This window comes from Phyllostomus hastatus, unplaced genomic scaffold, assembly GCF_019186645.2.
Source record: "Phyllostomus hastatus isolate PE091 unplaced genomic scaffold, TTU_PhHast_1.1 phas_scaffold_387, whole genome shotgun sequence".
Lineage (NCBI taxonomy): Eukaryota > Metazoa > Chordata > Mammalia > Chiroptera > Phyllostomidae > Phyllostomus > Phyllostomus hastatus.
In genome coordinates, this window is record NW_025334027.1 from 1,048,113 (window position 1) to 1,183,963 (window position 135,851).

The window sequence follows — 135,851 nt, forward strand, 5'->3', positions numbered from 1 at the left end:
GAGAGCTTCTTGCTCACGACTGTGGGATGTCAGTGATGCCACAAGCTGACACATTGATCAAGGGCTGTGGGTGTGGGATGGGCTGGGCCACTAGGAGTCATCCTAAGGAAGGAACTTGTCACTGCCTGTGGCCTTGCTTAGCATCTGCTGCCAGGGTACATGGAGGCTCTCACACTGTGGGGTGGGGAAGTATTCTGGCCCAAGGCAACTGGCCTGGGCTGTTGCAGCACTGTTGCAGGGTACCGTGCAACACTCCCAGGCTGGGAGGATGGGCAGCAGGGCAGCCAAGGCCCCTGTGGCCCAGGAGCATTCGCTGCAATTGCCCTATCAGCACCCCCACAAAGGGGTAATCCTGGCCCCCAGTCATATTGGGCCTTGATACCAATCCCAAAGTTCCAAAACAATGAGATTTTTCCAGGTTATAAACTGGGGCACCAACCTAGCATAGAGTGACCTGGGTTGGAGGGAAAAGGCTTTCTTTCCCCAGGATACCCTTTGCTCATCTGGAAGATGGAGGAAAATGGGGCCGAGAGAAGGTCCAAGTCCAGCTGATCTCTGACCCAGGCCAATCAGATCTGGACTCCAACCCCCCTTCTTCCCCTCTTCCCTGCCAGCCCTAAATCACTGGTGGCCCTGCACCATGAGTGGGAAGACTCAAATGGAGTCATAAAGCAGCCCTAAGAGGCTCTCGTTCAAGTTTGATTCTTGGGTCTGTGGCCCCAGGCAGGATGCCAACCAAAACTGGACCTTCTTCTAGGGGAGCAGAGGGCAAGGCTGGTCAAAGCGCAAGGGCAGAAGATTCTTAGGGGGCACCTCTCTGAGCCTTAGTTCCCCAGTCACTGCCCTGGCCAGGAACGGATTCCACCACAAGCCAAGTCCAAGGAAGCTAAGGTCTCCAAACCATTTATTTCTCCCGACCGTTGAAATGGGAGGTCCCTGGGGGCAGGTTGGGCAAATGCTAGTGGTGGCGAGGTCTGGGGTCTGGTCCAGCTGGATAGGGGTGGCGTGGCCCTCAGGCGAAGGTGGAGCCGTTCCAGCCCACGTTGGCTGCATTCATATCATAGTAGTTGATGTAGATCCTGCGAGGGATGTAAATCGAGCTGAGCATTCTGCGTAGTCGTGGGCTGTAAGCTGTGCTCCCGGCGTCCCCCACCCCCACCCCCAGTGACCCCAGTCCCCCGCACCTGTCCGGGCTGACGCGCAGGCGCTCGGATAGCAGGCCACACAGCAGCTTACTGTAGGTGCGGTTCTGCGCGCCGCCGATCTTGCCGATGCTGTGCAGGCTGCAGAGCGCGCACGGCTCGCTCGAACCGCCGAAAGCCATGAGCTGGTCCGGAACCACGTGCACCGCGATATACTGGGGGAAGGGGCGCCGTCAGATGACCTGAACGTCTTTGCCAGCCCCAGGCGCCCCCTGATCCTTCCCCGCCCGAAGCCGCCTCCCCCGCCCCACTCTGGGCCCACCTCGGCCGGCAGGCACCCCCTCTTCCAGTTCTCCCCGACAAACCTGGGCCGGTTTGCCCGTAGCCTGCGCCAGCTGCTGGGTGAGCTCGGAGAGGAGCCCGTCCGGCACCGAGGCGCGGGGCACGTTGGTGTTCACCACGAACATCGGCATGATTGCGGAAGGACGGGGAGGACTGGGACACAAGAACCGACAAGCGCGCGCGACCACAACTAGGAAACCTGAGCTACGTGACGGCCGCCCAGTTCCGCCCCAGTGCGGCCGCGGCCCCGCCTCCTGTGACGCCACCGCCGGCGGAGGCCCCGCCCCAGTGGCTGGTGACGTCGCCGCTGCGGGCGGGGCCCCCGAGAGACTCGGAGAGGGTCGGCCAGCCTTTTCCCCAGAAAGTCCCTGGCTTCCCGCACCTCCTGAAAGCCATTCCCTACCTGGGGATCTGCCTGTCCCTCGTCGATCAGTCCTTTCATTTAATCACGCATGTTACAGGGATGTAAGTGTGGAAGTTTAACCATCCCAGGATCAAGAATGGGTTTTTTTAAAGTTTTTTTTATTTACTTTTAGAGAGAGGGGAAGGGAGGGAGGGAGAAAAAGAGGGAGAGAAACATCAATGTGTGGTTGCCTCTCATGTGGCCCCCACTAGGGACCTGGCCCACAACCCAGGCATGTGCCCTGACTGTGAATATAACAGTGACCCTTTGGTCCAAAGCCCACGCTCAATCCACTGAGCTACATCAGCCAGGGCAATAATGGGGTTTTTAAAAGAAAAAGTGCGAGGTTTGTAGGAGAATGAAGGAGGGGTTAGTCTCTTGTTCTGGGCTGTTGCCTCAAGGTTTCGGGATGTGAGTGGGGACAACGGGTTAGGTACAGGCCCGGGCGTTCCCAGGTTACAGGAGGGTCAGTCTGACCACCGGCCATTATGGCTGATGTCAGATGTCTCATGGTGCGAGATGGGAGAGAGTTTCCATCAAGCCGAGGGATAGCACGTGAGCAGGGGTAACTGATCAGGGGCAGCAGTCCACTGGGGCAGTCAGGCCAGCTGGGAAACTAGCCTGACCCTTTCAGTGATCGCCTCAGGAAATGGGGGACTCTGGTCCCAAAGCCCGTCTTAACACCAAGGTGCAGGCAGAAGTTTCGTTTGTTTTTGTTTTTAAGATTTTATTTATTTTTCAAGAGAGGGGAATGGAGGGGAAAAGAGGGAGAGAAATTTCCATCTGTTTTCTCTCTCACGGACCCAACTAGGGACGCCACCCGCAACCCAGGCATGTGCCCTGGCCCAAAATCACATAGGTGACCTTTTGGTTCTCAGGCTGATTTTCAATCCACTGAGTCACACCAGCCAGGGTGCAGAGGTTTTTATAAGGAGGGAGAGGGAAAGTAGAACAAAGAGATCAGGGGTGGGGGCTGTGGACATGCAAGCAGTGTCCTTATTTGTCCCTGTATGAATTTTCATGGTCAGCACCCTTGAGTTGGCCATCTGGTTTTTTGTAAGCTGAATTCCTGTGTCTGCGCAGTTGGGGTTAGCTGGGGCCTTGGGGTCAGGGCCACGTGAAAACTGAAACTGCTAAACTATAAAGTATACTTAAAAACTTTAACATGCAAGCTCTCGTTTTGAGAGAAAAACCAGGTTAGAGTAACAAGCTGGGTTTAACAATTACTGTCTACCACATTCTGGCTCTGAATTCTTTCAGAGAAAAGAGGTGCAGGATCTCTTCTGGAGTTGCTTTCTGCTGAAGAGGAGTGACATTTTCCTTCAGGGCCAAGAAATCCTTGCTCTCTGTCAGCAGGATGATGAGGCCTGGGCATGGAAGGAGGTGGTGATGGTGTCGAGAATCAGCATTTCCTGAGCATGGAGACAAATTGCTACAAATCTCAATATTATTGGGGCAAAAGCTAGAAAAATTCAGGATCCAGTTCTCTTTATAACTAAAAAATAAAACTTTGAAGGCAATTAACTGAACTACAACCTAACATACATAACTGTATTATAGACTCTACTGAAACACAATTTTTCTCCCCTAAAATCACCTTCATTTTCAACAAAGAGCCAACCAAGACCAATTCATTAACTGCATTAAGTCCAGTCTCAATTCAGCCTGATTATTTGCATAAACACAATAAGAACAGCAACTGATTAGATAGGTTTTCTTAAATCTTCTTTGCTGCTTCATTATAAGGAATTTCCAGATTGAGTGTTAATTAGCCTCTCAGGGCAGAGAAGCCAAGCCACACAGTTGCCATCAGGCTTTGCCTACCATGCCTACAGATCAAGTTCTCAAGGTCTCCAAAATGTCTCGAGTTTCTTGCTTTGCCATCTCCTAGAAGAGCAGTCTTTGCTCCTCACCTGGAAAGAATGCCATGAACTATATGAATAAGCAAGGGATCAGGCCACGTCTCCCAGGGACTCGTATTGGCTTCAGAGTTCATCTCCATCCCTTCAAGTTCTCTGGTAGCGTCCAGAGGCCAGGCATGTCTCTGTAAGACATGACATTCCAGCCAAAGTTCTGGTTAATAAAACCACAACTGGAAACTGGCTTTCTGTGTGTTACTATAAAGAAACCAGATTCTTAATGGATGCATGCAAATAAACATATTACCATAAAAATTATAATATTGATTTAGAGTTTCCAAATTCTGGAGGGATTAGGTAGGGAGAAAAATATAAATGCTTCAGTATTGCTTATGAAAGTATAATTTACCAAATTGCTTTAAGAAAACAAAAGCCCATCTCTGGAAAGCAAGAGGGAAGTCCTTGTGCTTTTAACAGTGAAAAACTACAGAACTCCACCTCTGTCTCAGCTTACTTCAGATCCTTAAATTCATTTATTTAATTAAGTTCATTATTCATCTTAATTATATCATTTCCTTTCAAGGTTTTTTATGCTCCATATTGTATAGACTGTAATAAAGATGACACTTTTTAATTTAGTAAAGATATTTAAATATAAGACTAATTTTTCTCAGGATATTTTAAATAACATTTTTTAAAGATTTTATTTATTTATTTTTAGAGCGGGAAAGGGAGGGAGAAAAAGAGGGAGAGAAACATCAATGTGTGGTTGCTTCTCACACTTCCCCTACTAGGGATCTGGCCCACAACCCAGGCATGTGCCCTGACAGGGACTTGAACTGGTGACCCTTTGGTACGCAGGTGATCACTCAATCCACTGAGCCACACCAGCCAGGGCTAAATTTTAAAGTGGTACTTCCAAGTTAAGGAAACATGCCTTTGTTTTTATTTTATTGACTATTATTAATAGTGCATTTTTACCAGATTGGGCTGGGGCAGTCAGGAATTCTATGACTGGTCTTTGATTTGCTAGTGGATGGTCAAACAAACTTTAAAAAAAAAGTTAAGAATACTGTGATACAAATTAGACCATGAGCAGCCCCAAATACTATAACAAGAAACATAAGCTTTTTAAAAATGTCCTGAAGATGTATGCTTTGGCTGCAGCTGAAACACACACCCCTATTACTGTTGAAATTTCACTTTGTAACACAGAGCAGCCCAGCATACCCAATGCCTCGGCTGAGTGCTGGTGCACCGAGGACTTAGTACTGGAAACAAATGCATAGGAAATGTGTGCAGAAAAACCGGAAGAAAACCCTATACAAATGGCCAGATTAACCATGGGTTTGGAATCAAGATTGCCGTTCCAGAGTGCCATGAAACCATTATTCCTACAATTACAGGAGCAATAGCAGAAGTTACCCACAGGGAACTAAGGATAAGACAAACATAGCTGTTGACTCAACAGTGACATTTTGAACAGTGTTTTCTGATAATGCAGTATCCTGTTATTTCCAAATATCTAGGTATTTAATCATCTTCACCATTTAATATGGGCAGCTTTACATAAGCATAGCATATTCATTCCCAGATATACTGGGGGGCTGGGGATACGGCGGTTAATAGGACAGATGGCCCCTGGCTCCCCGGGGGCTCAGAGCCAGCCAAGGAGGTGAAGTCCCACCTCATTCTATCACATGTGCTGAGCCCTTACCTGTCCCAAGTCTCCAAGGGCTATTGTCCTCTGTGCGTGTGTGTGAGAGAGAGTGTGTGTATGAGTCATTGCTGCAGGTGGGAGGAGGGCTGCCACAACAGAGTCACCATCCAGGTGTCTTCCCTGCATTGCCACCTCCCTGCCTACCCGCCCCAGCATGGGCGAGGATGCTGGAAGCTCCAAGGAGAGGCACGGGGAGTAGAAGGTGAGGCCCAGAGGGAGCTCCACGGGTCAAAGGCAACTTGGCCTACCCCTAGACTTCAGGTCCCCTGGACAACTTCTCTGCAGGTCTGGGAACTCCAGCTCCTCAGGGAAGCCCCGCCCCAGCCAGGCCCTCTACGGTGCCCTCCCAGAGCACTCCTGCGGAATTCTTCATGTCTTCCTCTGTCAGCGCAGCAGGCATCTGGTGGGCACCAATCACACAAGAATAAATATTAAATGAACCCATCACTGAGTTCACACAATGTGTATCTACCGTGGAGAAAGTTAAGTGTATTTTAGTAACTCTTCAGAAAGTTTTCAAATAAAAGCAAAATGTTTAAGAATGCAAAAAAAAAAAAAGACTAGATACTGGCTGAATAAGTGAGTGGGTGAATGAAATAGCGAGGACACGGCAGGAAGAGGCCAGGCGGCAGCTGAGCGGGCCCCGGGCTATATTGAGAGCCAGGGACGGGACTGCAGGGCCTGCCGTCACTGGGCAGAGGAACCTGTGCTCCAGTGGCCACCCTACTGCTGCTCGAGGAGCCCCACCTGGCTCAGGGTGCTGTGCTGGGGAAAGGATCTCTCTCAGGTGCTAGAGGGGGCACGTTGCGTTTGGCTAAGCCCTCGGAATGCTCCAGGGATGTCCTGTCCTTGCTCTCTGGCAGATGCAATAGGTTTAGGTGGCACAGCACAATCTGGCCTTGGTGACAGTCTCCGAGGCACTGGCTGATGCACCCTGTGCTTAGCTCCAGCCCCGGGGTGTTCTTCTGGGCTCCAGCAGCCCACTCAGCACTTTCTGCTCTTTACGTTCCAATGGAAGTGTGTCACTCACCCTCCCACACTTAACTGCGTGCCAGTGAAATGTACCTTGCTCCCTGGCCCCTTTATCCTCACTTCTCTCCATCCACCTCACCACCACCTACCTAGCTGGCATCACCTTTGGCCTGGCCTGGACGCCTGGGGGAGGAGCCCATTTCCCTGACCCTAGCAGCAGATCTGGTCAAATGACTTGCTTTGCCCAGTGAAATATGGATGGTAGTGACATGAGTGACTCCAGGCAGAAGATTCAAGAGCCAGTCCGTGGCTTGTTGCTCTCTGAGATAGAGTGTGTGACCAGGTGGAGCCTGGCCAGCAAATACCCGTGATGCCCCAGAGGTGAGCCATGACCATTTTCAGGGTGTTGTTACTGTGGAGCAGGGGAGACTCTCCTGATCTGACAGCCTTGGAGCTGTTTCCACCTGCCCTTACCCTCCCCAACCCCGTTTCCCACAGCAGCGAGCACTGGCTTCCTAGGGAGGTGATATGATTCCCAGTCCCCCCTCTTACTAACCCGGCTACTTGGCTAACCTCTCCGAGCCTCAGTTCCCCCACCTGTAATTTGGGGATGACAGTAACGTCCACCTTCCAGAAGGGTGCTGTGAGGGTCTGGTGGTCTGAACACTGGCGATAGTTTTCTCCGACACTGGAGGTGGTACCAGTCACAATGCCCTGGGGACCTCCCCACCGCCCTGTGGCCTGCACCGCCTCTCTTGTTCTCCGGCTCCTGCCTGGGGCGACAGTCCTGAAATTCAGTTTGCCCACACTCTCCCTCTCCTGAGTCGGGCTCAAGTCCTTGGCAAACCCCCAGAGCTCCTGGCTCTGCCGGGTCCTATAATGAGCCCAGCACCTGTCCTCTCCTGTCCTGTCCTGTCCCTCGAGGCCATCACCACATTTGTGATTTAATCTCCCTTTCTATGGGGTGACTTCAGGAGGGTGGGGACTGTCTCATTCAGCCATTGCTGTCTGCCTGCCTCCTGACCCTGCACCTCAGTGACAGGCAGGTGGAGGGCCTGCGAAGGTGTCCACACTAATCCCTGGAACCTGGCAATATGTCACGTTACGAGGCAAAAGGCACTTCGAAGGCATAATGAGGGAGATTATCATGGACTATCTAGGGGAATCCAGTGTAACACATGAGCCCTTGAAAGCAGAGAATTTTCTCTAGCTAGTCAGAGGGATGTGGCGGTGGGGGTGGGGGTGAAGACTGGGAACAGGAGAAGAACTCCACGTGCTTTCACTGGCTTCGAAGACGAAGGGGCCGAGGCCTCCGTCGTGCACCTTCGAGGAACTGAATTCTGCCAACAACCTGAATGAGCGTGGAAGCCGTCGCCTCCCTGGCTGGCCTGCGGCACCTTGACTTCAGCCTGTGAGTGAGACCTGAAGCGGAAGACCCAGTCTGGTTGTGCTGGACATCTGACCCACAAACAGAGATAATAAATGTGTGGTGAGTTGTTCCAGGAGCAATAGAAAAGTAAAATATCTGACATCAGTAAGGTTCAATAATTATTTGCTGAATGACAGGACTCCCACCCCAGGCGGCACTGGCAGACACGGCTGCTGCCCTGCCCGAGATCCCCTCCCCTCCAGGCTCCCAGTTCTGCTTGGTTAGAGCACTGGCTGCTTCAGAGCCCTTGGCAACCAGGTGAGGCCGTGCGAAGCAGCTGTGGCCCATGCGATGAATGGGGTGTGTAGGGAAGCAGCTGCTTTGCATCTGATGGCAGTGCCACCCTGCCTAGTGCATCTTGCCCTGCCTGGAATGTGGACAAAACCCCTGGTCGTGCAGCAGCTGTTGGGCAACCAGGAGCTGGAAAAACATAGGCAAAGGAGCAGGAGGTGGCAACCCAGAAGAGCCCGGGGCTCTGCCGGCTCTGCCGGCCCTGCACAGCCCCTTCAGTGGCCGTTCACTGAAAGGAGGGAAACAAGCCCCTCTCTGCTCAAAGCCCTGCTGGTCCGCAGGTTCAGCCCCAGTGCAGCTCGGGGCTGGTCGAGTGTCACATCCTGGGGGAGGGGCTGCGGGGCAGAGAAGCGGGTGGGAAGAAACCTCATGGTGTAGGGATAGGTCAGCCGGGTGAGGGGGACTGTGGCCACGGTGAGCACCTGGAAGACCCTATCAGTGGGCAGCCGGCCCCTGGGTTAAACATCTCCACGGGCAGGACCCGAGGTGCCCATGCTGGAGGGAGGGAGCGGCCCGTGGAGGACACGGTGGGAGCAGTCTACCAGCTCCCCCGGGGGGCGTGGTTACCCACTCTCCCCTTCACTGCCTCTCCCCGACACGGACCTGGTCATCGGTCTGTGTCCGTGGATGGTCTACCCTCCTGTCATTCCCTCTGCCCCCTCCACAGCCACATCACTCCCTCCTGCCAAACAACCCTGCTGGTCCTAGGCCCTGATGGCCCCCATTCACTAGTCCCTGCGCCCTGTTCACTGAATGTGGCAGAGTCTGCAGCAAAGACAAGCAAAACACCCCATCTCCCTCCAGCCGCAGTGGAAGAAGGCCTGGCTGGGGGTCATCATCCTTGCTGGTGACCCCCACCCAGCCGTGCCTGAAGGTACAGGACTGCAGAGAGGGGTGTCTTCCAGGAGACCACCACTCGGAGAGGAAGGAGCCAGGGGTTGTGGCCAGCAGTGTGACCTGGGCTGAGTCCCTTAAACTCTAAGCCTCTTTCTCATCACGTCAAAATGAGGGCAGTGATTCCTTTCCCATAGACTTGTGTGAAGATTAAATGAGACAAGCACAAAGTTTCTGGCATACAGTGGGTGCTCAGTAAATGTTACCCAATCTTACTGCATTGCAACCAATCATCCTGGACTGAACCCTAACAGTGAGCATCTGGGCACAGAAGGTACCTTCCTCCCCCAGTGTCCAGGTCCTGTCCCCACCCACCAAAGCTGAAGCCAGGCTGCTGGTGGGCCCCCAGGGAGCGGGCCTGCTGCGGTGGCTGCACAGGAAGTGACAGTGGTGCAGCCCAGCTCGGACGCACACAACAGCCAGCCATCGGCAGCTCACAGCACCCGCCCCAAGGTGGTGTGCTGGGCCCCTCGGAAACCCTCACCTCCCAGATCACTGAGGGCGTGTAAGCGTGCACCGTGGCGGGGGTGGGTGGTGGGGGTGAAGGCATGGGGACCACTGGTCCTTGGAGTGATGTGGGAAGAGACCATTGAATGGGCTGGCTCTCACGATTACAGGACGAATTCCCAGCCTGGCCTCAGGGCCCCTCCCCGTCTCACAGCCCGTGTCCCCATGAAGTCCAGGAGGATACTGGCCTTTCCCTCTGCACCTCCCTCATCCCAGGCTTTTCCCATCCCGACTCTAGCACCCATGTCTCCCAGGAACCCTTCTCTGCTGGAAATCCACCCACCTCTAACGTTCCTCACCCGGGGGCCTCCATGGATGCATTTTTACGGTCTGCCTCCAAAGAAAGCTGTGCACACGCACTCGCCAAAGCTTGGAGCTCTGCCTCCTTCCACTGTGTCCACCCTCTCCCGGCTCTCAGCCTTCTCCCCCAGCCACCCCGAGCCAAATAGGGCTCAACAGGCAAAAACCTGGCATCTGCCCCTGGAATGCTATTGTATCGCTGAGACCATGGGGTGGGACCTGGGCTCCCCATTAGAGTCTTTCTGTCTCTCTGGATGTTTGGTCCTCTATAACTTTCGGCCATTCCCTGCTGCCTGGAGAATGGACCCAGGAAACCAGCGGGACACAACCTCACCTCCCACAAGCTCTGGGCAAGGGCCACCCATGGCTTCCCACCTGCCTTTGCTGAACCTGAGCACAGCCGCTTGGCCTCTGTGTCCTCCACGCCCCTGTCCTGGCCCCACCCTCAGAAACCACTGGCTCAAGCCCCAGCTGCACCACTAATCCACAGTGTCACCTTGGACCTCTCAGGGTGGCCTCTGGGAATGGAGATCAGGTAGCAAAACACCCAGGGCAGGGGAGGCAGTGTGGTGCAGTGGTCAAGACCACCAGGCTCAATCCTAGCCTGGGCATATGGTGACCTTGGACAAACCACTGCCTTCGTGGGCCTCTGCTTCTGTGTAAAACGTGACAATAAAAGTCCTCATTTCTCGGGACCCTCGTTAGGGTTAAAGGGGCCGTTTGTGAAGCACTCAGAACCGTCCTGACAGGCAGAAAACCCTCCACAAATGTCAGCTCTGTGCGGCGCTGTTGTTGTCAGTGTGAGACCGTTTTGCTTTCTGCGAGCTGAGGGCCACTGCCTCCCTGCCGCCCTGGGCGCTGCTGAGGACAGCAGAGGATGCAGTGGGCCGAGATTCAGCTGAGACACGGACGTGGTGACCTGTGTGGGGCCGCAAAGGGGGAGCCAGAGTCTCAGGGTCTGAAAGGGGAGGGCGTGAGAGCAAATGCTGAAATGACTGCAGCCTTGGAAGCGACACCCTCCAACCCTCGTGAGTGCCGCGTGGAGCCAGCCAGGCAGCCACTCGACAGCCTACCCACCCGACCCTGTGTGCTGGCCCAGTGGGAGAGGCTGGCGCCCAGGCAGCAGAGTCTGGGAAGCCGAGACTCACAGTCCAGCCAGCAAGGGAGGATTTGGAACATCTGGAGAGGGGGCCACAGGGTGCTCTGGGTGGTGGGGAGAGGCCACACTGGGTCTGGGGTCTGGATAGGCGGGCTGAGCTTAGGAGCATTTGGGTATGGGGGGAGAGCAGTCCAGGGGAATCTGGGGCTTGACAGGGACCAGCAGAAAAGGACACAAAGGGTCTGGCTGAGTGTCCAGGCTGCCTGGATGGAAGGAGGGACCCCTTCCATCAGGAGTGCTCTGGGGACCTGAGGTCAGGGGTTCACCCCCCAGGCAAGCCCTGGGGTGTCCACCAACAGTGAGGGTGTCACAAGCTCTTAAGGATCAAAAAGAGGAGACAGAGGAGAGGCTGGGCCAGATGCCTCCTTGCAAGAGCTCTGTCCCCTGCTGCCCCGTCCCCCTGAGGGCAAAGGTTCTGCATTGTCCTACACCTCTTCCTAACCAGCTCTGGGTCAGCATGGCTGCCCAGGTGGAGACCCACAAGAGGGCCAGGTCGGTAGGGAGCCCCTCCTCTCTCACGGTGGAAGCACCGTTTCCCAGGGGGCCTAGGTCCAGTCTCTCCCTGTCTTGAGATGACCAGGCTCTGAGGCTGGCACCCACCCTCCCCCTCCGCACCACAGGTAGAACACAGAGGATTTTCAGGGCCATGAAATTCACTACTCTGTATGACGCCATAACAATGGATACACAAAATCATACATTTATCCAAACCCATAGACTGTACAACCGCAAGCGTGAACCCCAGTGTGAACAATGGACTTTGGGTGACAATGATAGGCGACTGTGGGTTCATCGGTTGTAACAAATGCCTCGCTCTGGCGGGAGATGCTGCCAACGGAGGAAGCACTGTGTGTGGTTGGGGGGGGGGGCATGCAGGAGATACACAGGAAATCTCTATCTTCTAATTTTGTTGTGGACCTAAAACTGCTCTAAAACATTAAATTTAAAAAATACAGATAAGCAATAGACAAAATATCTGAACAGATTCTCCATAAAAGAAAATAGATGAATGGCCGTACGGAGCAGATGAGAAGATGCTCAACATTGTGAGTCATCAGGGAAACACCTCAATGAAACCACAGCGAGACACCATTATGCACTCACAAGAATGGCTAAATCAGGAAGGCGACAATGTCAAGTGCTGACGAGGATTTAGAACATCTGGAATTTTCAACATTGCTAGTGGGAATGCCAAACGGTATAATCACTTTGGAAAAGTTTCTTCTCCAGCTAAACATACCTTCATTATTAAACTCAGCAATTCATTTACCACGAGAAATGAAAACATATGTCTGCACAATGACCCGTCCAGGAATGCTCCTAGCAGTTTTATTCACGACGGCCCGAATGTCCACCAACAGGTAAGTGGATGAACAAGTTATGGTGTGTCCATACAGTGAGATACTACTCGGAAATACAAAGGAATATTTACTAAGATATGCAACGAGTTGTATGAATTTCCAAAACTGTATATGGAACAAAGCCAGACACAAACGCACACACACATCATGGAATCATGTCAAATTCTGAAAAAGGCAAATCTGGACGGTAGTGACAGAACACAGGTCGGCAGTGGCTTGGGGCTGCAGGTGGGATGGGTTACTGACTACAAAGGGAGATTTGGGGCTGATGTGAATGTTCTGTCTTGACCGTGGTGATGTGGCAGTTTCATGGGTGGATAAAGCTGACAACTCATCGAATGTATACTTAACATGGATACATTATTCTACATAAGTTATGCCTCAATAAGGTTGATTTTTTAAAAAATCAATTCCTCAGAAAAATCCTTCTCTGGCCATGCCCCTCTTAAACTACATCACCCTGCCCCCACCCTGGGGTATACGCACCCTTCACAAGCCGTACTTTTCTTCCACTGCAATTTCCTGAGTTTGTAGTTATGTTTTCATTGGTTTCCTGTTTGTTGACTGCCTCTAGGTGGGGAGCACCAAAGGCACCATGCCTGCACACAGTAGGTGCTCATTTAATAAGCACTCATTAAGTGAGCAAATACAGGAGCTAGTGCAGGGAGAGGAAGCAAAGGGGAGGGCAGCAGCTGGGTCTGGGCCCCAGCCACACCTGCAGGGCTACAGCTCCGTGGACTGGATGACGTCTGGGCCTCTCCACCTGTGGCCGTGGCTCCGCCTCGGGAGGTTGAGTCTGCGCAATTCTTCAGAGATCTCCAGGAACGTCTTGCCTTTGGTCTCAGGGAGGAAGAAGCCAGTGTAGATGGCCGCGCAGACACAGACGCCAAGGAAAGGCACGTACAGGAAGTGGGACAATCCCTCCTGTAGGTTAAAAGAGACCCTGGGACCCGGCAGGGTGCCATTCAGCCCCAAGACCAAAGGCCCCATAACAGGTCTGGAAGTGGGACTTGTCTTTGTTTGCTCGGATAAGCCCCACCCCCTTCAGCCTCAGTCTCCTTGGATGGAGGCCTCCAGCTGGGGTTTTCCTGCTGACAGGGACAAAATCAAAGGCAGCCCCCTCCCCTGCCAGCCCCCACCCCACCTCCCCACCCTGGAAGGGGCAGGCCTACCATGAGGAAGGGGAACCCCAGCCCAACCAGGAAGAGCATGGTCCACATGAGCGCCCCGCAGACCATGTAGGCAGCAGGCCGCGCCGTCTGGTCAAACAGCTCCGTGGCCAGGATCCCTGTCACTCCAGCTGGAAGGAGGGAGGGACAGGGGACTGCCATCCAGGGCTCCCTGCCCTGCCTTTCTCCCACCTTCCCCCAGACACGGGAGTGAGGGTCCCTCGGTGTTCTTCCAGAAGCCTTGGTAGAGGTAGGGGTGGGGCACGCAGGCAACATAGCATTCACACCCACCCATCTTTCACCCGACATCCACGGTCCTTCAGCTAGTCCCAAAGCCCAGACCTCGTTGAGCCCACTCACCGGGACCAATGCCAAAGCTGAGGATGAAGGCAAAGATGCAGGACATGGCCAGGTAGGGCATCCAGGGGAAGGAGCTCTGCCGCAGAAGGGTGGCGTGATGTGGAGACCAGCCAGCACCCAGCCACCCACCCCTCCCCCTCACCCCGCCCAGCTACCTGCAGGCACAGGGCCACTGTGAAGATGCTCCCCCAGAAGGTCATCAGGCAGTATCCCCCCATCAGCAGCACCCGCCGGCCCACCCTCTCAATGACCGCACACTGCAAAGGAAAGGGGACCCCCATAACTGGTCCGGCCATGGTCCCCTTGGTTTGGGGATGGGCAGTGGGGAGGGGCCTCATGAGGAAACTGGTGGTGGGGCAGGGAGCAGTTTATTGTTTCAGGAGACTAAGAAATCAATTTCCTATGCCATGGCTAGTGTGACTCAGTGGACTGAGTGATGGCTGTGAACCAGAGGGTTTCCAGTTTGATTCTCAGTCAGGGCACATGCCTGGGTTGCAGGCCAGGTCCCCAGTTGGGGCCGTATGAGAGGCAACCACACATTGGTTTCTCTCCCTCTCTTTCTCCCTCCTTTCCTTTCTCTCTTAAAAATAAATAAACAAAATCTTTTTTTTAAGATTTTATTTTATTTTTTTTAATTTATTTTAGAGAGAGAGGGGAGGGAGATAGAGAGAGAGAGAGAGAAACATTAATGTGCGGTTGCTGGGGGTCATGGCCTGCAACCCAGGCATGTACCCTGACTGGGAATCGAACCTGCGACACTTTGGTTTGCAGCCTGCGCTCAATCCACTGAGCTACGCCAGCCAGGGCTAACAAAATCTTTTTTAAAAAAGAAATTAATTAATTTCCCAGAGGTCACTCAACTTTACTCAGTTTCTTCATCTGAAAATAGTGGTTTAAGTGCCCAGCAAACAACAGGTGCTCAATAAAATTCTGGCTACCTCACCATATTTTAACAGAGTGACCTGGAGTGGGAAACAGCTTAAAGAAGAGGACTGAAGTCCTCAGGGTGTCAGTGCCCCAGGGCCCCCTCCCCCCACAGGGAAGGTGCAGGACCAGCCCAGAGCCAGACTCACACTGACGAAGGCCATGAGCAGCTCGCAGCACCCAGTCCCGATGATGGCATACTGGACCTTCTCTTGGGGGACTCCCGCCTCCAGGAACACGGAAGAAGCATAGGCGTACACCTGGGAAGGTGGGCGCAGGGCCGGCTCTGTGGCACTGGTGTGGCTCCCAGGGGCCTGCAGCCCCTAGCCCCCAGCCCGGAGTTGCAGGGGTGGTCAGGAGATGGAGCAAGGGCCGCACCGAGTCATTCCCACAGAGCTCCATGGCACTGCCCAGGACGACGAGGCTGGTCACCTGCCGCCGCAGGGTGCCATCCCGGAACAGCTCCCACGGGTGCCGTGCTCGCAGGCCCTGGCAGGCTGTGCGCTCCTCCTCCAGCTCCGCCAGCTCCAACGCCAAGTCCTCGGTGCCCCGCAGCCGCTGCAGTGCTGCGGCAGGAGAGGGGCTGCTGAGCTCTCCTTCCCCTGGCCTCTCTTTGGTCCCCTGTGGCGAGCTCCCCACTCCAAACCACCCCCTCTCTGGGCCTCCATGGTCACATGGGGTGATGACTTTCCTGACCCTGTCATTTCACAGCAATTGTGACAGATTGTCATCATCGTCCCCAATCCTTTACCCTCTCCCTACATCCATGCCCTTTGCTAGGGATTTTGCAGTAGTTTCCACTAAACAGGCCAAGTTCATATCCTTGGCACTGGGCTCCACCATGTGACTTTCTCTGACCAATAGGATGAGTCTGTAGGGAGGGCATGCCCCTGTTCCAGCCCATGCCTTAAGGGACCTTGCTCATTTCTATTTGCTCTTCTGTTATCATCATAAAAACTTGCCAGGTTAGCCCACTGGTGCCAGGACGAGCAGAGATGGCCCTGCTGGCACCAGACTAGACCAGCCAACGCCCAGTTAACCTGCATGAGTGACCAACAGCAGAGCCGCCAACCAGACACAGCCGGTATCAGCCAGCCCCAGAGAACCCACAGAGGCTTGAACTAAGCAGTTGTTTCTTTTCTTGGCCCCTGAGGTGCAGCGATTGTTAAGCAGAAACAGAAAATTGATGAATAAACCGGTACAAGGAGTGGGTGCTACCATAACCAGGACCTGTGATCTGTGGTGTTGGTCCCAGGTGCGGACAGAGAGTGACGAGGAGGCTGGACAAGGGGCAGCCTGTGAGTGTGGGGCTGTAGCGTGGTGGAGGGAAAGCAGACCCAGTGCACTTCCGGCCTGGGGCGGAGATCTCCACGTGTTGAAAATGAACTGCCTGCCTTTAGTTGAGTATTCTAAGCTTGCTTTACAAAAAAGACGTGATCACAACAACTTCAGAAGGAACACAATTTAATTAAATTTAACTTATCCCATACTTGCAAGGTTAGTTTCCAAGAATAAAACAAAGCAAAACAAAACACCTCTTTCTTATCTCTAGTCTCCCAGCTAGCAAAAAGTCCCAAATTAAGTCACAGCCCGACAGCCTTACAGAGTCACCTGGTTTAAAAAAGGGGGCATTCCAGTGGCCTAAGGGTGTTGGTCGACAGCAGCCTGATGTGCCCCAGATTCCAATAACTAGGTCTTAGGAGAGACGCATATCTGAAAAAAACTGCGAGTGTGGCCTTTTGGTACCTAAATCAAATACATAGAAAATTCATGTCACTTTTGAGAAAACCGTATTAACAAAAGTTCTGCCAGCCTGGATGAAAAGAGGCAGGGACCATTTGAGATGCACGGACTTTCATGCCCCACTTTCTACAGGGACATTCCCAACGCCATCTTCAGAAGGTGTCTGGGAAGGCGTTAGGCAGGAAGGACATCTGGGAGGACAGAAGCAAGAAGCTGGGGGAGCCATGGCTGAGGAGTCCCTCCCAGGGGACAGAGGAACATGCCCTACGCCCTGGGCAGGGGAATCTTGAGTGCAGTTTCCCAGCTGCACTCAAGCACTGCTGTGGGTCTCGGCTGCTTCCCACTTCCTTGCCTCCCACTCCTTTGAAATGAAGGTTAGTTCTAGTCACGGTCTCCCACTTTCACCACTGAGTACAGAAGAGGAGAAGACTTGTGTCCTGGCTCCTAGGTCTCTGGATCAAGAGAAAACACAAATAGACTTGATGTGATCTTAAGACCCTGGACTTTGGACTTCCGGCAAGATGGAGGAATAGGTGGACGCACCGTACCTCCTCGCACAACCAAGATTAGAACAACAATAATTTACAGATAGAATAACACTCAGAACTGATAGAGGATTTATCTGAATGGAAGTCGGACAGCCAAGAATTTGAAGTAGACCCGTACATCCAGACCGGTAGGAGACGACAAGCCGGGTGGGCGTGGGGCTGGTGCGGGTCGGCAGCGCGCGGAGGTCGGGGAAAATTTGGCACGAAATCAGCGTGACAGCCATCCGGGGCGCAAGAAGGCAGCGGTGATCCCTGAGTACGCAAGCTGCGGCTGGCAGACCCAGTGAGGCGGTGATTGTGGACCAGGGCAGAGCTCGCAGCCCAGGATCCCAGAGAAGGGTCTGGGCCCAGGAGAAGGGAACTACCACCATTATTCCCTCCCATCCCGGTTCCCGCCCCCGCCCCCACATATAACGTCACAATCTAGCGACTGGGGTGCCCAGCCCTGGTGAACACCTAAGGCTCCGCCCCCCACCGTAACAAGAGTGACCAGACCCGGAAAAAAAAAAAAAAGGAGAGACAGGAAAAGACATAAGATATGTTTCCAACAGAACAGATCAGTCCCCCAGGACTCATCCTTTTGAGCGACCAAGAAATAGCCAATCTATCAGATGCACAGTTCAAAACACTGGTGATCAGAAAGCTCACAGAATTGGTTGATTTTGGGTGCAATTTAGATGAAAGGATGCAGGTTACCATAAAAGAGATGCAGGAAGATACGCGGAGGAGAGCCAATAGTGAAAGGAAGGAATCTGAGTCTCAAAACAATACAGTGGACCAGAAGGAAGATAGAATCAACCAAGCAGGAAAGCATGATGAAATAAGAATTCAAAAAATCGAGGAAAAGCTTAAGAGCATCCAGGACACCTTTAAACGTTCCAACATCCGAATTATAGGGGTACCAGAATGGGAAGGGCAAAAGCAACAAATTGAGCACGTATTTGAACAAATAATAAAGGAGAACTTCCCCAATTTGGCAAAGGGAACAGTCTTCCAAGAAATCCAAGAAGCTCAGAGAGCCCCCAAAGAAGTTGGACCCAAAAAGAAACACACCAAGGCACATCATAATTACATTAGCCAAGGTAAAAACGAAGGAGAGAATCCTAGAAGCAGCAAGAGATAAGGGGACAGTCACCTACAAAGGAGTTCCCATCAGACTGTCAGCTGATTTCTCCAAAGAGACCTTACAGGCAAGAAGGGGCTAGAAAGAAATATTCCAAGTCATGAAAGACAAGGACCTACATCCCAGGTTGCTCTATCCAGCAAAGCTCTCATTTAGAATGGAAGGGAAGATAAAGTGCTTTTCAGATAAGGTCAAGTTAAAGGAGTTCATCATCACCAAGCCCTTATTTTATGAAATGCTAAAGGGACTTATCTAAGAAAAGAAGATAAAGAAAAGACATGTATAGTAAAAGAACAGCAAATTCACAATTATTAACAACCACACCTAAAGCAAAACCAAAAGAATCTAAGTAAACAACTAGAACAAGAACAGAACCACAGAAATGGAGGGCACATGGAGGGCTAGCAGCAGGGGGGTGGGAGGAGGAGAGGGGGGAAAAGGTATAGAGAATAAGTAGCATAGAATGTAGGTTGAAAATAGATAGGGGGGAAGGCAAGAATAGTATGGGAAATGTAGAAGCTAAAGAACTCATAAGTATGACACATGGACATGAACTAAAGGGGGGGAACGTGGGTGGGAGAGGGGGTACAGGGTGAAGGGGAGTGAAGGGGGGAAATGGGACAACTGTAATAGCATAATCAATAAAATATATTAAAAAAAAAAAAGACCTTGGACTTCAGTCCTGGCTGGTATGGCTCAGTGAATTGAGCACTGGCCTGTGAACCAAACAGTCACCGGTTCAATTCCCAGTCAGGGCACATGCCTAGGTTGCCGGCTAGGTCCCCAGATGGGTGCACGTGAGAAGCAACCACACTTTGATGTTTCTCTTCCTCTCCCCCTCTCTACTCTCCAAAAATCAATCAATCAATCAATCAATCATAAGGGAAAAAAAGGATTCTGTACTTTAAGCTTGGTGCCATTGGATAAGACCTCAGGGGGTCCCAGATGGCAATTAGCATGATCTACACAGGGGAGGGACGTGAGTAATCATTGTGGCCCTGATGGCAAGCTGAGAAAACATATTAGTGGGCCCTCCCTAAATCGACACCCTTCGCCATGGGACAGGATGTGCCACTGGTTTTCCCACCCCCTAACTTTGGGTCCAATAACATGACTCTCTCGGGTCGATGGGATATTAAAAGGGCACGAGGCGACCAAAGGTTCGGAAAGTGCTCACTCGGCTGGATTTGCTTTCTTGTGCACCTGCCATCGCTGTGACAAGAACATCCCTGAGCTAGCTGGCTGGTACCAGGAGTGAGAGAAAAGGCATGTGCAGCGGAGCGGAACTGTAGCAGCCCAGACCGGCCGGGACTGGCCACTCCTCGGTCGACGCTGGCACCAGGAGCCAGCCCAGCTAAGATCAGCAAGGCTGTGGGGGCAGCGCAGCAAGTGAATGAGTAGAAGATGCCATAAATGTTTGTTGTTTTAAGCCAGAGATTGGGGGATCATTCCTCAGGCATCATTACTGCAGCCACAGCTAATGGATTTGACCGTCCGTGACAGTTTGGCATCAAGCCGTGAAGTCCTACCTGGTGCCTTATCTTGCATGTGTGGCGGGGGCGGGGGGGCGGTCTTTCTCTGTACCACCCTGGGGTTTCCTGGGGGCAGGGGTTGGTCTGTCCCACCCTGCTGCCTTGGCACTCAGGACAGCCCCTCCATAAAGCATTTTACAGGGATCAGTAGAGGCACCAAGAGAGGGACGACTTTTCCCTCAAAAATGAAACCTGAGAAGAGGACCCACATGATCTGGGCAGATGCACCCATTGGTCAGGAGGGTCTGGGAACCTGAGGTCACAGACTCACCTGACAGGCAGGCCTCTGCGTCTCCACGGTCAATGAGGAGGTAGCGCGGGCTCTCAGGGAGCAGGGGCAGGGAGGCCAGCTGGAGCAGCCCAGGCACCAGGCAGCTGGCCAGCAGCAGGGGCCAGGCCTGCGGGCCACCCAGGAGCTCCCTGGAGAGGCAAAGGAGAGGTCAGGCCAGACGCCTCCTTGCCAGAGCCCTGTCTCCTGCCTGCCTGCCTTTTTGAGGGCGGGGGATCTGCACTGCTCTGTGCTTCTTCCTGAGCAGCTCCAGGCCTGGACACGAAGACCCCTCCCACCCATGGAAAAACCCAAGGTAAGGCAGGGCTCTGGCCCCTCCTTATCCCTAACAACTCCTCTCTCCAGGCCCCAGGTGTTGCGATCCCCTCTCCTTTCTGGGATGACTAAGACAGGCTCACCTGGAAAAGCCCAAACCTTTACCCTCTTCTCTGTCAAGACCTGCTCTCTGCTTCCTGATCTGGAGAGGATGGAAAAGTGTGATTCACACTAAAGTGTGTGTGGCTGACTGATTCCTGTTTTGTGTGCTGACCAGGTGGGAGCAGGCAGGTTTCAACACCTCAATACACAGAAGCAATGTTGTCATCTACTTAGTATATAGGGGGAAATTTAGGCAAAGAAGGGCTTTTATGGGCACCCCTCACACCACTTTGCACACGGCAGGGCACTTACCTGAGTCCGACCACCTGGCCCATTACGATCCCCAGGGCAGTGAAGATGGCTGAGGTCATGGCCACGGTTCCTCGGAGCTCCTTGGGCGCACTCTCCCCCAGGTACATGGGCTGGACGTTCATGCTCACACCTGCCACATGCACAGCAGAGTTGCTGTCAGGCTGGAACCCTTAGCCCCACAACGCCCCACATCCTTAGCACCTCATCTACTGGGCCCCGGCGCTGAGTGCTGCTCCCTTACCCTGCACGCTTGGAGGGGCCCCTCCTCCCCTGCTGCAGGACCAGCAGGGCTCCAGATCCACCCCAGGGCTCAGAACAATCCCACCTGTTCCCTCAGCACAGCCCTAACTGTGGTCATCGAGTCTTTCTAGACCCTGTCAGTGGGATGGCTGCAAAGGGCTCTGAGTGGCTGGTGGGGGGAGAGGGGAAGGGGCATCTGGATGCCCACCAGCTGCCGCAGTGCTCACATCGACACCATCGCTGACCATGGCTCCTGCAGGCTCTCCCCTCATCCCCGCCTCCCCAGAGAGACAGCGGCACCCAGACAACCAGTGGGAAAACAGAACTGGACCCCCACTGCCTACCCCAGATGGTGACAGCTGGCAGAAGCTAGAAGGCCACAGTATTTGAGGACTGTGCCCCCGGGAATACTGCAGGGAGTGCTGGTCCACCCCCTCCCTGACCGGGAATCAGGAAACAGGCCTCGTCAAGGGCCTGCCTCTCTCTGAGCACTGGGTGCAGGGCGCTGGGAGGGAGGTGGGTACACTGATTGCGGAAGTCTCGGAGGTGCCCCTGCTCTTCCCACAAACATGTAGGGAGGGATTCCTTCTGTGCTGGGTCCTCGGGGCCCAGAGACAAAGTGTGACCTAGTTCCTTTTCCCTGAAGTCTGGGCTCTTCTAAGGGACTCACTTCTCACACAGAGACTGTGGCAAAACTGACGGTATACAACTTCGGAGATTAGGACATAAGAAACACTGGGCCTTCCTCCTTGAGCCACACACACACGCTTCTTTCCTTCTCTTGCTGTGAGAGGGACCCACAGGCCGGGGAGCTGTGGCCTCCGGCCAACAGCCAGAGCCACTCAAACCCTCAGCGGACTGCAGGCCTGCGCAACAGCTTGACCTCAGCCTCCTGAGAGACCCCGAGCCAGACCCACCCACTAAGACCCTCCCAGGTCCTGACCCCAGAAACTGTCAGATTATTATACACATTGGTTGTTTTAAGCCACTGACTTTTAAGTACTTTGTTTCACAGCGCTCGATAACTAATACAGACATCGACGCCTGGCTGTTCAAACAGTGGGGCGTCAAGAGGGGATTTGTTGACGGGAGCCCCTAAAAGCCCAGGCGGATGTGCTCAGAATTCTCTTCCCTCCCATGACAAGCCCCCAAAACTGAGGAGTCCCTAACAGGCTTCCCTGCCTCTGTATGGAAGATCAGAGAACTCATCTGAGATGCCCTTTACCTTGGCTGCCAGGAAGCTCATGGCTTAGAGTGTTACTGAAATGCAGAACCTGTGTTAGTGCAGGTTTGGGGATGTTTGTTCTCATGTCCCTGCACATTTTCATTCTTCCATACCCACTTTAAATGTCTGCCTTTTAAAATAAACCATATTCAATCATTTTGCGAAAACAAAGTGGGAATAAGTGGACGAGCAAGAATGGACAGGTAGGGTGAGGCGCCCTCCCCCCATACCTGCGTTGACCCCCACGAGCAGCCGACCCAGCATGACCATCTCGAAGGAGCCTGCTCTGCGGCTGAAGCCAAAGAGACCCGCTGCGGCCACCACGAAGATGTTGTTCACCAGGAGGGACCGCTTCCTTGGGGCAAGCGGAACACAGGCAAGAGAGGCCAAGGTCAGTCCAGAGCGGCTGGCCCTGGGGACCCCTCTTTGCCGCTCCAGCCAGCCCTGACCAGGCCTGGGGGTGTGTGTGAACTGCGCTCAGGAGTCTAAGCCACATGGATGGAAATGACCACTAGCCACTCACTGCGCCTGGGGTATGCCTAGAGGGGTGCACTCCCACCCCCCTCCCCCAGCATGCCCCAGTCACTCTCCCTGCTGCCTGTACCATGGCTTGAAGTGATGGGACTTCTATTTTACGGCTTCATCCCTCAGATTAAGCACCACTCTCCCCAAAATCCTTTGTGAAAAGAAGGAACTGGTATCCAAATCAGAACCTGCCAGACAGCTGGATGGTCCACGCTTAGTTCGATGGGACAGGCTGCGAACAGGGACAGGGGCGCTGGGGACGGACAGTGCTGCATCCGAGTGACGCACTGCTGTGGCTGTCCGGCTGCAAGCCCGAGGGCCCTGCCGACACAGTGAAACTGGCAGCCAAGGGAATCTCAGAGGAGCGGACCTGGGCCGCAGAGGAGCCTGGAAGTCACCCACCTACAGACTTCCTGTGTGAGATAGAGGATCTCCTATTGTTTTGGCCAACTGAGCCCTGGTGTTTTACTGTTTACAGTGGAAGGCATCCTAACAGATACACCTGGTAAATACACAAACATGATACCCATGCAACTTGTATCCGACAAAGAAGTTACATCAGGGAAAGAGGAAGGTCGGTGCTCATGGAATGCATAGTTGCATTACGAATCCCATCACCCAGAAGCAGGCGATCTCACAGCGTAACGACTGGCTGGAGATCCCACACCATCAGGACCACTAAGGCCACTCAAGGATGAAGATTCGGGTCAGCCCAGTGGACAAGGAGCCTCAACTAGGGGAAATGCTAGCCAAGGACAAGAGTGGAGAACTGGAGGTGGGAGTCACAATGCAGACAACAGCTTGTGACCGGTTCCAAAACCAACAGGTGGAACTTCTACCTGTGCTTCTGGGCTTCCTGTATCACATGCTCTAAAATAAACTCATCCAGCCTCGGCCGGGTGGCTCAGTTGATTGGAATGTTATTCCATACACCAAAAGTTTGCATGTTCGGTCCCTGGTCAGGACACACGCCTAGGCTATGGGTTCAATCTCTGGTCAGGGCGCATATGGGAGGCAACTGATCAACATTTCTCTCTCGCATTGATGTTTCTCTCTTTCTCTCTCAAGATCAATAAACATATCCTTGAGTGAGGTTTTTTTTAAAGGTCAAAAAAATTTTTTAAATTCATCCACTACTTTTCCTTGATTAGTTTTCCCTACTCTTTCTCCTTCTTTTGGTTTTCTGGGGGGGTGTCCTGGTGGCCGTTAGAGCACTACTAACCATGTGGGTCGACTGCAGGGCTGGCAGAATGTCACCACAGGGAAGTCCCGCGCTCAGCAGGAGCGTTCCCCACCCCCCCGCCCCCCCATATCCGCCCTAGCGGCTGTGCCAAGATGACGCTCTGAGTGTCTCACTCAGGGAGAGGTGAACACGGACGCGGGTGCTTATGCCAGGATGGCCCAGTAACGTGAGGAGGGCACCTGCGGACCTGACTACATGGCTGAAGTGTGTCCACGTGCACTGGGTGGCCAGCAAGGGGGTGGCTTGTGATAGCCATTTGCTGCTTCTGCCTGCCATCGCTTCTCTCCCCTCTTTCACAGGTGACCCAAGGTGGGCCGACAACAGTTCATCTTCCCGGATTCTGAATTCTGAATAAAGACGCAGGAGACAGAATGTGCCTCCACTTGGCATGGTGAAGCCACCCTCCTGGGGGGAGGTGCACAGGCCTGGCTGTGCTGGTCCTCTGGAGGCCTGATTTTTGAGCACTTCCCTTCACCCTGAGAGCTGCCCCCGTATCCTGCCAGTTACTACAAGTTTCAATTAATTCACCCAGAGTCCGTCTCTCTCATTTGCCACATAGGCACTGCATCACTTGGACTCAAAGGGGGAAGTGAGGCCCAGGGAGAAGACACTTGTTTACGATCAAATGGCATTTGCAGGTAGACGTGGCACTGGAAACTCGAGTCCATCCTCGCACATAGCCCGGGACTCCCTCTACCAAGTCCGCTGGGAACTGTCTCCTGTGGAACTACAGGTGGAACAGGAGGCCGGGGCCTGCTGGCCACCTTCCTTCTCCTGAATTCCTCAGCCTGCAGGCTGAGCTGACCCTCACTAAAGGGAACTGGAGGTACACAGGGAGCACTTACCTTCCCAGCATGATGGCCAAGGGCCCTGCAAGCAGTGCCCCAAAGAGGCCCCCCAGGGGGTACAGAGACACGATGAGGGACCACACGAGCAGAACCAGGTGGTCAGGCAGCGGCCGGCCTGAACGCGCCTGCCACGTCTGATTGGTGAACTCCTGTATGTGCTGTGGACAGAGACGCCAGTCAGCCTCCCAGGTTGGGGACTACAGATGAGGGGCTGACCCTGCAGAGAAGGCACCAGGTCTTCCCACAATTCCACTCCCCTGCCGTGAGCAGTGCAAACTCCAAACTCGCCTGAGCACAGACTGACTATCACACACAGCATCTCCAGGAGCCTAGTGCGGGACGGTCTCCACTTGCCCTTGGAGCCCACTGTCCCCCACCCACCCTGCTTTGGGCCCTGGAAGCCATCTTCATGGCCCCCATCTGCGGGCTCCTGGCTGACCAGCTTTCTGCTAGGACTGGCCGCTGGTGAGCACCAGCAGGGCATCAGAGGGAAGTGGGAGGGTGTCCGTTCCCCTCTGAGCCACATGGCGCTTCCTCTGTGCCCCGAACTCTGCATCACTATCACTGCTCCGCCACCGGACTGTGTGCCCCCGGCACCCCACTCGGCTTTTGTAAGCTGTCCTTTGTGGTGCCCAAACCCGCTTGGCCAGTCCGGCACGTGCCACGCGCTTCCTCGGGACCCTGCCCGTGCTGAGCCCTGGGAAGTGCGCATGGGTCAGAGACACGTCGCTCTGCTCATCGTTAAGACTGGGAATCGGGTGAATGACTCGCTCACCCACCACTTCAGCCACAGGTTAGGGCTGCTGCCAGGTAGTTCAGACACCCCAGGACCCCACGCCCAGAGATGCCTCTCAGGACAGTGAGCGAGGAAAGACCCAGACACCCTCCTTGCCTTGGTGAGAGACCAAATGTCAGTGTCTGGCTGGCTCAGGCCTCCCCGACGGATGTGAGGGAGGGCGTTAGGAGGGCAGTGCGCTGGGTGTTGGGCCAGTTCCCTCCTGCTCAGGCTGTCAGCCTGGTACCCGCTAGGTCCCCTTGGAGGAATGACGTGTCCAGAGGAGCTGACCTTGGCCGGAACTCGAGAGTGACCATTCAGTGGTAGAGGAGCCCTCTGAGGCCAGGAGAGCCCCATCGGGGGGACTGGCGATGGCCCACGGGAGACAGGGCGTGAGAGTGACCAGCCAGGAGGTTTGCACTGAAGTGGCACCCCCGTCCGTGTTGAATGAACACAGAAACAGGCACAGCTAGCTCAGACCCCACTTCTAAAGCCATCATTTCATCATTTCTTTAAGGGGCTGGGCTGCTCCAATTGTTTCTACCCAGAATGTGCTCCCACCTGGAGCTATGTGCTCCCACCTGGGGGTTTCTGCTATGCCCCCGCCAACCTGAGTCCTCTCCTGTTTTCAATTACAGCCCCTACAAATGTGGTCCCCTGAGCCAGATGCAGCGAATAGAAGTGCTCTACCCTCTGAACCACACGATTGGGCTAGGGGTGGGCAGTGACCCAAGCCACCTGATCACCCTTCCCAGGCCTTTCGGCAGGAGCTACCTGGGAAGACTTTTGTTTGGGGCTTCTCAACTAGCAGGAAGTGAACCTGTGACAGCTGCTTTCTTGTCCCTGAGTGACGCACAAGGCCAGGCAAGAACAGGAGGGCCCCAGCTCCATCCTGGGCCTGGTTCCTGCAGCTCTTCCCCCCACATGGACCCCGCGTTCTTTCCAGCTCTGTGATGGGACACTAGCCCTTCTTACTTAAGCGAGTAAGAGGAGGCTTCCATCACCAGGGCTCAGTGACTCATCCTTCCCACAGGCCCACACTGAACACCCACAGGGGTCAGGCCGGCATCAGCTGCTGGGGAGTCACAGGAGGAAGAGATGGGCCCGAAACAACCAACACATGACCCGCGCCACGGGCCGGGGACAGAGGGGTGACTTCCGGCTTGGGGGTTGTTCAAGGAAGGCTTTAGGAGGGTGATGGCATTTGGAGGGTAGTTCTTGAGGGGCTTCCCAGAGAAAGGAGGGTTCAAGGAAGGGCTGTGTGCCTCTGGGGAGCTGCACAACCCGCTTGGGTAGTGCTGTTGGGGGAATGAAGGTGGGAGATGGACGAACAGGCTCTGATTCCAGACTCACGCAGGCGGGTGAGTCTGTGCTCATGCCTGCAGGCACTAGGAAGACACAGAATGTTTCTGGGCTTGATCAAACTTGAGAGGACCTAGAAGGGGAGAAGCTGAAGGTCAGGAGGCTAATAAAGAGGCTGGACCATACCAGCAATCCAGGCAGGAGAGATGGGACGTGAGCAGGGGTCATGGCGGAGACACGGAGAGAAACAGCTGCATGCTAGAGGTAGTGAAGGAGGACTGGCATCTAAGAGAGGGAGCGCAGAGTAAAGGCTGACCCCGAGTCACTGGGTGCACAGTGGAAACTGGCATCAGGGACTCAGGAAGAGTGTGGGTTCAGAGGAGGATGAGGAGCCGGATTTGAACGTGCAGGACCTATGAGACATCCCAGTGGAGGTGTAGGAGAAAGCCCTACCAAGTAGATGCTGGCCTGAACTCCCACAGGGGCCAGCTGTCAGCCCGCACCCAGCACTCACTCGACTGGTGATAGTGGGCACAGGAGGTACATACCAAGGTGGGGGCATTGATGATGGAGAGGTTATAGCCAAACTGAAAAGTCCCACCAATGCCAGCTGCACAGACGGTCATGAGCAGGACCCTGCCCTGACTCTAAGGAGGGAAGGGAGAACACAGAGTGATTAGTAACAGCCTCTGCCTGCCTCCCAGGACCAGAACCTACCAATTACAGCATCGCAATCGGTTTAAACGAGGCAAGGAGAGGCAACCGAGGCACAGAGGAGTTACCTAGATCACAAGGCTGGCAGATAGCAGAGGCCAGCCTTCTGCTCTGAGGCCAGGACTTCACTACCTCCCCACCTCCCACCTGTGCTGAGGACAGATACAGCCAGGGAAAAGACAGACATACATTTACCATTTGATGAGATACTGTGCGGGCGGGGGGCAGGGGGAGACAGGTGGAGGAAGAGGCTCCAGAGGCAGGATTCGGCCACGGGTCTGCAGACAGGCCCATGACAGGCACCCTGGCTGCCCACAATCCCTGTAAGGCCCACATCATTTCCTCCCAAGCCATAGGAGGCAGCCAGGGGAGGACCCAGGGGTTTCATCTCACTGTGGCCGCATAAAGCTCGGTGTGGGCCGCGTGGACGTGAGAGTTCCACTAAGATGGCAGATCTGTAGGAAGCAGCAACAGACACAGTGCCTGATGACAAGTGAGCCCGTGGGGCAGGAGACGCAGGTCTCCAAGACAGCAGGAAATTGTTTAATTCGCTGAGATAGTTCATGGAAATTGCCTAGAGCCATGACTGCTCATGAAAAGCATTTAGACACCAGCTATGACGGTGATTATTAATTCAATTAACAAATATTTCTTGCCTCCCTACTATGGACCATAAACCTACTGTTCTGGGTTCCCTGCTGTGATGAGGGAACTCAAGAGCTGGGAAGTTTAGTTTTAGGCCCTAGTTAATAAGCCTAGTAGTTAATGCATGTGAAAAGCTATTGCCTCAGGACCTGCAGGGACGGCCCACCCTGACCCCAGAAGACCACAGCAATGGACCTTTGTGCTCTGCAAGAGATTGTAAGCAGTCAAGGTGGTCTCCAAGCCATTGTGTTCCAGGCAGAGACAGTCCGTAGCCCAGGACACAGATAAAGAAAATTGCGCAGGACACAGATAAAGAAAATCAATAGACGAAAGGATGTTAGAGAAATTGCTGGACTGCAGCTTTTACCTGATTAACCTCTTTCCTGAATCCCAAATCCCTTACCTATACTCACTCCCTTGAATCCCAGACCCTTTACATACATTTCTGCCCATTATAAGAAAGGCTGGCTTGAAAGGAAATGTAAGACTATTTGTTAGGTTATATAACCCGCCATCTTCTCAGATCGCCAGCCCTCTGAATAAAGTGCCCATGAAGAGTCTATCCCTGTCTCTGCTCAGTGGTTCTGGTGGTGACAGGCAGCGAGAACGCCAGCTTTTCTGGTTTCACTAGGCGCTGGGGACATACCAATGAACAGAAGAGACAAAATCTGTGATCTCATGGAGATTTCCTTCCAGTGCGGGAAGGCAGGCAACAACAAAACGGACAAGGAAAATATACAGCGCTGGTAAGTCAGCCGGTGGGACTGAGACAGAAGGAGGAAAGGGTGCGAGGGAGTGTTTGGAGAGGGTGGTCAGGAACGTGTCCTGAGAAGGTGACATCCGCACAGACCTAAAGGAGACCAGAGAAAGGGCCGTCCAGATAGCTCCCGGAAATCGGTGCAGGTTGGGAGGAAACCAAGGATGTGGCGGGCGGTGTGGACAGCCCCCATTCCTCAGTGAGGCAGCAAGTCAGGAAGGTTTAATAGGAACATGGAGAAGGAGAGGAAGGTTGGGGAGAGAGGTGAGGGTGGGAAACAGTCAAAGAAGGGGCCGCGGCAGCCGGGATCGCGGCATGTTTGGCCTGCTCGAGGACACGAGGACTGCGCAGGCATCACCAGGGATGCTGGCAGGTCCTGCAGATGTGGGACCCCATGCAACCCCGCACCAGCCCTCAGGCCATCCCTGCGAAACAAACACCTGCCTGTGCTCTTCTGAGCCCACACGCTGTACAAACAAGCACAAGATATTTTTTGTACATCTGACGTCTCCGTTAAGCCCTCCATAGTGGCTGCGCCTTCCGTAGTGGCCCAGTCTGGGCCACAATTCCTCATCTGAAACACCAGGGCCCGGCAGGTTTTGGAATTCTGACCTTCGCAGATCGCACGAGGGCACGGAGCGCCTACACATTTCTCCGGCATTAGGGATAACAGTGACCGGCATGCGCGTACAGGGAAAGGTGGTGCAATCTTTCCAACAGGACGCTAGTAGCGCACCTGGGTGGAGAGGTGGAGGCGCACGCGCAGTGGGCCTTTGAGAAAGGCACAAATCAGTCTAGAGGCTGAAGCTGCCGCGCAAGCGCAGTGCGTGTTGCAGTGGTCAGTGAGCTTAATTTATCCTCCGCCAGAGCATGCAGCCGAGGCGCACGCGCAGGGGCACAAAGTATTAAAGGGAAGGGGTCGGCCGGGAAATGGGTTACTAGCATCAGAGACTGTAAGGGTGGCTTCTCTTCGTTTTCCAACCCTGCCTTTCCGCAGCTCTGGGGTTGAAAAGCCACTCTTTACTCGGCTGAGCCTGGGGCTCACCTCATCACCGAAAGGGAGCTGTGGTGCAAAATACCCCGGCCGATCCCCCCTGCAAGCGCCTTCGCAGGTCGCAGCCGATGGCTCTGATCTCCGCGCACCAGACTCACCCAAAATTCTGGCCCCTCGTTCCCTCCGCCGCTGCCGTCTCCGGAGTGAATCTCTGCGGGACCCTGCCTTGCTCCTTCTCGAACCTCCGGCACCCTCCCCTCCATCCCCTCTGCCCAGCTTCCATTTACCCTGAACCGGGGTCCCAGTTCGCCACCAGAACCTGGGAGTCCCATGTCCCCGGGAGGCCCCTGACCCGGGCACATTCTCAAAGCCGAGCCCTGGTTCTAAACAGACATCTCCACCCTCCTCCAGCTCAGCGGGCCCACCCTCTCCTTAGAGGAGGGGCAGAATTAGGAGGGACCGAAAGACAGACCCACCAGTCTCTGGAGCGCTCTCATCTGTCCCTTCTGACAGAGCAGGTGACCTGAAGGCGGAGAACCGGTCTCGGGTTGCCGCCGGGGGATTCATTACGTGAGGGGCCGGTCAAGCCTACAGCCCAGACGCACTCAGAGGTAAGGAGCCAGGGTCCACTAGGCTGGATTAATCTTTTATTTCTCGGGGATTCTCACGCCCTGCATGGGATCCATGAGTAGGACAACGCCAAACGGAAATCAGACCTTGCCAAAGACACTGCCTGTGGATCACAGAAACTTAGACCTGAGCATGACGGAGCAAAGACCGATAGACATACACCAGGCATACTTACCAGAACAGATGCTGCAGCGTCTCTATTGCTCATGCGTCATTTTTGTTTGATTTTTGCTGCCCTGAATTTTTTATCATTTCTAAAAATACCATTTTAAGGGAAAATGCAATACATAAAACAGTGCTAACTGCATGCTTTGTCTTCTCCATCTATTGAGATGATCATAAGGGCTTTCTTTTTAAATTCTCTTTTAAATTTCATTGATGAGAGAGAGAGAAGAGAAAGAAGAGAGAGAGAAGCACAGCTGTTCCATTCATTTATGCATTCATTGGTTGATTCTTATGTGTGCCCTAACTGGGGACCCAACCCACAACCTTGGCCTATCAGGAAGAGGCTATAACAAACTGACTTACCCAACCAGGGCCAGGGATTTCTTCTTGACACTGTTTATGAGCTCAATTACATCAGTAGCGTTCCTACTGGTAAACTCTCCTTGAATTCTCCAGGTAAACACAGTTGGCTCATAATGTAACTGCAACTACTAACACTTTGCTGGTTTCAGTTGCTGATAATTTATTTAGGTATTTTTTTTCAAAACAACTTTTCCCCCCCCTCAAAAAAATTATAGTTAAAAGCAATGGCCTAATAACAACTGGTGGTGGGACAATTGATTATCTTTGTGGGAAAATGAAAACGGGTCTCTGACTCAGCCCATTCATAAGAACCAGTCCAGGTCCACACAAACCTACTGCAAAAAGAAAACTAAACATTTTTTAAGAAAGTAAAGAATACTTTTATAACTTTGGGATAGGCCTGGCTGGCATAGTGCAGTGAATTGAGCACCGGCTGGTGAACCAAACAGTCACCAGTTCGATTCCCAGTCAGGACACATGCCTGGGTTGCAGGCCAGGTCCCCAGTGGGGGATGCATATTGATGCAACCACTCATTGATGTTTCTCTCCCTCTCTTTCTCCTTCCCTTCTCCTCTCTAAAAAAATAAATGAAATCTTTTAAAAATATATATAACTTTGGGATAAATAAGGATAAACCACATAGGTTTCTTATGAAGACTTAACATCATTAAAATTAATGAAAACTATGTGTTAACACAATGAGATACCACTTCACACCCGTCAGAGTGGCCATCATAAACAAATCAACAAACAAGAAGTGCTGGCCAGGTTGTGGAGAAAAGGGAACCCTCGTGCACTGTTGGTGGGACTGCACACTGGTGCAGCCACTGTGGAAAACAGTATGGTATTTCCTAAAAAAAAACTAAGAATGGAACTGCCTTTTGACCAGGCAATTCCACTGCTGGGATTATACCCCAAGAATCCTGAAACACTAATTCAAAAGAACCTATGCACTCCAATGTTCACAGCAACACAATTTACAATAGCCAAGTGCTAGAAACAGCCTAAGTGCCCATCAGTAAATGAGTGGATCAAAAAACTGTGGTACATTTACACAATGGGGTTCTACGCAGCAGAAAGGAGGAACTCCTCCTACCTTTTGTGACAGCATGGAGGGAACTGGAGAGCATTATGCTAAGTGAAATAAGCCTAGCGGTGAAAGACAAATACCATATGATCCCTCCTATAAGTGGAACCTAATCAACAAAACAAACAAGTGAGCAAAATAGAAGCAGAGATGTGGAAATAAAGAACAAACTGACAGAGACCAGAGGGGAGGGGGATAACAGGGGAAAGGGGAAGGGTTGTCAAGGAACACGTATAAAGGACCTAGGGACAAAGACAAGGGGAGGAGGGGCTAGGATTGGGTGTGGGAGGCGGGGATGGGTAGGGCAAAGGAGAGTAATGGGGGGATAATGGGGACAGCTGTAACTGAACAACAATAAAAAGCAGAAAACTATGTATTGAAAGACACCATAAAAAGGTGAAGCTAAAAGCTACTAACTAGGAGGAGGTGTCCACAAGCATTCAACCAACAAAGTGTTTGTATTATGTAAGGAGACTTCTGGCCAAGATGGAGGCATAGGTAGACACACTGTGCCTCCTCACACAACCAAAGTAAGGACAACAACAATTTAAAAACAAAAAAACAACCAGTACTATCAGAAAATTGAACTGTATGGAAGCCCGACAACCAAGGAGTTAAAGTGGACACAATCATCCAGACTGGTAGGAGGGGCAGAGTCCGGGAGCTGGACAGAGAAGGCTCAGGGCAAAAAAAGTGGCAGCTGGCAGACCCAGTGAGGCAGTGGATTGTGGAGGGGTGCGGCATGTCTGGTCCCACATTCACAGGCAGATAAACCAGGCAAAACTGGGGAGCCAGACAGCACACAACCCAGGGTTCCAGCTCAGGGAAATAAAGCCTCAAAACACCAACTGAAAACACCTGTGCAGGTTGAGGTGCTGGGAGAGACTCCCAGTCTCACAGGAGAGTTCTTTGAAGACCCACAGGGTCCTAGAACGTGCATAAGCTCACCCACCCGGGAACTGGCACCGGAAGGGCCCAATTTGTTTGTGGGGAGCGGGGGAAGTGACTGAAATCCAGCAGAGAGCAGAGCAAGTGCCATGTTCCATCTCAGACCCTGTCCCCACATACAGTGTCACAACCCAGCCACTGGGTTACCCTGCCCTGGTGAACACCTAAGGCTCCGCCTCTCACTGTGTAACAGGCACATCAAGACAAAAAAAATGGCCCAAATGAAAGAACAGATCAAAGTTCCAGAAAAAATACAACTAAGCAAGGAAGAGACAGCCAACCTATCAGATGCACGGTTCAAAACACTGGTAGTCAGGATGCTCACAGAATTGGTTGAATTTGGTCACAAATTAAATGAAAAAAATGAAGGCTGTGCTAAGTGAAATAAAGGAAAATGTACAGGAACCAATAGTGATGGGAAGGAAACTGGAACTCAAATCAACAGTGTGGACCAGAAGGAAGAAAGAAACATCCAACCAGAAAAGAATGAAGAAACAAAAATTCAAAAAAATGAGGAGAGGCTTAGGAACCTCCAGAGCATCTTTATATGTTCCAACATCTGAATTATAGGGGCACCAGAAGGAGAAGAGGAAGGGCAACAAGTGGAAAAGTTATTTGAACAAATAATAAAAGAGAACTTCCCCAATCCGGCAAAGGAAATAAACTTCCAGGAAGTCCAGGAAGCTCAGAGAGTCCCAAAGAAGTTGGACCCAAGGAGGAACACACCAAGGCACATCATAATTACATTACCCAACATTAAAATGAAGGAGAGAATCCTAGAAGCAGCAATAGAAAAGGAGACAGTTACCTACAAAGGAGTTCCCATCAGACTGTCAGCTGATTTCTCAAAAGAGATCTTATAGGCAAGAAGGGGCTGGAAAGAAATATTCCAAGTGATGAAAGGCATGGACCTACATCCCAGATTGCTCTGTCCAGCAAAGCTTTCATTTAGAATGGAAGGGCAGAGAAAGTGCTTCTCAGATAAGGTCAAGTTAAAGGAGTTCATCATCACCAAGCCCATATTATACGAAATGTTAAAGGGACTTACCTAGGAAAAAGAAGATAAAAAACATGTATAGTAAAAAGACAGCAAACTCACAATTATTAACAACCACACCTAAAACAAAAACAAACTAAGCAAACAACTAGAACAGGAACAGAACCACAGAAATGGAGATCACATGGAGGGTTAGCACCAAGGGAGTGGGAGCGGGAAGGGGAAAAGGTACAGAGAATAAATAGCATAGGTGGTAGGGAGAAAATAGACAGGGGGAGGGTAAGAATAATATGGGAAATGTAGAAGCCAAAGAACTTATATGTATGACTCATGGACATGAACTAAAGTGGGGGAATGTGCATGGGAGGGGGTGTGCAGAATGGAGGGGAGTGAAGGGGGGAAATGGGACAACTGTAACTGCATAATCAAAATATTTTTTTAAACAAGAATATGTAAGGAATTCCCACACATCAGTAAAGAAAATGGACGTAGGCTGTGAACAGGAAATTTACAGAAGAGACTGAAGTGGCAAACAAACAAAAAGAATAAAACGATACTCACCTGTTGTTAGCAACCAGGATATGCAAATAGAATCCACAACATACATTGTTTCACACTCGACAGGCTGGCCATTTAATTCTGGCAATACCAAGGAGGTAGGAATCAGCTGGAATGGTTCGTATGGTTGATGAAAATATAAATTGGTGCAGAAAACTTGAAGAGGAATTTGAGCGTGTCTAGTACATTGACATTGGAAATACCTGGTAACCCAGCAAGTCCCACAGTTCCACTCCTGGGTTTGATTTAGAGAAGCTCTTAATCCCACGTTCACGAACTTCTGTTCACAAATGTAGCATTGTTTCTATCAGAAAGCTGTCAGTCATCAGGAAAATGGAGAAACAGATTGTGGTAAACACCCAGGAGCCACTCATTGGTGGAAAGCAATGAACTGGAGGAACCCTACCAACACAGGTAAATCACAGTGCTGTGTGAATAAAGGTGTAGAAAATGCCAGACTCTAAAGCCTTTACGTGAAGTTTGGAAATACACCAAACCACACCTCGTGTCTTATATTGGGTAGGAATATGCACACATGTAGTAAGAACTTGAGGGCGTGCATGGAAGATAAATGCCAAACTCAGAGCTGGGGCTAACATTCTGAGTGCAGGGCCTTGCCAGGCTGTAGGCATGCCACCCCGGATCGCTGCTATGCACATGCCTGGTTGCCCACCCCGCCCCCTCGGTTCTCCCTGAAATGCCACCTGGACACCTTACTGCATCAGCTCCCCGGCCCCCGTCCCCCGGCCACGCATGAGTTCCCCATTAATTGTTACCCTTAAGCCGGGAAGCTTGAGACCTCTCTTTGACAAATATTAACCTTGAGTATATGAAAGCCATGGTTGTATTTGTGGGCCCAGTTTTGTTGCCAATCCTCTCAACCCACAAGTGGGTGGCTTCAGCTTCCTTTACTGCGCAGTCTCAGACTCTACAAGGTCAAGCATGTGCCCGTGGCAACCTGCCCACAGCAAGCCTGCTGGAAGTTGGAGTTGGTCTTTCTCAGAGCTCCAAGTCCAGTGGGCGAACCCCGAGGGATGAAGACAAGCCTGCCCAGTCCCAACAGAGCCCCCAAACCACACAAGAGTTTGGGCATGTTGAACTCCCCACTTCCAGCCCTGGGCTTTCCGCGTTTAATTCTTACCCAGTCTCGGTTTCCCGGGTGAGAAGGTGAAGCTGGGTGTCAGGGGAGGAGGGGTGACCTGCCACCAGCTGTTCAGGGGCTGCTATGGCCCGTGGGCAGTCCTGGGTGATGACACCCCTCCCTCGCGTTGAAAGTCCACGCACTCACTCTCCTTCCTACGCGTTAGGGTCTCTCATTCTGCAGGTGGGGAAACTGAGGCCCACGGCGGCGGGGATTTTCGCCTGGCAGTCAGCGGGAAGCAGGGAGGAGCACGGTTCACACTAAAAATGAATATACCGTAAGCGTAGCGGCTGGCGCTGACTCCCACCGAATCTGCCCCTACTCCCGGCCTGCCGGCTCTTCTGCTCCCTACACCTGCAGAAGTGGCGGGGCCACCTCCCCGACCCGGATGGTCCCAGAAAATGCCTCTACTGGTACTCAGGCCCGGAGACCTGGGCTGAAGGAAGGAGTGCCCCAGGACCTCTGTCTCCAGACCTTCAGGGGACCCCGAGGCCCCGCCCCTCCGGTTTTCCAGAATTTGTCCGACGCCACAACACTGGCACCGGCCGCGAGGGGGAGACAAAGCCCGGGCTCTGAAGACTTCTGGACCGCCGGGCGCCGCCGCCACCGCAGGATTACGTGGTGGCAGAACAAAGAGGCCTGAGGCGGTGCTGGCCCAGGTGCAGTGGCTGCATTGCAGGGCTGGCCCCACCCGAGTCCTGCCTGACCTGTGACCCCCGGACTCAGTGGCCCCTGCTGTAACCGCCCTAGGGTGATTTCACATCCTCTGTCCGGTGCAGCTGGCTAATCAGACACCAAGGTGGGCTGGGAGGCCTGACATCCAGACCCACCAGGCCTCTACCATGCCGTGAGCCTACCCCCATGCTCCATGAGGGTGGGACAGGGGTGTGGGTAGGTGCCTTCCCCCTACATCCAGGGCTCAGGCTGGACCCTGGCTTCTCCCCCAGGCTCAGCCCAGCAGCAGGCCTGTCCATCACCAGGGTGAGTGGTGAGTAGGCCCCTACAGCAGATTGGGGTACCTAGCACCTGACCACCAGTAGGCTGAGCTGCTCTGGGCCCACTTTTCTGCTTCTCTGAGACTCAGTTTCCTCATGTTAGCTGTGGTTTGAATGAAGTGCTGCAGCCTCTTCCTGCTCCACGTGGGAGAAGACTCAAAGGCTCCCCTCCTTGCAGCCTTGTTCCTCCCGCGTGGACTGGCATCTCTGCCCCACACCAGGACCCTCCCAAGGCGCCATCTTGGTGGAGGTCAGGAGGGCTGCTGACCTTGGACACCAGACTGCAAGAGTGGGCGATGAGCCCCCACCAAGCCCAGCAGGCTGGCCATAGGCCTGGCTGCAGCCGACACCAAAGAAGCTCTGGCAGTCCTACCAGGTACCTCCTCTCCCTGAGCCCCCGTCTGCTCTCCTGCGAAATGAAGACATGGGCACTGGGCCCTCAGCCCCCTGTGTGGGTGTGCTGGTCCAGCCCTGGGCATCCTGAGGGTAGTAGGCACAGTCCCCCTTTTCATCCACAGACAGACCCTACCCATGGGTGGGTGAATGTGGGGGGCTGCGGCCTAGTCGGATGTGCTCAGCCCAAGCAGGGGTGCAGAGGGCACAGCCCTGGGGCAGCTCCCGCGGGCTCCACCTAAAATCCTGCTTTGCTCTCCCCCACCTCAGAGCTGGCATTTACTCCACTTCTGGGTCACATTTCCAACTTAATGACTCAAAAGAAAGAAAGAAACCCAACCTACAACCAGCTGAGGCAGCGCCTCCTGACCACTCTTTGATATTTGAGGACTGAACAATGGGGCTGATTGCGGACAGGAGACTTAAGTCATCTTAATTAGAAGGAAAGAATGTCCTCGTGGTTGGCTGTTCTAAAAATACAGCTGCACCCACATCTGGAGGGGAAGGGTTCGGGGGAGGTGGCGGTTAGGCCGGAGTCTGAAGGGCTGATGCCGCATTCCATGGTGGGGGAGGCGCCTCCCTGCAGGGCCCGTGGAAGGGGAGGGGGAGGACACCAAAGCAGCCGTCCCCTGTGATTGGGTCACCTGGCGTAGCTTTGGGATTGAGCTGAACAGGCAGCCCACTGCTTTTTGGGTCCACCATCACCCCTTCCTCAAGCTCTCCCCACACCCTAGCCTCAGTTTCCTCAGCTATACTAGAGGGGCACTGGGGCCCAGGTTAACGCACAGCAGGCTCCCAGCCATGGGCTTCAGGCCTGGGAGGGAATTTTTTCTGGGTTTTATGATTCGGGGTAGTATTTGTCAGCTTTTATGAACTTCTCATTTGTTTTGTTCTAATTCTAAGCAAATATTCACTTCTGCACCTAAGCTTGCATTTGTAATTTTGCATTTGTTTTCTTAAAGAGACCCTCAACACCTCACGAAACTGAAGGGCATAAGGGCTGGGAGAATGTCTTGAGCAAAATGTGCAGGCAGGAATTCCACAGGTATCACCAGCGGAAGATATGGACGCCTGGGTCATTGTCCCAGCACACTTGTATGAGCTTCCTGTCGCAGTGGCTCTGTAAGCACCTGGCACGGGGGGGTACCCACCCCAGATGTGGGTGCGCAGGCCCTGGGCTGCTTGGCGGGGATGTTGGTGGTGAACACGGGGTGGGAGGTGAGTCAAGCCTGGCCCTTCTGAGCCTCTCCATCCACCTGCCTGGAGCTGAGTCACTAGTCCTAGGCAGGCGCTCCCAGAGCCGTGGCCCCTGTCATTGCAGGTCCCTTCCAGGCCACAGACCAGAACTGCCTGCTGATCTGACCAGCAGGTGATGAGTAGGAAGACTGAAGGACAGGGTGGCCTCAAGTCCCATACGGCACCCCAGGGCCACACTGCCCAGGCCCCAGCGTGCAGCCTCCTGGGTGGGCAGCCTTCTCACGTGTGTTGTGGTTGTGTCTTTGTGAACTCTCATTCTGGCCCTGCCACTCGATGGAGGCTGCTGCGCAGATAATCTGCTTCTCCCAAAACACAGCCTGCTGTGCATGGCCCCAAAATAGCTGAGGTGGGGGAGGGGGGGCCACTAGACACGGGACTCTAGGGACAGACTGAGGTGGCTTTGACATTCTGGCAGTGGCCATGGCAGGAAGTGGGACTAGAGGCAGTTGCTGAGGGTTGCGAGAGACAGGCACAGGCCTGGGCTCGCCTGGCAGCTGGGGCTGGGTGGCATTCAGCTCGTCCAGTCATCGGGGATTGGAGACAGCGAAACTGAGGCGCACCCAGGGAGCCACGTGCCGGAGCTGCTCAGCAGGGGAGCAGCAGGGGAGCAGAGTCGTGCCGGAGACACTCCGGGAGCCCAGAGGTGGCAGAGAAATTTGGCTGCATGGTGCTGGCTGGCTGGTGATGCCCTCCGTGGGCTCAGGCAGGTGATGAATTCCCTCTGTGTCCCCAAAATATGATGGAGACAATTTGCCACCTCCCTGCCAGCCCCTTCCATCAACCCTCATGGTGGCAAAGCCAGGATTGGCACACTGTGTCTTGGTACCTCTTTAGCTGTGTGTCCTCAAGCGTGTTACTTAACCTCTCTGAGCCTATTTCCTCCTTTGTAATAATAACCTACTTTGCAAGGGGCTGGTGAGGCTTATGTAAGATTAGCAAAACCTGTGGTGCAGAGTCAGGTGAGAGGTCACTGCGCAGCTGTTATCACTGCAGGGGCTGGCCATGAGCGTCCCCACACCAGAGTGGCCCTTCCTCAGGCATGAGACAAAAGTTCATTCCTGCCTCCGCACCTTTATTCTAGCCATTCTCCCTTCCTAGCGTGCCCTCTCTTCTTTCCATTCTACCGCTGGCTTTGTCCAGAGCCTCCTGCCTGACAGGCCCCCAGAGGGCCTGTGGTTCTTTGTCCTTGGACCACTCCCTGGACAACCCCCACCCCGCTCAGTGTGAAAGTCTGAGTCTCCCTGGCCAGAGGAACAGCTCCTGAAGGACGGGGCAGCCCAGTCGCCTCCATCCTGTGCCCTTTAGGTTTCCGTGGATGTTCCTGACCACAGGCCGCTGAGGGCCTGGGATTGGGGGAGGCAGGTGAGGGCACAGGCGTGGGAGAAAGTCCCTTCCACAGTGTGTTCTGGCTCACAGACTGGCTCATTCACAGCAGGGACTGGCCTTAGTGGGGGAGGCTGGTCATGACGTCACAGGAAGAAACCCCTGCCCAGAAATCTTGGACATCCCCACCATAGGCCAGAGTACAGCCTTCAAGCCAGAGGAAAGTCTACAGATGGACCCTTCCAGCTGGCCCCATTTCACAGACAGCGACACTGAAGCCCGGGAGGAGGGGAGGGGCCAGGGCCCCCACCAGCCTCAGGCAGCAGCTCCGCCCCTGGAGTCCAGGTCTGAAGCCTGCGTGCGCCCAGCACTGCAGCAGACACCAGGGGCAGAGAGAGACTGTGGCACAGAGCTTCTGCAGGCATGGCAAGGGCCACAGGGGGCAAGGAGCTGGGAGGACTGGGCTGGGTGACCAGGGAGGAGGTCATGTCCCCACAGCATCCCAAACTCATCCAGTCCAAACCATGGGTGGTCTCCCTCCCAAACCTGGCCGTCTCCCATGTCTCAGCCCTCTGCCAAGAGCTAAGGTCTGTGACTTCCACCTCCTTGACCTATTCACTCCCTCTCTATCACAGACCTGCCACTGCAGGCCACGGCTTATACTCTTGTCCCCTTCTTCTTCCAAAGAGCCGCCATCTGATACCTCACCACCATGCTGAGCACTCTCCTTTGAGTCCGTGTTGCCCTTGGGACCCTTGGGACAGAGACCACAGCCTACAGGGCCCTGTTCCACCCGGCCTCAGCCCTCTCCAGCCTCGCAGGGCACACAGCCCCTCCCCCTTGCCCCTGCCTGCCCTGTCTCTCCATGGCACCTCAGGACCTTTGCACAGGCTATCCCCCTGTTGGGTCTGGCTAATGCCTACTTAGCCTCTGCTTCCTCCCTGCTCATCCCACCCAGAGACCCACTATTTCCTGCCAAGGCCAGATTCTGCTACCAGGCTCAGTGGGTCCGGCCCAAGCCCTCACTGTGCTGCCCAGGCCTGACGCAGCCCACCTGGACAGTTTGTTATTCTTGACCTCCGGCCACGAGCAGCTGCTGCCGAGTAGGTTCCGGATTCGGTGCTAAAAATACCGCATGGCCCAGACAGGAAGGGCCAACGGGGACACAGCTGCTCCTGGGAGGGGTTGGCTGAAGCTGTAGTGGAAGCTCACCCACCGTGTTCTGGGAGTCCACGTGCTGGAAGGAAGTGAGCACAGAGCTCACAGCCCCTGAGGAGAGGCCCTGGGCAGAGGGCGCTCAGGGCCAGCGGGGGTGCCCTGCGTCGTCAAGAGGGAAATGCAGCTGCCTCCAGCATGCACACAAAAACACCTTGTTCCTGACTTTTCTGGTTTGTTACCACAGGCCTGTGGTGCCTTTGGAATAAAATACATTTAAAAATTAAGTAGCCCTGGCTGGGTAGCTCAGTTGATTAAAGCATCTTCCCAATACACCAAGGCTGTGGGCTCGATCTCCAGTCAGACACATACAAGAATAAACCAAAGAATGCACAAATAAGTGAATAACAGATCTAGATTTTTTTCTCTCTCTCCCTCCCCACTCCCTCTGTTTCCTCTCTCTCTCTTTCTCCCTCTCTAAAATAAAAATGAATGAATGAATGAATGAATGAATGAATGAAGCGTGTAGGGCTCTAACAGAAGATTTGTGAGCTCTGGTCCCTTCAGGAAGGGCTCCCTTGCTCTCCTCTCTTAACAGAGCCTCTAGGCTGGTAGGAGGAAAATGACTGGACGAAAGCCAGAGAGCTGGGCAGTGTCAGAAGCGAGAGGCTGAGGCCTGAGTACGAGGTGGTGGTGGTGGTGAGGTGTGTTGCAGGGGAGGGAAAGCACTGGAGAGTTCCATGGGAATATCAGCTTCGATGTGGGGCTCGGGGTGGGGCAGGGGTGGCCCCAGGTTTCTGGGTAGTCACTGGCTGGTGAGGGTCTCTCCTGGTGGGTGAGGCCAGTGAGGAGGAAGGCAGGCTTGGTGGGCACTCAGGGGGTGCTGTCCCGCCTGTAGGCACTGAGAAAACCTGGACGGGGGATTTAAGAGTCCTCTGGGTGTCTCCAGACTTGGGGCTCCTGGGCCTCCTTGCCCTGCAGCAGCAGGCAGGTTCCCAGGCCAGACAGGCAGCTTGGGAGCAGGGTCCATTGTCACCCTGGCAAAGAAACACAGGCCCTCCTCCTGCCACAGCCCTCAGCACAGGAGAGAGAAGGTGGGTCCAGCCGGCCGGGCTTCAGACAGATCACTAGAAAGATGTTAGCATCCAGCACACTGCCTGCCTTTGTCTCCAGGTTCCTGGGAGCGTGTGGTACCCAGGGCTTCTCTCCATGAATAACTGAACATGCTGGAGGGTTGGAGGATACGTAGACCTGGTGTCTCCGGAGTTGCCTGTCTCGGGCCTGGAGACTGGATAGGAAAAGCCTGGACTGGACCAGACCCTGCTCTGCCTCCCAGTGGGCCTCAGTTTCCCCACCTGAGGATAATCCAAAGCTCTGAGAGGGGAGAATCTGCAGTGAAAGCCAGCCGTTGCTCCCTAGATGTCTGGCCCAGCAGGCTGCCCCTACCCTGGGCTCCCAGCCTCCCAGGAATGCGCTTCTCCGCCCTTAAACTGGGCGCCTGCCTTATCAGCCCAGTCTAAGGGGAGACAGACGCCCCTGTTGACAATGACAGCCCCTCCTGTTAGCCCCAGCCTGACCCTGAGTGGAGGGCCAGCCAGTGCCTGCTAAGTGCCTGGAGGCAGGAATACCCCCCCTTCCCCATGCAGACAAGAAATCCGACCTTCCTCGCTGGCTCCTTCATGACAGGCAGGTGCCCGCCCTGGCGTCGGAGGCCCTGGATCCCCACCCTGCTGCCATGCCTTCACCTTGATGGCATCTACTCTGTCCGGCCCACCTCAAACATGACCTTGGCCTGCTTCCCTGGAAAATGCAGGCTGACTGATAGGGGGGCTCCCTCAGCCTGCTCCCATCACCTGACCTCTCAACACCTTGGTCCCATTCCTGCTGTTTCAGGCCGGACCTCTCCTCACTGCTGAACTAAATGCACATCTCCCTTCAGTGCTCCCAGCCTCTCCCTCCCCTCCCCTCTCCTCCAGAGTGGGGGGCTCCTTGAGCCAGTCCCCAGGGGACCCTTCTTGGTGCCTTCATGGGTCCCTCCTTCTTTTGGGATCCACCTGAGATAAATTCCTTGGCTGGTTCTCCCCATTCTAGTCTTCTCGGGGACCTCAGGGCCCTGTCCAGAGCATCCCTCATCTTCCACACTTACAGCTAGGCTGAGCTCCCACATTCGTAAAGGCGCATTGGTCTGGCCACTTTCCTCTCCTTCATGCCAGCTATCATCCTGGCCACCAGGAACCGTGGCATGGCTGCATTCCACACTCCCTTCCCAGCACCTGGGGACTCCTCACTGCTTTGCTCCTAAAGCCCTTCGCTGGCTCAAGTCCTACCCATCCCCTACACCCCCAGTTTCCCCCCACCTCCCCAGCTGATCTGCCTCTCTGACCGATGAAAGTCAAGCTGCCCAGGCCTGGCCTCTTCCTTTCTGTCTACCCTTACCTCTTGGACATCTCATACAGGCCCAGGACTACAAACGCCATTGACCTACTGATTAAGGATCACCACATTTAGATCACTTGCCTGGCCTCTTCCCTAATACCGCACGCACATGGATTTTTCCAGGTAGATGTCTTGCAAACTCAGCGAGGCCAGAACAGAACTCTCCGTTTACATGCTAAGTCAGGGGTGGAGGGTCAGGTAGCAGGCCCCATTTTCCTCAAGCATTCTCTGTCTTAGGAAAGTTCACTGCCTTCTATCCACCCTGTGTGGTTCAGGCCTGGACATCACCCCCAATGTCTCCCTCACAGCCCTGTCCAGTCTGCCTGTCAATCCACATCTCACCTCTCCTGAACCTCCAAAATCCACTCTGCAGTTCTCGCGAAGCCTCCTCCTGCTCACTGATTCTTCTGGCAGTCTACTGTCCTCACAACTGCCACAGGAATCTTTCCGAAGTAACAATCAAGCATCACCTTTTCACTGAGACTTCCCAGACCACACCACCCAATCCTGGCATGGGGCCCACTACCTGAACCTCCACCCCTACTTAGCTGTTATTTCTGTCTGCTCACTGTCCTGTGAACACGAGCTCAGACTAGCACAGAACTATGACTGCCGATTCCCTCCGTAACACTGTAGGGATAGTCCTGTTGGCTGCTGCATATACAAGATCCAGAACAGTGGCGAACACAGTCGGTGGTCAATAAAGTTAACTTTCATAAAGTACTGTGGGTCCCTTCCAGCCTGTCCACCTGCTCCAGCTCATTTCTGCACCCTCGAATCCCACGGGCTCTGCAAATCCCCATTCTGGCCTCTCCTCTGGTAGGACCCCAGGAAGACTCCCCCACAGGAGCTGAAGTGATCTAGCAGGGCTCTGGACTTGTGAAGGGATTTGGACATGCTGCTGAGCGCCTCCCTTGCTGTGGGTGAGGTGGCACTGTCTCTGGTTCTCAGAGGTGAGCGGGATTGTCCCAGGTCGCCGGCCAGCCCAAAGTGGATACAAAGAGCTGCACAGCCAGGCTCTGGATCCGGCCTCGCCCCACCCACACCCCACGTCCCCGCCCCTTCCAATCAAGGCGTGCCTTGATCTTGTCTTTTTTCCACTGTGGGTAACCTTAGCCCCGCCCCCAGGGTGGCCCCGTGTGTCCTCGCTATTGGTCCTCCCCGTAGTTTGCCGCGAAGCGCCCAGTTACTCATTGGCTGCACGTTCTCCCGCGCCCCTACAACTATCATCACAACAACCGCCACATGCTCAACTGCGGAGCTTGCTCATTGGCCCCAAGGCTCGATCCGCCCACGCTCCCGTCCCGCCCACAGCTCCCTGCTTCCTCCTCCTATTGGTTACCTGGTCCCAGGTCTCTCTCTCAGCTTGGGCACAAAGCGGCTCCCACGTAGATTGGCCGAAGGTGGGAGGGCGGGGCTTGGAGGCGGGTTAAGAGCTCGCTGGAGTTTGGGCCACGCGTGCCTGAGAAAGTTCAATGGCGTGGCAGGGGTTGGCAGCCGAGTTTCTGCAGGTGCCGGCGGTGACGCGGGCTTACACCACTGCCTGCGTCCTCACCACAGCCGCCGTGGTGAGCTTACTGGGCGGGTGGGGCGACACCATGGTTACAGCCCAGGGAGGGGGGGTCACCATAGTTACGGTTGGATCCCAGGGCAGCATCTGACGCACCCCTGACTCTGCAGCAGCTGGAGCTCCTTAGCCCCTTCCAGCTCTACTTCAACCCGCACCTCGTGTTCAGGAAGTTCCAGGTGAGATCACCCGCCTTTGCACCTGACGGCCCAGCCCTGCTTGCCCCGTACCTAACCGTCTGCCGCTTTCAGGTCTGGAGGCTTCTCACCAACTTCCTCTTCTTCGGGCCCCTGGGATTCAGCTTCTTCTTCAACATGCTCTTCGTGTATCCTGTGCCTCATGGACCCCGACGGGGAGTGGGCGGGCCCACGGGGCTAAAATGGCAGGGAGCGGGAAACTGAGGCCCTTTCTGGTGGCACTTCCTATACGGACTCCACAGGTTCCGGTACTGCCGCATGCTGGAGGAAGGTTCCTTCCGTGGCCGCAAGGCCGACTTCGTTTTCATGTTTCTCTTTGGGGGAGTCCTTATGATTGTATCCTTCCCAGGCTCCAGAACCTCCGGCGGGGGCACTTCTGCAACCAACGAGTGTTGGTCCCCTGCCACAACCTAAGTGCCCAGGCCAGGAGGGACTCTTACTTGAGTGTTTTGAGTGCAGGGATAGCTCTTCCGGGTTGTGCCAAAAAAAAAGAAAAAAAAATTACACACACACACCACAGGGTGACTTGAAGAAGAGCCAGGTGGGGTACTTCAGGGCTGAGCTCTCGATGCCGGCAGCAGGAGAAACTGAGGCAAGGATGAGCAGCGGTGGGAGGCTGGGGTGAGGTGGAGAATCAGGGCAGTCATGTGGGGCTTGAAGGACACATTATGGCCTTAGTTGGGACACCTAGATGAGAGTAGGGAGACCAGTAGGATAGCAAGGATTTAGCCAAGTCAGGGGGTCCCTGGGCAGGGGCTGAGGGCCCCATCAGCAGAGGGCCTCCTAGCACCTTGACTCTGGCCCAGCTGCTGGGGTTCCTGGGCAGCCTGTTCTTCCTGGGCCAGGCCCTTACAGCCATGCTGGTGTATGTATGGAGCCGCCGCAGCCCCCAGGTGAGGGTCAACTTCTTCGGCCTCCTCACATTCCAGGCGCCATTCCTGCCCTGGGCACTCATGGGCTTCTCAATGCTGCTGGGCAACTCGATCCTCGTGGACCTGCTGGGTGAGCCTGCCTGTCCAGCCAGCCAGCCCATCCCAAGCTGGCTGCTCTGCCACAGCCCTCTCACCTACACTAGACCTCTCATTTGTGCACCCCCATCCCCACCCTTGCCTCTCTGTTCTTACAGCCCCTTGCACAAGCCAGCAGGCCTGCAGGCTTCACATCTCCAGGCCCCACCTGCTGAAGCTTGTGTGGGGCCTGACCAGGGTGCGGGTGGGCAGGTCACTGTTCCAGCTGTGGTTCTTGCTCCTCTGAGGTTCTCAGGTCCCCCTGTGCCCCAGGTCCTGGGTCCTGTAAACTCCTCCAGGGCCAACCCCAGCCCTATCCTGGGCTGGCAGCCTGCCCATGACTTAAGACACTCATACTCTGACCCCTGAGGTTTCTCTGGGCCTGACTGGGCCTCCAGGGCTGCACATGGAAGCCCAGAGCAGGCTGTGCTGGCCTGGGGCCCCAGGCTCCGGACCATGCAGGGAGAGTGGCCTCAGCAGTCCTCGGCTCTCCCACAGGGATTGCTGTGGGACACATCTACTACTTCCTGGAGGATGTCTTTCCCAACCAGCCTGGAGGCAAGAGGCTGCTGCTGACCCCTGGCTTCCTGTGAGTACTGGAGATGACAACCCTGCCCTACTCTCCCACAGACAGCTCTTGACTCCCTGGGGGACCCATGCTGGCCTTAGCTCAGCCTGGGCCCCTCCCCACAGGAAGCTGCTACTGGATGCCCCGGAAGAGGACCCCAATTACCTGCCCCTCCCTGAAGAACAGCCAGGACAGCAGCAGCAGTGACCCCACCCAGGGTCAGCCCCAGGGGCCTGTTTCCCCAGCATCTGTCAAGCCTCCATCCCATCCCTAACCCCTGCTTGAAGCAGAGCAACCTGTCAAATAAACAGAATAATTTGTAGCCTCTTTGCCCACAGCACTGGCTCCCCTCGCCTGACCTGGCTACACCCTTCCATGCCGGGCAGGCGCTACTGGTCCTAACCTAGGGCCACCAAGCCTGGTCCATCGTGCCCACCCTCTGCCCTGGACTGCCTTCTCAGACCAACTGTAGGTGGAAGGATGGGAGGCCCAGAGAGGGTCAAGAACCTGCCCACCGTTGCCAGACAGCTTTGGACTGACAGATGGCAGACCCAGGGTTCTCATCTCAGCCTCTCCAGGGCCTCAGGGGAAACTCAGGCAAATTTCACCTCTGTTGGGCCTCTGCTCTCTGCCAGCCAGAGAGGAGGTTGACCAGATCTTGGTAGCAGGGACCAATACCAGGCCGTCCCCAGCTGTGCCAAGCCTGGTCTTTGTGGGACTTGGGGGCACGCTCCTGCCTGTGGTGTTCACAGGCTGATGCCTCACTCAGCCCCTCTTGCCCCTCACCAACAACCAAAGTGGGACCTTTTGGTTGGGACCTTTGCCCCATTTTCCAGCTGAGCAACTAACAGACAAGCAACTAAGACATGGCCAAGGCCCCATGGGGTCAGGTGCAGAGGAGAGCTGGGACTGGGTCCTCTGTCCTTACTGTGATTCCAAAGCCTGGAGAAGTTTTCACCTTCACCAAGCCCTGCACTGGCTGAAGCCAAGAACCTTGGGAAGTCCTGTCCCCGCCTTGTTTAGCTGAGGACCACAGGAGCCCCATCCAATCCCACAGCTCACTTCTCTTCTCTGTAAAGTGGGCATCAGATGACCTGGCCAGCTTTCCTCATTGCCCTAGACCCGTCTGCATTATGATCTTCCCGTTCTTCCTGGATGATCAACAGCTCAGGTTTTGTCATGTTCACAGATGAAAAAGACTCACTATAGAGTACACCCTAATTTTGTAGGGAAACCTTGTGGACCAGCAGCTGACCCTGCAGCGGTGTGGGCTCAGACCCAGGCCTGGTGCGCTGGCCTTTCCCCAGACCACTCCCAGGTAAGTGGGCTAACCTGCCCAGTGGGGCTGAGGCAGGCAGGGTTCGTTCCACCCAACCAGTTATGGAGCCCTGGAGCTATCTCTTGCCCACAAACCGAGCAAACACCTTGCTAGTGGAGCCCACTAGTTTATAAAGCCAGCTGGGCCTGGGCTTAGAAATCTTCTTTGTCAGGGCCTTCCAATGAAGCCCAGCTAGCCCCTTGCTCCAGCCAAGTTCCACTCCTGAAGAATAGGAACCTGAGTACAGACTCCCTGGGAGCTGTCACGTCCTAGAACATGTTCACAGGACCCCTCCACCCCCAGCCTAGATGGTAAGGCCCATCCCCTGCTAGGAGAGCCCCAATCCCTACTCAGGCAAGAAATCAGGTGCCATGGGGCCCCTGTCATGCTCCCAGGGAGCAGAGCGGTCCCAACCTTCAGCAACTGAAGCTGGCACCAGCCCAGTGCTGGGGGTCTGGGTCCACTATCTTCAGTAAGTACAGCTGTGTGCCCAGTTCACCAAGCAGCGCTTGACTTAGTGAGACCCACGCAGATCCATTTTGTGGAGCAGAACATCGCCATGTTAACAGAGGAGGTGAGGATGCAGAGGTGATAACAAGCTCGTTGAAGGCAGAGCTGGGAACAGGCACAGGGCTGTGCCTCCTCCACTCATGCCCACCCCACAGGCCAGCAGCAGGCCAGACGCGCTGCTCCACACTCATTCTTCCTCACACGAGCCTGGGAGGGAGGAGCTGGCCTTGGCCACGAGCTAGCCAGGGGTGCCAATGTCTCAGTCCATCTGGTACGTGTGCACTACTGGGAGTTGTGGCTAGAGTGCTGCACACCTGTTAGATCTGGAATAGCCGGGCCCAGGCACCCAGGCTGGTGACGCCCCTGCAGTGTCTGCATAACGGGGTGGGGCCTCTGCCAGGGACTCCAGAGAAGCAACGCTCCCAGCCAGGACAGCCTGACCACCTTGGCCCAGCCGAGTGCAGGGACGGCAGGAGAGCCGTGGGCTGCTCCACAAGAGCAGGAAAAGGGGATGGAGCTCACTGAAGGGCACAGGGCCCCCTGCCCTCTGAGTCTCAGGACCACACCTATCATTTCTCTTGCTCTAAAAAGGCATCCAGCTACTGGTGGTGGTGGGGAGACTGGAGGGCCCAACAGAAAGCAAGGACTCCATTGTAACTCAGGTTTCACTGGGGCTAGGGGCACTGAGAGTGAAGCCCTGGAGCCCTGTCAACATCCCCTGGGGATCCAGGCAGAGCCGGGTGGGAGGACTGACCCACCAGCCTTGGCTCCACCACCCCGACAGGACCTGCTTCCTGCTCTCCTCCACTGTGATGTTTATGCTGCCACTTAGAAGAAATGGAACATGATCTGTTGTTGCCTTTTATTTAAAAAGTGTTACTAGCCCTGCCTGGGGCTCCTATACAAAAACAAAACACAACGCAAAATGAGGCCTCTTCTTGACCAGAGACTGGGGTGGTGGAGACTAGGGCTCAGCAAATGGAAAGTGTGCCCGGGGGAGGGCGACCCGGAAGGCCTCCATGCCCGTGCTGCTCAGGACGGCCCTGGACTGCCCCCTTGCCTCCCTCTTTGCCAGAAGATGGAGAGACAGGCCGGTCTTCTGAACACTCCGTGGGAGCCAAGCGCTGATGGGCTGGTTACCAGGCTGGGGCAGTGTTGGCAAGACGCCTCATACGCCTGTAGGAGGGGAGAGAGTGGTGACCCAGGGCCAGCTCCCAAGCCTTGGGCATCTGCCATCCCCAGGGCTCTCCAGGGTGGCCAGGGAGTGGAGACAGAGTGAGACAAGGCAGGAGGGATTCCCAGCCCCTCCCTTCCCCTAGCCTCCACCTGTGCACCCTTGGGGCCCTGAAACAGTCCTCGCACCTGCCTGCTCAGGCCCTGCCCACCTCTTCAGGGGTCCTGAAACCTGGGTTTGAACTGTGGTCAGACCCAATCAATCTAAGGGCTTGCTTCTGTTCCCTACAGGGTTTGAAATCCTAGGGGACAGAATGGGACTCATAGCCCTGGGACACACAGGTCCTCTCCCAGAAAGACACTGGTCCCTGGGGAAAGGTGGTGGCTCTGTACCTGCTTGGAAGACAGTGCCTGTGGGCAGAGCCGGCTGCGGGCACTCTGGGGGAAAGGAGGTACCTTGTGTTCCTGTCCTGGTCACGGATCTTCTTTTCCATCTCGGCGTCAGTCAGGGTCTCCAGCAGCGGGCACCACTGGTCAGCATCTCCTGTGTTCCGGATGGCAATCTCCACGGTGGGCAGGGGGTTCTCACTGGGATGGTGAGGGGAGAGAAGAAAGTGCTGGTTCACAGAACAGCACCTGGAAAGGCCCCTGGAAACCACTATCTACCTCCTGCCTGCCAACAGAGGGAATGCTGGAGCCAGGGCCTGGTGGTAAGGTCCAGGCCTTTCCTGCTTCCTCCTCCACCTCCTCCCAGCTGGGCCCATTCCCATGTCCATGTCCAGCTCCTTAGAGCAACAGTCCTGATAGAGGCAGCCTGGGAGGTTCCTGTCACCCGAGCCTCAAGGCAGAGAGCCAGGACCTCCACTGGCTACAGCGGTGCTGCCCCCGTGACCCTGGCCTTCTCTTCAAAGCAATGGGCCCTTTGCTGCTACCTCAGCGTCTCTGGATCTGGGAGACTGAAGACGGGCACTTGCTATGGAGGTGGCTCCCTCGACAGAACAGTGTGGCTGAGCCTGCTGTTACGTCGGGGGCTGTGGGAAAGGGGAGGGTGGTCTGCACTGTTCAGTGTCCAGAGCCAGGACCCACCAATCAGGGGGACAGATGGAGGGTGAAAGGAGAGCAAAAGGAGGGGCCACCCAAGAATCCTGGACACCATTTCACTGAGGGATCACTGGGCCAGCCTGCTCCTGAATGTCCTACACACTTGCCCCTTAGTCCACTTCCCCAGGACAGAAATAAGCTCCAGAGAGGCTGGACTATTTGCTTAGGGCAGAGATTTGGACACTGAACCCATATCCCTGATCTCTCTACCCTGGGGTCCCTCACCCCGAAGGCCATCTGCACACCCTCTTTCCAAGTGGACACAGCGTGGGTGGGGGAGTTCAGCCTGGACAAAGGCTACGAAGGCACAGTGTGGGGGGGAGGGGGTGGGCAGGAGCACCAAGGGAGGGAAGACAAAGCTGAGCTGCTACCTCTCTGGGCCTTGGTTTCCAAGTCTGTGGGACAGGAGCCTGAAGAGACATGGAGGCCACAACTGCCAGGATGGCCTGTGTGCCTCCCACCTTCAGGGCGACAGCCTAAACCCCTGGCCTGGCAGACAAGCCACAAATCAAGGCCCTACCCCTTCCCTGTATCACCACTCCGGCCTCCCCAGGCCCTTTCTCCTCCATCTGGGAGGCTGCGCCTTTCTCCTGAGGCTCAGCCCCACCAAAGCCTTGCCCTGCTCTACCGCAGCCAGTCAGGAGTCTGCCTCCAGAAGCCTTCAGCCCTGCAAAGCACCGTCAGCTCTGGGAAGAGTGAGGGCAGGCAAGGCCCAAGAGAGATGTCTGGTGGGCACAGATGGAATAAAATAGAATAGGCCCCAGGTGGGGCAGCCTTGGTTTTGATACCTCATCTGGAAAATAGGAAAGATATTATTGGCCTGAGGGATTTTCCAAGGATTACACTTATTGAAGCAGCTAGCATACATCCACTGCGGAGCTTCCTACGAGCCGGGGGCCTTCTCACACAGCATCCCCGAAACCTGTGCCCAAGGTCACGTGTGTGGTTGACTAGAGATGAACAGCCACCCAGGGTGCTCTGGGCACAGAGCCTCCACTCCTCAGGACACCAGTCAGCATGGGGCAGCCAAGGGTCTGTTCCGTCTGGCCCCTATGCTGCTCTCCAGCCCGGGGCCTCAGTCACCATGAGCACACATGACACAGCTAAGGGTACAGGCTGAGGCCGGCGCCACAGCCCGGAACTAACTGTGGTGTCCCTTCGGAAGTGGGGATCACCTCCTGCTGCTAAATCTTGGCCCGTGGGGTCCAGACCCACAGGGCCCAGAATCCTGAGTACAAGCCGGTGACTGAGCAGCGCCAGCCCCCACCCCTTGGCACCCTGGGGCCAGCCTCTCCTGAGCCCTCCCGACAGCTGTTCCTCAACCAGTGCAGCAGTCTGACGGTGCAGGAACACCAGCCGCAGACCCAAACACTGCTCCTAACTGACAGGGCTCCCAACGACAACCACCACCGCCTTCCTCAGAAGGGCAGACATGAAAGGCGCCAAGCCCACACCAAAGGAAAGAAAACATGTTTTCCTTTTAATTTAAACAAGAGCTGGTGAGTGGATCCTGGAGGCCCTTTGTTTATCCCCATTGGTTCTGGGAAGATTCCACTCCAGTGGGTTTATTCTAAAATAAGAACTGCTCAAAACAAGAATGGGGCCTGGAGCCAGCAGGCCGGGCTCCAGTTAGGGGGGGACACACGGGCACGGCACAGCCCTGCCCTGCCTCCCACCCTCCACGGGGATTATGATTCATGGGCCTCGAGGACAGAACTCCCCACAGACCCGGAGCCCAGGCAGGGTGGTCGTGTGTGAGACAACGTGCTTATAAAGTATCTTCAGGTTCATTTTCAGTGGGATCTCTCTCACGTGACACAACGGACCAGCTGAGCAGCACTTCTGTGCCCACTGTGTAAACGAGAGCGCGCAGTCTGAGAGGGAAACCACGTGCCCACAGCCGCTCCACCGGGAGGAGGAGACAAAGCTCGTCGTAAGTCTCCTGCTGGAGATCAACTGACTTAGGAAGAAAAAACAAAACAAAACAAAGATCAACTGACTTTGGACAGCGATGCCAAGTCCACGCGATGAGGAAAGAGCAGTCTTTCTAACAAATGGCGCTGGGATAAGACCTTGGATTAAGCTGTAGTTTTTATGTGACACTAAAAGCACAAGCCAAACAAAAGGAAAAACAGATACACTGGACGACATCAAAATGTAAAACTTCTGAACTTCAAAGCGACTAACACAGAATGGGGGGACATGTCTGTAAATCACGTGTCTGATACGGGACTCGTATCTAGGCTATACAAAGGCTAGGCTATTGAGTTCTTGAAACTCAATTACTTACAAACAAAAACGAAGGACTGGAAGAGCCATTTTTCCAAAGAAGACGTACAAATGGACAGCAGGACATGAAAAGATGCTCAAAATCGTTTGTCAGAAGGGAAATGTAACTCGAAACCACAATCAGATGCCACTACTAGGATGGCTACAATCAAAACGTCAGGGAATGCTGCTGAGAATGTAGAGAAACCGGGACCCTCAGACCACTGGTGGGAAAGGAAAAGGGCACAGCTACTTTGGAAAGCAGTCTGGCAGTTCCTCAAAATGCTAATGATAGTTTCCACATAATCCAGTAATTCCACACCTACATACATACACAAGAGAATGGAAATTGGTAGTCAAGCAAACACTTGTACATGAATGACCACGGCAGTACTGTTCTCGGCCAAAGAGAAGAAATAGCCCAGATACCCATCACCTGATGAGTGGGCACTGACGAATGCGACCGGGAGCCCCCGAGGCGAGGAGCAGTGTTTGGGTCTGTGGCTGGCGGCTCCTGCGCTGTCAGACCGCTGCACTGGGTGGATAAAGAAAATGTGATGCATTGATACAATGGAACAGCCAAAAAATGGAGTGAGTTCTGACATAGGCTGCCATATGGATTAACCTTGCAAACATTACGCCAAGAAGCCAGCCACAAAAGAGCGTACAGTAGTTTACGGACCCTTGTTCATGGTTTTGCTGTCATAGTTTGTTACCCACAGTCACCAGTCTGAACATTAGATGGGAATTCTGAAAATAACAATTCAGAAGTTTTAAACTGCAGGTCGTTCTGAACAGCATGATGCAATTTCACACCACCCCTCCCTGTCCTGTCCAGAACGTGAGCCATCCCTTTGTCCCTCGTCTCCATGTTGTTACAAATACACAACACCAGCCTGTTAGTCACAGGGTCCTGGCAATCCAATCAACTTCCACGGTATCGCAGTGCTAGTGCTCAAGTCACCCTCATCTTACTTAACAATAGCCCCAAAGTGCAAGAGTAGTGACGCTGGCAGCTTGGCATCCAAAGAGAGGCTGAAAGTGTTTCCTTTTGTGAAAACGTGTGTGTGTAGGGAAAAACACAGTATATGCAGGGTTCGGTACCCTCTGTGGTTTCAGGCAAACACTGGGAGTCTTAGAACGTATCCCTGTGAATAAGGGCGGACTACTGTGTACTGTACGATTCTATTTATATTAAGTGTCCAGAACAGGCCTATCTACAGACAGAAAGTAAATTAGTGGTTGCCCAGGGCCAGGAGCCTTGGGTTAGAGGGGTATGGGGAGGTGAAAAATGTTTGGAAGCTGTGAGGGTTGCACACTGCAAATACATGAAAACCCACGGAATCTGAATTGTACCCCTAGGTGAGCGAATTGTATGGTATATGAGTTATATGTCAACAAGCTGTTACAAAACAAACTGACACGCAAACCTCGCTCACAGGGCAGGTGGGCAGAGCCCTAGGAGTAACCCCAGTGGCTCATGGCCAACTAGTTCAAAGCGACTCAGGTGTCTCTAACCCTGCTGCTCCAGCAACACTGCCTCTCTGTCCCCCATCAGGACCAGCCACCAGGTCCCATGTCTTTGCCTGTCCTGACTTCCTCCTGGCCAGCACCCTACCCAGCCACTTTACTCCAGGTTCCACACCCCCCACCAAACACCTCCCTCCCTGTGCCTGCAGCCTCTGGTACCTTCAGTGACCACACATACAAGTCTCCTCTGTTTCTTCTCTGTGTCCCCAGCCTGGCACACAGGGCTGGCCTGGAGGAGGTGCCGTTACCTCTGATGAATGCATCTCTCCTCATAGGTAGCAGCTCGCTGTCTCAGTGAGTGTGTGACACCCTCACATGCTCTGCTCAGCCCACCCCCACCCCGTAGATGGAGCCCCATCCCTCTTCCGCTTCTGTCTCTTTGTCCCCATTCCGCTGGCTCCAGAACACCTCTATGCCACTCTGGCTCACCTCTGTCCTCTAGGAGCTCGGGGCCCCCAACCCCTCTGCCACACACCCATGTCCCCCGCCTCCCCTCCGTGCTCACCCACATCAGGCCTTCCCATCCTGCCTGCTGAAGGGAAGCCGCCTATTCTCTACCCTGGTTCCCAACTGTGGCATCTTGCCTGGCTCTACTATGGACACGACTCAATGCCATTGACGAGAAGTGCACCACAGCCAGGCACTGGGCTCAGTCTTGGGGTGGATGGGACTCCCCTGGCTGACTGCAGTTCTGTCCCCTGGGTGATGAAGCCTGTGACAAGCTGGCCCTGACCGAAGGCTCCCCTTCCTGTCCTTGACAGCTCTCCCCAGAGCACCCACCTGCCGCGACCAGATGGAGCACACACAACAGGCCGGGCCCAGCGTGAAAGGCTCCCGAGGCCTGGTCGGCTGGCGGGCCTCCCGATGTCAAAAGGCACTTGGGACACCGCTCCCGCCTGGCTGGCCCAGGCTGCTGCAGAGGGGATGTGTGTCCCCGGTCCCCACGGATATGAAACCTGCACACTCAGCACTAGTGACTGAGGTGGCACAGAGGTCTGTGATGCTCCCTGTCCACAAAACTGTGACCTGTTCACTGGCTGCGGAGATAAGGGAGGGATCTGTCTGTAAGTCCTGACTTGTCACCACCAGGGGCTCCCAAGGGGCGCCTGCTCTGGAGCTGCTTGGCACACAGCTGACGGGGACTTTAGGCGTCACACAGAGATAAGAGCAGGAGGGGTGGTGTCACACGTGTCAACACTGTCAGGGTCTTGCTGCTGAGAGCAGCATGACACCCCCGCCCCTGCACTAGCCAGTCAGCAAGTAGGTTCTGACTTAGTCAGCATCTGGGGAATGAGGTACTCAGTGTCAATGTCACTCTCAAGACCTACATGATACACCACCTCCCAGGACCTCAGAGTCAACCCCGAAAAGCAAGGCCACCCCAGCCAGGTTTGAGGCCCACTGGCCATGGCACTGGTGCAGAGTGGACAGACACACACCAACACACTTCAAGCGGGCCTCACACTGGAAGCAGGAGACGTGGGCCAGACACCACCTCCCCCTCCTCTCTGGGCCTGGACTCCGTCTGTGAAGCAGGACCACCTCGTCAGCAGGACTGCTGGAGGGTTACAGAGGTGACGGATGTGCCATCTCCACCTGGACCTGGGAGCACAGACCACCACGCTGGGAGACTCGGTGGTCTCCCAGGCCCAAACCTCAAGCCGTGTGGGTGTACATTCATTCCTCCTTTCTTGCTCAGACTTACAGGAAGCCATAAGAGAGCCGTCTCTTGGGATTTCTGGGAGAATCAGCTGAGACACAAACATACTCACGAGCCCTATTAATGGTTATGTCTTTGCAAAAAGACCTTCATACTTCTCCTCATGCAGCATTTTAAGCTTCGGTCCCTAAATAATGACCACCACATGTGGATGATGACAGCTTCACGAGCAGAATAAATCCTAACATCCTGTTCTGACGCAGGGCCACTCACCACATGTCTCCCACACACACGCACCGCCTGAACATGGGAGAGGAGCTCGGGGGTCAGGCTAGTACGACGGAACGGTCCCGAGGCGAGCGAGCGCCACTTCTCCATGAATGCTCACCAAGGCCCGCCTCTTGCCAGGCCAGTGTTTCATGTGGGGGACCAACACCAACAGGAAGGCCATGTCTGTCTCTCAAAAAGCCCAGGCCTCTGGTCCATCCCCTAGCCCAGCACACAGGACATTGGACCAGAATGCTGTGTTTACACTTGCGCTTTCACAGGCAGCCTGAACGCAGCTCTTTATCCTCCACAGCGTCCCAGGGTGCTGGCTACAGGGTGCAGCCAGCATGGTGCTCACCAACTGGCCTCTGACTGACAGTAAGAGTGGCTGCTGGAGGACTCCCTGCATGAGCCCAGGAGGGCGCTATGGAGTAGCCCTTGTCTGAGACAGAACACAAGTCCATCAGATAAAGGACCTGGGGTGTGCACTCGAGACACAGACAGTGTGAGCAAGAGTGCAGAGATGGGGGGACAAAGGGACGTGAAGGCTGCGGAGTGGCTGCCGGCAGCAGAGTGTGGTCCAGGGCAATGCAGGGTGGTTGGAAGACAAAGCGGGTGGGTACCCTATCTCCTTAAATCCACCCCACCATGATGGGGGTGGGGAGCCCTGCTTCTGGGATATGGGAAGCAGAAGGTGCAAGGCCGCCCGAGACCAGCCCATACTGCAAAGCTCCAGAAAATCCTGGAGACATCACCATGCACAGGGAGAAGTCTTTTCCCCAAAAACAAGTTTAAAGAGGAATGAGAAAGGCACTCATCAGTGATCCTACCTGAAGGCGTAGGTCTTCTGATGCCAGCTCAGCTGTCCCCGAATGCTGTAGGCGATGGTGGTGACAAACTCCCCGCCTAGCCCCAGCTCCGAGCACAGCTTCAGGGCGAACTTCTCAGGAGAGTTCTCCTTCTCTGACATGTCCCACTCGAACTGGTCCACCAGGGAGATGTTCCCCACGTGGATATTCAGCTGGGGCCAGAACCAAAGCACTCAAATTAGAGCAGCCAGAACCCATTCAACAGAGGGGCTGTGAGGAGGTGGGACACTGGGCTGGACCCTGCCCTCCACTTACTCACTGAGGACCAGGTGTAGCCCTTGTCCTTCCGGCTGTAACCCCCTATCCACAAAAATGGGGCTAAGCCCACAAACCAACTAGGATGGCCGCAAGGGGTTCTGGCTCAGTAGAGTCACCCTAGAGGCAAGACCCTAAAGTGGCCCTAAGGCACCAAGTCCCACCTCGCCCCTGCTTCTAACCTCTTGTTCCCCTTTGTTCCTGCTGGTCTTGATTTTGACATAACTACCCTGTCAGTCAGGGTTCAGCTCAATCATCACTCATCAGACACTGTCCTTGAGCCCATGTCTACCCCTTTACTGTCTCTTTACACAGCATGCCCCACTTGGAAATCACCTTGTTAAGTGTGCTCACAGATGCAAATTGTACCTGTACCAGCATGCAAGACACAAGGAAAGCCTGGGAGGGGAACAGAAGCCCACAGCGAACTACTCCACCACACTCCCTGCAGCACCCCGCTGACGTGTGGCATGCAGCGTGCATCCAGGAGAGGATCCAGACCTTGAGTGTGCAGCATGCAGACCAAGGGAGAACACAGCCTGTACCCCAAGAGCGCCCCACCCATGCCTGCCCCAGGACTACCACACTGACTTCTCAACCCACACCTGACTGTGACTTCTGAAACCGGGCACCGCCGAATCACACAGGAAGCACCCTTTGGGGTCAGGCTTTGTTCACTCAGCATCATGTCCACAAGACTTCTTCCACGGCTTTGTGAGGCTGGGACCACCTCTCACTGCTTTGCCAGGTGTGCAGGCTGTGGTGTGTCTGCCCATTTGCCCCATTGTCCTTGAGTGCTCAACTAGGCTTTCATTCTTTCTTTTCTTTATTTTTAAGATTTTATATATTCATTTTTAGAATGAGGGGAGGGAGAAAGGGAGGGAGAGAAACATCAATTGGTTGCCTCTCAAATACCCCCTAATGGGGACCTGGCCTGCAACCCAGGCATGTGCCCTTACCAGGAATACAATGGCGACCTTTTGGTCTGCGGGACAACACCCAATCAACTGAGCCACAACAGTGATGGCTCAACTCAGCTTTTAAGGCAAGGATCAGGGCAGGCAGTGAACTGGCCATTGCTCAGGGCCCAGCCCGCACAGGGACTTCTCCCTTCCTTGAGTGACGTAGGACCCAGACTCTGAGTCCTATGCTTCACATTCCACTCACTGCAGCTCAGCCCCAGTCCCTTCTCACCTGCTGGGCGACCACCCTGGGTTTACAGAATGGAACCAAAAGAGCTGCCTCTTCCCCTAACAAGATCCAAATGCCTGACGAAACACATCGGTACTCTGGGACAGGAAAAAACGAGAAGCGGCAAGCAGAAATGTTCCAAACGGAACCTAACAGGACCAGAAGGAACCAAGCAGGACCAGCCAGGGCAGCGGTTCACACCCAGCAAGCCCTGCCCTGGGTGCAACACCGTAAGTCCTCTCTGCTGCCAGGCAATGCCATGTGGACTGGGTTGTCTGTCCCCCACAATCTGTCAAGAATGCTTTCAATTATTAAATAACATGGATTACATGCCAACTAAGGAGAGGCTCGGGTGCAACGGTGGGTCAAAGAGACACAAAGCTGACTCCATGGGCTGACATCCAGTAGAGGGAGGGAAAGACATATATAAAATAAATACATGGATGTACATCGAATGGCGCCACATGCTAAGGAGGAAAAAAAGCATGGATAGAAGGTACAGAGTCAGCCACATTATGCAGGAGGACCAGAAGGGCTTCCTGAAAGAGGTGGCATTTTAGGAAGAAATGAATGAACCAAAAGAGAAGGCTTGCAGCTCCCTGGGAGTAAGGGCCCCCAGCAGAGTAGGGCCTGAGGCTTCCACAGGGGGATGTGTGAAGCTTGCAAAGTGTTCTGAGCAGAGGAGAGACACTGGCTGCCACTGACACATCTGCGGGAGGCAGCATCTGCTGGCGACAGCAGTGGGATGGTATGGGGAGGCTGGACCCCGGGTGAGCTCACAGAGACAATGCAGAGCCAGGATCGCCAGGACCTCCAAGCAGGCACACAACACTGACATCAGGATCTCGTCATCTTCATAGCCTCGACCTCTATCACCCCATAAACGTTTTCACTCACTCCCTAGAAAGGGCTCAGCCACCACACAAAGTGTGAAGGTCTGACTCTCGACAGCACCACGCTTCCCAGGCCTCTGGAACCGAGTGGAGCTGGCCAGGCCCAGGCGCCTTGGTTACGGCAGCCAGGCCTGGGCTTCGGTCCCAGTACCACTGAGAACATCTGTCAGTGGCTGCTCCAAGCTAAGGCGCTGCTTTGTGAGGAAAGACACTCCTCAGGACCAGCACTCCCAAGATTCCTGTCTTCCACTGTGTCCCAGCAGCCAGCCAAAGAATATCCTCACAGCAGCAAGCACCCAGCTCTTTTGAAGTCCCAGCTGCACATGGGAAACCTTGGGTGTGACCTTCAGTTTCCTCACATGCAAGACAGGACGCTGTCACCTAGGTCATGGCGCCCGATAAACACAGCACTGTTCCACAGCAGCGGGGCTTCCCTGGGCCAGCTGTGTCTGACCCCGGAGCAGACGAGCCCTTACGCCACCAAGCTGGGCAGGAAACCCCACCTAGGGACAATATGTCAACAGCCCATCAGCAAATGTCACCCCAATGGGAAGGAATTATAGTGGGCTGGAGGACATGAAGGGGTCCTATGGCTGACAACTGCCCAGTCACCAAGAAACTCTTTGGTCAAGAAAGCAGATGGCAGCCCCAGGCAGAGTTTGAACTGCCTGACAACTTTCTGTATGGCTGTCATGAGCCTCCATCAAGACAACCACCACCACCAAAAAAGGGGACACTCAACTCTGAGAAAAATATCAGGGAAGCCAGCTGGTCAGACTCATGAGGACCCTGTGTGGAGCTGACCCTGGCCACTTGGAACCATGTGGCTCGGTACAGCTCACTCCACAGAGCCACGTCCTCTCTCACGTTACAGAACGAAGACGTGGCCCAGAGCAGAGTCCTCGGTCGGGCTTCAGAGGTGGCAGCCTGTGCACGGGGCACAGGTGGGGCTCCCCATACCATACCCAACACCCCCATTTCTCTCCCGGGATGTCCCCCTTTCTCAGTTGGGCCCTTTTTTTCTGTTAGTTGGCCATAACGTGAAACTGTAACAGGCTAAAGACAACAAATTCATACTTTTCACAAAAGTAATTAACTAGCAAGAAGACTGAATCAGTCATCAAAAATCTCCTGACAAAGAAAAGCCCTGGACTTAATGACTTTATTGGTGAATGCTATCAAACACTTAAAAAAGAACTACCACAAATCCTTCTCAAATTCTGCCAAAAAAGTGAAGAGTGGGCAACACTTCATAATTCATCACTCTAATACCAAAGCCAGACACTGCAAGAAAGGAAAACATAGATTGATATTCCTTATGAACACTGATGTAATAATCCTCAGAAAAAGGCTAGCAAACTGAACTAAGCAGTACATTAAAAGGATTACACACCACTACCTAGGGGTATTTATTCCTGCAGTGAAGGAAGGTTCGATACGAAAACTGACTGATGTGAATACACCACATGAACAGGAGAAGAACAAAAGTCACACAATCATCTCAATTGATGCAGAAAAAGCATTTAGCAAAACTCAACACCTTTTCCAGATAAAAACACTCAACAAACTAGAAATAGAAGGAAACTACTTCAACATAATAAAATCCATATATAAAAACCCAACAGTGAATATCATGCTAAATAGTGAGACTAAAAGCTTTTCCTCTAAGATCAGAAAGTAGACAAGATGTCTGTTCTTGCAATTTCTACACAAAGCAATTAGACAAGAAAAAATAAAATAAAATGCACCCATATTGTAAAGGAAGAAGTTATCTCTGTTCACAGATGATATGACCTTATATGGGGAAAATCCTAGATTATATTGAAAAACTATTAGAGCTAATAAATTCAGCAAAGTAGCAGAATACAAACTCAAAACACAAAAATCAGCTATATTTCCATATACTAACAATGAATAATCTGAAAATAAAAAAGAAAACAATTACATTTACAACTACATCAGAAAGAACAAAATACTTAGGAATTAACCTAACCAAGAAAGTGGTTAAGTTGGACAATGAAAACTACAAAACAATGCTGAGAGTAATTAAAAAAGGAATAAATAAATGAAAAGACATCCCAACAATTTTTTTTGCAGAAATAGAAAAAAAATCCATCCTAAAATTCATATGGAATCTAAGGAACCCTGCCTGACCAGCCAAAATAATATTGAAAAAGAACAACAAAGTTGGAAGACTCACACTTCCTGATTACAAAACTTACTACAGCCCTGGCTGGTGTGGCTCAGTGGATTGAGCACCAGCCTGCAAACCAAAGGGCTGCCAGTTCAATTCCCAGTCAGGGCATATGCCTGGGTTGTGGGTCGGGTCCACAGTTGGGGGCACACGAGAGGCAACCACACACTGATGTTTCTCTCCCTCTCCTTCTCTCTCCCTTCCCCTCTGTCTAAAAATAAATAAATTTAAAAAAAAAAATCTTTTTTAAACCTATTACAAAGCTATAGTAATCAAAACAGTGTGGTACTGACAGAGACAGACGTAGAAACCAACGGAATAAAGACCTTGCATACATGGTCAAATGATTTCCAACAAGGGCACCAAGACCACTGAATGGGAAACAAGACAGTCTTTGCAACAAATGATGCTAAGAAAACAGGATATCCACAAGCAAAAGAATGAAGTTGGACCCTTACTTAACACCATTTACAAAAATTAACTCAAAATAGATGAAAGACAAAAATGTAGAGTTAAAACTGCAAAACTCTTAGAAAAAACATAGATGAAAAGCTTTATGACATTGGATTTGGCAATGATTTCTTGGACATGACACCAAAGATACAGGCAACAAATGAAAAAATAGAAAAACTGGACTTCATCAAAATTAAAAACTTACATGCATCAAAGGGCACTATCAACAAAATAAAAAGGCAACCCACAGAATGCGAGAAAATATTTGCAAATCACATATCTGATAAGGGACTGATATCTAGAACATAGAGAGAACTTACAGAACACAACAAAAGAACAACAAAGACGGCTTTCCAGGAGCACAGCCCCACAGGCTTCCATGGACCTTCAGTGTCCCATGACCCCCCAGGACAAGGAAGGCCCTGGCACATGGAGAGGAACTGCCTACCTTGATGATGACGCGCTGGTCTGACTGGTCCTCCAGGATGCTGTCCGTGGGGTAGGACTCAATCTGCTGTCTGATGGCAGAGGCAATAGCTGGCACGAATGTCAGTGGGTTCAAATCTAGGTCATCACAGAGGATTTCTGAAAACATCTCAGGGGTCATCAGCTTCTCTGAAATCAGGCAAGAGGGCAGAGATTGCTGATGGATTGCAGAGCCTAATCTCACTGTGCTCAGCCCTGACTTCCCTCTACCCCTTCTTCTGCTGCCGAACCTCTCAGACGAAGACGGAATAAAGGTGAGGAGAATGGAGGAACTGAGGGTAGCCCTTCCAGACATGGCAAGGGAAGGAAGCAAAGGCTGAACACTTCCCTTCTGGCCATCATTCCACATACATGTCCTCCTTCACACCCCTGGGAGGGGGTCAAGGCCCTACTCATTCCCCCATACCAGGTTCTCCCTGCTCCCGGGCACCACCACTACACGGCTACACCACTCCATTAGTTCTAACCAATGAGACGTGTGGGGGCAGGGGAAGCAAAGGCACTTCAGAGCTGATGTGCCATGTCTATTCTCTCCTCTCATCTTCTGACACAGGCAACCAGGGGAGCCCATATGAAGACACAGGGAGAAAACAGCCATCTACACACTAGAGAGAGAGGCCTCAGAGGAAACCAATGCTGTCAACACTTGATCTCGAACTTCTAGTTTCCGGATCTGGGAGAAAATAAATTTCTGTTGTTTAAGCCCCCATGTGTGGGACTTTGTTATGACAGCCCTACCAAACTAACACAGGTTCCTTCTGGATAAGCCACTTGGAGGCCAGTTCCCACTGGAAGATGAAGCAGATGCATACCCATCACCTCTTCCTCACCAGTAGAAAAATCTCTCAGAGATAATACTAGGCTGTTTGTGGCTTTTTACAGACCTTCCTCCAGCTTCTGACTGTGGGCAGCATACACACTCAACAAGTTGAAGAGTATGGATCCTGAACCCTAGAAATGCAACGGCACCGGGCGTGAGCTTGCAGGGGTCATCTGTGACTGGCCAAACTAGAGCAAGGTACTGTGCAATCAAATATTTTTGTCCCTATTCTGCCCTGTTCTCATAACCCAAACCTTAGCAACCACATATCACTCTAGAATGAGCCACAGACACGCGAAAGCCAAGAATGAATTCCCTCATAAGCACATAGCATGATCCCATCATCAAGAACCAGCTCTGCTTAACAGTCAACTGACCCCACTATTCCCTCGCTGGCCCAAAAGAAGTACTAGAGGCTAGCTGGCCTAACAGCACCATCAGGACATTCAGCCAGCCTATGTTCAGTACTTACTATAAAAGCAAATGTTTATTTTGAAGATTGCTGCAGAAAGCTAAAGTGCTCAGGCTTAAGTACGGTAACCTATGAGTACACTGTCCACAGCATTTCAAAAAATTAGCCTTTTTAGTTGTAGATTCATAGGCAGTCTTGATTACTGTAGCAATATAAAGTTTGAGACTGGGAAGACTGATTCCTCCCACTTAATTCTTCTTTGTCAAAATTGCTTTAGATGCTTTAGCTCCCTTGTGTTTCCCTTTAAGAATAGCTTTATCTGTAACCACAAAAATATCTTGCTGAGAATTTCATAGAATTGCATTAAACTTGCATAACAATTTAGGGAGAACTGATATCTTGAATCTTCTAATCCATGAACTTGGTCTGTGAATTTATTTAGATCTTTAATTGTTATTTTCATCAGTGTTTTATAGTTTTTGACATACGACTCCTATACATGTTTGTTATAGTTGCATCTAAGGATTTCTTCTTATTGACTAATTATAAGTAGTAATATATTTTTAATTTGAATGTCCATGTGTTCAGTGATAGAACACAGAAATACAACTGATTTTTGCTTGTTTCTCTTGTATCTTGTGACCTTACTGGACTCAGTTATTCTAGCAAATTTTTTTGTAGCTCACTTGGGACAATCTACATACACGTAGACAATCATATCATCTACAAATAAGGACAGTTTTATTTCTTCCTTTCTGATCCATTATGTTTTTATTTCATTTTCTTGCCTTATTGCACTGCCTATTACTCCTAGGCCTAGGTTGAACAAAGTGGTAAAAGCAGACATCTTTGCCTTGTCCTGATCTTAGGGAGAAAGTGTCTGGCTTTTCACCACTAAATATAATGTTAGCTGTAAGATTTTCTGTAGATGTTCCTTATTAAGTAGGGTTGTTTACAGTATTCCCTTCTTTTTGATATCTGCAGAGTCTATAGTGATAGCTCCTGTTTCATTCCTAAATTTGGCAACTTGTATTTCTCTCTTTTGTGGTCAGTCTTGCTAGAGGTTTGTCAATTGTACTGATCTTTTCAAAGCATGAGCTGCGTTTCATTCATTTTCTCCATTGTTTTGTTTTCAATTTCATTAATTTCTGTTCTTCTCTTTATTATGTCTAACCTTCTGCTTGCTTTGACTTCATTTTCTTGACCCTTAAGGCGAGAGGTTATATTACTGATTTAATAAGACTTTCTCCTCTTTTCTAATGTGGGCAATGGTGCTATAAATTACCATGTAGGGTGTTATTAAATTACTATGTCAGCCACATTTGCCAAATCTTATAAATTTTGATCTTTTATTTTCATTCAGGTCTGTGTACATTTTTAAATTGAGCTAAGGTTTAATGACACATAATATGGTTTATACGGTATATGTTACATAGGGACTTAAAAAGACTGTGTATTCTGCTATGTTGTGTGGCATGTTATTTAAATGCCAATCAAATTCTGTTGGTTGATGGTGTTGTTGGGTTCTTCTATCATCTGGCCGATTTTCTGTCTAGTTGTTCTATTGGTTGCTGAGAAAGGGAAGTTGAAGTCTGCAATATAATTTTGGATCTGTCTATTTCTCCTTTCAGCTCTATCAGTTTTGCTTCACATATGTTCCAGCTCTGTTGTTTACTGCACACACATTTGGGATTGCTCTACCTTCTTGGTGGATTGACCCTTTTATCATTTAAAGTCCCTCTCCAACTCTGGTCATTTTCTTTGCTCTTAAGTCTGCTTTATCTGATACTAATATTGCAACTCCTCCTTTTCTTTGATTAATGATTGCATGATGTATCTTTTTCTATCTTTTTACTTTCAACCTACCTATATCATTATATTTGAAATGAGCTCATATTGTTGAATCATTTTAAAAATCAATCTGCCAATCTCTGTTTTTTAACTAGTAATTATTGACATACTAAGGCTTAGGTCTTCCATTTTATTTTTGTTTTCTGTTTTTCTGTTTTATTTTTTTCCTTCCTTCCTGTGAGTTACTAGAACTTTTTTTAGGATTCCATTTTGACATATCTATACTATTTATGAGTATATCTCTTTGTAAAGCACTTCTTAAATTTTTTTTATTTTTAGAGAGAGGGGAACGGAGGGAGAGAGAGGGGGAGAGAAACACTGATGTTAGAGAGAAACATCGGTTGGTTGTCTCTTGCATGCGCCCCACCCAGGGACCGGCCCACAACCCAGGGATGTGCTCTAACTGGGAATCAACTGATGACCTTTTGTTTTGCAGGATAATGCTATACAAAGCCACACCGGTCAGAGTACTTTGTATAGCATTTTTAAGTGAAATTTTATGTATTATACATTCCTAATTTAGTCTACTGGTTTCTTCACTTTACCAAATCAAGTGAAGTACAGAAAAAACCTTACTTCTTTTTTAAATTTTTTATTTATTGATTTTGGAGAGAGAGACAGACAGATACCAATTTGCTGTTCCACTTATTTATACATTCATTGGTTGATTTTTATATGCTCCCTAACCATAGATGGAACCCACAACCTCAGCATATTGGGGCATCACTCTAACCAACTGAGCTACCCAGCCTGAAAACTTGCTTCTTTATATCCCTTTACTCTCTGCCATTTATAATGTAATTGCCTTAAATATTTCCTTTACACATACTTAGAACCAGATCAGGCAGTGTTATAATTTTTGCTTCAACTGTCAAATGTAATTTAGAAAACTAAAGAAAAAAGGAAAACCTATTGTATTTACCCATATTTTTGCTTGTCATTTTCTTCCTTCCTGATGTTCCAAAATTTCTTCTTTTGTCATTTGCCTTCTTTCAATCACTCCTTTAGGTTAGGTCTACAGGTGATAGCTTTCTTTTCACCTGAGAAGGATTTCCCCTTCGTTCCTAAGGGATCTTCCCTGGGTATAGGAATCTGGATTGGCAGTTTTCTTTCACTCCTTAAAAAAACAGTGTGCTGGTTTCTCAGGCCTCCATCGTCTGTGATGAGAAGTCTGCCATCATTCTATGTTTCCCCTGCAGATAAGACGTCATTTTTCTCTGGCTATTCCCAAGAATTTTTTCTTTCTGTTTAGCTTTCAGAAGTTTAATTATGATGTGTCTTTGGGTTTATCCTGTTGAGGTTCACTCAGCTTCTTAAATCTGTCATTTGGGGTTTTTAAGTGACCGTGTAAAAACAAATCTCCACAAACTTCTTGCTGCAGCCATGACCTGTGGTGTAGACCATCAGGGCCTGATCACCCCTGGCCCATGTGCAGGAGCAGATTCCATACTTCCTCCTGAGGCAGATCACGGCACTGCCCTGGGATTCCTTCATCCCCCTCGGGGTCAAACTGGCATCTATGTAGAGAAGTGCTCTTGTTCAGACGCTTATCCTTTCTGAAGGACTTTAACACTCTCTGAGGAGGCTGACTACTAAAGCAGAGAATGCCATACTTCACCAGCAACTCAAACAAGCTTCTTTTCAAGTCCTTCTCAGAGAAGAAAACCTCAGACTCCTCATTAACTGACATCTCTACCAAAAGCTTGTTAGAGGGAAACCCTGGTTAGAAAGGGTAGTCCAAATTACATACAGTTCATTCATGCTGCTCAACCAGTGCTGCTTCGCATTTTTAATCTCTTTGTGATAAATACTCTCGTAACCTTTAAGGTCATTTGAAATTTAAATTAAGTTAAACATGACTTTTAACAAACAGGAGATCAGCCTTGGCCAGGTTGCTCAGTTGGTTACAGTGTTGTCCCAACATGCCAAGGTTGCAGGTTTGATCTCTGGTAAGGGCACATACAAAAAGCAACCAATGAATTCATTGAAGGGTGGAACAAGAAGTCGTTATTTCTCTCTCTCTCTCTCTGTCTCTCTCTCTCTCCCTTCCTCCCTCTCTCTAGAATCAATAAATTTTAAAAAATGTTTTATATATTTTAAAAAGCTTAATATTAAAAAAAAAACAGGGTATCAACAATTTTGAATATGCTCCTTCAACTACCACACCAGGGGCGTGACCTCCTAACCACTAGTTCAGACTCCAACAGCCCTAGCACTTTTGCTCCTTCTCTCCCGCTCCCTACTCAACCAGAGCACACCCTGTCACATCTTCTTTTTTAATGTACTTTCCTAAGCTCCAAGGGCCCTTCTTCTTTGTCTCCGTAACTTATTTCCTTAGCCCATTTCTTCTACAGCTTACTTTTAATACCTATGTAACTTTCTAAATAAGCTTTCTTTTATAATTTGAGAAATAAGATTATCACAGCCTTTAAGCACACTATTACTCTAGATTGAAGAATTCACATAAAAACAGTATTTTGGGCCCTGGCTGGTGTGGCTCAGTGGATTGAGTGCTGGCCTGTGAACCAAAAGGTTGCCAGTTTGATTTCCAGTCAGGGCACAGGCTTGGGTTGTGGGCCAGGTCCCCACTTGGGGGCGTGTGAGAGGCAACTGGTCGTGTATCTCTCACACATCGATGTTTCTCTCCCTCTCTTTTTCCCTCCCTTTACCTCTCTCTAAAATAAATAAATAAATAAATAAAATCTTTAAAATAGAAAACAAAACAGTACTTTGGTCCTTCAAGCATTTGTACTAAATTACATTTAGTGGATGTTGCAAGAGCACTCCCAGGAGTAACAGCCTAAAGAAACCCATGGTGGAGTTCACAGAGAGATGCTGGTCTTCACTACATTATACCCATGAGAGCTGAGGAAAAAGGTTCTCATGGATTTAAGTGTTGAGTGATTCTGCTTTTTCTGAGCCACGGACTGCTGCTAATCTTGACCACAGCGAGGACGGCAGAACCCACCACCACGTCTCTCCCCGCCTGGATCTAAAAGGCTGAGAGCTATGCCCAGCTCCTAACAATGGATGCCACTGAATTGTGTGTACAAACCAGAAGCTGGCTTTACTTTATATTTTATATATTCTAGTTTCATCTTCCCCTTTAGCCAGTTCTTTCTAACCACTCCTTTTTCATTTGCTTTATTTTTTTACACCGAGCATCCTTATATAAGCCGCCCAACATCCCTTCTGAAACAGGATTGAGTATAAAAAAATAGTGAAAGCTCTTCATGTATGGTTGAAAGTGATAAGACAACACATGTACTGATTCAATATGAACTAAGTTCCTATGTTCAGCCAAGTTCTATGCTAATGCTCTATGAAAAACAGTAATAAGAAATAAAGTCCCTGACCTCAAGTGGTTGAAATGGAGAGGGAAAGAGATGAATGAACAAGTAACTACAGTGCAGGCCAGCTAAGCGCAGCAGGGACGCACAGCACTGGTGGTGGCCCGGCACCCGTGAGCTAGCCCATCCCCGTGAAGGGTATCAGCAGTGCGCTGCTACTGCCCCCATCTACACTCACTACAACCTCCTGAAACCCTTCACTGATGTCCACCCTGTCTGCCACATCACCTCTTTGCCAGCGCCCTCTCTTGCCAGCTAGCCCACAGGTCATGGAAGACCGGCCCTCAGGCATTGTTCCCGGGGCTGGACAAGGGCCCTCAGATTCAGGCCAGGCACGCCAGTTGCTAGGGGATGACCAAAGGAAGCAACCTAATCCTTCCAGAAAGCTTGAAGCCACTGCATATCAACAACTACACACGTTCCTCCCTGAGGAAATCCACTCTGGGAGAAAAATGTTGTTAAGCTCGTATGTTATCTGCCATGGAAACATCCAATAGCAGGGGGAGTTTTAACAAATTAGGACACCACAATGTAACAGGAAATTCTGCACCAATTATGAACCAAAGAAACCAGGAAGATACTTAAGTGAAGAAAAATAACATTATACTTGCAACTATAATGACAATTATGTTAAGTCGGTTTGCATATGGAAGTGACTGAAAAATGCAAAATAAAACATCAGGGTGGTAAGAGTCTGGTCCCTCTAAACTTTTATTTGTTTAAAAATTACATTTACTAGATTGAGGGTTTTTTTGTTTTGTTTTTGTTTTTGTCTGAATATAAGTATGTTCTTTGTAAAAAGTCTGAAAGATTCAGAACAAAAATGAAGGAAATAAACACATATGTAACCCTCCTCCCCAGATGTGGTAAGGACTCTAAACACTTGGGTGGATGTCTCTTCCTAATCTTTCTCTTCTTAATTTGCACAGAGATCCATTCAGACTTTCGGAGCCAGGGAAGCACAGAAAGAGCTGGCGTCTTACCCAGGACTTAGAGAGTGAGGATGGAAAGAATGAAGAGGGTGAGGGCAGGCCTCCCAGTCTGACAGAGGCATGAGCATGCACATGCAGCATCTAAAGGAGCAGGGCAGCGGACAGGGCTGAAGGGGAGGTAAGTGGAGGGCCCAGCGGCAGCATCAAGTTCACCACTGAGCTCTGGACTGGCAAGCTTCACACCAGGCCATTGAACTACCCATGTTCACAGTGGGGAAACAACCCAAGGTTCATGTGCCTGGCCCACAAGAAACAGTAGCAGAAGCAGGATTTGAACCCAGAGTCTACACCCTCTTAACCTATGGTACAATGCTCTGCATGTCAGGCTCATAATTCAGAACCTGCACAACGGGTGTCAGATGGGAACAGGGAGTGTTAACACAGTGGCTAGTCTGGGCTGTACAGAGCCCCACATACCATTCATGTTCCAGGTAAAGGCATCCCTCAGCTTCTGCCCATCAATCTCCATGTCCAGCCGAATGGGGACCAGCACCTCAGGCTGGGATGCATTCTCATGGATCACTGCGGGGTCGTGGTCATCAAAGCTGGAAGTAAACGGCAGCAAAGTCAGCAAGGGGTGCTATGGGTCCCCCCAGAGCCTCCCTCTCTGCACCACTGACCACTGTGATCCTGGCCAAGGGGGAAGCCCACTTCTTACAGGCACTTGTCAGCTAGGGGCTAAGTAAGCAGAGACGAGGCAAGCAGGGGTCACAGGCCACAGGGGCAGAGCTCCACACTTCATGGACACATGGGAAAGGGGGAAAAGATGCTGGCTAGAGCAGTGGGACAAGACCTAGACACACTCTGAAAGAGGGAGATTTAAGCTCCAAAGCAGGCAGGACTTTCACAGAAAGCTGAGGGAAAGGAATTTCCAAAAGAGGAAATACTTGAGCAAAGGCCAAGGGGCCGGGAGAAGCCAGGAGTTGCCGGGGCGGTGGCAGCCAGAACACTGGAGGCAGGGTACTGACTAGATGGGGCAGCAGCGTGAGAGACACTGGGAAACTACAGGGTCAAGGTGCCAACAGTTCTCCACCTCAGGCTGCAGAATCCAGCCTTCCACCCTGGGGGAACTCCAGGAAGACTGAGCAAGGGTTTTACATGGTCACACCGGATTTTAGGAAGACAAAGGGAGAAGAGATGTGGGGATGTTGGAGGGCAGGAGAAACCTAAGAGCATCTGCTCTCAGAGCTTGGGGCAAGTATAACAAACAAAGAAACAAGGAAAGCACACTACATGCATGCTACACACAAATCCTCTGGGAAACACAGAGGGAAGGGGCAGGAGTGGACATTCTAAAGGTGGAAGGCAGCCCTGAGAAAATGACATTCAAATAGAGGTGGGAAGGAAGGAAAAGGAGGGAGGGAGGGAGGGAGGGAGGCAGGGAGGGAGGGAGGGAAGAGGGAGGGAAGGAGAGATGGAAGAGGAAAGAAAGGGGGTGAGCCATGCAGATACTGGCAAGAAATGAATGAGGCTGGGCTGCAGAGATGAATGTGGGGATGGGAGCTGGAAAATAACCCCCAAGAAATAGCTATGTCCTAACCCTTGGAACCTTGACTGTTACCTTATACAGCTGAAGGAGGGGGTACTTTGCAGATGTAATTAAGTTAAGGATCTTAGAGGAGATTAATCATCCTAGTGGGCCCTAGATTACATCACAAGTATTGTTATAAGAGACAGACAGGAGTAGACTTCACACACAGAGAAGGCCCCATGTGACCACGGAAGCAGAGACTGGTGATGTGGCCACAAGCCAAGGAATGCCAGCAGCCAGCAGAAGCTGGAAGAGGTAGGAACAGGTTTCCCCAGAGGCCCCAGAAGTGCAGCCCAGCCAACACCTTGATTTTGGCTCCATGGAACTCCCAGCCTCCAAAACTGTGAAAGAATAAATCCGTGTTGTATTAAGCCGCCCAGTTTGTTGCGATTTGTTCCAGCAGGAGAACTAACACAGCAGGAGTCACTTGGGTGGCATCCGAAATCATGAGGAAAAAGTCCAAGGACTGGGTCCCCGGAAATTCTATTCAAGATACTGGGGAAATGAGGAGACTGGCAGGACAAAAACAAAGAGAGCTGGGGAGCTAGAGCAAACCAGAGACCGACATCCTGGAAGCTGGATGGAGTTTCATGGAGAAGGCAGGATGTCATTTTAGGGGACATAAGGTAAAGTCAAGTGTTTTTGGTGGGAGGAGGAGACTAAACTGCATTTCAGCACTAAGGCAGAATCAGCAGAGAGGGCAAGGTGTGCTCACCAGAGAGGGAAGGTTCTCTTCTTGTCCCGGCCCATACGGTTCCTGTTGATGGTCGTGGAGCATGGTACAGCATCCAGATGGTGGGAGCTATTGGGCAGGGTGGGCACCCACTGATTGTTCCTCTTTGCTTTCTGCTCCCTGGAAAAACATGGGAAATCCCCCCTCAGTCTACGAGCCCAATACCACTCACCAGGTTATCAAGTCACAGTCAACAGACAACCACTGCATCCCTGCTGAGCTCTAGGCACCAGCGGGAACTTCTGTGCACCCCAGATTCTGTAGGTTTCCATTCCCCAGGCTCCCACCAGCACCTGCTTGGAGGTACCCAAGCTAGAGTATGGGTGCAAAGGGGCCCTGACATGTCAGAGCAGCCACCCGCCCAGCACACAAGCCGTAAGTTAACATGCTATGTGCTGGCCGTGGCTCCACAGAAGCACTGTCCCTTCTGCGGGGAAAGAGCACAGGGAGGAGGCTTCCCAGAGGAGTGGAGCCTTGAACACTAAGTTCGAGTTCACTGGGGCAGGGGACAACTGGAGGGGAGAAGGCATTTCAGAAGCACAAGGAGCAGCAGGGATGAGGCAGTAGGCTGTAGACTCGGCAGGGGCTGGAAACATGGGGCACAGAGAGGGTCTCCATCACAGGGGCTGGTGTGTCCCACGAGAAACTGACTGCACTTAGCAGATGGCTGGGCATCCCCAAGGGTTTGCAGCAGGAAGAGGTATGATCAGACTATTATTTTAGACATGCCGGCCAGCTGAGATGGTCTAGGCAACACTGCCGGCCTCTGGACTTCTGACCAGTAGAGGTGAGAAGATGCAGTATTGGTGAATACAGTCTAGAAAATAACATTCAAAATAATTTAAGTAGCCCATGTCCCCTAAAAGGCTCCCTCTTCTCTCCAAACTGCAGGTTGCTTTAACCACTAGGAATATACCACAAAGTATTTTAAAATGAGGCTCCAGTGTCAGGTTTGCCAGATGAGTGCTCAGGTTCCCACTATACCCTGAGTCCCTTTATCGTCCCTGGGGCAGCCTTCCTTCCCCAGTGAGACTACAGGTAACGTGAGGGCAATGGCTGTGCATAACTCACATATATAAACACCTGCGCCAGTCCTCTTTAATAACTGTTTGCTACACCTCAGAGAATGTGACAACTGCTAGACTTCCTGCTGCTCCGCCAGTGCCCTCTTGGGAGGGCCAGGAGACTCTGCTGGCAGCCCTTCCCCTTTTCCTAGGTGGTGGAGAGCAGAGGTAGAGGCCACAAACTGCCTGGGCCCAGGCCCTTGAACTTTTTTCTCTTCTAAAGCTGGGGCCACTCGCACCTCAGGTGCTGAGGTCCAGGAGCATCTCCTGATGGAGCGCGGGGTCAGAGACGAATTCACGGCACCAAGTTTGGCCAGGACTCTGTCAAGTCTCCCATGCCCAGGTCTTGCTTAGATCTTATGAATGGCCTTCACCTTATATCAGAGACCTGGGGGAACGGGAGACATGGAACTAATCTGGGCAGGGCTTAGAGCTGGGGCGGCGAGACTGGGATCTTGACCACAGCCTGTCTGGGCCCACCGGCGTGGACTCACTTAGGAGTGCCAAATTTTAAGCAGCACATTCCTGAGCCCCGTCCAGATCCAGGGACTCCCATCTGGGGAAGGCCTGGGAATATGGATCAACAACTTACCAACTTCCATGGTAAGGCCTGTGCCCCTGGGCCTGGACTTAGGGTCCTTGGGTCTAGCACACCACCTCTTTCCTGAGCCATCTAGACCTTGTAATGAGGTCCCCCCAAAAATCCTACCCTAAGTCAATAGCAGCCTCACTCATTTCCAGTCGGGGCTGCTCTACCAAGTTACGTCACAGACACAGCGAGCACGAACACAGAGCCATGCACCAAATCCGAGGATCTGCATCATGTGATTCAACCTTCTTCCACCACCAGGAGGTCTGAGACTGATCTGCTCAGTGAGGGGGTGGGGAGGTGCCAGTCCTCCCACGGGGCTGACTGGACAGTGAGAAGGCACTTCCTGAGCATAAAGCCCGTCAAAATGCACAGCAGCTTCCCTGAAACCTTTACCTGCCCCATGCCCCCATAACTCTGACCTCAGGGGTAACAAGACCCTACTGCCCCCTCATCTGTTCCTCAAATGATTACAATCATTAAGAAAGTGTTTATCACCCCATAAAAGTTCCCCAGCTGACATGTGCAGACTTGAAAGTCCACTCCATATGTACCTAATTTCCTCCTGCCACTTCCCCGGGTGAGTCTCCCCATCCTTGTGTTTTACCACATCCCCTGGGGAAACAAATCTGTAGAGCACACATCTATAATGTTGGCCGGGCTGCACGTGTGCCCCCTTTTTTGTCAGGGTGAGGGGTGGGGGGAGGGAGATCATATAAACAATCCAATAGTAAAGTTGAGAGAAAATCTGAGAAATGATTTTTCAGACCCACATCACTCTCAACAATAACGCTCCCAACCCCTCTTAGCGCCCCTGGGGTCTGGTGCATAGGGGTGCACGTTTTCTTGAGAACGGAAAGCCTAAGGCAGGTATTCCGCACACCTCGAGCACGTGCACCGTGTTTTCAGTTGCTGCGGAATCTATGTAATTACAGCGTATAGGGTACGTACTGGTCCATTCTGGTGAGTGCACCTTCACTCACCCAGCCTCCCCCTAAGGCTAGACACTCAAGTGGCTCCATATTTCCCACTATTATTCACAATGCACCCAGGGGCATCTCTGTATATATAACGGTTGGTGGTGGTGTTCTTTCAAATTATTTCTCTGGGACAAATTCCCAGGGGCGAAATTACTGGGCCAAAGAACAAAAAAATGTTTGATGTCCTAACCCGTACCAAAAGATCATGCCCACCTACAAGCCACTGCAGCCTCTACCAGGGCCCCTCTGTCATGCCTTCCCCAATTCTTTATGTTGCTATTTGATTTTTTTTTTGCTTTGAATTTTTTAAATTACACATGGGGACAAGCATCGTTTCCTGTTTTTATTTGTACTTCTGATGTAGCCCACCTTTGCCTATTTATCTACTGGGGTACTGAAGTTTTCTTTATAAATCTGAATAAATAGACTCTTTCTACAACAGAACAACTTTCCCACTACCTGCCTAATTATTAAGGTAAACTCTCCTGAAAGGTTCTAAATTTATACATTCAAATCCATTGTTTGTTTCTTTTGTGACTTTATCTGGGCCACTAATTTTTCTGACAGATAGTCCTACTTTCAAAGCATTCTTTCTTAACCACTCTCCACAATCCAAGACATGGCTTAGGTTTCTTAGAAATTCCGAAGATACAGAAGAAACTTAAAAACCCAGCTAGGATGATTTGTAAGCACCATGTATAAAGTGTTGAAGTTTTCAGTCTGACTTAACCCCAACCAGTTCTAGAGTGTGAGAAAAATACACGCAGGTGTCCCAAGAGCACACCTGGCCATGGGTGTGTTACCTGAGGTAGGTGGGGGGCTCCGTGCTGATGGACACAGCCTTGTACTTCTCATCATTGCCATCCAGAATCTCTTCCACCTCTGAGGCTTTTAACAGAGTCACGCTAGTGGCCAGAGTTGTGTATCCATGATCTGTAACCAGAGACACAGCTATGGTCACCCTGCCGGTGGGGCAGCGAGCAACAGTAGCCAGTAGATGCAGCACATCCAGGTCCTCACATGCAGGAGGTGGGAAAAGCAGGTGTCTACCTTACTACTGCCGAATGCTGGCCTCTTCCAAAAGGGCAGTCTGGACTGAGCGCTTTATTTAGAGGTCCTACTGGGTAAAGACTCTCTGAAGATTTCCTTGGACTGATCTGTCCCAGGAGCACCGGCTCCAGGCACAGAGGAAGTGCACAGGGCAGCGGCAGCAGGGACAGCGCAGCACAGCCAACAGGGGCTCTCAGGAGAAGAGGAAGGCTCCAGAGTAACATCACCAGTGGGAAGAGGTCTGACACCACTGCCATCCACAACATGAAGCAAAGCGGAGAGATGGAATGAAAGATGAAAAATGCTTTTCTTTTAAAACAAGAGCCCAGAGAGTTGGAAAGAGCTGCTTCACATGGAACACAAACTCCTGGTCCTGCACCAGTCTATGATTTCTGAGAAGCAGGACAGTTTCTAGGCAACTTGACCCATAGCTCTTCCAGGGAACCTCGGTCAAGAGCTGCTACCTGTCTGCAGGGCCAGCCTGGCTTTTCCTGGAGAAACAAACTAGGTACAGGGCAGGTGTCTCCCAAGCACAAGCGGAAGAGTCACAAGACTTCCTTTGAGACTTGTGGAGGGGAAAGCAAAGCTGGGAACTCCCTGCATTAGTGACTGGTGCACCACTGGGGGGCGGAGGGAGGACAAAAAGGAGACTTTTTAAAGTGAGTGAGTGAAAATGTTATAGCAGCAGATAAAAAAGCAGCTCTGGCTCCTGCATTAAAAGAACTACTACTTTGCCCACAAGATCATAGCAGCACCTACAGACACAACCAAACAGGACAGGACAGACAGCAAAGCACTCACTCTCTCTCTCTGTCTCAATTTACACGCACACAAACACACACGCAGCTCTCTATAAGGCGCCAGTGCCGAGTGGGAAGCAGTTTGGCCATCTGCTAAACACTGTGCTGTGTCCAAACCCAAAAAGACCTTCAGTCTTTCATGAGAGGTCAGAAAGCATCCTTTCGCCCTGCACAGAGCTGCCACGGCTAAAGCACACTAGCGTCTCTAGGGTTACCAGTGTCGGGTGGCTGGCCTAGCAAGCCCCAGGCATACCTCAGGCACAACAAGCAGGGACATGCACAGAGAGCTCTAGCACACCAGCTGCCAGAATGAAGTGCTACGAGATGGATGTGCTCTGGGAAGCAAAGCAGTGAAAGCCCCAGAGGGGAGTGGGAGCCAGGGTCACCACCCGCCGCTCGGGCTGCATATGGTGGGGTGCATATGAAGGGGGACTATGGCGATACGCCACGGCAGTGGCAGAGCATCACAGCATTCCAAAAACGTTTTGAGACCAACATGTCTTCACAGCACCCGCTACTGTCCCAGCCCCACCCCCCTCACACCCTCTGGACCCATTAAAAATACCTGGTGGAGGACTACCACTGGCTCCCTGGAGCCACCTTCTTGCCTGAGCCGCATGGGTGCCCCGCCCCTAGGATGTTCCTGCCACACTAAGGTCAGGGCTGCAGTGAAGACACTCTGGAGTGAAAACGTTTTATCTTCATGACATAAGCGAGTGGTTTTGAAACAGGTTTACAAACCCTCGTGAAGACGCACCCTTAGTGTTAGGTTTTGTTTTTTTACCATGTGACGATGCAACTATTTTCTTCCTCTCTTCCACAGTGGCTAGTCGCCTCCAGAGTGAGGGATATCTCTTGTACAGAGAACCTCGGAACATACGGAGGTAGTTTCCCACCTATGAGTAAAGCAAGAAGGCTCATTATAAGGGTCACGTCTCCAAGCAGAGGGGAGGATCCTGGTGCAGAGGCCCCACTGGATCAAGTGATGGACAAACAGGCCCTGAGTTGGCCTTCAGGCACCAGGCAGCAATAAAAACACATTCTGCTGACATCAAGGGTTCAACAACAGTGCACATCTGGCCCACATCTGCCCCTCCGGGCAGGGACGGGAACGTCTACATTCTGACGACAGGACCGAAGCTTGCTTGTAAGGCAGGCCCCCAGAACTCACGGAGAAGTTTGCAATGGTTTTGATTTTGGACTAAGGTTCTCTGGTACTTGCCAGAAATGTAAGGCCTCTCTGACTTCTTTTATCTTAAGAATAAGACTTTGATATTTTTATGATGTAATAAACACCAAAAAGGTCTCTTAATTTTAGACAGATGCAGGATAATTTCCCCCATGACCCCTGTTGCTTTGTTTAGTAACAAAACTCAAACCAGGAATGCCAAAGGAATTTTCCGAAGAGTTTAAAAAGCACTTATCGGCAATCACCAGATTGCTATATAAATCATTACTTCCCCAAACAATGGCTTCAGTTTGCTCGTACCAGATACTCACAGTAAGACTTCTTTAATGGAAAAAAAAATCTAGTCTTAAAGTTTTTACAAAGAAACCCCACTGTCCCACTGACTTTTCCAAAATGATCACTGCAATCACACGGCACGAGATGGCCAGTGGACTGGGTGCCAGGTGCTGCCACCACCTGTGACGAGGAATCACGTTCCCTTTTCGGGTCTCCTTACATCTGTCAAATCCTCAGCAACTCTGTACCCCACAAAGGATAACTTCTATTATTTTCCCATTTGCCTACCCATCATAGTGTATTTATTAAATAAATGTTTCTCCATTTTTCATGAATCAAAGACTTCTATGATCAACAACCAGAGCTGCTGCACAGCATGAGAGAAGGTGGTCACGGCACGTCACTCATGCGCCGCACAGTCAGCACACACTCCTGTGCGTCATTGGCCTGGAGTGTCATTACCACCCGAGGTGAACATAGTTTCCATTAGATTTTTGAGAAGACATTGATGATAACGCCCTCCACTACCACCTTGCAGGTCCTGCAGAGTCCCAGGACTCCTAGATCCTTCATAAATCCCTTCAGAACACAGGAGGCCAGGGCTTGTCTTCCTAGGTTTTTCCTGAACCCAATTTTGTCTGCTGGATGTGGGTTTCCAAATGTAAAGTGAAAATATGGACCTGGGGATTTCCTAGAGTCCTCTCAGGCCTGTGACTTTGACTTGGTAAACAGAGCTGCCTGCAGGCGGCAGAACAGTGACACACACTCACTGCAACTGCAGGTGCCAGCCCAAGGCCATTCCACGGACATGGCATGGCAATGCTGGGTGTGATGCTACAGCCAGCCCACTCTCTGAATATGGTGCTTGCTTCCCAAGGGAAAGGGGCCTGGGGGCCACCCACCCAATGCTGTCACAGGAGCTAGAGGATATCAATAGACGGCATCCTGACCTTGAACCTTCCCAGACCTCCAAAGGTCTGACGATTGTAAGGTAGGCCCAGAAAGCCAACTGCCTTTCCCTTCTCCCATCTGGGTCCCTGCTGACTGGGTCTCAGGACAATGTTCCCACTCAACAAGGTTGAAAGAGAAGACTGCAGTTAACTTTCTATAAACTAAAGTGTGTGACAGAGAAGATCTCAGAGGCCGTCTAGTCTCCGCATCTCATGACACACATGAGAAAAGTGACAGAGGCAGGGCCGAGCTGGGACCAGGCCTCCTGACGTTCTTCCCACCCAGCTGCAAGCTTCTTCTCAATTTGCTCCACCTAATAAATGAAAGCTTGCTTTTCAGAAGTACCAGCCACTCAGAGTCAAGGCCAAACTGATTTCTTTTCCTGCCTATTAGGTCAGGTAAAGGTTACTTTAAACAACCTGCCCATTATCACATAATGAAACTCCTCTACTGCCTTTTGAATCACATAATTAACTGGCTCCATATCCTCAGCACAGCTATCTTTGAAGAGCAGCATTTATGTGCTAATGTGAAAAATTTATTGCATCCTGACTTTTGTTTTATAAAAACTGGTGGAAAATGGTTACACTAAAGTTCTGATGCTGACAACATCAGTGTTATAATGTGTTACTACTAAGACAATCAGGAATCACAGGGTGTCCTGAAAGCCTCAATGTGACCATCACAAGGCTTAGTTTATATTCGATTGTAAAGAAAAACAACCAAGTCCTGGCTGACGTAGCTCAGTGGATTGAGCGTAGCTCAGTGGATTGAGCGTGGGCTGCGAACCAAAGCATCGCGGGTTCGATCCCCAGCCAGGGCACATTCCTGGGTTGCAGGCCACGGCCCCCAGCAACCGCACATTGATGTTTCTCTCTCTTTCTCCCTCTCTTCCCTCTCTAAAAATAAATAAATAAAATCTAAAAAAAATATGATCCACACTTCTGTGCTCTAACAATATATTAAAAAAAAAAAAAGAAAGAAAGAAAAACAACCAAACCAGGAATGAAATGCCTGGCGTCTGATACTGAAAACTGCTACAAGGAGAGGCGACCCTTGGCACTGTGTAAAACTGCGTTAGCTCTCCAAGATTAGCACTTACCTCGTCACATGAGACTCTGCTTGGTATATGCACGTCTGAATTGCACAGCTATTTCTTTTAAAAAGGAATGCACACTATCTGGGGACTGCCTTTAGACCACAAAGGCCTAGTTCGAGGTAATCTGGAAAAACTTAATATACTTAGTACAATCTACCACTGAAGGACCAGTTGTGGGGGTTTCCTGAAGTCAGCAGTCCAGCTGATTCAACAAAGCGTCACGTCCAGTAAAAAGTAAAGATTTTTAGGATCTTTCCCCTGTCATAATTCAGTCAGTTCAAGATATCCAAAGTGTGGACGGCTTCTGAACTGCTGATGGATCCCCTTTGGCTGCGGGGGGTGGGGTGGGGGGGGCCTTACCACCCAAAGGAAATAGGATGTCCTTCTCCACCCTAAAGCAAGCATCCTCCTCCCAAGCTATTTCCTCCCTGGTAAGCAAAGGTCAAAACACCTCCCTGCCCACCTCAAAGGCAACGAACACGGGAATGAGCCCTCACTAAGCCCCTCTTCACAGCCTGCCATTGCAGGATTCCAGATATAGCGATGGGGGAGGGGTGCCTGTGAGATTTCCAACATCTCCGCCCCAGAGTCGCGGGGGTAACCAAAACACCCAGTTATTTTGCGTCTGCCTGGGGTTGTACAACTCAGCACAAAACCAGTGGCCCCTCGCGGAGTCTTAGACTTGGCAGTAGGGTGAGTCCCCGATCACCTCGAAACAGGAAGGTAAACCCAGAGTCTCAGAGGTACCAGAACCCGGGCCGGGGAGGCCCCGCCCGCGAGGCCCCGCCCCCGACGCGCGTGCTCCCGCGCCCGCCCGCCGCGATGAATGGAGACGCGCGTTCCCGGCGCGCAGACCCGCCCTGAGGCTCTGCGAGGCCGTAGCCTGGAAGGGCGAGGACGCGCTGCGCGGTACCTCAGAGCCGATCATGTAGAACTCGCCGTCGTCCTCCAGCTGGAACTTGACGGGCTTCTGCCCGAAGGTCTTGCTGAGCGCCATCATCATCATTGCGGCGGTGGAGGCAAGCGGCAAAGGCCGGGATGCCAAAGATCGGAAGGGCTGAAGCAGGGTCGGGCAGTACCGAGTCTAGGGGAGCCGAAGCCAGGAAGCGAAGGGCGGGCCAGGCCTGGCCGGGCGCTCGCGCCACCGCCGCCGGGTACCTCAGCAGCCGCCGCAGTCGACAACCAGGCCGCTCTCAGTACGCATGCGCAGGCGTTGACGCTGACGCGCGCGCTGCCGTCTCCCAAACAAAAGACTGGTGCGCGTCCCCGCGGGTCTCTTAAAGGAACCTACACCCCTTTCTCCTACCACCTGCCTCCCAGATCAAGATACCAAGGAAAATTCTCGCAGAAGTAAATCACAACTGAGGCCTTGACTCAGGCGGTGGCTTTCCCAGTCTCACAGCTGAGACTGGAACTCTACCCAGTGGAGGAGAAAGGAAGTGAGGTCTGAAGGCTGAGGAAGGCCGGTAGTACCTGTGCCTCAATTTCCCCACCCGGAAAACAGTGCAGCTGAGCAGATAAAAGGGATCCTAGGAACAGATAATCCGGTTCCGGGCCCACAGCTGTTCCTGCGGCTGTGGGAATGGGCAGAATGACAACACTGAGTGGTGCTGATGTGGGCAGAGGCTCCCTGACTTGGCAGGATTTCAGGACCCAGGTGGTATTTGGTTTGGCTGGTGCATCAGATGAGTGTCGGAGCAGAGGGAACCTTCTCCATTCCTTTCTTAACCTTGTGCTTTGTGCCCAACAACAAGCTGATCCCTTCAGTGAAACTAGACAGCCCTGCCCCGCACACTTATAGCTGGGTTTGGGGACTGACATGAATGAAAGCATCAAAGCCTCCATGTATCCAGTTGAACAATGCAGTATGTCAACAACAGCAACAGCCCACTGCTGACAATTTCACATGGTTCGGTCTAACAAAAATTGCAGCTATGATAGATGTTACTATGAAGGAGTTACATGCGGGGCTGGATGGCCAGCAAGGAGGCACTGAAAAGTTAGGAGGGCTCTGCTGTGTCCTTACAATGGTGGATAGGCGCTGGGGTGTGGTAAGATCAGACAAAGTGACCACAACTTGGTGAAGGATGATCTGGAGGGCACTGGGGGAGCAGGAAAGAAATTACAAAGTCGCTGCAGGTGTCCAGTGAGACAAGACGGAGGAATGGAACAAGAAGCGCCTTAGACCTTGCACCTAGTCCCATAAGACCATAGGCTTGAGGTGAGGGGGCTGCCACCCTGGCTCCCAGGACAGAGCAGGTCCCAACCCAAGGCTACCACCTCCCTGTCCCACCTCTTTCCCCATCCTGGCATCCCAGTCAGAGAAACCCCAGTCAGGCAGGTAGAAAATGACCATAACCGTGTTTAATGACAGTCTTCAGTAAAAAAAAAAAAAAAAAAAAAGGCTTGTACACACATTTACAATTACACGGCTTTGGAGGGTCTCAGTGCTAGGATGAGGGGGCTAGGGAGGATCCGGCTTATGACAGGATTGAGGTATGTCGGGGCCTCCAGGGCCCTGGGTCTTCAGCTGGAAGCACCCCCCTCCCCAGCTGACTCTGGACCTTCTGGCCTGGATCTTGGGGAACAGATCTCCAGGATCACCAACTGCAAGGCAGCCAGTTCCAAGCATCTCCCCAGAACTGACTTCTCAGGAAAAGGCAGAAGGCCATGGGGCCCCAGGATCCATGTGTCAGCACCCTGCAGGAACCTCGCAACGGGGACAGTACGAGGGCTCCAGCTCCCCTTAACCTGCTGAGGTCCTTTCCTGAGGGACAGGCATAGAGAGCGAGGACAGCCAGGTTTGACTGTTACCTGCACAGGTAGGGTAGAGCAGGCCCTAGACGACCCTCACACTTAATACCAAAGCCTCCCTGCCCAGTCTGAGACAGTTGCTGGCAGGTGACCACGACCTGCGTGGCCTTCCCTGCAGTTGTCACGGTGGCAGGACACCCCCTCCCAACTCCCCTGAGGAGACATAGGTTCTGTCCTATGCCTGCTGCCCACAGCCACAAAGATGGCCACAGGTCTCCAGGTGATGTCAGGGGCCCTGAGGGCACCCAAGCCATGGCTAATGGAAAGTGTTGGCAGGTTCTGTACAGCCAAAGAAGTCAGGGCCCACAAGACGGGGAAAGCCCTCCAGGGCCTTCACCTTCACAGGGTCAAACTTCCAGTAGAGGCGGCCACGTAGGAAATAGGCATAACCTGGGGAGAGAGGAGAGTCAGGCCTGGGCAAGTGGACACATTGCGCCTCACACCTGCTATCAGGCTGTGCCAGGGGCCAGGTCCGAGGTGGGGGGTGGGGGTCCAGGTGGATGTGCCTTGGCTGCTGCTGAGTTCCTTGAAACCTGCAGGCCCTCCAGAACCTCCTTTCTCTTGGGGGAACCCTTTAGCCTGCTGAGAGTCTGGTCTGGGCTACCATTCAGCCTGGCAGATGCTGAGTGCCTCAGAGGCCCAATTCCTACCTGTCAGGAAAGCAAATCCCACTCCCCGCACTGGCCCTCCCTCCACATCACTCTACTCCTGCACCCACCAGCCAGATACACCTGGGTACCTTGAGTCACATGGGTGATACAGGCAACCAAGAGCCCCAGAGCCCAAGGCCACCATAGGACAGCTATCCAACAGGTCCCACTGTGGGAGAGCACAGAAGCAAGCGGGGGTGAGGCATGAAAGAGCACTGGACTCTGAGTCCCAATCTAGTCCTTGGAGATTGCAGGAGGCCAAGTGGTGCAATGGTTAGAAGCGGGGACTGCCTGGGTGGGGGTCCTAGCTGCCCACTGTCCACCTGGGTGGCCTCAGTTAAGGAACCTCATCACCTGAACCTCTGTTTGCTCTTCTGGAAACTGGGTTCATGACGGGTACTACACCTGAGAATTGCACAAGACACTTAGGGAACTCAGGTGTCAGTCCTCGGTGTGCAGTGGTTGTGAATACCAGCTGTGACAAAGGACCTGGGCGAGTCCTGGCACCTCTCTGGCCCTCATCTAACCTGCAGTGCGGGGGTGCAGCATCACCCTGCTGCAGGATGGTGCTGGACAAAGCATCTGGGATGGAAAGCTGATGCTTAGCCACCACAGAGTGGGAGATGCACCTGCTACACCACTTCCACCAGCCACCCTGTCCCCAACACACCATCAGCATCCTGGAAGGCAGCGTCGATCTCAGAGGGCACTCCTCGCCAGTCGGTGGCCCGGCGGGGCACTGGGCTGTCCACACGGCGGGTGCTGGGGTAGAAGCGCCAGTAGTCTCCGCCTCGGAAGAAGTAGATCTTGTTCTTCTCAGGGCCCCAGACCAAGGCTGCATGGACTGAGGACCCCAGCAGGCCCAGCTCAGAGAGGGGTGCAGGTCCTAGAACTGGCTTCTCACCATCGTACACCCAGTACTGAGCCCCTGCAGAGAGGCGAGGCTGCAATGGAGCTGTGCAACTGCCACTCAGCCATCATGGACCTGCTCAGCTGCCACCACTGCCACAGACTTTCCTAGCCTCAGTTTCACTGTCCTGCTTGGTATCCCCAGTCCAAGGGAAGTTGGAGCCAGCAGGAGTAAGCTAGGGTGGTGCAGGCTCTGAGACGTACCATGTGGGAAAGGTTATTCTAAGCAGCAGACAGGCGCCTGGATCCCGGATCCTTCCCCTAGCCTTTGGCTGCTCTTAAGTGGCCCTAACTTTGTCTCAGCAGGTCCCGGCTAGATCTTTGTTTATGGAGTCCCTGCTACCTGGAATGTTCTAGGCTCTGTTCTCTGCCAATTGAAAGTTAACAGCACAGGCTCTAGGGTTGCTAAATCTAGATCAAATCCCTGCTCTGCCTTTTCCAAGCTGTGCCCTCAGATGAGTCATCTCGCCACCTCTGAGCTGGAGGCCAAGGCAGGGCCCCTTGCAGAATGCCTTCCCACCTGGAAAGCCTCCGCCTCCGGGGGTCTCCCGAGCTGTGCCCAGAGGAATGAGTCTTGTTCTCTCCTGGCCCTGAGGATTCGGGGCACCCTCTACCTGCCCAATATATCTGTCTGTCTGTCCCTACCCTTGGGCATGACATTCCTGGCACCTGGAAATATGACCCCCAACCCCCACTCACCCTGAAAGAACCAGATGTGGCCCTGGGCATCCTCAAAGGCTGCGTCCACAGGGCTGGGCAGTCCTTGCCAGTGGCGAGAGGCCTGAGCAGGGTAGCCAGGCTGCAGCTGGCCCCCACGAAGCCGCCACACGAAGCCTGCCTTGAAGAAGAAGAGCTCACCACGGATGGTGGATACTGCGTCAAAGGAGATCTTGCAAGCATCTGGTGTGGCTTCCGGCTGAGGTGGGGAGGAAGGGGGGCCAGGAAAGAGCCCACATTGGAGCCATAGAGGCCAGTGGGGTTGAGGAAGCTGGGGCAGGGCCTCCCCTCCTATCTCCCCACCTTCCTGTGCCTCACCTCCAGTGGTGCAATCTCATTGGTGTCCACCCTAGCCTGGGGGCTCACGGCTGGGGCCCTGGAGGTGGGGGCTGTCTGGGGCCGGCCATACAGATGCTGGATGCCCCTGCGGTCATCTGGGCTGAGACTCAGCGGGTAGCGGAAGGTGTAGAAAGGGGACATAAGGGCCTTAGCAGCCGTCGTGTGCTGTAACCCAAGCACATGTCCAAATTCATGGGCTGCCACCTGCAGGAGGTCTGTGCCTGGAAAAGGGAAATAGTCCAGCAATCCCCGAGCCTCCTGCAGCAAGATACCCGAGCTCCAGACCCCAGCTCTGAGACCTTGGCAAGTTCCCATTCTCTATGATCTTCAGTTGCCCCGTCTGGAAAATAGGTCCCCAGCCCATACCCTGGTTGTCCCCAATAGTCCAGGTCTCATCATAGTCGAAGTGGACATCTCCTTCTCGGTGGGTCTTCGGAAAGAAGGCATGAGCCAGGATGCCCCCAGGTCCATCAAATGGCAAGTTGTCCCCATGCCAGTACCTGTGGATGGGTGGGGGCAGGGTCAGTAGCTGCTGGCAGCTGGGGCTGTTCCCAGAGGGGTTCCAGGCCACCGGTTCACCTGGTGAAGTCAATCATGATGTCAGCGTGGCCCTCGTGCACCTCAGTAAAGGTGAGTGGTGTCACATCACTCCACACCTGGAGGGCCTCTGCCACTGTCTGCCGCACCTGCTCCCGCACCAGCTGCCATGGGAACCGAAGGATCCTGTGGGGAGAAGCAGGGGTCTGGGCTTTACTGAGTGCAGGGGCAGCCCCTGATGGCTACGGGGCCAGGAGTTGCTTCTGGGTGCTCCATGGGGGTGCATGCATGCAGGGCACAGGCCAGATGAGCCTCAGGTGTGATGCACTAATCCCTCCACCACATGGGCACATTTTTGTGTGGGTTGGTGTCCTCAGGTGCACATAGGTGTCTACATTCAGTGGCAAGAACACAGGACCATGCCCTGGCCGGTGTGGCCCAGTAAATTGAGCGCCAGCCTTCAAGCCAGGGGGTTGCTGGTTCAGTTCCCAGTGAGGGCACATGCCTGGGTTGTGGGCTAGGTCCCCAGTGGGGGGCACGCAAGAGGCAACCCCACATTGATGTTTCTCTCCCTCTCTTTCTCCCTCCCTTCCCCTCTCTCTAAAAAGTAAATAAATAAAAATCTTAAAAAAAAAAAAAAAAGAACACAGGAACAGGAGCCCAAGACCTACCTTACAGACCAGACTGTACTGCTCACTTCAGGGAGACCATGATCCTTTAACCTGCCTGTCAGTTCCCATCCCACCCAGGACATTTCTGGGGCCCCCTGCAGGCTCAGCTCCAATGCTATGTGACCCTACGTCACATGTGACCTGCTATGTGATCTTTCTAAGCCAAGTCCCTGCCTGCACGATGTGTACATTTCAGCTTTGCACCACTCTCAGGGACCTCAGGTCACCTAAGCCCCCACCACTGCTTCCCACCTGCATGGATCCTGGATGCGAACAATGCCATAATTAATGCCTCACTCCTCAAGGTTGTGGCTGCCTCATTCACCATGGAGTCCCAAGGCCTGGCCCTTAGTATGCCCCCAGAGAGGCTGCCTGTGTGACAGAAAGCTGTGCCCCAGCACATCTACAGGGTGACCAGGCATGGGCTAACAGAGACACTGTCCCTCTGCCATGGATGGGCAAGGCGGTGTCTGTGGATGCATGTAAGTTGGGGTTCAGCAGTGCTGGTCCAGGGAGGGCTCAGGGGTCAGTGGACACCAGGTCTGTTAACTGCGGAGATCTCGTCCTGGTGTGTGTGTTGAGAAGCAGGTATGAGGGTAGCAGGCACACACATGGACAAATAGCTCTGGAGTCTGCTCGTGGCCGAGGGCCCTACCTGTAGGTGAGGTCAGTCTTCTCCCAGCGCCCACCCGACAGCACGAACCGCTTTTGTCGGTTGCGGGAACTCAGCCCATCAGGTGGGTCAGGTACGCCACAGCGTGGAGGTCTAGGGCCGCCTGCCTGCCGAGGAGCCTCCTGTGCAGCAGGGGCAGGTGCCAGGCTGTGCGGAGGAGCTTCATGCCAGGACTGTGGCCCCCTCCTCAGCAGGTGCCAGCGGTGGGTGACCTGGGCAGGAGAGACGATGAGCAGGCCTGGTTAGGGGCCATGGTTAGAGGTACAGGCTGTCAGCACACCCATGCTCAAGCCCCGCCCACTGGGTTGCCAGGCATCTGAGGGCAAGAGGAGGCATGCGCACTGTCACGCTGAAGGCCCTCTGGCATGAGCTGACCAGTTTCCTGATGGCTTGCTCCAAGGCCTCCTACTACCTGTCGCTGCCTCCTGGAAGGGCCCAGGGCTGCCTGTCACCTTTTCTGGCCATTTGGGCTGGTGAGGTCTGAGTGGGGTCACAGAGACTGTGCCCTCCACACGCAGCCAGAAGTGGACTCCACAGAGCTGCCGAGGAAAGGCCAGGCAGCACCTCCTGCTCCCCAACCCCCAGCAAATGCCTTCCACCTCCCTTTCTTCCTGAGTCCTCTCCCTCCCTCTCCCAGCTCCCAAGTCCCATAAGCTACTTCTGCCCAGGACACCCACCCTGGACACAGAGGGACTGCAATGCTGCCTCGATTTGCTTATCTGACAAATGGGGGTAATACCTCCCCATAGTGTTGACCCGAGGATGAGCCCAGGCAATGCATTTAAAGCACTTAGCTTGGAGCTGGGTACCCAGTAAGGGCACCTGATACTGAGGTCTGATTTCTGGGGGCAGTTTTGCTCACGCCTCACCCCCAAGGGCTGGGCACACGACAGAGCTAGATGTGGTCTGCCTGCCTCCTTGACTCCTGAGTGAGTGTGTGTGTGTGTGTGTGTGTGTATGTGTGTAAGGGATCAGACAGTTACCAGCACCCAGCCCCACCCCCCTGCCCTGCCAGAGCCCCCAGATAATTCTGACCCGGAGCTCCCACCCTCCAAAAATCCCAGGGTAGAGGTCACAATTCTAGTGCATGGAAAAAGCAGAAGCCCAAGAGGTTGGGAGACCCTGTGAAGTCATCCAGCAAGGGCATGGCAGGGCCAGCTGAAGACTCTGATGACATAGGCCATGGCGAAAGCCCCCCTGCGGACACCATGCAAAGCCGGAGGAGAGGCATGGAGAAGTGCTGTTTGCTGAGACACTCAGCGTCCGCCTTCCCACAGCCATATTTGGGGTGAGAGCCAGGCCACCCAGGCCCCACCCTCAGCCTGGCCTCAGCCTCAGCCTCTGGCAGCTCTCCTGAGTCCCAGGTCTCTGGTCAGTGTCCCAGCTCCCCTCCCCCAAGCTCTGGATTATGGAGCCACTAAGAACTCAACCCCCAAGAGCCACCCAGACTCAGCCCCCAAGAATACCCCACTATGAAGCGGTCTTCTGAATACCTGGTGATTCTGAACCCCAAGGGAGCTATGGAGCTCTCTGGGGTGTGGGGCCCTGAATCCGTTTTTCCTCAGTTTGAGCTTTTCATCAAGCGGTTGGTTACCTGGCAGAGTCCGGCCTTGCTGGGTTGTGGATTCCAGCCGATGCTGGGCTTACTGCTATTATTAAGTACTTGTCATGGTTGCAGTCCACCTGTATCTAGGCCAGGACCCTGCCAACAGCTCCACGCACATGCTCTTAGCCCCTAAAGGGACCTCTCACCACCTCCACTTGCATCGTGCCCTTTCTCAGATGAGGAAGTGGAGCCCAGAGAGTTAGAGCCATTTGCTCACACGACAGCTGGCAGGTGGCAGGCTCCCTGTGCTCACAGCCCACCCTGCCTGCTACCTCTGCTCTGCTTTTTGGGCTGGAGTCATCTTTGTCCTGGAGGAAGGACCCAGATCGCCTCACCCTGGTGAAGAAGAGAAGGAATGGGAAGTTATTACCCACCTGCTACTTCCCAGGCACTTTGCAGATGGGCTCATTGAACCTTGTCTCCCCTCCCACGAGGTGGGGATGATGCATATGGCAGACCTCACACTGAGGATGTGGACCCCAGGTCTGTGTGACTAGACATGAGAGTCTGCCCCTCCTGACCTCCGGCAGATGGTTTTCTTCCCCAAGCCTGGCAGGGGTACAAGGACCCTCCCTGGGAAAGGCAGGGCCATTTGGTCCCCTGGGAGACCCAAACAGCCCAGAGCACAGCCTGCTAGCTCTGTTTATGTCCATGGGTAGAAATCTCCCTTCTCCTCTGCCCCCAGTGAGGCCTGGAGCAGCCAGCCATGGACGGAGGGTGGCCAATGGGCATATACACTGTCCCTTCCTCTCCTGCCCCCACAGGCACCCCCAGAGCCCTTGATCAGGGCTCTCTCAATGCAGCAGAAAGAGCTACACAGAGGTTCAGAAGGCCCAGTTCTATGCCATGCACCCCTGGACAGAGGACCCTGGGCAAGTTACTGTTCTCTCTTAGACTTGGTTTCCCCATCTATCAAATGGGGATAGTCCATGGCAAAGGGCTAAATGCCCTTCTTCTGTGATGCCTGCTGCAGCATCTGGCACAGAGCCTGTTTGCTGGCCCTGCTCCTTGCCCCTGTGAGCCTGACCATCCCACACCTGGGAATCTAGAGCTCCCACTACCCACCAGGCATCCAGCTCCCCACGTCTCCAGACTTTAAACTGTAAACCAGGAGTTGCAGCCAGAAGGTGGCTTGTGAACCCAGAAAAGAAGAGTGACTTATGCAAGCTCTCCTGCAAGCAAAGGCCTCTTATTCCCTGTCTGTGTCACGTTCATTGGTCTTGGAGAGAGAGTGAGCGGAAGGCAATAGAATGGAGGTCTCTAGCCAGTGGGATCTTTTAGGGGAAGCTCATCATTTAATGGCTCTTGGCTCCTGTTTCCACATTACTGGGACAGGACACATGCTCCCTGCCCCACTGACCTTCTACACTTCATCTTTCTGAGTACTTTCTGGCCTGGAGCCAGATGGCCTAGCGGCAAGGCCTGGCACAGGCAGCTTGCTGATTCCTAAAATGGGTGCACTGGTCCTCCTAAGGCTGCCGGAATTCAGTGAGGTGGGTGGTGGGTACACACCACACCTGACCTCATCGATAGCCCTGGGGTTCAGGGGGCAGGCATTTTCCAGAGCCCACCAAGGTCAAGGACTTTACCCAGGGTCATACAGCAAGTGGGGCAAGAGCTGGTCTTAGACCCAGGGCTCATACTTCCCTGCCCAGAGCTCTCTTTGCATCCCCTCAGCTCTTGGCCCATCTCCAAAATCCACGCTGCTGAGAAGTGTTTCTTCTGCTGGTGCACTCCCTCCTGGGCCAGCATCCTCCCTTGGCCAGCCCTGTGTGGTAGCTGTCCACTCACCCTGTCCTCCTCTGGCGGGCACCAAACCACAGCCTCAAACATCCTCGAGGAATTTCTGGCTGACTCAATCTCTTGGCTGAGCTAGAGGCTCAAGGTCAGCCTCTGGGACAACTTCCAATCAAGAAAATGGAGGCATCCGGTAGAGGGGAGATAAAGGAGGACCCCAGAATGGGGGACTGCTGGGTCCAGCCAGACTAGCTGTGCCCCTCTCTGGGCCTCAGTTTGCTGTTGGTCTAATAGGGATAATTACTCATGGCTCTGCCTTCTGCTGTCAGCAGGAGGTAACCCTGACAGGAGGGTACTTCGCTAGGCTGTACCGAAGACAGGGGAGCATCATCACATCATTCTATTTAGCATCAAGCTCCTCTGAGGCTCAGAGAGGCCAAGCAGCCTGGCTAAGTCACACAGCCCATCAGCAGGCAAGTCCATCGTCTCCTGACGTCGTGACCAAATCTCTCCCTTCCCTCCCCTCCCCTGCTGGTCCCAGGGGCTGCGGGACTTTCAGCAACCCTGAAAGCTGCTGAACTGAGATAGATAAATATTTACAGAGCTTTCCTGGCCCTGCCAACAGCAGCCTGCAAATAAACACATCAGAGGCGACCCCAAATGCTCTCTGCATATCTGCACAGTGTCAGGCAGCATCCCAGCTCAGACCCGGCCCCAACTGACCCTGCACAAGCATCAAAGTGTCAGCTACAGGTGACAGAGTGTCTCCAGTGCGCCTGGCTGAACCTCTCCTTGAACTACCTCATTTAATTCTCAATGCCCAGCAGTGGGCACTGTTGTCTCCCACCCACTCCTGACAAGACTGAGGGGGTGAGGCTCTAAAAGCACAAGAAGGCTCACCTAGGGCCACGTGGTTCAAATCCAATCGCTCCCATTCCCAAATCCGTGGGTTCAACTGCCCCAAAATCTAGGAGACTGGAAGGGGCTGGGGAAGAGGAAAGGCTTCCAAACTGAGGTGCCTCCCCCATCCTATTTCTCCCTGCTCCCATAGCCAGCAGGGGCAAGGCTGGCCAGGGCAGACCTGGGGTGGCTGGACAGAGGGGCCCAGGCTGGTCAGACCTCCCTCCTCACCAGAATATTCCCACACTCTTGTCTACCATACCCCACAATGGTCCCATCCCTTCCTGAGCTGTCTGATGCCTCAGCTGCCAGTAGGGATGGGGAGGGCTCCCAGGGGCCCATAGGTCTGCAGTTGCGCAGCCTCCAACTCCAGGCCTTGCCTAGCCACCCCTGTGACTGGTCCCTCGAAACCCCAGCTCAAGGGGAGCGTGCAGCCTTCTGGGCACACGCAGACTGTCCCACACAGGCTGTCATACACACCCCATGAGCGGTCCTCTTCTCACTCTGCTGCTCTCTCACGTGGACTCTGTTCTTCCCATGGATCACACCTTCTCCCTTTCCTCACTCTCCCACCCCCTTGCTCTCTGAAGTTCTCAACTCTCCACCCTTGGCTCCCCTTCTTCTTACTTTCTCACAGTCTCTCTCTCTCTCTCTCTCTCTCTCTCTCACACACACACACACACACACACACACACTCATGCTGTCCTGGCTCCAAGCCTCCCAAACTTGCCACCTGCAAGTGCCTAGGTGACAGCACCCCCTCCAGGCTCAGACACCATCTCCCCCAGAGCAGCTGCTGCCCTCCCCAGCTCTTCCCTAATCCTCCAGCCCACTGCACAGTTGGAGGTGTGATCACCAAGGCCACATGCCTGGAGGCTGACACCAGCCTGAGACCAGCTCTGCTTTGTCCCTATAATAAATAGAGGGCCCTGTAGCCCTGTATTTATTGCAGCAATACCTGTAACCATTCCCTCTGCTCCCTCCCCCAGCACACTCTAGCATCTGTGGTTGGGACACAGAAGAGCAGTCCCCACGCTGCGAGGGGGCGTGTGTCTAGTGCTGAGCTGCGTCTCACCAGACTGGGCGATCCTCATGCAGGCTTCACTTGCACACCTCCAGGGACGGGACGCTCACTATCTATCACGCCCACAGGGATCCAGAAGGAGTTTTGGGTAACGGATGGCACCAGGACACCCCAACGCCCCCCTGGGTCCAGCTCCGCCTCTGGGCCCAGCCCGCGTGCCCAGTGACCCCTGGGCGAGGAGCGGCCGGCCAGCGACGGGCACCTACCGGCAGCCGCGGGGCCCGGGCCAGCAGCGGCAGCGGCAAGGGCAGCAGAAGCAGCAGCAGCAGCAGCAGCAGCGGGTGCAGGAGGGCGCGCAGAGCGGCGCCGCGGAGCCCAGAGGCCCGAGCCATTCGCCCCAGGGCTGCTGGGCCTGCTGGGCCGCGCAGGCACACCACCTCTTATAGCCTCCGTCCCGCCCCCGGCCCGCCCCAGCCCCGCCCCTCGCGCCTTTTGTTCTAAACTCTCCCCGCCTCAACTGCGGCTGCCAGGATGGGGGAGGTGGACAGGGAGCCGCTGGCCAGTTAAGGGACCTGGGGCCTGGAGACCCCGTCCTAATTAGGGACGGTCTGAGGTCTGGTGCTGAGTGACCCTGGCCAGCTGGTACCGCTCCAGGCCTCAGTTTCCCAAATGTGCAGTGGGGAGTCTGAGAGAAATAGGGTTTCACTCCTCCTGGTCCTTACCCCCAACTTTGGAAGGGGCATCCCCAGTTGGTCGCCCTGGTGGCCTGGCCTCTGACATGCTGTGAGCCTACGACAGGTGGTTGTACCCATGAACAAGTTTCCTTACTTCTCAGAAACGTGCTGATCCATCTTGAAGGCTGAACTGTATTCCCTGTGAGAAAGGGGGTATTCAAATGTACCCCAGGGACCCTGGCTGGTGTATCTCAGTGGATTGAGCATGGGCCTACCAACCAAAGCATTGCTGGTTCAATTCCCAGTTGGGGCACATTCCTGGGTTGCAGGCAGGTCCCCAGTAGCTGGGTGTGAGAGGCAACCACACATTGATATTTCATTCCCTCTCTTTCTACTTCCCTTCCCCCTCTAAAAATAAATAAGGCCATTTTAAAAAATGTGTCTAAGGGAAACTGAGTCACAGGGAAGCGCCTGGCTTCCCCTTCCCTCCACCCCAGCTTGGAACAGAACTGTGACAACGTATGGATGGGGAAACTAAGGCCAAGAGGGGGCTGACCAGAACAGGCTTCTTCTCCATACCAGCAGGCAATGGAGTGTGAAGAGCTGGAGGGAGGATATTGGGGCTCTGGAGGCTCAAGCTATCCCTTCATCAGGGACTAACAGGCTCCTCAAGCTTCCTGAGACCTAAAGGAGTGGTTTCTGCATGCTGGAAGGGGTCCTCCAGTCTCACACTCCCTGTGATGACCAGGTGCCGTATCATCTCCCCAGGCAATCTGCTCCATCGTGGCAACACTGCTGAGCCAAAAAGCAGACAGTGGCTTTTGTCCTGGTGGGCAGGGTCCTGAGTGTTACTAGGTGAGGCTGTGGACACCCAGCCTAGGCCTGGGCTGGGGGGAAAGAAAGGACAATCAGCTGAGTCAACCCTCCCTCTGGGTCCCAGCCCAGGGAGCCTTCACAGCTTCTCCAGGAAGGCTCCACAGCGACACCTAAAGGGCGAGGAGATGGCCGACAGCCGAGATTTTACCTACTTAAATCTGTTAGCAGTTTTTTCTTTAAAGTGACTCACTTTTAAAAGTTGAAATGCTTACTTCAGCCTCATTCTTAGCAATATTGGTCAAGAAATCATGGACTTGATGAGCTAATTATACATTTTTCTGATATACAGGAAAATACATAATGATTTCAATAAAAATGTTTATTAAGTGGTCTTGAGTGCCTGCCTCCAGGGCTGCATGACCGAACTATAGAGAACCTGCAGTTCACCAATCATGGGAGCTGAAGTAACAGACACCTGCAGTGCAGACCCGGGGTGGCAGACCATGATTACATGCTAACCAAGCATTCAGCAAGGTCAGCTAGTCACTGAGGGCTTCCTGTAGGAGGAGGACCCTGAAAAGCCTAGAAGGATAGGCCAACCTGGCAAATGAGAACAGGTGAGCAGGGACTATAAAGGAGTAGAGTTGCACCAGGCCTGGCATATCTGTGAGGAGAAAATGCCCCACCCTTGATGTGCATACCTCACCTTGAAGTGCATGGTAAGCCCCACCGGAGAGAGGAGAAAACTGAGGCCCAGGCCCCCAGGCAGGGGTCAAGGGAGGACCCTCCTTCACAGGCAAGGTGAGAGGTTAGGGTTAGTGCACGTGTGGCCTGGAAATGCCTTGCACACTCATCACTGAGTATACATCACCCCCCCCCCCATGCCTTTGCTATGGGTGATTTCATCTTCTCGGAGATTCTTGTGCTACCAGGCCTCAGTTTCCCCTCCCATGGCACGAGAGTGATAGGAGGGTGAAGGAAAGAAGTCAGCTCCCCATCTGAGTAATAATATGACCACTTCGAAGTCACTCAGAAAAGACCATAAAACCTGGAGCTCCTGAAGGGCTGGGAAACATCCTAAATCCGCACCTCCGCCCTCCCCTTGTCCTGGAACCAAGGTGGTAAAATGGAGAGGTTATAGGATTGAGGCGTGTACAAGCATCTCTGGGCAATCGGATCACAGACTTCAGGATGGGCACGCTGCTTGAATGCCGTGTAAAGTCTGTCAGTATATGGCGCTGCATTCGCGGGGCAGGGGCATCAGCGGCGTGGAGGGGGCGCCTCATCGCACCCGGGGTGATGCCCAAGGCTGCCGTTGCTTGCAGTGCATTTTTCCAGAAAGGAGTCGAAGAGGGGTTCCGGACGCCCCCTGGTGGGGATTCTGGAGACCGATCCCGGCAGGCCTTCCCTAGGGCGCCTCATCCCGGCTCTAGTTCCCTCCCCGCGTCCCGCTGTCCTCCCCCCGCCCCCCGCCCCGCCGCGACACTGACACCACGCAGTAGTCCGCAAACCGTGTCTCATATGAAGGGAAGGAACACAGCCCGGCCTGGAGCCTCGTGCCCCCTCCCAGGCGGGCATCGGCCGGTTGCCTCCCGGTCTCCTCTGCCCTGGAGCACAGGACAACACTCTGAGCTCCGCTGCGGTCTTTGAAGGCACACGCCGGTCGCCCTTGCGTAAACTCTCTGCGCTCTACGACATCGGGTCATATCCCCGATATGGGGCCCATACAATTCGGGCCAAGCGGAGGAAGGGCGCAGCGTCACATTTCCAGCTGAAATGGTCGCCGAAACGAGAGGATGCTGGCAGAGTAAGCCCGGAGGACCCGCGGGAGTCAAGTGCTGCAACAGAGCCCAACCTCCCCTGGGGGCGTGTCTCCGAGGCTCCGCCCCTTGCGCCGGCAAGTGAAAAGGTGTGTGCACTCGGTCCGGGAGACTCCATCTCCGCCACCGTTTCGGTCTCTGACTCAGCTCAACCGAGCCCCACCACCGCGACCATGCCCCGGGGGAGCCGTAGCGTGTCCGCTCGGCCAACCAGGTGTGAGCGGGACAGGGGCCCCGTGGGGAGAGGGCTCGGGAATCGCGTGTACTCCCCCAAGGACGTAACAGCTCGACCTTGGCGACTACTGCGCCATCTTAGCGGGGGTTATGGGGGAGGGGAGGAAAATATCACAACCACGTGTCTAAGACTGTAGTAGCCCACAGTACAGGAGGAGGAAAGGGGGCATTTCCAGGGGCTGCCGGCCCCTTGGGCCTCTGGCCTGGGGACCGGCCAGGATTAACCCTGCCCCTTCCCACCCCACAGCCGCACTGCCGCACCTTCTGCCCACCCTCCCGCTCACCCGCCGCCCTCGGCTGCCGCACCGGCCCCCGCCCCGTCGGGCCAGCCGGGCCTGATGGCACAGATGGCGTCCACGGCCGCTGGGGTAGCCGTGGGCTCCGCAGTGGGACACGTCGTGGGCAGCGCCCTAACCGGAGCCTTCAGCGGAGGGAGCTCAGAGCCCGCCCAGCCTGCTGCTCAGCAGGTAAGCAACGGGCCTCTTGAGGCCCACTTCTCAGAAGGCCGCGGAGCAGGGAGTACAGCTGGAATGTCCACCGAGTTGTGTCCGGGCATTTCCTGAGCTGCCTCAGGCCCAGGGCCTTGCCCAACCAGGCAGGGTCCTATTTCTCACTGGGCTGTTGCCCTTCTGTCACTCACTGGCAGGCTCTCCCAGACCCTCCCCTGAGGCCAAGGTCCCTAGACTCTCAGGGACAGATGCCAACCAACGCTTTAGAGATGGGGCAGCCCAGGCCCTTAGGGCTCCGAGATCGGCCCGAGGCCACCTAATCCTAGTAGAGGGAAGGGCTGTTGAAGCTCCCGAGTCTCCCTACTCCGACGTCATGCACTGTATCCCTGCGCCCAAGGGCAAAGGGTAGCTGGTGACTGGCCTCTCCTCGACTGGGTGCCCCACCAGTCCTGAGCCAAATGCAGACTTAATGCAGGGTCAGGGGTCATGAGGATCAATGTGGCTGAGCCAGGAAGTTGCTAGAACTTGTGGGGGTGGGGCTCATACTCCAAGAGTACTAGCAGAGCACTCACTGGGCTTTTCTGGATTCTTCTCCCACCTGCCCAACATGCCCCTGAGGAGGCAGCAGGGAGATACTGTCTATCGTCAGCTGGGTGGTGTTAAAAGGGCAGTGGGCTCACCCTGTTTAACAGTTGGAGATGAGTCTGCAGGTCCTGGGTCACTCAGCCTGCCTGGGATCCTTGGGGCCCCTGGGCTGGGGTAGTGGGGAGGGGGTAGGTAGCTCCCCCAGCTTGAGTTGACTTTGCTGCCTCCTGTGCCACCCTAGGCCCCGGCCCGCGCTGCCCCCCAGCCTCTGCAATTGGGGCCCTGTGCCTATGAGATCAAGCAGTTCCTGGACTGCTCCACCACTCAGAGTGACCTGACCCTGTGCGAGGGCTTCAGTGAGGCCCTGAAGCAGTGCAAATACAACCACGGTGAGCGAGTCGCCCCCCACCCAGGCAGGGGCTGGGAGGGACAGCCCCTCTTCCTACACCTGCGGGCTGACCACCAGCCTGTGTCACCCCTTCCTTCACAGGTCTGAGCTCCCTGCCCTGAAGAGACTGGGCCATGCTGGTGCAGACTGGAGCAGACTCAGTAGCGAGCTCTGCACTCACCTCCGCCCCTTCACCGACAGCCAGACTACAACGCCAGAATGTACCCTTGAAGCTGGGATTGGGAGTAAAGAGAGGGTTTCTCACCACACAGGTGACCTGAGACACGAATGTGCAATTAAAAGAGTTTATTTTAGACCAGAACCTGCTGTGTGCCCTCTCACTGGCCTGTCTGCTGGGAGCATCGTGGTTGAAGAGGTGGTAGCGATGATTCACCTCCTGGGTGGGGAGGGAGGAGCCTTGTTGTAATCCCACAGCCTTGGGCAGTCAGGTGGATGGTGAGGTATTAGCAGGTGGCTTCAAGGGCATCTGACTTTGGGAGCTAGAATCCTAGTTGTCTCTCCTCTCAGGGATGCACGCCTCCTCCACCTTTCTTGTCTCTGCCTTTCAATCCCCTTCTCTGCACCCACATCTTAGGCGCCCCTGGCAGCTTCACATCCTGTGTGTGACTTTGCCCTTCTGACTGACACAGCTCAATAATTCAAGATTCCATGAGAGGAATGCTGCTGGGCCGCTGTCTGCTTGGGCCTGATCACACAAGGCAGAGGTCATGGCCAACCTTGGATCTGAGTCCAGCTTGGCCACTAGACTGTGGTGTGCCCAGTCACGGGGCCCCACCATCACGTGTGCTGTGGCCTTCATGGAATTGATTTAGCAGCTCTGCATCGAGCACCTACTGAATGCCGGGCCCAATGCCACATCTCCTGGGCACTGAGGATGTTCTTGTCCTGGGGCACTTATACTCCAGCGGCGTGCTGGGCACCTGTCTCTAGGGACAGTATGTTCCCTCTTTCATGTATATGTGCATGTGTCCTGGGGGCTTCCTATCCCTCTCAGTACACAGGTGTCTGTCCCCTGGGAAAGAACACCATTTCTGGGTGTGACTGTCCACCCAGGTACCCATGTCTCCTTACCTGGCTGTTGGCCCCAGCTAGCGGGTCCTGGACAGCAGGGAGCCCAGCCTTTGGGGCCTTGAAGGAGAACCTTGCTCCTGGTGGCCACGCCGAGTGCCAGTTCGTCTCCTCCGTCGATTGCCCGTTGGGGGTAGGCCCGACAGCCAGCATAGCTCCTCTAGAAGGCCCAGGGAGCCCTGCCTGTCGGGGCTGGGGAGACGATGCTTCCTCCCCACCCCAGGGCTCTACCATGATACTCACCTGCCAGCTCTGGGCACCAATCTTCCAGGTTTTCCAGTAGGGACTCATAGCGAGTAGGGGCCCCATCCTCCCCATCTGTGGAGGTAAAAAGAGAGGCTTTTGACTGGCACCTGCTTCTCACTGTAGACCTGGCTCAGGCTGGGGTCAGGACCAGGCATTGGGTAAAAGGGTCAAGGCTAGGTTCTGGCCAAAGGGTCAGCCAACAATTCTTGGGCCCCACTTACTAATGATCTGCACGAGGACATAGGTCCCACGCTCCTGCAGCAGGGTGCTACCTGTGGAGGGTTCCTGGGAAGCCCCCTCCTCCAAGTCTTTGCTCAGGATCACCAGGTGCCCATCCTCACCCAGGAGGGCCACGGTTGCTAGGAGGGCAGGGAGGAAGGCAGTGCAGGGCTGGTGCCCATGCCTGCAGCCCTGGGCCCCCTCCACCCCATCACCCCTCCTTGCCCCTCACCATCTGGAAGCACCTGCCCCCTCTGCCTTAGGTGGGCAGTGAGAGTCACCAGGCTGCACCAGGGGTTCACCAGCTCCCAGCAGCCAGCTGTAGGGGAGGAGCAGAGGTGAATGAATGAGCCTCTCTATTTTCCCCCAATCTGGGGCCATATGTCTCTCCCATTTCTCTCTTTTTTTTTTTTACCGAAGTGATTTGTTTCATTGAGGTACAATTTACATAACATAAAATCCACTATTTTAACCAAAGTATACAATTCAGTGGCATTTGGTATGTTCACAGAGTTGTACAGCCATCACCTCTATTTCTAAAATACTTTTGTCACCCCCAAAAGTAAGCAACATCCCCACTAAGCAGTTACGTTTTTTCTTTTCTTTTTTCCAATTCCAGTTGACATTCAATATTATTTTGTATTAGTTTTCAGTATACAGCATAGTGGTTCTCCCATCTCTTAACCACAGCAGGGAGTAGGGCTGTGGGACCCGCTGTACCCGCCCATCACCCACCTCCCCAGACATCAGTGATGGGCGCACAATTCATGCCTCTCGTGCTGGACAGCCTCCTGCACCAGCTTCCTGCCCTCAATGGACCCCTCCCACTGGGGGCTTGCAGATTGCAGCTGGCTGGAGTTCAGGTGTCTGAGGCACCCTGGACTTTGAGGATCACTGACTGAATTAGTAGCAGAGAGATCACGCAGTTTAAAAACACCTTCCGTGGGAGCAGCATGGCAGAAGCTCTAGGAGAGGGGCCCGTGTGAGTTTCCTGGTACCCAGCCAGGCTCTCCCCTTCCAGGGACTCACTCCAGGCACTAGTTCTGCTTCCTCACAGAACATTCCTTCCCCAAAACCCCCATCCCCTTCCCCACACTGCCTCCACCCTCTCCCCAGGGCAGAGGGAAGCAAGCTGAGTGTACCATTCCCCACCCATCTGCTGGGACAGGGCACCTTACTTACCTCCAAACATCACCGTGATAAACATGGTTGCAAGGGAGAGAAAACAGATGTGGGGGCTTTGGTACCCCAATGTCTGACTAAGGAAGGAACTGGGGCTGAGATCTACTCAGGGTTGGAGCCCTGCAGGGAGTTATGGGTGTGTGTGTGTGTGTGTATTAGTGGGTGACGAGTAGGTGATAGGTGGGTGGGCCCGGGCTGAAGTCCTTACTTGGCCTCCTCTTCCTCCTGCTGGCTGGGTCAGAGTAGCAGGAGGAGACAGGCCCTCCCAGCTTCCAAGCTGGTCTCCATGGTAGTGGGAGCTGCCAAGACATCCAGGCAGGAAATGCCTTCCCCTCAGTACCCTGGTAACCAGATCTGAGGCAAGGCTACAGTGGGGCCTGGAGCCTTGGTTTCCAGGGACATCCAGAGACCACATTCTCCCACCATTAGAGACTGAGCTCCCAGACTGAAAGTGGGGGAGGTTCCTGGGGGTGGTCACTCACCACTGTGAGCTGGTAGCTGCCGACACGGGGTCCTCACCGACCTTGCGGGCTCCCCACCAACTCAAGGCCCGTTCTCTGCCCCGTGCTCCTGTTCTTTGCCTCTGCCTTCCTCTTCGTTCCCAGCCTCCCCCGTTTTCCTCTGTTCTTGTTTTTTTTTTAAGTTTGAGGTAAAATTTATAGACGGTAAAATTCACCCTTTTGAGTATTTTAAGTTTTGACAAATCTCATGTAACTACCACCACAGTTGGGATACAGAACATTTCCATCACTTCCCAAAATGTCCTCACGCCCCTTTGTAGTCGACTCCAGCCTCTGGCAAGCGCTGCCTTTTCCAGAACGTCCTATGAAGGGACTCATACAGGACGGGACCTTCTGAGTCGTGTCTCTTTCACACAGCATAATGCATTTGAGATTCACCTGGGTTGTCCTGTGTATCCATGGTTTGTTCCCACACAGAAACAGTTATATGTACAGTTACATGTATAGTTACACACACATATGGTACATGTATATAACTACATGTATATATGGGGTTTGTTGCTTTCTATCTCTGGGGGAGTCCCATTGTCTGGGTGCACCACAGTTTGTTGATCCACTCACCTGCCGTTTTGGGTTGTTTTTAGTTTTGGGCGATTATGATAAAGCCAGTGTAGACATTCGCTTACAGGTTTTTGTGTGACTCAGTGTTTTCATTTCTCTAGGATAAATACCACAGGAGAAATTCCTGGGTCATATGATGATGAGACTCTGTTTAACTGCACGGGAAACTGCCCATGTTTTCCGGCATGGCCGCGCCGTTTTTCCTTGTCCCTCTCTCGTCCGGCTGTGGCTAGACCTCCCAGAGGCACGGCCGTCCCTCTCACCACCTCTCTCTCTCTCCCGCCTGTCTCGCCATCTTTCCCTGTCTCGTATTTGTCTGTCTGTCCTGCCCTCTTCTCCTCCCTCCCCTCCATCTGCCTCTCCCTTGGTCTTTCTCTGTGTTCTCACGTTGTTTCTCTGCCTCTCTGTCTGTGCCCCACCTCCCCCTGACTTCTTCTCTCCCTCCCTCTTTCTCTCACTTTATCATCCTGCCTCTTTCCTCCTCCCTAATCACCTCTTCTCCCCATTTCTGTCTCCTGCCCCCTCCCCATGTTCCCCACCAGCCAGGGTGCCCAACCTTTGCCAGCTCCCTTTTCCCCAAGTGCTCAGAACCAGCGCTGTGGAAACAGGCGGCATTTCCCAAACTTATTTAAACACGGGACACTTTATGCCGGGGACACCACTGTATCTGGGGAGCTGAGCCCTGCAGAACCACAGCTCAGGGGCGGCTGCAGCCAGATTCTGAAGGAATGGCCCCTCTGGGCCCTGGAGCCTCGGCTCTGACAGCCGCCATTGTGGTCAGTGAGCTCTGCCTTCAGTGCGGTTGAGGGGTCTTTTTATCTTGAGGGTTGTGGAGATGCGGGGGTGTCTGGAATGCACTGGGACCCATGTTGGGGGGTGTTTATAATAAACCGCCAAAGGAGCTCCCAGGCTGCGAGGTAATGAGAGTGCACTGTTTCCATTAGTTTTATAATATTATTATTTAGGCCTGGTAAGGCTGGCAGAGCAGTAGATGATTGCCATGGAGAAGATAGTTTGTTACAGTCCCCAAGAGGAGGGGGGACACTGCGTCCCTGGGGAGGAGGTCACATGGGGAAGCACTGGGGTGGGTCATCTGGAGGCACAGGGATGGGGGCAACTGGGGGACCAGAGCCTTTATTGGAGTTCTAGAGGGAAGGGACAGGCTCAGGAGTAATTTCAGAAGGTTCTAGGGGCTATTCCCGATCAGCTGTACCTGGGTGGTTAGGGCAGGAGGATAGAGAGCCCAATAAAGGTGGTAGGTGGGGGTATGGGCTCAGGATCACTTGGTTTGCATTTGGAAAGTATCTCTAGGAGCTGGCTAACCCCGGGAGGGTCAGCCCTCTAAGGTCGGCAAGGCCCCAGATGTCAAAGTATCAGAACTCAGGAAATAAATGGTGTGATGGATACACGGGCTGTGCCTAGCAGGGGGTACACAGTCCTGTCTTTACGTTTTCATGATGCTGGAGCTAGCACTATGCTTATCTTCATTTTCCAGATGAGGAAACTGAATCCAAGACAGTCAGCTCCACTCCATCTGGCAAATTAAGGCGCTGACCACATCAAGGCTGGTGAAGATATGAGTCACTCACCCACTGGTGGGAGCGCTGGCAGCATCCACTACAGATGCACGTACACATTTCCTACCCCCAGGCAATTCTAATGCTGAGTGTCTGTCCAGCAGAAATGAAAACACAGGTGCATCACAGACATTGACAGGATCGTTCACAGCAGTTTTATTTGTAAAGGCCAAGGGCTGGAAAGCACAGGAAATGACAGGATAATGGGTAAACTAATTCACACAATGGATCACACATGGCTATTAGGATGAATTAAATATCACTGCACATTCTGGATGATGGCCATAATGTTGAACAAAAGGAGAAGGAACAAAAAAGGATACACTCGCATTTCATTATGGGAGGTTCTAGAGCAGGCAAAACCGACCTAAGTGATTGAAGGCATAATGACGGTTGTTATGGTTGGGGGTGGGGGAAGGTGCGGGGGGATGAGAGAGTTTTCTGGGGAAATGGAAATGTTCTCAATTTTGATCTGTGTAGAGGTTGCAGGGGTGTGTGTGTGTGTGTGTGTGTGTGTGCGTGCATATGTATCTTATCTACAAAATCACTGAGCCATACTTCAAAGATTTGTGCACTTTATCATATGTGAGGTACACCTCAGTGTAAAAGCAGCCCATTCTGTAACGCATGTGTGGATTTCGGCTCCTGTTCTCAGAAGGCCCTGTGAGGTCAGGACGCTCACGTTTGGGAAGATAGGGCCTGGCAGTTGGGGCCCAGCCACCGCCTCCCCCCACCCATCAATGGGCTGATTTGCATGCCCTGTTGTGGCCCAGTTGCCTCCCCTGCCTGTGCCCTAAAGCACCTGGAGCACGCCCAACAGAACACTCCCGTCTGCCTCCCTGCTGCTGGCAATGGCCTGGTGGCACCTGGCCCTCCTTCTGATTGGAGACCTCTTGGCAGGTGAGCCCTTCCTGGGCCTGGCTTACCTGGGGGTGGGGTGGGGGACAGCACTGGTTGCAGAGGCCTCCTGCAAGGGAGCAAACTGATGTGAGCCGTGGGAGGATTCTAGAAGGGGCTCTGAGGTGGAGGGGAAAACTGGCTATAGGTGGCTCTGCCCTAGACCTAGGGCAAGTCACTTCTCTGTGTGGGGCTCAGTTTCTCCACTTCTGAATGAGCAGATCACCAGGATCCCTTTGAACTTTGACTCTTTAGGGTCTTAGAAGGGACTAGAACAGGTCACCTTTTGAGTTTTTCACAGGGGAAGCTGGTGTGGGCTGGTCCTCACCTCACGGTGTCTCAGGAACAACCAAACTCCAGGAAAGTCCCCAGCATCCAGGTGCCTGAGGCTGAGCTGATGGGTGGTACAGCCCTGGGACCTTCCTGGAGGGGGTGAGTCTGTAGCCAGGGTGTGGAGGAGCCAGTGTAACCAAGGGGCTAGGGGTCTTCAGGACCCTGAGGGGTAAGAGTAAGCAACAGAAGGAACCAGGGGCCACCATCCCACCTTGTAAACTCTAGGTCCTCCATTGAATACAGATCCTTGGGAACATCCTTGTAAACTCTAGGCCCTCCACTGAATACAGATCCTTGGGCGCTAATAGGGATTTAGGAGTCGCCATCTTGCTACCCTATCCAGTGCCGACGCCATGGCACCAGGTCAGGAGCCCCTCAGGAACAAGAATCATTTGGGAGACTGATGGAGACTTCATGAAGCAGGGGTGGGAGAGAAGGGGCCCAGGCTAGGCCTGAGCAGGTCTGTCTCTCTCAGTCTCTCAGCCAGCTCTGACCCAGCCAGATGTACAGTTGGTCTTCCCAGGCCAAGTGGCCCAACTCTCCTGTATGATCAGCCCTCGCCATGCCACCATTGGGGACCACGGAGTGTCTTGGTACCAGCAGCGAGCAGGGAGCGCCCCCCGCTATCTCCTCTACTACCGTTCAGAGGAGGATCACCACCGCTCCCCAGACATCCCGGATCGTTTCTCAGCAGCCACAGATGCAGCCCACAATGCCGGCATCCTGATCATCAGCCCCGTGCAGCCAGAGGATGATGCAGACTATTACTGCTCTGTGGGCTACCTATCTTAGGGGTGGGGTGTGGGATGAATGCCTCCTGTCTGTCTCCCACTTCTGTCCTCGACCTTAGGCCCCTCTCTAACTTTCTCTGAGCCTTGATGTTCCTCCTCTGTAAAATGGACTAATAATATCTGGCATGTCAACAATGACTATTCTAAGGGCCATGAGATCCCTGCTGAAAAAGTGACTGTGTTTGATCTGGGAAAGTGGAGGAGGGCATTCTGGGGCTTGGTGCAAAAGAGGAAGAACTTGAGACTCTTGGGGCAGGGTCCAGCCTCTCCACTGGTCCCCAGAGGGATCAGATGGGTAGCCTGGCCTTCCTGTGACCCAAGGTACTGGAGGGAGAAAAAAGGAACCAACCCTTGCCACTCCCAGCTCTGCATGGCTGGTTGTGGTCCAATGCTCACTCGGTGACAACTGGGTCCCCATGGAGCCCAGGCTGCTAGGTAGGGGAGGGACAGCCCCTGCCTACTCCTTGATGGGACAGGGAGGCTGGTGACAGGTGTGAGTGTGCGTGTGTGCAGGGCACTCAGAGGCACCTGAGGGCCAGGGTGAAGGGTGCTGAAGACATGCGGGCAGATGACAGGGGCAGAGTGGGCAGCATCCCCCCTCTCGGGAACACGTGTCCTTCTGGTTTCCCATGAGAGGGCTGTGCAGCTCCCCCAACCCGGGGTGGGGGGAGCCGCACATGCAGGTGGGCCCAAAGGCAGCACTGGGGGTGGGGGTAGGCAAGTCTTGCCATCAGAAGCAAAGCTGAGTGTCTGGGAGTGGGGTAGGGGTTCAAGAACACACTCGTCTTCCCCGCCCCTCCTTCCCCTAAGAGGCGCCTCATGCCAGGACGCCATCCCTCAAATACCCTGAGTCTAAAGAGGGTCCGCCTACACTCCCGGCCATCTGGGAGGCCCTCAGCGGGCCCTTCCTCTCCCCTCCGTCTCTGTGGTGGCAGGGTGGGCAGGCAGATGAACCAGGAAGGATGAATCGTTACAGGATCCCTGGACCTAGGAGAGGTGACAGGCTCCACTCTAGGATCCCCTTCTCCTTCTCTTGAAGATCCCAGACGCCCCCAATGTCCCTGGCTTGCCCCCACCTCCAGGAAAAAGGGCAGCGAGTACTGGGCCTCCTGCCTGCGGCAGCCTGTTTCCTCCCCTGCAGTCCTGCCAGCGCCTGCCCAGCTGTTTTCCTCCCAGCCAGGATGCACTTAGGGGCAACTCAGAGCCACTGCGTCGGACTGGAGAGACTCTCCAGATCCCTGTCCTTGAGCTCTAGAGCCAGGAGGGTACGCACGGGGACGCCCGGCGCGACGGGACCACAGAGACGCGTGGACCTCCGCGCGGCCTAGAGCAGTCCCGGAAGTGCCCGCGGGTTGGGGGCGGGGCTCCGGGCTCTCGGGCCGCCACGGGCTCCGCGTCAGCAGCTGCCGGGGAGCGAGGCCGGTCGGCCACGGGTTGGAGCAGCTCAGGTGCAGCCCCGCCCCGCCCACCCGCGGCCCCGCCCCGACCTAGGTGAGCGGCTCCGCCCAGGCCCAGGTGAGTGGCTCCGCATCAGCCAGTGTTCCCACCTGTCCCTCAGGTGGTCCGGGGTGCGGACGTCCCCATTGGTGGGAAGCATGTTGGGGAACCGGCGTCGCCGCCCGGGCGGCGTGTGCTGTTCCGCGGCCGCTGGTGGTCCTCCAGCCGGGAAACCCTCACCGGACCGTGGGTCTGCCTCGTGCCCGGCCCTGTGGGCTCCTAGAGAATGGGGTGATGGGTGCTGGAGGAGCCGGGAAGGCCCGAGGGAGGTGGAAAACATGGGGTTCCATACCTTTGGCTTTTCGATCCAAAAACGTTTAAAACATCGTTGCGACTGTAAGGATTGCCAACTTTTTCAACAGAGTGGAGACTTAAGGGTGTACGTGGTACTTAGTGGGAATGGAAAACTCCTAAGGAGGAAACCTTGGAAACACCGTGATTTAACAGGTGGGTGGAAGAAGAGTTGCAGTCCACAGATATCAAGAAGGAGGGATCTAAGGGCGTGACAACTGGGGGCGGGGGGTACCTTTCAGAAACCAAGGGAATAAAGTGGGGGTGTGGGAGTGGGGGTGCTTTGTCCAGCAAGCTCAAAGCCTTGAGGCATCCAGGTAAGCAAGGTGGGTTTAATAAAGGGGCGGGCCCATGTTGTCACATCTTCCAGTTTATCAAGAGAAAGCCAGAAACCTACTGAGTTTTCCATATTGGCAGCAAAGTCAAACAAAAAGGAAAAGCCCAACTCTTTTGAGAGCCAGACAAAACGTGTCTGTGGCGGAATCCCCAGGCTGCCAGCTTGCAACCTCTAAAATGAAGGGTTTGGAGAAGGAGGTATTGGTGAGCAGTGCCAGAGGGTGGGGGAGCGAGGGCTGAGAGGAGAGGGATTGGCAGTAAGGAGGTCATTGGACGCTGGAGCTGAGTGCTGGAGTTCCAGCTGAAATTGGAAACTCGAAATCACACAGTCGCATGATTTTCCTTGGCAACATTGAACATTTTAGGAGGAATGGGTAGAGAAGGAATTAGTGGCTGGTTGCAGAAGGGCAAGTTGGTGAGGGATGTGATGCTGGTCAGAGAGTTGGCGGAAGTGATGTCTGTCGTTAGACCCACTGCAGATGGAGAGGGTCTCAGCCACCCGGGCACAGGCAGAGCTAGATGAGGAGTTAGCTATGATGAGGCAAGTGGGAGAACTGGGAGGGCTGGAGACTGTGGGCGCTGAAGAGGAGGTAAAGAAGGAGCAAAGAAGACTCATTAAAGTGGCTGAAAATTCATTTAAACATATTTCCAAATAGAAATGGGATCCATCGTGACTATTCCAATTAATTTAGTGTGTTTTTCTTTTGAGCCAATTACTGCCTAAGCTTCAGGGAAGGAATAATAGTACCTTTGTATAGATTTGTGAGGATTAAATGAGATCTGTTTGTAAAGGCCTAGCAGTGCCTAGCACAGAGCAGGTAGATGATCAAGAAGCATGAGCTGTCATCATTATGGTACCTGGGGAGTTTCCCTTTAGCTGCACACATGTTTCTGGATGGGGTCCTGAGGGGCTCCCTCAGGGGCCACCACACCACAGGGATGGGGGACCAAGTGGGAGTGTTCCAGCCCCCTTCTTTTTTCCTACAAAAACACCCCCTCCAACTGGAGCAGTCATGCTTTTGTATGTTTTATTTATTTATATCTCCCAGAGAATTAACTTTTTTTTTGAGTAAAAAGTTCAAGTGTGACAGTCATTTCTAGCACAAAACCAGATGGCTTTTCCTCCATTCAGTCATCTAGTAATTCAACAGATGTGTGTGTAGAGATTGCCCTGTTGTGCTGGGGGCTGGGGCTTCCAAATTGAAGAAGCACAGGACTCACCCTGAGGAGCTCACAGGCAGTGGTGGGGAGGGTCCTGTCAGCCCACGTTTGCCAAGGTGGCAACTGCTTGGTGGCCCACAGGCCCTGTGCACCGTGGGCCACCAGGGGCTGTGCCTGATTTCATCAGTCTGCTGGTGAAGAGAAGAGGGAACATTTGGAGTGAGTCTGGGAGGATGAGCCGGTGGAGTCTGAGAAGAGGGAGGGACCTGGTAGGCGGAGGAAACAGCAGAGCAAATGAGTTGTTGAGCTGGAAGGTTAGGGGTGTGTGAAAGGAGAGGCAGGGGTGGGCTGGAAGGGCCTATGAAGGAACTGAGCTGTCCCAAGATCCTAGGAAAAGAAGTGACACGGCCAGGCCTGTGCTTTGGGTCTCTGTCACTGGTGCCGATGTAGAGAGCAGAGCAGAGGAAGGCGTGGAAGTTGGAGGTACGTAGCCAGTTGGGAGGTGAGTATTGAAATAATGTCATGGGGTTGCACTGAGGCCTGAGCTGCAGAATGGCAGCCAGGACAGAGAGGCAGAGACCCCTTCAGTAAAGCCCCTGGAAGTGGACAGGACAGGACAGGACAGGACATGTGGGTGAGAGAGGAAGGTTTAGGCTGACTCCCAGCATTCTTGGCTGGGGCACCGGAAGGGAGAAAGTGTTCTCTCTCTCTCTCTCTCTCTCTCTCTCTCTTTCCCCGCCCCACTCCCTCTCTCCTCCCCCCTCCCCCCCTCACTGCCCCCAACAAAACCCCACCGCTGACACCTTCCAGTAGTCGGGATATTGCTCCTTCTCCACATGGCTCCGCTTCCTGCTCTAGCCCACCTTTCTGAACATCCTCAGCCTTTAGAGTGGACACCATACTGCGGTGCTTGATCCTGTATTTTCTGTCTTTTTTGCAGTTGTTTCTGATAAATCAAACTTCTCTAACTCGGTGGGGATCATCTCAAGTGCAATATTGTTCCTTATACTTATTTTGTCGTATCTACCATTGTTTCGGGGAGGAGGCCTGTGTTTGGTATGTACTTGACTGCCAGCTTGACGATGTTCCTTGTTTCCTTTTCAGATTGTAAGAAAAGTAAGAGTGCCCCGAAGAACGTCTTTCAAGAAATATAGTTGTTGGGGGTGATACTAGATCCACAATGGAGGTTCCCCCAGCAGCCAAGCTTGGGGAGACCTTTGTGTTTGAAGATGGGTTAGAGATGCACCGAGATCTCTTCCCAGAGGAGGACCTGGGGGACTCATTCCTTCAGGAAAGAGGTTTAGAGCAAATGGCTGTCATCTATAAGGAGATCCCTCTCGGGGAGCCAGACGAGGAACACGATGACTACGGGGGGAATTTCAGTCTGTGCGCGAGCCCTGTTCAGCATCAGAGTCTTTCCCAAGTAAACAAACCTCAGGATGATGAGCTATTTGGCCCAGCCTTCCTCCAGAAATCAGACCTTAGTATGTGTCAGTTACTCCATGGCGAAGAAGAACCCAGTAAACATGACTGTGACCTAGTAGGGAGAGGGGACTCGGGACCGAATGACCCTCACAGAACGGCACAGCCACCGAAACCCTATGCGTGTCGGGAATGCGGGAAGGCCTTCAGCCAGAGTTCGCACCTGCTCAGACACCTAGTGATCCACACCGGGGAGAAGCCCTACGAGTGCTGCGAGTGCGGGAAGGCCTTCAGCCAGAGCTCGCACCTGCTCCGACACCAGATCATCCACACCGGGGAGAAGCCCTATGAGTGCCCGGAGTGTGGGAAAGCCTTTCGCCAGAGCTCGGCCCTCACACAACATCAGAAAACCCACACTGGGAAGAGACCCTATGAATGCAGGGAATGTGGGAAGGATTTCAGCCGGAGCTCAAGTCTCAGAAAACACGAGAGAATCCATACCGGAGAGAAACCTTATCAGTGTAAGGAATGTGGCAAATCCTTCAACCAGAGTTCGGGCCTGAGCCAGCATCGCAAAATCCACACCCTGAAGAAACCTCACGAGTGCGATCTCTGCGGGAAAGCCTTTTGTCACCGGTCCCACCTCATTCGGCACCAGAGGATTCACACGGGGAAGAAACCGTACAAATGTGAAGAGTGCGGGAAGGCCTTCAGCCAGAGCTCCAACCTCATTGAGCATCGGAAGACCCACACCGGGGAGAAACCTTACAAGTGCCATAAGTGCGGGAAGGCCTTCAGCCAGAGCTCCTCCCTCATCGAGCACCAGCGGATCCACACCGGGGAGAAGCCTTACGAGTGCGGCCAGTGCGGGAAGGCCTTCTGCCACAGCTCTGCGCTGATTCAGCACCAGAGAATCCACACTGGGAAGAAACCCTATGCGTGCAACGAGTGTGGCAAAGCCTTCCGGCACAGGTCGGCCCTCATCGAACATTATAAAACCCATACCAGAGAGAAACCCTACGAGTGTAACAAATGTGGCAAGTCCTTCAGGGGGAGCTCACACCTCATTCGGCATCAGAAAATCCACGCTGGGGAGAAGCTCTAGGAGGAGCAGCTCACGCCAAAGCTTGAAAGCCTTTCTCAGACAGAGCCTGCACCTGGTCACTTTGCCTGCAAGGCCCCACCCACCTTCCAGATAACAGTGCTGAACCTGGGTGCTCCTGAACACCTACAACAGCGGCAAGACCCCCTCGTGGCCAGGAGCCCTGGGGGCAGTGGGCTTACCGAGTGAGAGGCGGGGGTGGAGGGTAGGAGGCTGCCAGAGTGGCTGTGCGCCTGAGAAGGGCCTTCTCATTCTCACATTTGGCTTCCAAGCCTGTGAAGTTCAGTGTTTCCCTCTGTTCCAGAATCCAGAGGGGGAATAAATGTAAGGAGGGAGAAAGCTGAGTTAAACCCGTGAAAATGTCAGGTGAGAACTCTTCGACATCAGGCTACAGTCTGGCACTTTTAGAAGAAGTAACAATTCTCACAGTCCAAATTAGCTGAAGAAAAAATGAATCCAAAAAGTAGTTACCTCACCACAAAATGGAATCTTCTGCCTGGCCTGGACGCTGGTGGAGAACAGGGTATGGAACAGAGAGTCTGGAAGGACTGGGTCTGGAACTGAGGGTGAGGGTGTGAGGCCCTGATGTGGTCCTTTAATCTGGGTCTGTGGTGGAGTGAGAGCAGCCTCTCTCCCAGCGGAGTAGGGGTTCAGTTGGTGCCCAGCTCTGACTCAGCCCAGGCCCAAGGCAGAGCGCCCTCTGGGAGTGGGCCCTCCAAGACCCAGGGCTCCCGAGACCTCAGCGTGTCTTGGACATCAGCAGCAGGCGCAGCTCCAGGCTGGCAGCTCTGCAGCCTCTGGAGCCTCTGCACCTTCCAGCGTGGGGTCAGGCGGGGGTAGAGGGGATGCCGGAAGCAGGGTGATTCAGTCAGAGGTCCAGACCTCTGGGTCCAGGTCTCGGTTCTGTCCCTCCTACCTCTGTGACCTTGAGGAAGCCCCAAGGCTCCACTTTCCTATCTGTGAAACGGGGATGGTGGGGCCTGGCCATGAACTTCTCAGGACTGGCGCAAGGCTTGCATTCAGAATGAGGCCACATACAAAAGTGCTTTGGCAACTGGTGATTGAGTGTGGGTGCCGCACTGGAGACACTGTCCCTGAAACCTGGAGAGACATCCCGTCTGGTCCCTGAAATGGCAGAGCTTGCAGCAGGCCCTCACTAACCCAGGCTTTCCCATACTCCCTCAGGCTTGCCGCCCGGGCTGGGGGCGCCCCGTTTGTCCTACATGCAGATGTTTCCTGGGGGCCATCCTGAGCCGCCCTGCAGTGGCAGTGCAGTCTGTGTCCCTGCATGTCTCTCTGTCTTCCTCCTGCCAGCTGGTGTTCAGCCGGGGGTGGGTCCCATGTGGACCAGTCGTGGGCATCCCCAGAAGGGGGTGGGGCTCAGTGGTGTGTTTTTACAGCTCCCAGGCAGTTATGTGTCCCCACACACACCCCAGCCATTATGTGTCCCCACACACGCCCAGGCCATGAGCCCTGTGCTGGGCACCATGCAGCCCCAGCACCTCCCAAATGTCAGGCCAGCTTGCCTGGACTGAGGAGAGCTTGAAGGTGGCCATTGCCTCTTAGTCCCCCAGGAGTGGGCTCTGGCAGGGACGCTGCAGGGTCTGGCTAGTTGGTAATTGTCCTGGGCCCTTAGGCCTTCGGGTGGCCCTGGGAATCATTGTACTGGTTCCCCCCCCCGCCCCCCCCCCCGCCCCAGGCTTCTCAGCTAGTGTGGGAGGAGGCAGTCTGAGCTATTTTGAAGTTTTCCAAACATTATGGCTGGAATCACATGAATGCATTGGGGTGAAGCTGGTAATTTCAGCTCATCAGAAGCTCAGCTTGGCCATTATGCGTAATTGGATGAATAAAATGGGAGAGCCATAGTTGTTACTGAGTAAGTGGGGCTCGAGAGCCAGAGATTCGATTTTATTATTAAACAAAAAAATTATTTTAATGCTCTAACCAACTAAGCTCTCCGGCCAAGGCAGTTGCCAGAGATTTTAAAAGGACTGGTCTGGTGGCTGGGACATCACTTCTCTCCAGGTCCGCCCTCTGCTGTGTGAGTGTGTGAGACGTTAAACTGCCCCCCCACCCCAGGGGCCCCCAGGACCTGCTTCTCCACCTGCCAGCTGTGGCGCCTGGGCACTGTCGTCATTTACCAAGAGAGGGGAGAGAATGCTGAGACCCCTGCTTGGTGCAGGTGACAGCAGCCACCCTGCCCCCACCTACCTCCTTGGCGCCCCTCTCCCCTTGTCCCTGGCAGGCGGTCATCTGTTTCCTTCCACATCCTTCTGGAAAAGGCGCAAGATTTACAGGACCTGAAGAGAAACCAGAGCATTCCTTCCACATCCTTCCTACACCAGAACCAAACTGAATTTTTTTAAAGCATCACTTTGCACATGTCACTACTCCCTTCAAAACCAGCCTTCCGGGGCTTTTCTGCACACAGAGCCCTGTTTCAGCCGACCCTCCTCCACCCTCCCTAAGCAAGCCGCACGGAGTTGGAGTTCGTGCGGCCTCTGTCCTTCTCAACTCGCTCCCAGCTTCTCCCAACTCCTCTTATGCTGTTCTCGTGTCTTGGAATTTGCACTTTCTCGTCCTCCCCCACCTGTCTCCTTTCTTCCTTTTGATGGTTAATGTAACGCAGGATAAAAACCCCTTTCTGAAGGGTTGACGGAGTTTCAAATACGGTGAGACCAGGAACCTCTCACCTTTGGAAGTGTGAGTGGAACCTAGTTCCTTCTGTTCACTTTCTTTCGCTGTTCCATGATGTTTGAATTCCTTCCATTTGATTTAGGTCCTCAGCGTAATGTTGTGAGACATTGCCCTGGTGACGGTCTAATCGTCCTTGAGTTTAGTCGTTTCTGTCGTCTTTCTTTTTCTCGTGGCAGATGTTGGGTGTTGTAAAAGTCCAACTCTTGATTTTGTTTACTAACCATTGTGTCAAAGTATATGTATTCTCTTCTGTTTTCTTTTTTTTTGGCTTAATGTTTTGTTTCTAAGATTAATTATTAGCTAATCATATTTTTAATGTTTCTGGCAAATGTGGGTACTTTGGTCTACAGTTTTTTTTCTTACAGTTATAGCCTTTTCTGCACTCAAGTTGGACATGTGGTATTTTCTGTTATTATATTAGGAATTTCCTTTTGACCTAAATGTTATTACTTTTCATATTCCCAAGTGTTGAATGCTTAAGTCATTGTTATTTCTTACTGTATTGTGGTGTCAACGTTTCGAAGTATCCATAGAACTTTGTTGGGCCTGAGTATATTATCAGTTTTTATAAAGCATTTGTGTACTCTCGAGAAATGTGTTCTTACTCCATCAGTTCTATTTGTTAAGACAGTTTTTAAACTATTTTACTCAAACTCATATTTTCTCTGGCTTTTGCTTACTTCGGAGTTCTGAGCCTGGGGTCCATGGATGGCCTAGGAGCCTGTGAGCACACGGGGCTTTTAAAGACTGGGGACCCCTAGGGACCGAATAAAGCTCTGTGGGTATACATGTATGAATAAATCATTCTGGGAGAGGGGTCTGTAGCATTACTCACATTTTTCAAGGGCTCTGCAACCCCAAAATAGTTAAGAACACTCATTTACTTGATCTAATTGCAGTGAGATTTTATGTTTTTTTCTTTATGTATTTCTGTTCCCCTTTAATTTCGGTTCCTCTTCTACGCGCGTGGTGTTGCTGTGTTACCACACAATTACCGCAGCTCTTTTTGGAGACACAGGCAAGGTGTACATTGTCCGGAAGTACCGTGGTACTTGGGGTCCGTGTATTTACGGTGACCTGTGGAAAAACTGTGCCTTTCGCTGCCTTCTTTGCCTCTTGTACTGCTTCTGGCTCACACTTCTCTTTTCCAGACCCCTTAATGGAGGCCCTTTGCTTTTCTTGATTCGCATTTGCATGAGAGTTTATTTAGCTCAGCATTTTAATTTTTAAATTTGTGTATATATTTTGCTATATCTCTGTAACTTATAAATACCAAATTGTCAATTTTTATTTTCTGATTCTTTCTGTAATTCTTTGTTCTTGTGTAAGAAGTTCTGTTGTTAACATTATTGTTTAGAGTAAGGCATAATTTTTATTTTAATGTTTTCATATTTGCTAACTCATCCAACCCCGAAAGGCCATGCTCGTTCAGGTGTGGAGTGTCATTTCTGGGCAGACTGGGAGTCTGCCATTGGGCGCACCTGTGCCGCCTTACCTTCCTCAGGGCCAGGCTCCGTCCCGAGCCCGCTCTTCAAGTCACAGCCCCCGGTTGCCATGGCCTTGGCTGTGATGGGAGGAATTAAAACACCTCACAGCCTGTGTGGCCCTGAGAACTAACGAAAACAAACCTGTGTGGCAAACTTGAGGGCATAGATGACTATCACACTATAAATACTTGGAAATATTGAACTTTCTGTTCTGACTCCTGAAGTTCTTTGGACATAACTGAAAACATTACCTTGTGCTTTGCTTTTTAGCAAATACTACCAGATGAAGCAAAGAATTAGGCATCACAGATCCACACCCCTCCCAGAGTGACCCCACAGTCATTTGAAGAGAAGTGAGGACCCTGATCTTACACCCCCCACCTCCCCTCACCTGTCTGTCCCAGGCCAGTTCCCCCCAACTTCCCCCTTTCTCCCCTAACCCCCTCCTGTGGGGGAAGGGTGTAACTGAAAAGGTTCAAGAAGCTCGTGGCTTGTGGCCACTCCATTACAGGTAGGGAAGCAGAGGCCAATGATTTACCAAAAGTGTGGCAATTTGTGTCAGCTTTACCCAGAAGTCGTGGGGAAGAACGGTTCTGGATGCCATGCTGGAGCTCCAGCCAGTTGCTGCCAGAACTTTTTAAAGGTGGCAAGTGGGTTCAGTCACTGCTGGCCAAGGTGAAAACCAAATTGCCTCAGTCCGCTCAGAGTTGCTCAGCTCTTGGGGATGAGCAGACATTTGCAAACATCACACAAAATGGATATATTTGCCAGAATGCCAATACATGGATTTACTGGAGGTGGGAAAAGAGAAACCCTTTTCTTATGGGAGAATGCCATCTTCAGCATGTGATAACCCAGGAAACCAAGGTGGCTGTGAAATTGGGGCGTCGTGAGATGGGCCATTCCTCCTGCAGCACAGGCCATCAGAATGATGGTGGGGGCGGGGCCCTGTGCTAGAGACGGTCCAGTGTTGGTCACCTCCCTCCACCCATCACGAAGATTTCCCAGCGCTTCCTACCTTTAGGTCCTCGCCCTCTGAGGTCTAGAGCGCCCTCTGCTGGTGCCTGCAAACACTTGAAAGACTGTTAGGTCTCAAACTCAGAAGTGTTGCTGGCTTTCAATCCCTGCTTCCCTTGTCGCTACCCTCCGCCAGGCTAGCTAGCTCTTCTTCCCCTAGAGATAACCAGAAGCACTTCCGTTTCTTCCCTGTGGGTCTTGCTTAGGTACGGCACCTGGAACCCCAGAAGTGAGGGGGGGTGTCACAAGCTGCCATGCAGTAATGTGCTGCCTCCTTAATCCTCATGAAGCCCAAACCTCATCTCCAGGGAAAGAGGGCAGCACAGCATATGGTTCAGGACTGGACTTCTCCCAGGGCCACAGGTGCCCTCAAGCAAAGAGCTGTCCCCAGCACATAGTGGGGGGTGGCAAGGGGGCACAGCTCCCCTCTTGGAGGCTGATGGGGCTTTATCTGGGTCTTATACATAGGCATCTTATCCTAGAGCCCACAGCCTCTCCCTCCTGTTGGCCCCGAATGTGGGCCTCCCTCTCCGTCATCTCCCCTTCTACCTGGCAGAGCCCTGCACGGGAGAGGCCTGCAGGTTTCACTGGCCACACGGTCCCCTGCTGAGCTGCACGAGAGGCCCTCCACCAGCATTTGCTGTGTGAACACTGGACTTCTACCCGCCTGTCCTGCATGCCAATGATACTTCTCAACCCTCTTTCTACTCGCCTGCTTTTTCCTCCACCCTTGCTGATCTCAAGCCAGGAATAAATGCTACCTCCTCTACCTTCTCATTCGTCAATCCCCCCAAGTCCTGCCCTTAATGTCACTCAAAGCCACCTCCCCCTCCCACATGATTGTTCCGACCTGGGGCTGCTGCCCTCCAGCTGCACAGCCTCCTCTCCTGCCTCCCATCTCCTGCCTGACGTTCCTTCCACCCTGCCTCCCCTGGGCAGCCAGAGTGATTGTTCCCATCTGCAGCCTGGTGGGGTCACTCTCTTCCTCACACACTCCCATTGTTTCTATGTAAACCTAAGTGCGGAGGTGTCCTGCAAGCCCTTCCCCATCTGACACCACCCCTCCCTCCAGAGTCCCCATGCTCCAGCCACACTGAGCTCCCCTATTTCCCAAACATGCCTTCCTCCAGCAGGAAGGACATCCTTTGAGGATGCCCCTTTCTCGCCCATGGAAAGAGGCCAGGTCGCAGAGGGATAGTTCTCTTCCTAGGTTAGCAGCTTTCAAGCCAGACATTCTACCATGACCCTCCCCAGCCCCGTGCTCTAGCCTGGGTGTTAGGTGCAGGTGAGCCAGGGAAGGAGGCCGAGTTTAGAATCAGGGCTAGCCCTTTGGTTAGTGGAGAATGAGAGGGCAGATAGGGTCCAAGATCACGTGACTGTCTTGTGTCTCACAGTGCACTGTTAACACTTTCACACATCATCTCACTGCCTGGCATATTTGCATGTCTCCTAAAAACGATCGCACAAGCACCCTGGATGCGGTTTTGCTTAAGCCTTCATCCCCCTCCCGGCCTTGGGCAGAGCCTCACAATGGCTGAAGCTCATCTTGCCCTTGTTTTCTTCCCTGTTTGATGGGAGCTGGGGCTGAGCAAGAATTCTGAGGGGAGGCCAGTTCATGGAAGAATTAAATAGGCCAGTTTCAAGATTGCAGCTGGTACCTTGTCATTTCACGTTCTCAAGCGCCAACAGTGAGAACACTGGTAGGAGCTTGCCTTCCCATAGTATGCAGAGAAAGGGGAGTAAAAACAAATCTCACCAACCCATGGGATAAAGGAGGACCAGGCTGGGGAACAGCTGGGTTTTCTTGCTGGACACAGCACAGCCCACGGGTGTTTAAGTGAGTCACACAGGGCAAGAAGCCACCAGGGGGCACCATGAGCCTGACCAGGGCACCTATGGGGGGAGCAGGACACTGAGCCCCTGCCTAGTGCTCACTGACCTGTGGGAGGCCCAGCAGCTGTGTCCCCCTGGCCTGCCCCCACGAGCAGATCTAGTGTCTCTTCCTCCTGCCCTTGGCCTGAGCCATTCTGCAGGCCTGAAGCCAGACCTGCCCCCGGGGAACCCGGGTCCAGACGTAGGGCCCCAGGAGGTGAAACTCAGGGAGTCCCACTGGGTGTGTGGGTGTTGCCAGATTTTCACAATCTGTGTCCGTCATTAGTGGAATCAGCAGACCGTGAATAGGAAAGGCTAAAGGAGGCCCGGACAAGAGAGTGGACGAACAACCTCACAGCCACCTACGGAGCAGCGTGTGCTCTGAGTGCAGGACACTCTTCAAGCACACACGTGCTGGGCTACGTAGAAAGTGCCGGCAGGTGTCGAAGTCCTGAAGTGCAGAGTATGTTCTTGGAGAACCATGCAGTGATGCTAGAGACCAACCATGGCGACGTAACTAGAAAACCAGCCCCTGGCGCCATTCCTCTCCCCGTCCCTCTCCCCGTCATTCACCATTCAGGCCTGGGACTCCACCAGCAAGAACGCACATCCCATCCATGTAAGCAGAACTTTGGGCTCTGCCGGCAGCGTAGAGGTTTCACGTCTCAAGAGAGGAATGCTGTCCCTGGCTGGCGTAGCTCAGTGGATTGAGCGCAGGCTTCGAACCAAAGTGTCGCAGGTTCGATTCCCAGTCAGGGGACGTGCCTGGGTTGCAGGCCACGGCCCCCAGCAACCGCACATTGATGTTTCTCTCTCTCTTTCTCCCTCCCTCCCCTTTCTGAAAATAAATAAATAAAATCTTTTTAAAAAAAAGAAAAAGAGAGGAATGCTTCTTCCAGGGAGACAACAAGAAACCACCCTCGGGCCACTCTGGGCATCTCGTGCCCCTGAACAACAGCCTGACTCTTAGGGGCACTGCGGAGTCCCTACCCCGTTGGGGCCAGAAGGAGTGTGTCTGGAACCCTGAGTGCATCAGGGTCCCTTTGTGTCCTGTGATGACAGTGCATGCAAGGTATAGCCACCTCCTCCAGGCAGGAGCACTTATGGCCCAGGCCGTCAGGAGTAAAGGTTTGGGGGCAGCCCACCAGACTAACAACCCTGACCAGCTGAGGGGCTGGCCGAGGGCAAAGGGAATACAGGACAGGCGGGGAAGCAGTAAACACCAGCAGGGAAGAGAGATCTGTGGAAGAGCTGTCTGACCACCCGGGTGTTCCTTCCACAAAGAATCCTGCTAGGTTGGCTTGGCCAGAAATCCTCCTCAAGTGATGTTTCCTTTTAGTAGTTTCCCATCCACAGACCCCCAGCCTGCTCCTGGGCTGTGCGTCCCCACTGGCCCACGCTGTGTTCGGAACTGAGCCCGAACTGACTCTGCATTGTGTCTCTCTCCCTCTTGCCACAGTGTCTGAATAAGGTATTTTTACTGCTTTACTACCCTGCCTGGTTTTTCTCGGACCCTGAGTGTGTGTGTGTGTGTGTCAGCTAGGAGAGGAATGAGCATCAATCACCAGCCTGTATTCACACTCCCTTACACACACTTATACACACAGCACTGGCTCCACCCCTGCCACCCCCGTTCAGCCTCACACTCGGTTTCACTCTCATCGTGGAGCCGGTGGAGGACCCTTCGCACACAGGGAGGGAACCAGAGAAGGAAGAGAGGGGGCCTGGTTGGAGGGAGGGCGGGGCCAGCAATGACTAGTTACAGCCTGCTCAGGGATTACCTGGGCTCTGGAACATTCCTGCCCCCCAACCCCAGAGCCCCTCTATCCTGCCACCAACTGAGGGGAGACTTGGAGGTGCCCCACTATGAGCACCTTTTTAGCCCAGCATTTGCAGGCTCTACGGTGCACCTGGGAGGAGCTTGAGGGTGGAGACCTGGGGTAGGGGTGGGCGTCCCTGTGCTCTCTGGAAGTGGAGGGTTGCCCCACCTGGTCCCCCTCCAACACCCCCCCCCCGCCCACAATCACACCAAAGCTCCGGACCTGCCTCACCCTCCTCGGTTGCCAGGGGTCTCTGTTTCCTCGCTAGAAGCTGAGGAAGGGGTTCCAGCACGCCAGGGCTCAGAGGGGTAGGAACCAGGATGACAGGGAGGGCTCAGGGGTCTGCGAGTCATGAGTGCCACCAAGGGAAGCTGAGGTTTGGGAGTCCAGGGTCCATGAGATGGGCTGAGTGGGGACCAGAGCTTAGTGACAGGCAAGTGACGCCGGTGGGCTCTCCCTGGCTTCTCACTCAATGCCACGAGGGGGCATGCACTGTTGGGGACCCCAAGGTCTGAACATCAACAACCCAAGGAAAGGCAGACTGGGGGAATGGGGCGGTGGGCTGTAAATTAGTCCCGCTGCTCCAGAGAGTGGGCTGTACACAGCTGACAGGAAACTCAAGCATAGACACCCCGTGTCCCCCAGTTGCAGGTCAGTGGGTGCCCTCCAGAAGCCCTGGTGTGCGCACTGGGGACACCAGTGGTTCTCTGGGCCGTGCGTGTGAAAGAAAAGCTAGAACTGCCTCCAGGTCCACCCACCGAGGTGGCCAGTGCTGTGCAGTCTGTCACCACACAGCCACCTGGCTTTCTGCAATCAACGTGGCTGCATCAAATACGGTGTAAAGACACATTCGTAGGAAGTTAGAAGGAGCGTGGCTGTCAGCACTATGTCCTCCAGGTACACTTGAAGATTTGGAACAAAATGCAAGGTGCTCAGCATGACCTCCAAGGCCCCAGGGTCCTGCTGGCTCCCTCTCCTGCCTCCCCCCACTTCCTTGGATCTGGCCACACTGACCTTCTTGCTGCTCCTGTCATTTGTCAGGCACATTCCACCCCAGGGCCTTTGCACACGCTGCTCCTGCTGCCAGGAGCACTCCCTCCCAGGCACCTCCATGGCTAGTCCCCTAGCGTCATTCGGAGGCGGCCTCTCCTGAGCACCATCTAAACCAACAGTGTCCCTCTTTCCCCCCTTGCTTAAAGAGCTCCACCACCCCCATGTATTGTAGCAGAACGGCTTGTTTGTTCTGGCCTGTGTCACCCGCTGGAACTTTGTCTCTGAGCCACTGCCCTGTCCCCAGGGCCTAAAGCAGTGGGGCTGACGAGTGGCTGCATGTGGAATGAATGGCATTGTTTTCTGTGGGGAAGGAGGGAGCTCATGGGACTGGGGTGGAGGGGAGGTGGTGGGCAGGGAACAAGGGGAGTCGCTACCACATGACCAGCTGTTTTTCTTCTCTTGTAAAAACACCTGAGCTAGTTGACCCCAGGTCAGCATTTGCAGCTTCTGCGTCTACATCCATGTTTTGGGACATTTTTGTGATTCCGTAAAACCCAGCCCCATTCCCTGCTGACACCCTCCCATCCAGCATGGAGCAGCCCCGTCTCAGGGACTCTCTGGTCTGGAAGTTCCTCTCCCCCAAGGGGCTTTGTTCCCTCCTGGGGGCACGCACCCTGTGTGTGTGGGAAGCGAGGGTACAGCTCCTGTCTCAGCCCCTCTCCTGGGAGAGGTTCAGTGTCTGGGCTCTGGCAGGGCCTTGGGAGCGGGGACTTGAGCGCCCAAGCCAGGTGGGAGGGAACGAGGGCACTGGCTTAGGAGTTGGGGCCAGGGCTCCACCGCCTGCCCCCTGTGTGACCTTGGCCAGGGCGCATCCCTCCCTGTGAAAGGAGAGGATGTTCTTTCCAGACTTGTGCTGCCGGGATTTGTGATGAACATTCCTGGGGTTATTACTGAGAGGAGCGTGACCTTTTGGAGAAATAACAACAGGTGCCACTAGAGAGCACTGTTGGCTTGGATGTGCACCTGTGTATGACTGTGTGTATGAAAGTGCAAAAGTGTAATTTGTGTGTTTTGTGGTGCATGTGTGAGGGTGAATGTGTGTAAATGTGACAGGGCATTGTATAAGGACATTTGGGGTGTGTTGACCAGGAGTGCAGCTGGGACACCTCTGTGTAGCCCATGGTGGACAGTCGAGTGAGGGTGGTGGTATCTCTATGCAGGTGATGCTCCTGAACGATTCTGAGTCTTAGGGTGCAGGTTGCAGGGCCGGAGCCTAGGCTAAAGACGGGCCCCCTCAAGGCCAAGGGCATGTAGACGCTGTCGGGAGAGTACTGGTTCTTGAATCTGGAGGCTGGGCTCACCATGTGACCATGTGGCTGGGACAAATTCTTTGTCCCCTGTGGGACTCCTTTTCTCCATTATAACCTATGCCCACTCTCTATTGCTCCTTCTGGGTTCCCCAGGGACCCCCCCCCAAGCCTTCCTCTGGCTTCTGGGGCAGCTGGGTTGGGCAGCCAGGATCCCTGACTCCCAGGCTCTGAGACCAGGCTCTGCTGCTGGAGGTGCTGGGGCTGGAGGTCTCCTGTCCAACCCCCCATGTCAGGGGCTTCTGTGCCAGGAAGGTCAGATTGGGGTCTCTGTCCCCAGAACCTGAGAGACCATGTGTTACCGGGGGCAGAGGGGACAAATCCCCTCCCCGGGCCCTAACTGTGGGAACCACCACCGGGCCCCTCGTGCCCTCCCACAGCCCACAGGGCAGACCCCACAGGCCCCGGGCACAGCCTGCTGACCCTGGGCCACGTTCCTGGCCCCTCGCTCCCAGCACTCACACCCTCGCAGCCCCCAGAGCAGCCAGAGGACACGTTCACTGCGCTGAGCCCTCTCCTCCTGCGGGGGGCTCAGTGCTGCCAGGCAGACACGGCAACTGTGGAGTGGGGGGGGTCCGAGGTTTCCTTGTGGAAGGGGGTTTGGGCCTGGTTCATGTCACAGGTTGGGGGAACTCCAAGGAGCTGGGGAGAGACCTTGGAGCCCCTCTCTACCTCTGCCTCAGAGCAGAGCTGGGGTTGGGGTGGGACAGGCGGGGGAGCGGAGTTCCCAGGCTCCTCTGTGTCCACACCTGTGCCGTTCCTTCCTTAGGACCCGGGGCCCTCTCAGGCCCAGAGGAGTGTGCGGTGCACGTTCCTGTGTCTGGAAGGCCTGGGAGTTCATCTGTGCCCTACTTCCAACGCCTCAGACAGGCGTGGTCATTGATTCCTGTGGGGAGGCTTCGGGGAGGGTCTACCTGAAGTCAGCGGGGGAACACAGGGAGGGAAGTTGGGGCACTGGCTGTGTCCTGTGTGGGACAGTGTTGTCCAGCGGGACCCGCGACGGGCAGCCTGAGTGTTGTTGAAGCTGCAGGTTCACGGGGTGCTGCGCACCCGGGTGACCCACAACTGTGTGGGGTGCCACTCAGGGCAGAAGGAACACTCTCCTTCCATCTGTCTGTCGTCTACCTATCATTTGCCACCCACCTATCCATCTATCATCTATGTGAAGTTCAAGGTCACATCTGGAAGGACACATACCACATACAACCATCATGGATCTGCAAGCTGTGCTGGGAACTTCTTTATACTTTTTCTGTTTTATTATTTTTCTTAAAGGAAGTTTATCAGTCTTTAAATGGCTCAAATTGCAAATAAACCAATCAGGCAGTGACATTAGCTTAAGACACGTGATGCATCTACGTCAGTTTGCTTCACAACCTTTCAGGACCCAGGAGAGGAAAGGTCTCAAAGCAAAGTCACAATGTCAGTGGTAGGACCCCTGGTTAGAGAAGACTGCAGTGAGTGCATGTGGAGATCCCCAGCACCAGTGCCACACTGGTACTTGACTTCTGCACATGGCACAGCCTATAGAAGTATGAAATGAAAGGTGCACGTTTCATTTAGGGACATATATTTAATCTGACACACTGGATGTAATATCTAAAGAGTAGAATTTTCTAAAGAGCCTATTTTTGTTGATTTTACGTACACATTTTTACCTGGAATGCTTGAACACATCTTTGACTTATTGAAATTAGGATTGAACAAAAATATAAAGGAAAAACTCTGTGAATCAACTGTCTTAGATGCGTTCCAAAGAAGAAAAGAAAAGCCTGACAGTGGTATTGTCGATTTCCCGCTGGAATTATGTTCCCAAATAGCATGCTAGGATTCCTCCAGGGGGCGCACCACACAACGTTGATGGTGATGCAGGCCTAAATGTTCAGTCACAAGCATCTAACACGTTTTCTGCACTGTATCCAGGTTTGATTGCTTGATGCTAACTTCAGGGAAATGTAACTACAGCGTTCTTGATTAGGAACACAGACCACAAATACTCCTAGTAAATCCAATAGAGCCAAACTGTGACCTCACGAATATGAATTTAGCAGATGGCAAGCATAAATATCTTCCCAAAATGCATCGGCACTGTGTTTTTCCTGCACCTGCTCCAAAGAGATAAAAAACAACACATGCTTACCACTTGCAGAAGGGGTTTCCAGGTACCAGCATCTTACAGAAAAAGAGGGTTCCCTGAAACGTAACTGGTGCTCAATCTTCAGACTAAGCTTATAAATATATGCTGGCCCTTCACCTTAAACTACCATATAGTTAGTCAAAAGCAATCAGGAGCTCTGGAATCTTACCTTGAAGAACCAGAGTATGTCCCAGTCGGGTGGCTCAGTTGGTTGGAGCATTTTCCCCATACCCCAGAAGGTTGTGGGTTCAGTCCCTAGTCAGGGTACATACCTAGGTTTCAGGTTTGATCCCCGATCAGAGTACAGGGGCAACCAATCGATGTTTCTCTCTCACATCGATGTCTCTCTCTCTCTCTCTCTCTAGTCAGTGAACATGTTCTCAGGGGAGGATCACGAACTAAAAAAATAAAAATAAAAAAGAACCAGAATATGGTACACGTTTTATACTTGGACAACCTCCTAACAGACAGCTACTTCTCAAGAATCTTCTACACAGAAGCTGTATTCCATCCTAGACATACGTCACCAGGACCAGGACACACTGGGCAATGGGCCACAGCGCCAGTGAGGACACACCCAGAATGATGTACCCGAGTATTTTTCAGTTTCTAAATTAAGGCATATTCAAAAATTTCCATGTACAAGTTTCACTGCTTCTCTGAGTCAGTCACCAGGTAATCAATGCAGGTTCACAGATGATTTCCTCTCCATTTAACTCTGTGCAACAATCATACCAATAACTTTTCTTCCATATTTTGCATGATAATCATTTTAAAAGTGGGGAGAGTTTAACCATCAGGTTCACAGTTATCATTTTCAAGGCAGTAGAAGAACAAGACATTTCAAATGATATAAAATGTAAGCTTTATAATAAACCAGAAGAAGTAGCCTTTCCTGCCATTCCTCACCCCCAGCTCCCTTCCTTAACGGTGTAAGACTGCTCTCAAAACACAAGCTCCTATGGTACATTGGTGACCATGATAAATCTAGGCCAGGACGTAATTTCAACTCCTTAACAGTTAAGGAGTAGTTACATTTATACAGTCCTAAAATTATTTCAGCCCTTTGAAGGCAACCGCGAGACTGATGTGGTTCATGTGAAAATGAGTTTGATACCCCTGATCTAGGCCATTATGAAAGAAGGTAAACTTTGAGTTCTTGGTGAAGCCTCATTAATTTCTTTTTAAAGTGAATTTGAGTCCTGGCTGGGTGGCTCAGTTAGTTGGAGCAGTGACTCATACCCAGAAGTTTGCAGGTCGATCCCCGGTCGGTTGTCCGGGTGCTTACCAGGGACAGTGGGTGAATGTCTCTCTCTCTCTTCCTCTCTCTAAAAACAAAACAAAACAAAACAAAACAAAACACAAACAAAACCCAATAATGATAGCCTCAGGTGAGGATTAAAAAAGACAAAAAGTGAATTTGACTTTCAGTGCAGTACCAATTCATGGTTTCTGGGATACATAACCATTTTCAAAATAAAATAATTTCAGTCAATTGTGCCTTCAGAGATGATGCTTATCAATTGTATTTATTAGTAATGGTCAAGATAAGAAAGTAGTTTGGGCTTTGATTAATAAATGCAGAATCTTTCTATCATTTTCTTGACTAAACTTTTCCTCTCCTTTTTCCCTTTCTTCTCTCTGCTGTCTTCCATCTTTCTGGCTCGAATTTCCCTCATCAAATCAAAAAATATCTTGTCAACGTTAGTACGCGTTTCTGCGGATGCTTCAATGTAATTAACATTCCACTGTTCGGCTCTGGCTTTCGCTTCTTGGACAGAAACCTGCCTTTCATCTTCTAAACCTGATCTGTTACCAACCAACAGAAATGGAACGTTCTCATCTTCTTTAACTCTTAAAATCAGCTCCCTGAGGTCAGCTGTGGCTGCAAAGGATTGCATTTCTGTAACGGAGAAGACACAAAGGAAACCTTCCCGGGTCCGTATGTAGCTGTCTTTAATTGCCGCGTAGTCGTCCTGCCCTACTGGATCCACGATATCGATCTGCACTTCCTCCCCATCCAGCACCACGTTCTTCCGATAGCTCAGGCTTCTGGTGGGCTCATAGTCCTGCACCGACTCCCCGTACAGGAACCGGAGAGTCAGAGCGGCCCGGTTCCCACAGCTGCTGCCGGCCACCAAGACTTTGTGCAGGGCCACGGGTTTCTTCTGACGTTTGGACTTATTTGGGGCCATCTTGAATCACAGAGTTTTCACTAAAGGCTCCGCCGCCCGGCCCGCCGCCGCGCGGGCTCCGGAAGCCGTTGCTGAGCGGGCTCCGGCCGCAGGGTGCTCGGTCCTAGTCCCGGCGCGGGCGCGGGCGCGGGGAGCGGCGCTGGACCCTGGGCGGCGGGAGGAGGCGGAAGACTCGGGGCGTCCCGCTCGCGGGAGTTCTTTCTGTTTTACTTTGAAAAAGTCTTTGTATATCTTCTCATAATCAGGAAAAAACTCAAGCTGTCTCTATCTTGGAAAACCCAGCAAAGGTAAACAATGCGATGCACAAACGCAAGGCGTTGGAGAGACCGTCACTCCGAGCTCCAGGCGGTGCTGCAGGGCCCCGCTCCGGGACGACCTGCCCAGTGTGGCCCGCGGCACCGGCACAGAGCCGGGTGTGGTTCCTCCGCCCGCGTGAATGGGTGTCCAAGACGCAGCCTAACAGCCTGTGTGACGTTAAAAAAACAGATGAAGCTGAGAAGCGGTTGGCTTAAGGGCGCGTGCAGAGGAGGTAAAACTATTTAAAAAAGTGAAGAAATCAGGATCTTGAGGTCCTAACCACGTCCTGATTGGTTTTACTACTTTTTAAAAATAACTTTACAAATGCATTTTTATGGTTATAATGTACGATTAAAACAGAAGTACATTAAAATATTAGCAGTGGCTTTTCTGGGTGAGTATGAGGGTGAATTTTCCCGTTTGTTTTTCTGTACTTTCTACGTTATTTTAGACAGAAGACCAAGATGAATAAACTATTTAAAAGGAGCTCAGAAAACAAGTAAGGTGATTCTCCTTCACACTGAGCTGACACCTGTGTCCACAGAGCTTATTTACACCCTATTGCCTCCACCTGGGCCTAGAGTTTGGGGGCCCTGAAGGCACCCCAAACCTTTCTACCAGAACAGAGCAGAGATAGAAGAGAAATCTGTACCAGGCCTAGATCTTTCCTCCCTGGATTAGCCTTTTCAGGTCCTTTGGCTAACTCCAAACTATTGAATATACAGCACCGAGAGTGAACCCTAACACAAACCGTGAACTTCAGGAGACAGTGTGCTGTTCGCCAACCGTAACAAATGCACCACTCTTGGGGGAGACTGATAATGGGGAGGCTGTGCGTGTGTATTGGCAGGGGGCATATGGGAATTCTTGGTGTTCCTCTCAATTTTGCTACAAACCCAGGCTGCTCTAAAAACAAAAAAAAGACAAGTGTTTAAAAAAATCAACTGAGCCCTGGCCGGGTGACACAGTTGGAGCATCGTCCTCTACAGCAAAAGATTGTGAGTTCAATCCCCGGTCAGGGCATATACCTAGGTTTCAGGCTCAATCCCCGGTCGGGGCATGTACGGTGTCTGTATGTCTGTCTGTCTCTCTTTCTTCCTTCCTCACTAAAATCAATAAAAATATATCCTTGAGTGAGGACTTAAAAAATCAATTGACTATAAATCTACGTTTTTTCCCCTGGACCCTCAAGTCTATTGTGTGGATCCATAGGTCTACCCTATGCCAGTAACTACCCTGTTTTGGTTATTGTAGCTTTTAGTAGGTTTCGAAATTGAGAATGTGAGTCCTCCAAATTTGTTCTTTTTCAAGATTTTTTGGGTTATCCGGGGCTTCTTGCATTTCCATATAAAATTTAGGATCAACATGGAGACTGGGTGGAAACAGGCTGCTTTTGGGTCCAGCCAGTTCATGACCTTACATAGAGGAGAAAGAACAGCCAAGGGGCCAGCTCCCCTGGCTCCAACAGCAACAGCACAACAAAGGGGCAGGTGACAGGACACTGCATGGCCGAGGAGCCTGGTCCCTGCTGCACCTGCGTCCTAGGGGCTGAGGCACAGGGCCTTGCTCTTCATCCCAACCAGTGGCGCCGAGAAGCTGCCACCTGACAGCCTCCCAGGGGTGCCGCAGACGGGAGCGAGGGGGAGAGATGCCTTCAACATCTCAGACTTCTGATTCCCAGACCTGTGAGAGACTAAAGAGATGTATGTTGCTTTGAGCTGCTTAGTTTTCGCCCAATGTGTTGACATTAGGTGCAGGAAGGTGATGAAGGAGCCAAGGGAGAGACTCACCCTGGACCTCAGCATGGTCCCGCCACAGCCCCCACCCACAGTGACCTGTGCCTGACTGGCTGCCACTGCCCTGACCCCCTTCGATCCCCCCAGAGTATGGTAGAGAAGAAGATGCCTGAGCCCAGGAACCCAGCATGAGGGCTGGGGTGACACCCTTCATTCTCAGAGAGACACTGGGAACCTCACAGCCTCACAGAGTCACCATAGGGGACCTGGTTTCCCCCCCTGACATCCACGATCAGGTGGATGTGGTTTCCAATAATTAATGCCCCGAGGAAGATGGTAGGTGCCTTTCTGGGCCACAGACCTGAGCGTATCCCGCCTCTCTTTGCTCGGATGTGGCAGAGCTGGGCCATGAGTTGGGGAGCAGCTCAAGGGTCTCAGGATACCCAAAGGGGTTCCAGCAGGGGCGGGTTGTCCTCAGATGTGTGATGGGTGCAGGATGGTGTGATTTTGTGGGTCCACCTTCGGTCCAGGGAGGAAGGTTACCTGACTAGACCTCCCTGAAGCAAATCAGAGGACTTTTACTATGTAACACCACCTGCCCCAGTGGTGGTGACCTGGTGGTGAAGAAGACAGTGACATGGAGGGTTGGTTCCCTGTGCAGTGGCAACTGTAGCCAGCTCATGGTCATTGCCATGTCCTGAGGCTGCAGGGCACGTCACCTGTGTGTGTATGTCAGAACCTGATTCCTGTCAATGCTGACAACTTAGGGAAAACTCATGCCCACTTTTAATTGTGATACAAGATGTCTGAGACACCAATTTCCCTCCAGCAAAGGCTTTGTTTAATCTCAGAGACATTATGAGGCACCTATTTCCCTCCTTGCATTGGTTCCTGGGGAGCTCAAAGCTTGTCTGTGTTAGAGTTGACCTTAGCCTCCCAGCAGACATTTTGTGTGACAGGTCCCTTCCTGTCTTCTTCCTAGTCCTCTTACATCTCTGAACCTGACTTTGGGCGAGGACTTGAGGTAGACCCCAGATTGAAGAGCCTTTAAAACTGATGCTGCTGCAGTGTCCTGGACCCCGTGGGTGGTCCAGCCTGAGGGAGTGACAGGGTGTTCCAGGGGGTGAGGGCCTGGAGCAGAGGGGTTTCTGACCAGGGCAGGGAGAGAGGGATTATCTGGAGGTCACTGGCCACGGCCAGCTCTGACCAAGAAGGAGGGACATTATGGGCTGGAGGAGGAGCTGGTGGAAGGAGAGGGACCGAATGGTGACTAGATTGCTTATGCCCTGGCCACTTCCCTGGGAGGTGCCCCAGGAAACTTTCCCGCCGGGCACCAAGGATTCTCCCACCTTACCCTGTGACCCAGGAGAGATCACAAATGAAATATGAGATGAGAAAAAAATGAGCAGAGACCGTGATTTCTGATTGACAATGAGAACATTTTTGAGAGGTGGTTGGGTGCAGGGAGCAGGCTAGAGATGACTAAGGTGGGAGGGAAGACCCTCCCAGGGGTCCTCAGGCTCCAACCCCTGAGGGTGGGCGATTCAGGGTCCTAGGAACACTCTGAGGGGACCACTGTCTTCTCCACAGTGCTGCCTTCGTGGGTCACCTGGCAGCTGTACTGGCTGGCAGATTTCCACTTGCTGGCCGACACGCTCAGGTAGCTGCTGGCCGCATACTTGTTGTTGCTCTGTTTAGAGGGCTTGGTGGTTTCCACGCCCTGGGAGACGGGGCTGCCATTTTCCTTCCAGGTCACTGTTATGGCTCTAGGGTAGAAGTTGCTGATGAGACACACCAGCGTGGCCTTGTTGGTTCTGAGCTCCTCAGAGGAGGGCGGGAACAGAGTGATGGAGGGCGTGGACTTGGGCTGACCTGTGGGCATGAGACGCAGAGGGAGAATCTGAGTGGTGGGTAGCCCCCACCAATCTGTAGCTTGTGGCTGGTCCAGGGTGCCCACGTTTGTTCACCCATGGAACCCTCCTTCCTTCTTTGCCTCCTCCTTTCCACTCACCCGCTGGACAGCAGACAGCCCCTGCACTCCCAGAAGCCCTTCCACGTCACCTCTCCCAGGTGACCTGGTCAAGCCCCTCCACCTGTAGCCTCAGTTTCCCCAAGTGGAACCAGGGCAAGTTGTTCCTTCCTTCTCCTGCTCTGCAAAGTGTGAGCACAGAGTCTGGCCCCCACCCCCCGAGCCTTCAGCCCAGTGCCAGCCCCCACCTCTCTTCGTTCTCCTGGAGCCCGGGGCCTCCCGTGTAATCCGGGCCTGACAGCATGTGCAGAGGCTCTGAGCCCACGCCCAGCACACAGTGGGGTCTGGAGTCCCTGTTGCCCTTGGGCACCCACTTTGCTGCAGCCCAGCCTCCGTTCCCCAAGGGAAGGCTGGGGCCATGGCCTGGGGGCTCCTTGTGGCTCTGCCTGCCTCCCTGTCCCTCACACCCTGATCCCAGGACCCTTCCCCTCAGCTGCATTTTTGATTCTGCTCCTCCAGACAATGGACACAGTGGTCCCACGGCCACTCCAGCACCTCTGATGACGCCTGACTTCATGGGGCAGCTGTGTAGCTCTGAGCCACCCGTCTTTCACTCCCCTTTGTCATCTGAGTCTAATGCACCCTTTGAAGCAGGTGAGTGGCTGACGCTTGGACAGGGATTGTGGAGCTCCAGGGACAGATGAGTCTCTGTCCTGCAGGACTTGCTCCTTTCTGACCACCGACCTGGGAGGACTGGGATTCTGGCCACCTCACCCTGTCACACTTGTGTCTTTGCATCCTCATGCCCTCATGGCCCAGCAGAGGCCCTGAGAGCTTCAGCTAAGAGTGAGCAGGACCCCACTCTCCATGGGCCTCCTCTCAGGCTGACCCTGTGTCTCTGGGGGTTAGGGTCACAGATCCAGCCTGTCCTCAGCCTCCTGTATGGCTCTCCCTGCTTGGATGTGCACTGAGCCCTCAGCCCAGACCCCAGGGGCTCTGGACTGTCCAAGGCCTGGGACAGTCAGAACCATCCTCTGGTCCCCGGTGGGCCTCTGTCCTGGAAGAGAGAAAGGAGCCCCATTCCTAGGCCAACCCCCAAGCCCAGGCCCCCAGGACCCAGCTGCACCAAACTGTCAAGCTCTGGAGATGGCTGCTCCTGCTATTGGGTCCTTCCTGCTGGTTACCCCGAGACCAACCTGCCTCCCCAGGCCCCATGGAGAAAGTGGGGGTCAGTCTTTAAGGCTGGAGGGCAGAGGGGAGCAGCCCACAGAGAGAAGAATGACTTTCCCGAGATAGCAGGGGGGTGGGATACAACGGAAAAGGTGGTGAGGCCACTTACCTAGGATGATCAGCTCGGTCCCATTGCTGAAGATGAACCATGGGGACCGAGAATCGGGCCAAAACCCATGCCAGCACCTGGGGCCTGCCTCCTGGGGGCCAGTCCTGGGCGGGAACCTGTTGGATGTGACAGGCAGAGGGGCTGTAGCAGGCAGGACTGTCTCCTGGGCTGGAGAGGGTGGGCAGCCAGGTGCCGAAAGGCTGGGGCGTACCTAGGTGAACTCATACCCTGAAGCGTCACTGTGTCTGACCCCCTTTCCAAGGCAAGCACCACCCATACTTTGGAGTCACCTGGTGTGTGACCCCAGAGGCTGTCCTGGTCACCATCAGATCCTCAGTGCTGATGGAGACCCTGAATACTGTGTCCCCTCACGAGGCCGTGTGCTGTGGCAGAACGAGTCCCGAACTGGCTCGGATCTGCCTGACCTCTCCTGGCCTCATTCTGGAGCCTCTGAGGGTTTCTTCCCCGCAGTTTCCCACCGTGCAGCCAGGCGGGCTGCCTCCCTGGGTCCGTGGACACCAGGACATTCCTGTCTCACGGGGGAGGTCCCCTCCCCCTTTGTCTCCCCACATCAAGACACACTTTAGTTCTCTCTGTGAAGCCTTCTCTGATCTCTTAGACCACTGTCTTTCTGTCCATCCATCCACTCATCTCTTGCTCCAGTCACCCGTCCATCCCTCCGTCCATCCATTTAACCACGGCTCCCAAGCAAGTGTCTGGCAGTTTCACGTGCTGAGATGTGGCAGGGCCCCCGGCCCTCATCTGCATCTCTCGCCAAAACCTCTCAGTTAAGGCCGACCAGACCCTGTTTGCTGGCAAGTGCGAGCCTCCCTCCCCAGCCCCTGTTGTCCCTTATGTTGTTGCCAGGTACAGCACAGAGTGGCTTTTCTTTCCAATGACTTTCTTCCCCTCGGCACCTGAGACCTCCCATGCTCTTCCTCCCCCGACTTGCCCTTCTCTACGGCCCACACGAGGCGGCTGGGCCCTTCTTCAATATCTTCTCACACTGAGGATCCCCACTGCTGTCCATGTGGTGAAGCTCAAGTCTGTCCCAGCCCCAGCCAAGCCTTCTCCTCGGCTCAGCCTAAGTTGCCCAGTGACCATCTGCAGCTGGATGGCCCAACCGGAACCCCAAACCCACTGCATCCAAATGAGACTGGCCACCTTTCTCCCAACCCAGTTCTTTTTCTGTCTTCATCTTGTCACACGCAATCCTGAGAGCTTTCATCCCCGCTCACCCCCAGGCATGAGGACAGTCACAGAGATCGATGGAACGGAATTCAGTGAAAAGAAGCCCTCACATCTATTATCAATTGATTTTCTGACAAAGGGGCTAAGACGGTTCAGAGGGGGAGATAATAGTTTCTTCAACAAATGGTGCTGGGACACCTGGATGTCCACAGACAAAAGTTGGACCTCGACCTCACACTATCTACAAAATTAGCTCAAAATCGATCAAAGACCTAAGTGTAAGAGCTAAAACTATAAAACTCTTAGAAGACAACTCTTTGAAGATAAGTGTAGATCTTTATGACCTTAGATGAGGCAACTGATTCTTAGATGTGACACCGAAAGTGCAAGCAGTAAAAGAAAAATTAGGTACCTTGGGCTTCATCAAAATTCAAAACTTCTGTGCATCAAAGGGCACTATCAAGAAAGTGAAAAGCCAACTCACAGAATGGAAGAGATTATTTGCAAATCATGTATCTGATAAGGGTCTAGTCTCCAGAATGTATAGAGAAAGCTTATAACACAAAAACAAAATAGATAATAACCCAGTTAAAAAATGGACAAATGACTTGAATGACATTCCTCCAAAGAAGATATAAAATGTCCAAAAAGCACATGAAAATATGGTCAACACCATTAGTAGTTAATGGGAAATGCAAACCAAAATTGCGATGAGGTGCCACTTCACAGCCTGTAGGATGACTACAATTTAAGAAAAAAAGCAAAATAAAAAGTGTTAGAAATGAGATGGAGAATTGTAACCTTTGTGCATTACTGGTGGGATTGTAAAATGGTGCAGCCACTGTGCAAAAACAGTTTGATCATCCTCAAAATATAACTTAGAGTTACCATATGGCCTAGAAAATCCACAGTTAGGCATACGGAAAGTGACTGAAAACAGGTATTCAAACAAAAACTTGTACGTGAATGTTGATAACAGTACCCTCACAATAACCCAAAGGCAGAGGTAACTCTAGTACCTATCAACTATGAATGGATAAACAAAATGTGGTCCATCCACACAATGGAATATTATCTGACCTTAAAAAGAATGCAGCACTGCCCTGGCTGGTGTAGCTCAGTGGACTGAGTGCTGGCCTGTGAACCAAAAGGTCGCTGGTTTGATTCCCAGTCAGGGCACATGCCTGGGTTGCAGGCCAGGTCCCTGGTGTGGGGCACACAAGGGGCAACCACACATTGCTGTTTCTCTCCCTCTACTTCTCCCTCCCTTCCCCTCTCTCTAAAAATAAATAAATAAAATCTTAAAAAAAAGAATGCAGCACTGACACGTGGACACGTGCTGCAGCACGAATGAACTTGAAAACATTACACGAAGTTAAATAAGCCGACACAGAAGGCTGTGTATCATGAATCCATTTAAATGAAATGTGAGAATAGGCAAACCCACAGAGACAGAAAGCAGATTCCATGGTTGCCAGGAGCTGGGGGAGGGGGAAATGAATAGTCACTGTTTTGGGGTGATTAATATATTTTGGAACTATATAGGGGGATGGTCACACAATGCTGTGAATGCACCAAATGCCACTGAACCATACACTTTAAAATGGTTAAAATGGCGAATTTTATGTTAAATGAATTTCATCTCAAGTTCTAAAAGAACTAAGTGCTGGCAAGGATGCAGAGAAACCGGAACACATTGCTTAAGGAAATGTGAAAGGTACAGCCACTCCAGAAACCTGTTTGGTAGTTTCTTACAAACACACTTTTGCCCTATGCTCAGTCAAATCCTACTCCTGGGTATTTATCCAAGCGAATTAAAACTTATGTGTCAAAAACCCCCCAAAAAAACCCATGAATGTAAATGTTTACACCAGCTTTATCCATCACTGAAAAAGCTGGAAACAACCCAACTGTGCCTCAGTTGGTGAATGGCTCTGTAAACCATGACCTTCATAAGTGAGATGACACTCGGCCACAAGGAGAAAGAAGCTATTGATAAATGGGATCATTTGAATGAACCACAAAGGCGTTATGCTGAACTAAAGAAGCCAGACTCAAAAGTTCCTACTTGGAATACGAAAAGGGAACAAACTACGTTACACCCAGCGGTCTGAGAAAACATCTGTAAAGCTATGCTGCGTGAACAAAGTGAGTCCAAAAATGTTACACATGATCCATTTATAGAACGCTTTTGAAGTGACAAAATTAGAAACAAAGACCAAACTGGCAGTTGCCAGAGGATCAGGAGGGGTTTGGGAGGGAGGGGAGAGAGCACGGCTATAAAAAAAGAAGTGAGGGGCCCTGGCCAGATGGCTCAGGC

The 135,851-nt window shown here is 53.0% G+C and overlaps 11 protein-coding genes across 22 annotated transcripts in view; 4 read left to right on the forward strand and 7 right to left on the reverse strand.

The window, feature by feature from the left end:
* Positions 1 to 887: 887 nt before the first annotated feature.
* Positions 888 to 1,721, reverse strand: MIF (macrophage migration inhibitory factor). Its single transcript, XM_045819850.1, has 3 exons — positions 1,508 to 1,721; positions 1,185 to 1,357; positions 888 to 1,079 (listed from the first exon to the last, which is right to left on the reverse strand). The coding sequence occupies exons 1-3, from the start codon at positions 1,613 to 1,615 to the stop codon at positions 1,013 to 1,015; spliced, it is 348 nt and encodes a 115-aa protein (XP_045675806.1). The 5' UTR covers positions 1,616 to 1,721; the 3' UTR covers positions 888 to 1,012.
* A 10,493-nt stretch (positions 1,722 to 12,214) lies between these two features.
* On the reverse strand, positions 12,215 to 36,067 carry SLC2A11 (solute carrier family 2 member 11). Of its 9 annotated transcripts, none has more exons than XM_045819866.1 (14): positions 35,894 to 36,067; positions 34,956 to 35,067; positions 34,756 to 34,833; positions 27,443 to 27,541; positions 24,815 to 24,975; positions 22,432 to 22,556; positions 20,737 to 20,866; positions 20,050 to 20,198; positions 15,211 to 15,398; positions 14,982 to 15,092; positions 14,064 to 14,165; positions 13,909 to 13,984; positions 13,552 to 13,679; positions 12,215 to 13,303 (listed from the first exon to the last, which is right to left on the reverse strand). In XM_045819866.1, exons 4-14 carry the CDS (start codon positions 27,518 to 27,520, stop codon positions 13,103 to 13,105), a joined length of 1,449 nt encoding a protein of 482 aa, XP_045675822.1. In that variant the 5' UTR covers positions 27,521 to 27,541; positions 34,756 to 34,833; positions 34,956 to 35,067; positions 35,894 to 36,067; the 3' UTR covers positions 12,215 to 13,102. The 9 variants fall into 9 exon arrangements, with proteins under 9 accessions (XP_045675822.1, XP_045675821.1, XP_045675823.1 ...); XM_045819865.1 differs by having other exon boundaries at positions 34,756 to 34,861; positions 35,894 to 36,064; XM_045819867.1 differs by lacking the exon at positions 35,894 to 36,067 and having other exon boundaries at positions 34,956 to 35,130.
* An 8,796-nt stretch (positions 36,068 to 44,863) lies between these two features.
* Positions 44,864 to 47,113, forward strand: DERL3 (derlin 3). 2 transcript variants are annotated; one of them, XM_045819838.1, is made up of 7 exons: positions 44,864 to 45,020; positions 45,133 to 45,198; positions 45,271 to 45,344; positions 45,459 to 45,552; positions 46,023 to 46,218; positions 46,722 to 46,812; positions 46,917 to 47,113. In XM_045819838.1, the coding sequence occupies exons 1-7, from the start codon at positions 44,928 to 44,930 to the stop codon at positions 46,996 to 46,998; spliced, it is 696 nt and encodes a 231-aa protein (XP_045675794.1). In that variant the 5' UTR covers positions 44,864 to 44,927; the 3' UTR covers positions 46,999 to 47,113. The 2 variants fall into 2 exon arrangements, with proteins under 2 accessions (XP_045675794.1, XP_045675795.1); XM_045819839.1 differs by having other exon boundaries at positions 45,136 to 45,198.
* A 2,354-nt stretch (positions 47,114 to 49,467) lies between these two features.
* SMARCB1 (SWI/SNF related, matrix associated, actin dependent regulator of chromatin, subfamily b, member 1) lies at positions 49,468 to 81,856 on the reverse strand. 2 transcript variants are annotated; one of them, XM_045819927.1, is made up of 9 exons: positions 81,560 to 81,856; positions 77,916 to 78,027; positions 76,085 to 76,214; positions 72,631 to 72,768; positions 70,802 to 70,929; positions 62,922 to 63,088; positions 57,449 to 57,639; positions 50,249 to 50,380; positions 49,468 to 49,795 (listed from the first exon to the last, which is right to left on the reverse strand). In XM_045819927.1, exons 1-9 carry the CDS (start codon positions 81,650 to 81,652, stop codon positions 49,756 to 49,758), a joined length of 1,131 nt encoding a protein of 376 aa, XP_045675883.1. In that variant the 5' UTR covers positions 81,653 to 81,856; the 3' UTR covers positions 49,468 to 49,755. The 2 variants fall into 2 exon arrangements, with proteins under 2 accessions (XP_045675883.1, XP_045675882.1); XM_045819926.1 differs by having other exon boundaries at positions 77,889 to 78,027.
* Positions 81,857 to 83,009: 1,153 nt separating this feature from the next.
* Positions 83,010 to 93,623, reverse strand: MMP11 (matrix metallopeptidase 11). The gene is made up of 8 exons (XM_045819810.1): positions 93,490 to 93,623; positions 87,939 to 88,168; positions 86,655 to 86,798; positions 86,442 to 86,575; positions 86,055 to 86,296; positions 85,719 to 85,935; positions 84,781 to 85,038; positions 83,010 to 83,850 (listed from the first exon to the last, which is right to left on the reverse strand). Exons 1-8 carry the CDS (start codon positions 93,613 to 93,615, stop codon positions 83,717 to 83,719), a joined length of 1,485 nt encoding a protein of 494 aa, XP_045675766.1. The 5' UTR covers positions 93,616 to 93,623; the 3' UTR covers positions 83,010 to 83,716.
* A 2,963-nt stretch (positions 93,624 to 96,586) lies between these two features.
* On the forward strand, positions 96,587 to 98,511 carry CHCHD10 (coiled-coil-helix-coiled-coil-helix domain containing 10). The gene is made up of 4 exons (XM_045819837.1): positions 96,587 to 96,747; positions 97,015 to 97,234; positions 98,043 to 98,190; positions 98,292 to 98,511. The coding sequence occupies exons 1-4, from the start codon at positions 96,707 to 96,709 to the stop codon at positions 98,309 to 98,311; spliced, it is 429 nt and encodes a 142-aa protein (XP_045675793.1). The 5' UTR covers positions 96,587 to 96,706; the 3' UTR covers positions 98,312 to 98,511.
* A 337-nt stretch (positions 98,512 to 98,848) lies between these two features.
* Positions 98,849 to 100,950, reverse strand: CUNH22orf15 (chromosome unknown C22orf15 homolog). Of its 2 annotated transcripts, none has more exons than XM_045819930.1 (5): positions 100,926 to 100,950; positions 99,976 to 100,062; positions 99,742 to 99,883; positions 99,522 to 99,631; positions 98,849 to 98,895 (listed from the first exon to the last, which is right to left on the reverse strand). In XM_045819930.1, the coding sequence occupies exons 1-5, from the start codon at positions 100,948 to 100,950 to the stop codon at positions 98,849 to 98,851; spliced, it is 411 nt and encodes a 136-aa protein (XP_045675886.1). The 2 variants fall into 2 exon arrangements, with proteins under 2 accessions (XP_045675886.1, XP_045675885.1); XM_045819929.1 differs by lacking the exon at positions 98,849 to 98,895 and adding an exon at positions 99,299 to 99,438 and having other exon boundaries at positions 99,522 to 99,596; positions 99,746 to 99,883.
* A 3,423-nt stretch (positions 100,951 to 104,373) lies between these two features.
* On the forward strand, positions 104,374 to 105,761 carry VPREB3 (V-set pre-B cell surrogate light chain 3). Its single transcript, XM_045819896.1, has 2 exons — positions 104,374 to 104,484; positions 105,290 to 105,761. Exons 1-2 carry the CDS (start codon positions 104,436 to 104,438, stop codon positions 105,604 to 105,606), a joined length of 366 nt encoding a protein of 121 aa, XP_045675852.1. The 5' UTR covers positions 104,374 to 104,435; the 3' UTR covers positions 105,607 to 105,761.
* Positions 105,762 to 107,017: 1,256 nt separating this feature from the next.
* ZNF70 (zinc finger protein 70) lies at positions 107,018 to 114,701 on the forward strand. Its single transcript, XM_045819914.1, has 3 exons — positions 107,018 to 107,120; positions 107,465 to 107,549; positions 109,995 to 114,701. The coding sequence occupies exon 3, from the start codon at positions 110,071 to 110,073 to the stop codon at positions 111,415 to 111,417; it is 1,347 nt and encodes a 448-aa protein (XP_045675870.1). The 5' UTR covers positions 107,018 to 107,120; positions 107,465 to 107,549; positions 109,995 to 110,070; the 3' UTR covers positions 111,418 to 114,701.
* An 11,624-nt stretch (positions 114,702 to 126,325) lies between these two features.
* LOC123806644 (ras-related protein Ral-A-like) lies at positions 126,326 to 127,182 on the reverse strand. The gene has a single exon (XM_045819899.1). The coding sequence runs from the start codon at positions 126,997 to 126,999 to the stop codon at positions 126,376 to 126,378; it is 624 nt and encodes a 207-aa protein (XP_045675855.1). The 5' UTR covers positions 127,000 to 127,182; the 3' UTR covers positions 126,326 to 126,375.
* Positions 127,183 to 130,582: 3,400 nt separating this feature from the next.
* IGLL1 (immunoglobulin lambda like polypeptide 1) overlaps positions 130,583 to 135,851 on the reverse strand; it is a 9,333-nt gene continuing 4,064 nt past the window's right edge. The window contains exons 2-3 of the mRNA XM_045819894.1: positions 132,341 to 132,456; positions 130,583 to 130,904 (exon numbers count right to left, since the gene is read on the reverse strand). Of these exons, the coding sequence (XP_045675850.1) occupies positions 130,585 to 130,904; positions 132,341 to 132,456 (436 nt within the window). The 3' untranslated portion in view covers positions 130,583 to 130,584. The remainder of the gene's footprint in view (positions 130,905 to 132,340; positions 132,457 to 135,851) is intronic.

What these genes read in the sequence shown, in the direction of transcription:
- MIF (XM_045819850.1), bottom strand. Translation starts at nt 1,615, where the DNA reads ATGCCGATGTTCGTGGTGAACACCAACGTGCCCCGCGCCTCGGTGCCG. An exon ending in CTACGGGCAAACCGGCCCAG is followed by an intron (nt 1,358 to 1,507) that starts GTTTGTCGGGGA and finishes CCCTTCCCCCAG; the next exon opens with TATATCGCGGTGCACGTGGT. An exon ending in CTGCGCGTCAGCCCGGACAG is followed by an intron (nt 1,080 to 1,184) that starts GTGCGGGGGACT and finishes CATCCCTCGCAG; the next exon opens with GATCTACATCAACTACTATG.
- SLC2A11 (XM_045819862.1), bottom strand. Translation starts at nt 25,529, where the DNA reads ATGCGCACTTCCCAGGGCTCAGCACGGGCAGGGTCCCGAGGAAGCGCG. An exon ending in AGCTCTGTGGGAATGACTCG is followed by an intron (nt 15,093 to 15,210) that starts GTGCGGCCCTTG and finishes CCACCTTCCCAG; the next exon opens with GTGTACGCCTATGCTTCTTC. An exon ending in CAGTGGCCCTGTGCCTGCAG is followed by an intron (nt 13,985 to 14,063) that starts GTAGCTGGGCGG and finishes CTTCTGCGGCAG; the next exon opens with AGCTCCTTCCCCTGGATGCC.
- DERL3 (XM_045819838.1), top strand. Translation starts at nt 44,928, where the DNA reads ATGGCGTGGCAGGGGTTGGCAGCCGAGTTTCTGCAGGTGCCGGCGGTG. An exon ending in TCCTCACCACAGCCGCCGTG is followed by an intron (nt 45,021 to 45,132) that starts GTGAGCTTACTG and finishes CTGACTCTGCAG; the next exon opens with CAGCTGGAGCTCCTTAGCCC. An exon ending in GATCCTCGTGGACCTGCTGG is followed by an intron (nt 46,219 to 46,721) that starts GTGAGCCTGCCT and finishes GCTCTCCCACAG; the next exon opens with GGATTGCTGTGGGACACATC.
- SMARCB1 (XM_045819926.1), bottom strand. Translation starts at nt 81,652, where the DNA reads ATGATGATGATGGCGCTCAGCAAGACCTTCGGGCAGAAGCCCGTCAAG. An exon ending in CTTTACCTGGAACATGAATG is followed by an intron (nt 63,089 to 70,801) that starts GTATGTGGGGCT and finishes GCCTGATTTCAG; the next exon opens with AGAAGCTGATGACCCCTGAG. An exon ending in CAGAAGACCTACGCCTTCAG is followed by an intron (nt 50,381 to 57,448) that starts GTAGGATCACTG and finishes TCACCATCCCAG; the next exon opens with TGAGAACCCCCTGCCCACCG.
- MMP11 (XM_045819810.1), bottom strand. Translation starts at nt 93,615, where the DNA reads ATGGCTCGGGCCTCTGGGCTCCGCGGCGCCGCTCTGCGCGCCCTCCTG. An exon ending in CCCGGGCCCCGCGGCTGCCG is followed by an intron (nt 88,169 to 93,489) that starts GTAGGTGCCCGT and finishes TCTCCTGCCCAG; the next exon opens with GTCACCCACCGCTGGCACCT. An exon ending in AAGACTGACCTCACCTACAG is followed by an intron (nt 86,799 to 87,938) that starts GTAGGGCCCTCG and finishes TTCTCCCCACAG; the next exon opens with GATCCTTCGGTTCCCATGGC.
- CHCHD10 (XM_045819837.1), top strand. Translation starts at nt 96,707, where the DNA reads ATGCCCCGGGGGAGCCGTAGCGTGTCCGCTCGGCCAACCAG. An exon ending in GTGTCCGCTCGGCCAACCAG is followed by an intron (nt 96,748 to 97,014) that starts GTGTGAGCGGGA and finishes CCCACCCCACAG; the next exon opens with CCGCACTGCCGCACCTTCTG. An exon ending in GCAGTGCAAATACAACCACG is followed by an intron (nt 98,191 to 98,291) that starts GTGAGCGAGTCG and finishes CTTCCTTCACAG; the next exon opens with GTCTGAGCTCCCTGCCCTGA.
- CUNH22orf15 (XM_045819929.1), bottom strand. Translation starts at nt 100,950, where the DNA reads ATGTTTATCACGGTGATGTTTGGAG. An exon ending in TATCACGGTGATGTTTGGAG is followed by an intron (nt 100,063 to 100,925) that starts GTAAGTAAGGTG and finishes CCTCCCCTACAG; the next exon opens with CTGGCTGCTGGGAGCTGGTG. An exon ending in TTGGTGCCCAGAGCTGGCAG is followed by an intron (nt 99,439 to 99,521) that starts GTGAGTATCATG and finishes TGGGCCTTCTAG; the next exon opens with AGGAGCTATGCTGGCTGTCG.
- VPREB3 (XM_045819896.1), top strand. Translation starts at nt 104,436, where the DNA reads ATGGCCTGGTGGCACCTGGCCCTCCTTCTGATTGGAGACCTCTTGGCA. An exon ending in GATTGGAGACCTCTTGGCAG is followed by an intron (nt 104,485 to 105,289) that starts GTGAGCCCTTCC and finishes TGTCTCTCTCAG; the next exon opens with TCTCTCAGCCAGCTCTGACC.
- ZNF70 (XM_045819914.1), top strand. Translation starts at nt 110,071, where the DNA reads ATGGAGGTTCCCCCAGCAGCCAAGCTTGGGGAGACCTTTGTGTTTGAA.
- LOC123806644 (XM_045819899.1), bottom strand. Translation starts at nt 126,999, where the DNA reads ATGGCCCCAAATAAGTCCAAACGTCAGAAGAAACCCGTGGCCCTGCAC.